At 37.6% G+C, this 136,138-nt stretch overlaps 2 protein-coding genes, 1 long non-coding RNA gene and 1 pseudogene across 3 annotated transcripts; 2 read left to right on the plus strand and 2 right to left on the minus strand.

Moving 5' to 3' along the window:
- The first annotated feature begins 553 nt into the window (after positions 1 to 553).
- On the plus strand, positions 554 to 3,298 carry LOC131491922 (uncharacterized). Its single transcript, XR_009251724.1, has 2 exons — positions 554 to 685; positions 2,555 to 3,298. It is a non-coding gene; the product is annotated as an uncharacterized LOC131491922 (long non-coding RNA).
- An 11,183-nt stretch (positions 3,299 to 14,481) lies between these two features.
- LOC131490770 (translin-like) lies at positions 14,482 to 15,198 on the minus strand (annotated as a pseudogene).
- Positions 15,199 to 35,468: 20,270 nt separating this feature from the next.
- Positions 35,469 to 116,634, plus strand: ZNF782 (zinc finger protein 782). The gene is made up of 5 exons (XM_058695443.1): positions 35,469 to 35,583; positions 37,706 to 37,761; positions 42,593 to 42,719; positions 101,758 to 101,853; positions 113,317 to 116,634. Exons 1-5 carry the CDS (start codon positions 35,571 to 35,573, stop codon positions 115,185 to 115,187), a joined length of 2,163 nt encoding a protein of 720 aa, XP_058551426.1. The 5' UTR covers positions 35,469 to 35,570; the 3' UTR covers positions 115,188 to 116,634.
- Positions 59,670 to 60,823, minus strand: LOC131491925 (F-box/WD repeat-containing protein 2-like). The gene is given in 2 exon segments (XM_058695446.1): positions 59,670 to 60,511; positions 60,514 to 60,823. Coding segments are annotated over 2 exon segments (1,029 nt in total). The 5' UTR covers positions 60,710 to 60,823; the 3' UTR covers positions 59,670 to 59,678.
- Positions 116,635 to 136,138: the final 19,504 nt, after the last annotated feature.

Genomic DNA, 136,138 nt, shown 5'->3' on the forward strand with positions numbered 1-136,138 from the left:
CTGTAATGTTCCTTAATATTCCTTATTGCCAGTCCACATTCAAATTTCTCCAATTGTTCCCGACGTCCTTGGCGATAGTTGCTTTTCCGTTTGGGGTTTGATGGGGGACCACACATTGCATTTCGCTTTAATGTTCAAATTTAACCTCTACACCTGGAGGCTCTGAGCGATCCTGGGTAGGAGACACTATCAAAGACATTTTCCAACCGTCTAATAAGAAACTGCAAAGTAACGTCAAGGCGTGGAGGTTTATAGCAAATGTGATCTTGAATCTGGCTGGCTCATCGTGCAAGTCTGTGCACGAACCGTCTGTGCCACACCCCCGCGCGTGCAGGCCCTGCTCTGCCTTCCTGCTTCTGCACTCTCTGCCCTGGTGGGGAGGTGCTGCCTAGGCCTTGGTTGTACATATCTGGAATGGAAGGCGAGTGTGGAGACTCTGCGCTGCCTGGAAACACTGAGTAGAGTGGGCTTGTGACCCAGACTGCGGGAGCAGGAAGTCTTAAGGACCATCCCCCTCACTCCTACCCCCACCCTTGGGCTCAACCTCCAGGTCAGGCTTCCGGATGCAGTTGAGACTGAGCCCACGTCAGGAACAGGTGTTCGGTGCACGCTGGGATCTGCGGGAATCGGTGCCCGGCCCCACCTGCAGCACAAACAGAGAAAAGCCCCTGTTGATGGCAGGAAGGTAAAAAGTATTTATATTGTAGACTGTGAGCGTGCCAAAGAGCACCAGAGGTGGGTCTGCGGTAGTACCCAAGCTCTGGAGCCAGAAAGACCGAGGGGGGGGGGGGGGGGGGAGGGGGGGGGGAGGGGTAAATTCCAGCTGTCACCTGTAAGCAGGGACTAGAAAAGGAACCTGGATAAGAAGTCTCTCAACTGACAATGAAAGTATTAATAACTGTCTCATGGCGTTGTTTTGAAACGTAAGTCTAAGTTGTAAATCAAATAGGCTGGTTCAGGGTACTAAGCCCTGAGTAAGTGACAACTGTTGTTTTATATTTAGAAGACATTTTGTTCCTTTTAATTGGGTAGTTTATGTAAACCTCACAACCATTCTAACTATTCTGTGAGATGGGTATAATCATTTGCATTAAAAATAACAACCAAGGCTCAGGTTGGTGGAGTGAATGTGCCCAGGTCAGAAGGTAGCAGGGAGGGAGTTTGGATTCAAGGGCAGGTGTGCTTTACTTCTAACCTCAGGCTTTGTGTAAATGTAACACCTGCCTAAAAACAGCACTGCAGCCTTCAGAGCACTTAGCAGAGTGACCTGTCCCTAAATCCCCAGAGATATAATGGGAAGTGAATGTAAGATAGAATCTACCATGCCTCAAATGTGTTCTAGGATTTCTGGTGTCTCCTCAGATCCCTTGAGTCAGACAGAGCCTTCTAGCCCCCGATGCACTGGCAGTCTGTATTTTCAGTCTGAGATTATAGTGAATTCCAAGAGGCTCCACTTTGTGGCCTTAAAATTAGTTCCTCGGGCTCAGGAGCTGGGGCTCCTAGGAAATTCATTTTAGAGCAAAGCAGCTTTTAAGAAGCAGGAAGCAAGGGACTCTGGTAATAAGAATCTTCCCTGGAAGAGAGCACCCCTTCACCTTAGACTTCAATCCAGAATTTCAGAGTAGAGACAGGAGAACCCACAAAGGTCTGCACAGCCAGAAGCATTTCTTGATCCCCCTGTCAAGAATGAGAGAGACTGGAATGCAAGCTGGTGCAGCCACTCTGGAAAACAGTATGGAGGTTCCTCAAAAAATTAAAAATACCCTACGACCTAGCAATTGCACTACTAGGCATTTATCCAAGGGATACAGGTGTGATGTTTCTAAGGGACATATGCACGCCCATGTTTATAACAGCACTATCAACAATAGCCAAAGTATGGAAAGAGCCCATATGTCCCTCGGATGAATGAATAAAGAAGAGGCGGTATATATATATACAATGGAGTATTACTTGGCAATCAAAAAGAATGAAATCTTGCCATTTGCAACTACATGGATGGAACTGGAGGGTAGTACGCTAAGTGAAATCAGTCAGTCAGAGAAAGAAAAAATCACATGACTTCACTCATATGAGGACTTTAAGAGACAAAACAGATGAACATAAGGGAAGGGAAACAAAAATAATATAAAAACAGGGAGGGGGACAAAACAGAAGAGACTCATAAATATGGAGAACAAACTGAGGGTTGCTGGAGGGGTTGTGGGAGGGGGGATGGGCTAAATGGGTAAGGGACATTAAGGAATCTACTCCTGAAATCATTGATTCACTATATGCTAACTAATTTGGATGTAAATTTTTAAAAATTAAAAATAAAATTAAAAAAAAGAATGAGACAGACTTGGTGATGCCACCACATTCAGAAGTCACAACATTGTGTGACAGTGGGAAGTGTGGGCCAGCTTTGAGAAGAGCAAGGTGAGCAAGGGGTAGGTTGCTCAGGAAAGGCCACTTTGTTGGAAAGCTTGTGAGAACCAGGTCTGTGGGTACCCTTAACCAGGAAGAGGAAAGAAAGTCTGCCTTCACTTTTCCTAAATGGCCCCATGCTTTACAGATGCTGCTGTCACATGTGTCCATCACCTCACATGGTGATTCATGAAGAGTTTCCATGCTCATCTACCTCTGACTTATTGAAAACTTTAAAGAACCTTTAAAGATCCGAGAATGTCAGTCAATTGTCCAGAGTCACCTATATGACAGATCTGAAAATCAAAGTGCCATTATTTGGTGTCAGGTCCATGTTTCAGTTCATTTATGTTTAATGAAGAGTAGTGATCTTTTATGTGGCGGTTCACAGTTTGTTTATCCATTCACCAACTGATGCATATTTGGATAATTTTCAGCCATGAACATTTATATACAGGTTTCTATGTGTGGACATATGTCTCCACTCTCTTGGGTGAATACCAAGGAGTGAATGACATTGCTGGATCTCATAAGAAGTGTATGTTTGGCATAATAAGGAGCTGTCATACTTTTTCAAAGTGGCCGTACCATTTTTCATTTCCATCAGCAAGATGTGAGGGGTCTAGTTGCTCTGCATCTTCATCTGAATTTAATGATGTCAGGTTTTTCTATTTGAGCCATCATATTGCTTTGTAATGGTATTACATTTTAGTTTTAATTTGATTTTTCTAATGTATAATAATGAGTATGTTTTTGTTTGTCATCTGTTCCTTTTTGATGAAGTGCCTATTTGATCTTTTCCTCATCTTAAAAAGTTGTTTCTTACTGATTTCAAGAGTTGTATATATGCTACAAAAGTTTTTCCAAAGATAAATGATTTGTAGATACTTTCCCTCAGCCTGTGTTTTTTCATATTCTTAATAGTATTTTTCAAAAAGCAGAGGTTTTTACTTTAAGGAACAAGAAAAACCTCAAATAAACTAACCTTAAACCTGAAGGAACCCCCCCCCCAAAAAAAGAACAACAACAACCTCAACAAATGAAGCTGAAAGCCAACAGAAGGAAGGGAATAATAAAGATTAGAGCAGAAATAAATGATATAGCAACAAACAAAAAACAGTAGAACAGATCAATGAAACCATAAGCTGGTTCTTTGAAAAAATTAATAAAATTGATAAACCCCTTGCCAGGCTTATGAAAAAGGAAAGAGAAAGGACCCAAATAAATAAAATCACAAATGAGAGAGGAGAAATAACAATGAACAGGATAAAAATATAAATAATGTAAGAATATTATGAAAAACTATATGCCAAAAAATTGAACAAGCTGGAATAAATGGATAAATCCCTAGAAACATATAAACTTCCAAAACTGAAACAGGAAGAAATAGAAAACTTGAATAGACCGATAACCAGCAAAGACATTGAATCAGTAACACAAATCTCCCAACAAACAAAAACCCTGGCCTCACAGGGGAATTCTACCAAACATTTTAAAAAGAGTTAATGCCTATTCTTCTCAAACTATTCCAAAAAAATAGAAAAGGAAGGAAAACTTCCAACCTCATTCTATGAGGTCAGCATTACCCTGATACCAAAATCAGATAAAGACTCCACTAAAAAAGAGAACTACAGGCCAATATCCCTAATGAACATAGATGTAAAAATTCTCAGCAAAATGCCAGCAAATCAAATCCAAGATTCACTCACCATGTTCAAGTGGGATTTAGTCCCAAAATTCAAAGGTGGTTCAATAGTCACAAATCAATGAACATGATACACCACAATAATACAAGAAAGAATAAGAACCATATGATCCTTTCAATAGATGCAGAAAAAGCATTTGACAAAGTACAAACATCTATTCATGATAAAAACCCTCAACAAAGTTGGTTTCGAGGGAACATACCTCAACATAATAAGGGAGCCATATACAAAAAATGCACAGCTAATATAATAATCAATGGGGAACAACTTGTAGCTTTTCCTCTATGGTCAGGAACAAGATAGGGATGTCCTCTCTCACCACTGTTACTTAACATAATACAAAAGTCCTAGCTATAGCCATCAGACAACACAAATAAATAAAAGGCATCTAAATCAGCAAGGAAGAAGTAAAAGTTTATTTGCAGATGACATGATACTCTATATAAAAAACCTGAAAGACTCCACCAAAAAATTATGAGAACTGATACATGAATTCAGTAAAGTCTCAGGATACAAAATCAACATAAAGAAATATGATGCATTTCTATACACCAATAATGAAGCAGCCGAAAGAGAAATTAAGGACTTCATCCCTTTTACAATTGCACCAAAAACCATGAGATAGCTACTAATAAACCTAACCACAGAGGTGAAGGACCTGTACTCTGGAAACTATAAAACACTGATGAAAGAAATTGAAGAAGACACAAAGAAATGGAAAGACATTCCACGCTCATGGATTGGAAGAACAAATATTGTTAAAATGTCTATACTACACAAGGCATTCTATACATGCAATGCAATCCCTATCAAAATACCAACATCATTTTTCACCGATGTAGAACAATCCTAAGATTTGTGTGGAACTGCAAAAGACCCCAAATAGCCAAAACAATCTTGAAAAGAAAAAACTGAAGGCATCACAATTACAGATTTCAAGTTATGTTACAAAGCTGTAGTGATCAAAAGTATGGTACTGGCACAAAAATAGACACAGATCAATGGAACAGAATAGAAAACCCAGAAATGAACCCACACCTATAAGGTCAATTAATGTTACACAAAACAGGAAAGACTATCCAATGGGGAAAAGACAGTCTCTTTAACATACGGTGTTGGGAAAACTGGACAGCAACATGCAAAAGAATGGAACTGGAGTACTGTCTTAGACTATACACAAAAACAAATTCAAAATGGATGAAAGACCTAAATGTGAGACAGGAAACCATTAAAATACCAGAGGAGAACACATGCAGTAACCCTTGTCATCAGCCACAGTAACTTCTTTCTAGATATGTCTCCTGAGGCAAGGGAAACAAAAGGAAAAATAAACTATTGGGAGTTCATCAAAAGCTTCTGCACAGCAAAGGAAACAATCAACAAAACTAAAAAGCAACCTTTGGAATGGAAGAAGATATTTGCAAACAGCATATCTGATAAAAGGTTAGCATACAAAATATATAAAGAACTTAACTCAACAGCTAAAAAACAAATAATACAGTTAAAAAATGGGCAGAAGAGATGAATAGACATTTTTCCAAAGAAGATATCCAGATGGCTAACAGACACATGAAAAGATTCTCAACATCACTCATCATCTGGGAAATACAAATCAAAACTACAGTATGACCTCACACCTGTCACAATGGCTAAAATCAACAATAAGAAACAACAGATGCTGGTGAGGATATGGGGAAAGGGGAACCCTTCTACACTGTTGAGAATGCCACCTGGTGCAGCGTTCTGAAAAATGGTGTAGAGTTTCCTCCAAAAGTTAAAAATAGAACTCTTTGACCCAGAAATTGCGTTACTGGTATTCACCCAGAGAATACAAAAGTACTACTTCAAAAGGATACATGCACCCCAATGTTTGTAGCAGCATTATCGACAACAGCCAAATTATGGAAATAGCCCAAGCATCCATTGACACATGAATGGATGGCAGATGAATTTATATATATATATATATATATATATATATATATATATATATATATATATAATGGAATATCACTCAGCCATAAAAAAGAATGAAATCTTGCCATTTGCAACAATGTGGATGGAGCTACAGAGTATTATGCTAAGCAAAATAAGTCAGTCAGAGAAAGACAAGTATCATATGATTTCACTCATATGTAGAATTTAAGAAACAAAACAAGTGATCATAGGGAAAGGAAAAGAAAGGGAGGCAAACCAAGAACGATACTCAACTATACAGAACAAACTGATGGTTATCGGAGGGGAGGTATGTGGGAAACAGGTTAAATAGGCGATGGTGTTAAGAAACACACTTGTGATGAGCACTGGGTGTTGCATGTAAATATTGAATAACTGATTTGTACACCTGAAACTAATATTATACTATAGGTTAGCTAACTGGAAATTAAATAAAATCTTAAAGAAAAAAAGAGCAGAGGTTTAAATTTATCAATTTTCATAATTTTCAATGCTTTTATTTCATGGGTGTATTAATCTATTTGGACTGCCATAAAAAATACCACAGACCAGGTAGATTCAACAACATAAGTCCAAGAGCAAGATGTGATCACTATTGGTTTCTGGTGCAATCTCTCTTCCTGGCTTGCAGAGGGCCACCTTCTGTGTCCTCACATGGCCTTTTATCTGTGCACACACACAGAACGAGAGTGTTCTCAGGTGCCTCTACCTCTTCCTCTAAGGACACCAATTCTATCAGATCAGGACCCCGCCTTTATTACCTCATTTAACCTTAATTACCTCCTTATGGTCTGGCCCTATCTCCAAATACAGCCACATTAGGGGTTAAGGCTTCAACATACATGGGAGACACAGTTCAGCCCATAACAGTAACTTATACTTTTTTGTGTGTCTTATCTAAGAAATATTTGCCTAACTAATATGGTCACAAGCCTGTCACTTTTTTTTCCCTTTTATAAGTTTGAAAGTTATAGCACCATTTGTTGAGAAGTATATACTTTCTCTGTTGGATTGCCTTGGTTACCTCTGTTGGGAATCAATTGAATATAAATATGTGCCTCTGAAATACAAGTCTGGTTCTGAGTACTACCTCCAGGGTTTAAATGGATCTCTTTATTGATTCCCCATTACCCTAGCAGAGGATCCAGAGTGAGGATGTGTGTACCCTAGTGAGTCACTGGTATACAGGAAATGATTATGGGAAGCCTATTTATAATGACTTTATCTTTAAGAAGGTACTAAGTTTGGGGCACATGGGTGGCTCAGTTGATTAAGCGTCCAACTTCAGCTCAGTTCATGATCTCATGGTTCATGGGTTCGAGCCTCGTGTCAGGCTCAGTGCTGACAGCTTGGAGCCTGGAGCCTGCTTCAGATTCTGTGTCTCCCTCTCTCTGCTCCTCCCTTCCTCTCTCTCTCTCAAAAATAAATAAATATTAAAAAAAAATTTTAAGGCACTATTTAAGTTTTATCAGTAGTAATATTAACTGGTAGCATATGTACATATTTTGAAATATATACAGATGAATTAGGACATGATAATAACATTGATACTAATTGTGTGATGCCTCGGAGTATAAGACAGAGTTAGGTTTTTAATAACATTTTATAATTTTATTTATTTTATATTTTGTTTTAAACTGTTAACAGTAAACATTATATAAGAGTTTTCAGAGGTCATGTCACCAGTTTCTAAACACTCCAAATTGATCAGAAATGTGCTGTTACAGGCAGCACCATCATTCAAGGATGTGACTGTGGAGTTCACTGAGGAGGAGTGGAAGCATCTGGGCCCTGCTCAAAGGACCCTGTACAGACACATGCGCATCCTGGTGGATGAGCAGACCTTGCCATGTCATTGCCTCAAGAATGCAATCCTGTTTTTCATGATTGCTACTTTTATCATATGTGTCATATCCTGTTCTGTTTCTACTAATTAACTTTTCTCCTGGTTAAGGGTCATATGTGCCTTCTTTGCATGCTTTGTAATTTTTTTTATTAGATTCTAGTTGTTATGGATTTTACATTATTGGGTGCTATATTTTTTGGTATTTTAAAATGTTTTGGGGCTTTCTATGGAATAAAGCTATGTTGTTTGGAATTAGTTTGATCCTCTCCAGGTCTGCTATTAAGCTTTGTTCTGTAGGATTCAGAACACCTTCTGGTTTAGGGCTAATTTTGTTCCAGTACCAATTTTGTTCCTGTAGCCTTCAGGTTATTCTACATATCCTCCATTAATTAAGAAACCTTTCCACTCTGGCTGGTGGGATAAAAAACTTCTTTTTTCTGTATTTTCCACTCTACACCTTCCCAGCAGTTCTTTCCCTAACCTTGAATGCACTTCTTACATGCAAGCACAAGTCTATACTCAGCCAAAGATTCACAGAGACCTTTCTGCAGATCTCATGGCTCTCACTTAGTACAGCTCTTTCCTCTCCAGTGTTTTGTCTGGCAAATTCTAGTTGCCTTAGCATTCTAAACTCCTAACATTGTCTCCTCAACTTATTGAGACAGTCAGGCTTTTTTTTGGAGGCGCGGTAGGCGGGGCGGTGGGGCGGGGGGGTTCCTTTGTTATGCTGTGCCATAGAAATTTTCCAAACTCTGGCCAAAATAGGGTTCACCCAAGTTGTTTCCTTTTTCCTAAGAGTTCCCTGTCATTGTCTGATTTTGCACTGCCTATTGTCCAATTTTGTATGGTTCTCTACTTTGTTTGACATGAGGAGGTAAAGTGAAATCCCTATGTGGTCCCTTTTATAAAACCCAAAGCACCTGGGCCCTTTTTAGAAGTTAATATTATTTTGTCCTGAGATTCAGGGATCTAAGGAGATTCATTCTTTTGTCATCTCCTCAAAAGTGAGCACCTCAGATGAATCCCATCAGTGTGCAGCTCTTAAGCTATAGCTTCCTTTACATTCAGAAGTATTGAAGCACATGCAGCTGATCTAAATCCTAAATTATTTTCCATTTATAGAGTACAGTATTAGAAAAACATATGTGATCTTCAAGTTGGAGGAAGGAGAAAATCCATGGTTATTAGAGGAAGAATCTCTAAATAGGAGCCAGACAGGTGAGTTATTGAGTACTAGCAGAAGGTATCCAGGGAAAATTAAATCCAAAGTGATCAGTTACAGATGGGGATTTTTAGAGGTTTTTATCTTTGGAAATTAACAAAGAATGGATCCAGCATACTATGGAAGGTGAAAGTGTAACATAACCAATGCAATGTAAACATATTGATTCTTTCATCTTTAGAAGCTAGAAGCCCAATTATATCATTTACAACTGACAAATCAAGTTATAGATTTGTATTTAATAGTAAAATGATAAAAACTGAGAAATATTTTAAAAGGCACTAAAATAGGGATTAAAGGATGGTTAGAAAGAAAGAAAAAACATTAATTTTATCATTGGTTCTATAATATGGAATTATTAGACACTATGGAAATAGAAGATTCATAAAATACAAAAGTTTATAATTATAAAGGTACTTAGTAGAGCAGAACACAATATTTTGTAATTATAGAAGAAAAATCAATGGAACAATGAGAACAGAACTATTACTAAAAATATTTTTTTCTTTTACTTTTTTACAGTATAATTCAGCATAAAGTACAACAAATTTATCTGCCACATCAACTAATATAAAGTTACCTATTAAGTGCTATCAGATTGTAAAAAAGAAAGATATCCAAAAATAATGCAGACTGAAATATAAAATAATACATTAGTAAGCCAATAAATGTACAAATAATTCAGGGTTTATTTACCTAGCTGCCACATGTTGAATTCAAACAAAACAATATTAAATCAGAAAACCAGCACTCAAATGATGTTTTTAAAAGACCAGTTTCAAGGGATAGTAAAGGTTTTAAATATCTGTGTATCAAATAAGTTATCAGGATCCAAAAAAAAATTGTAAGAGATATAAGGATAAAGGGAAACAAATTAGGTATAGTAGACCTTAATATACTCCCAGATTTTATACCAAATGTAGTAGAGAGCAATTGAAGTTCTGGAACAAAGGCTGGCAATACAGTACAATACAATACAAACAATACAATACAAAGGTTGGCAATACAGTGCAATAACTACAGGCCTTGAGCCGAATTCAACCGGATACCTGTTTTTATAAATTAAGATTTTGGAACTCAGCCATTTCAGTTCTTTTATGTATTGTCAGCTACTGCCTTTATACTACAAAGGCATAGTTGTCTAATGACAGGGATCACATGGCCTACAAAGTCTGAAATATTTATTATCTGGCCTTTTACAGAAAAACTTTTTGCTAATCCATACTCTAGAACAATGGTGCTCAACAGAAGGTGATTTTGCCCACCACAGGACATTTAGCAATCTCTGGAGATATTTTTGGTTGTCACAACTGAGAGATGATACTACTACTATTTCATGTAGAAACTAGGGATGCTGCTAAATATCTTATAAAGCACAGGACAACCACAACTACCTCCATCATACATGCACACAACCAAGAATCATCTGGTCCAAAATGTTAATAGTGACAAATTTGAGAAACTCTGCTCTAAAATATATACATAGAATATTTAAAAAGTGAACCTAATAAATATCTAAATGTGTCTTTTAAACTGTGTGCTCTAAAAATAATTAACCAATGTTGACAGTACATTCAGAAAATATAAAAGTATATTAGAACCAAAAAAAACTTTCAATAAACTCCACAAAATACAAATATCACAGTTCAGTAAAATTAGAAATTGAAAATAATGTAAACAAAACTAAAATCTGATCATTTAAAAATCTTTAAATGAAATGAAATGAAATGAAAAATCTATTCAGATATGTAAGCACAACTGTGGAGTAGGAGGCTCCAAGCTCTTGTTTCTCCCATAGAACTACTGGGGCGGGGGGGGGGGGGGGGGGGGGGAACCTGTCTGAACCAACTTTGTCATAGCTGTGGAAAAAGTCAAAGGTTTATAGCAATCAGGCAAACATCTGATCAAGAAAAAACATCTCCAAACTAATAGGAAAGTTTTGTGACACTTGTACTCATTCCTTCCCCTTGCAGTCATGACAATGATTTTGGTGTTGAAGCAGCAGCAGTTCAGTTTCCAGTTCCCTTCCTTGAGCTGGGAACAAAGCAGACCTTTCTTGAAAGTTGTGTGTACCTGTTTTAAACTGGGAGATACAAGGCACATGTCTGTTACATATAACTTGGAAGCTGGGCAGATACATGGTGGGAGCTGCTCTTAATACCTATAAGATTCACAGATGTCTGGGGCGAGAGATTACAAGTGAAAATATATAATAGGCCATTTGAGGTCTGGAGAAGCTGAGGTGAGACTGTTTAAGAAATTAGAACATTCGGAAGCAGCCATGTATACAAAGGAATTTAGAAAGCCACATGCATGCCCAGAAAGACCTAAGAAGACTTGAAGCTTTCACCTTGGGTTGATTCCTAGGCTCAGGACAAACTTAGCTAAGTGCTAAAGGACTACTCTAACATAAGGTCAATTTGCAAAGCCCAAGGGGAGTTCTTGGTATTCAAGGAAATCTTTGTTAAAACATTAGCTAAACATGAGCTAAAGGAATAGAGACTTCAGTTACCACACAGAGCAAAAAGCAGTTTTTGCAAAAATAGATGAAAAGTCTCAAAAAATGGAGTACGACAGTCTTTGACAATCAAAAAACTAAACACCAAACCCTAAAGAATGGGGAGAATCTGAATTCCAGAGTTACCATGTTATAATAGTCAAACAAATAATTTTCAACAACAACAACAAAAAAATCACACATAATATGGTGATCCCAGGAGAAGAGAGAGAAATAGAAAGATTATTTTAAGAAATAATGGCTGAAATTTCCTCAAATTTGCTGAAAGATACATATCTACAACAAGGTGAACAAACTCCAAGTTGGATAAACTCAAAGAAACTCAACTTGGGACACAGTATAATCAAATTACCAAAAGACAAAGACAAAAAGAATCTTCAGAGCAGCAAGAAAGAAACAATTCATTACTGCTTCATTGATAGTCTCAGCCTATCAATAATGACAGCAGCTAGGAATCCCTTGGGCCCATGCTGCTTGTGACACTTCCCAGCTGGAGCCAATGTTGTAGTGGGACCAGCCCTGGCAACTCTTATATGATTATAAGCTGCACCTCAGAAACAACTGTCAGGGAGCTTTGAAAAAACAAGGCTTTCTGAAAGGGGAACTCAATGGGTGGAGGAGGCTTGACTCCTTATTTAGTTGTTTAGCCAGTAGTTCTGTCATACTGGTGGCAGTATGTTTATTCAAGATGGGAAATGGATGTCTTCAACAATCAAAGCTTAATATCAGCCTCTTTACACTATAATCAAAAAAGCTAATGTCAGGCACTTACACTACAATTACTTATAAGGGATCTTCAAGGAAATTATCAGGTAATTTCTAATAAGAAACCTTGGAAACCAGAAGACAATAGGATTGTATATTTAGGGTGCTAAAAGAAAAAAAATGTCCAGCCTGAAATTCTATATCCAGCAAGACATTTACTGAAAAACAAGGCAGAAATTAAGACCCAGATAAACAAAAGCTGAGGGCAGTCATTACTACTACACATGCCCTTTTAGAAATACTAAAGGAAATCCTTCAGGTTGAAATGAAAGAATGCCAGACAGTAATTGGAAGCCACATGAAGAAATAAAGATCTTTAGTTAAAGTAAACATGTGGGCAAGTACATACACCAATGTTATTGTAATTTTGGTTTTTAACTTTTTTCTACTGATTTTAAGAGACATATACATAAAAAATAATTATAAGTCTATGTTATTATACACATAATGTATAAAGATGTAATTTCTGATATCAGTAACATAAAGAAGAGGAATGGAGCTATTTGGGAGTAGAATTTTTGTATGCGATTGAAGTTAAGTTGGCATCAATTAAAATTAGATTGCTCCAACTTCAACATATTATATATAACATCTATGGTAACCACAATAAAAATATCTATAAAATATACACAAAATGAAATGAAAATGGGTTCAAAGTGTATCACTACAAAAATCAAGTAAACACAAATGAAGGACATAATGGAAGATATGAGGAGCAAAAAAGCTGTAAGACTACAGAAGGAAATAACAAAATATCACAGGTAAGCCCTTGTTTATCAGTAATTACTTTCAGTGTAAATAGATTAAACTCTCAAGTGGGTAGTGATTAGCAGAATGAATTTTAAAATGATCCAGGAATATGCTGCTTACAAATGACATACTTTGGATCTATTTCAACAAAAGTGAAGGGATAGAAAAAGATGTCCTATACCAATAGTAACCAAAAGACAGCTTGGATGCCTATACTATTATCAGATAAAATAGACTTTACATCAGAAACTGTCACAAGAGACAAATAAAGGTGATATTTTATTGATTAAAGAATTTATTCACTGAAATAAATAACAATCACTAATATACATGCACTGAACACCAGACCTCCAAAATTTATGAAAAAATTGACAGAATTGAAAGGGGAAATAGATAATTCTACAATTACAGTTGGAGACGTCAATACACATAATCAGTAATGAATAGAACAACCAGTCAAAAGATTAATAAGGAAAAGATTATTTGAACAACCTGCAAACTAATTAAACTTAACAGATGTATAAAGAACACACCACCAAATAACAGCAGAGTATATATTTTTCTCAAGTGCATGTGGGTCATTGTCCAGGGCAGATTATATGTTAGAACACAAAACAAATCTTAATAAATTTTAAAAGAATGGGGGGGCGCCTGGGTAGCTCAGTAGGTTAAGTGGCCGACTTCATCTCAGGTCATGATTTCGTGGTCCGTGAGTTTGAGCCCCGCGTCAGGCTCTGTACTGACAGCTCAGAGCCTGGAGCCTGTTTCCGATTCTGTGTCTCCCTCTCTCTGACCCTCCCCCATTCATGCTCTGTCTCTGTCTCAAAAATAAACGTTAAAAAAAAATTTAAAACAATAAAGGACTGAAATTATAAAAAAAAAAAAAAACAACTCTTCTCATCACAAACCTAGAAAAAAGAAAACTTTAAAATTCACCAATAAATGGAAATTAGACAACACAACACTCTTTAAAAACAAAAAGCAAAACAAAAACAAAAAAAAACCAGAAGACAAGAAACGTCCCAGTCAGTATATCAACAGCATCAGGGTAAGCAAGAAAAGGACTTCACAAAGAGACTGACATTTACACTTTTTGACAAAACTGAAATACACTGAATTACAGAGCAAATTCACTAAAACAATAAAGAAAATCTGTCCTTGTGAAGGTTATATTTTTACCCCCCCAAAATTGTTTCAATTTTGATAATTACACCACACACTGGTTAAGAAAATAAAGCATGGTATTTAGCAACAGGACAATCCTAACTACCTTGAGAGACACTGTGCTCACACTCACTGGCAACCACTGAAGTCAGCAGGGCCAGGCGCATAGATGGCCACCTATTTTCTCTGCATAAGCCACTGCTCTCTCCTTACTGAAGCCCTGGATGGTGAGATCATAGACCACCTCCTCTACTTTTTTCAGATCATACTTGAAGCCATCACAGCAATTCCTCAGGGAGTCGTTTTTCAGGTTGGGAAGGCAGAAGCTAGAATTCAGTTCATTGATGAAAGTGTAGATGTGGAGGATCTGGGAGTAGCCTCCAACAGTCACACTGTTGACAGAGAGCCTTGAAAATTCACTGGCAAGAATTAGAACTCCTGAAAGATGATCTTCTACATCCAGATGAAATCCTTTCTCCCAATATGGCTCAATGCCAAGAACTTCAGTAACCACTTCTGGAGTCACTAGTGTTTCTGATTCCAAATACACAACAAATGTTACCAAGAAGACCAAAAGCTGCAGCACAAACCCCCAGTGCTCATGAAATCCGTAATACTGTTCAGCAGAGAACTTGGTCTCTGAAGACATTACATGTGTTTTTACTGTACCAAAGTGTTCTCAAGCTTTCAAACACCTCTTTGGAATATCCTGAAAACCAGGACCCTGCTGGACCCTCTGCAGTAGAGTTAAAATCGCTCAAGCTGTTTGTTATAAACTTTGTACAACTTTTCAGATTTCCTCTTAGATGTCCTGCTTGGCAGCCAAAAAGCCCTGCAGCTCCACGAAGATCTCACTCACAGACATGCTGCCAGCTGCACAACAATCAGCCAGTGCACACAAGTATGACCACCAAAATGTATTTCAGAGACCACCAGCACATCAGGCACAATACCCAAGGCCACCACCATGTCCACCAGTTCCTATGCTTAAACGACACTCCTAACGAAATAGTGGGTCAAAGAAGAAATCACAGGGAAATTAACAAATACAAAGCAGTGCTGAGTTAAATTTATAGTTGTAGGCTTCTCAGGAAAGTGGAGGAGTAGGAGGATCGTAAGCTCACCTCATCCTATGGATACAACTAGATAACACCCACATCAGTGTAAATAACCAGAGAATAATCCAAAGACTGGCAGAACTGACTCTCCACAGCCAAATGTAGAAAAGAGGCCACATCAAGGAGGATAGCAAGAGCAGAGATATGGTTGGGAGCTAAATGGACTTGCAGGACTGTTTGAGGGAGGGACAACATGGGCTCAGAAAGGGGAGAGAACAAGACCCTCATTCCCAGCACTCCAGGCATGGGGAATCTGCACACAGAAGATGAATCTCCTAGAATTTGGCTTTGAAAACCAGAAAGGATGAATTTCATGAGTTCCCATAATCAATGGGGCTCAATACCCAGAACTTTAAAAATCAGCAGGCTTGGCTCTGAGAGAGCCAGAAGAGCGAAAAGAAACTCATTCGTCACCCTTAAAAAGAAAGTGCAAATAACAGCCCACAGAGATACAACATAGAAGCAGCAGTTTGAAAAATCGCTAAGGTATATGAAAGGGAGCAGATTTCAGAGCATGTGCTGGAGGGGCAAAGATCATTGGGAGACTTTTCCAAGAACAAAAGAGCTGGCAGGCACCATTTCCCTCTTCCACCCCCGAGTCTAGGCACACAGACACCTGAAAGAACTAGTTCAGCACCAATATTCACCACCTAAATTTCTAACAACATGCCCCACCCCCTCTAATATGCCTTGGCTGGAAGCTATCCAAAACGGTGCCACAAGCCTGGCAGTGTGCAAACAGCCCCAACAGGGACCAGCACTAATCCAAAGTTAACTCTTGCCCTGGGAGGTTGGAAACATAATCACACGCATCAGTTCAACTATGCCCCAGGAGTGGCCTGGGGGAAGATATCAGATCTAACTACAGGCCCCACCCACCAATGAAGGCCTCTCAGGGGACCATGCAGGAAAAGCTCTCTGCAGTTTGGTGGTACTATATCTCTGGCAAACACCTGGTTTGACTTAACTCAAGACAAAAGCAGCCCCAGACTGACCCACTGATGACACAGGACCCAAACCTTGCTGATAACAGGTGAAGAACCATTGCAGATGACTGTACTGAAGGCAAAAACAACTCAGCCACAATAGCAGGGTGTGTATAACACACAAAGCACACACCCCTGAAGCACTATGTTCTGATAAACAGGTGACAATGCACTGCAGGGCACAACAGGATCTCTTCTTCATAAGGCCACTACTTTCAAGAGCGAAAGACATAGCTGACTTTCCTAATACATACAAACAGACACAGAATTAGACAAAGGAGGATACAGACGAATATGTCCCAAAATGAGAGAACAGAACAAAATCAAAGCAAGAGACTCAAGCGAAATGGAGATAATTAATATGCCTGATAGAGAATACAAAAAAAAGAAAAAATGGTCATAAAGATACTCACTGAACTTAAGAATGGAGGACCTGGTGAGAATCTTAACAAAAAGATACAAAACATAAAAAAGAATGAATCAGAAATAAAGAACTCAGCAACAAATTAAAAATATACCACACATAATACATAATAGATTGAAAGAAGCAGATCAGTGATCTGGAGGACAGGGTAATGGAAAGAAAGAAACTGAACAGGTGAGAAAAAAAAATGAATCAAAATAGACTTACAGAATTCAGCAACACTATCAAATGTAAAAACATTCCCATTATAGGAGTCCCAGAAGGAGAAGGCATAAAATTTATTTGAAGAATTAATACCTGAAAACATCTTGAATCTGGGTAGGAAACAGAAATCCAGATCCAAGAGGCACATACAGCCTCAAACAAAATCAACACAAAAGTCCGCAATAAGACACATAGTACTTAAAATGGCAAAAAAACAGTGATAAAGAGAGAATTTAAAAAGCAGCAAGAGAAAAGAAAACAGTTACATACAAGGCAAACTCCACAGGGCTATCAACTGAGTTTTCAGCAAAAATTTTTCAGGCCAGAAGGGAATGGCAAGATATATTCAAAATGCTGAAAGGAAAAAACCTGTAGCCAAGAATACTCTATCCAACAAGGCTACAATTCAGACATACCAGAAAGATAAAGACCAAATAGTAACACAAATCAAAAACCAATAACAGATATGCACTAAACAAAGAGAAAAGAATCCAAGTATATCACTAAATAAAGCCAGCAAACCATGAGAGAAGAGAGCAAGAAAAGAAACAGAGAAGAACTACAAAATCAACCATAAAACAAGTAAAACAAACAAAAAAAAACAAGTAAAACAAGTAAAAACAAAAAAAAAGTAAAAAATAGCAATAAGTACATGTTTACCACTAATTACTTTGAATGTAAATGGGCAAAAGTCTCCACTCAAAGGATATAGGGTGACAGAATGGATAAAAGAGCAAGTGCCATCCTTACACTGCCTACAAGAGACACATTTCAAACCTAAAGACACATGCAGATTGAAAATAAAAGGATGGAGAAGTATTTATCATACAAATGGATGTGAAAATGGGTAGCAATACTTGTATTGAACAAAATAACAAAAATTGTAACAAAGAAAGACACTATATAATCATAGAGGGAACACTCCAACAAAAAGATATAACATTTGTAAATATTTATGCACCCCAAATGGAAGACCCAAATACATAAAGCAGCTAATAAGAAACCTAAAAGAAGTAATTGACAGTAATACAATAAAAGTAGAGGAGTTTAACACCAATTTACATTGATGGATAGTTCAATCAAATAGAAAATAAACAAGGAAACTGTTGTTGAATCACACAGATCTAACATATATTCAGAACATTCCACCTTAAAACATCAGAATATACATTCTTTTCAAGGGCACATGAAACATTCTCCAGAATAGATTGCATATTAGTCCACAAACAAGTCTCCACATTAGAAAATATCAAATTATACCATGCATCTTTTTGACAACAATGCTATAAAACTAGAAATCAACTGCAAGAAAAAACCTGGAAAGAATACAAATACAGGGAGATTAAATAACATGTTACTAAACAATGAATGGGTCAACAAAGAAATCAAGGGAAAATAAAAAAATAACTTGAGACAAATGGAAATGAAAACACAACAGTCCACAATCTTTCGAATGCAAGAGAAGCGGTACTAAGAGGGAACTTTCTAGCAATACAGGAGTATAAGTAAGAAAAATCTCAAATAAACCACCTAACCTTACACCCAAAGGAGGTAGAAAAAGAACAAATGAAACCCAAAACCAATAGAAGAAAGGAAATAATAAAGATTAGAACAGAAATATGAAAAAGAAATGAAAAAAATAGAATTCTGTTCTATTCTATTCTCCTATTTCTAATGAAATCAGGAGCTGTTTCTTTGAAAAGATCAACAAAACTGAAAAACCTCTAGCCAGATATATCCAAAAGAAAGAGAGAGAGAACTCAAATAAACAAAATCAAAAATAAAAGAGGAGAAATATCAATTGCCACCACAGAAATACAAAGGATTAAAAGAACATTTTATGAAAAATTATATGCCAACAAATTGAACAACCTAGAAGAAATGCATAAATTCCTAGAAACGTATAACATTCCAAAGCTGAAGAAGGAAGAAATAGAAAATATGAACAGACCAATTATCACAATGAGATTTAATCAGTAATCAAAAAACTCACAACAAACAAAAGTCCAGGACCAGATGATTTCATAGCTGAATTCTACCAGACATTTAAAGCAAACTTCTCAAACTATTTCAAAAAATAGGAGTGGAAGAAAAGCATTCATTCTATGAAGCCAGAATTACCCTTGATACCACAATGAGATAAAGATACTATACACACACAAAAAGAGAGAATTACAGGCCAATATCTCTGATGAACATAGATACAAAAATCGACAACAAAATACTAGCAAACCAAGTCCAACAATACATTTAAAAAATTCATTCACCCCAATCAAGTGGGATTTTTCCCAGGATGCAAGTATGGTTCAATATTTGCAAACCAATCAAAGTGATAACACTATGAAGAGGATAGAGACACAGTGTGCAGAGACTCTACTCTGGAAGAGGGAAATGGGTCTGCGTGGTGCCTGGTCTTTTAGGACTTCAAGTTTTGAATCCCAGCTGCACGCCAAAGAAAAAACGCAGGAGAGTTGAGGCACAGAGTGAGCTGACTGCAGTCACTATTCTGTGAGGGCTGCCTGAATAGTGTGTGGGGTGTGAGATCCCCTGTCCACGGACAAAAGATTGGGGTGGCACCATTTTTCCCCAACACCACCATGATGGGACTTCAGAGAGCAACACAGCAGGCCCCAGTGAAGGTAGGACCCGCTTACAAAAAACTCGCCCCCTGTGCCTGCAACTGCTTATTCACTAGGGCAAGAATGACTCTGAGCAAACACAGTGGGCCTCTCCTCCAGAAGACCACCACAGCCAGCACCCACCATGCACCAAGGGCACTTAAAATCAATTGCTTCAAAATGACACCTGCAGTACTGGTGGAAATAGGACCAGGCTTACTTTCCCACCCTCCACCCCCTTATTCTTTTTTTAATTTTTTCTTCTTTTTTTCTCTTGGAATCAAGCTCATAGTCTTGTTTTTGTTTTGTTTTGTTTTGATTTTCTTTTCTCTTTTTTGGGGACAGATCAAGCTTCTTTCTTTTGTTTTTCCTTCTTTTTCCTTTTCTTCTTCTTCTTCTTCTTCTTCTTCTTCTTCTTCTTCTTCTTCTTCTTCCTCTTCTTTCTTTTTCTTTGAAATCAGCCTTATAGTTTTTGGGTTCTCTGGTTTTTTTCTTCCCTTTGCTTTCCTCTTTTTTGGGGGGGATCAGGGTTTGTTTTAGTGTTCCTTTTTTCCAGGCTTATTTTAACAGACAAATCAAAGCAAACCTAGTTAAATGTCCAAATCCCACTGTAAACAAGGCTGAGCTGTGCAGAGGACTGACCAGTGGAAAGAGCAGCCAAAACACATTTTGGCAGAGAAACAGTGTGCGTAGCAGAATGCACACAGCATACACCATAAACACTTCCTGAAGTGCCAGGCCCTGTACAGCGGATGGTCCCTTTTTCATATAGCCTAGCTCTCAGGTGCAGAAAACATTACAAGCTTTCAAAACACACACAACAAAAACCCTAGAAACCTAGCCAAAATGACAAAATGAAGGAATTCTCCCCCAAATGAAAGGTAAAGAAGAAATCACATCCAGGGTGTGGATGCCCAAATCCACAAAACAGATATAAGGAATTTATCTGAACAAGAATTTAGAACAGTCATAAGACTACTAGCTGGTCTTAAAGAAATGTAGAAGACACCAGAGAAACCCTTGCTGGAGTGATCAAAGACCTAAACTAGTCACACTGAAATAAATAATGCTATAACTGAGATGCAAAACCGACTGGATACAGTCACAATGAGGACTGAAGAAGCAGAGAAGAAAACAGGTAATACAGAAGATAAAATTATGGAAAATAATCAAGCGGAAAAGAAGTTGGAAAAGAAATTATTAGATCATGAGGGGAGACTTAGAGAACATAGTGATTCCATAAAATGAAACAGTATCCATATCATAGGAGGCCCAGAAGAGGAAGAGCAGGAAAAAGGAGCAGAAAGTTTATTTAAAAAATTATATTTGATAACTTCCTTAATCTGGGGAAGGAAACAGGAATTCAAGTCAAAGAGGCATAGAGAACTCCTCTCAAGATCAACAAAAACAAGTCAACACCATAACGTACCATAGTGAAACTTGCAAAATACAAAGATAAAGAGAGAATTTGGAAAGCAGTTAGCGACTAAAGATACTTAACCTAAAAGGGTAGACACATAAGGTTAGCAGCATACCTGTCTACTGACTTGGCAGGCCAGAAGGGAATGGCAAGAAATATTCAATGTGCTGGCTGGGGAAAGTATGCAGCCAAGAATTCTTATCCAGCAAGACTGTCATTCAGAATAGAAGGAGAGATAAAGAGTTTCCCAGACAAAAACTAAAGGAATTTATGACCACTAAACCACCCCTTCAAGAAATTTTAAGGGGAATCTCTGAGTACAGGAAAAAAAAAAAGAAGAAGACCAAAGCAGCAAAGACTACAAAGGACCAGAGAACATCACCAGAAATACCAACTCTAAAGGTGACACAATGGGACTAAATTCATATCTTTCAATAATCACTCTGAATTTAAAATGACTAAATGCTTCAATCAAAAGAAATAGGGTATCAGAATGGATAATAAAAAACAAAACCCACCTATATGTGACTCATTTTAGACCTAAAGACAACTACAGATTGAAAGTAAGGGGATGGAAAACCATCTATCGTGCTAAAGAACATCGAAAGAAAGCTGGAGAACCCATACTTATACCAGACAAACTAGATTTTAAAACAAAGACTGTAACAAGAATGTCATTATATCATAATTAAGGGGTCTATCCATTAAGAAAAGCTAACAATTATAAATATTTATGCCCTTAACTTGATAACACACAAATATATAAATCAATTACTCACAAATGTAAAGAAACTCATTGATAATATTACTATAAAGCTAGGGGACTTTAATACCACACTTACAGTAATAAACAGATCATGTAAGCAGAAAACCAATAAGGAAACAATGGCTTTGAATGACACACTGGACCAGAGGACTTAACAGGTATATTCAGAACATTTCACCCTAAAGCAGCAGAATTCACATTTTCCCTAAGTGCACATGGAATATTCTCCAAAACAGATCACATACTGGTTGACAAATCAGCCCTCAACAGGTACAAAGGATCAAGATCATAGCATGCATATTTTCAGATCACAAAGATATGAAATTTGAAATCAACCACAAGAAAAAAATTGGAAAGTCCTCCAATACATGGAGGTTAAAGAACATCTTAGTAAAGAATGAATGGGTTAACCAGGAAATTAAAGAAAAATTTTTTTAAAAATATATGAATGCCAATGAAAATGAAAACACGATGGTCAAACCCTTTGGGATGCAGCAAAGGCAGTCCTAACAGGAAAGTACATTGCTATTCAGGGCTACCTCAAGGAGCAATAAAGGTCCCAAATGCACAACCTAACATCACACCTAAAGGAGCTAGAAAAGATGCAGCAAATAAAGCCTAAAGTCTGCAGAAGAGGGGAAATAATAAAAATTAAACCAGAAATAAACAATATAGAAAGAAAAAAAAATAGAATAGATAATGAAATTAAATGCTAGTTATTTGAAAGAATAAATAAAATTGATAACGCCTCTAGCCAGACTTATCAAAAAGAAACAAGAGAGGACCCAAATAGATGAAATCACAAATTAAAGAGGAGAGATCACAACCAGCACTGCAGAAATACAATTATAAGACAATATTATGAAAACTTACATGCTGACAAACTGGGAAATCTGGAAGAAATGCATAAATTCCTAAAAACTCACACACTACCAAAAATGAAACAGGAAGAAGTAAAAAATTTGAACAGACCCATAACAAGCAAAGCAATTGAATCAGTTATCAAAAATCTCCTGGGCCAAATGGCTCCCATGGAAAATTCTACCAGACATTTAAAGAAGAGTTAATACCTATTCTTTGCTAACTGATCCAAAAAATAAAAATGGCAGGAAAGCTTCCAAACTCATTCTATGAAGCCAGCATTACCTTGATTCCAAAACTAGATAAACACCTCACTAAAAAGGAGAATTATGGGCCAATATCTCTGATGAAACTGGATGCAAAAATTCTCAGCAAGAGACTAGAAAATCGAATTCAACAGTACATTAAAAGAATTATTCACCCTGATCAAGTGGGATTCATTCCTGGGCTTAAGGACTGGTTCAGTATTTGCAAATCAATCAACATAATACACCACATTAATAAAGGAAATGACAGGAACCATAGAACCCTCTTAATAGATACAGAAAAAGCATTTGACAAAATACAGCATCCTTTCTTGATAAAATCCCTCAAGGAAGTAGGGATAGAAGGAACATACCTCAACATCAAAAAACCATATACGCAAGGCTAACATCATCCTCAATGGGGAAAAACTAAGAGCTTTCTCACTAAGGTCAGGAACACAATAGGGATGTCCACTCTCACCATTGCTATTCAACACAGTACTGGAAGTCCTATCCTCAGCTATCAGACAACAAAGAAAAAAGAAAAGGCATCCAAATAGGTAAGGAAGAAGTCAAACTTTCACTCTTCACAGATGACATAATACTCTACATGGAAACCCCAAACAACTCTACCAAAAAACAGCTAGAATGGATACATGAATTCAGCAAAGTCACAGGATATAAAATCAATGTACAGAAATTGGTTGCATTTCTGAAGCAGTAGAAAGAGAAATCAAGGAATCAATTCCACTTACAATTGCTTCAAAATCCAGATACCTAAGAATAAACCTAACCAAGAGGTAAAGGGTCTATAGCCTGAAAATAATAGAAAGCTTATGATAGAAACTGAAAATGACACAAAGAAATGGAAAAACATTCCATGCTTATGGATTGGAACAACAAATATTGTTAAAATGTCTATACTACCCAAAGAAATCAACACACTCAGTGCAATCCCTATCAAAATAACACTAGTATTCTTCACAGAGGTAGAAAAACAATTTTAAAATTTGTATGGAACCAAAAAAGACCCCGAGTAGCCAATGTTGAAAAAGGAAATCACAGCTGAAGCCATCATAATTCCAGACTTCAAGCCTTATTAAAGCTGTAATCATCAAGGCAGTACAGTGTTGGCACAAAAATAGACACTCAGATCAATGGAACAAAATAGAAAACCCAGAAATGGACCCAAAAGATGGCCAACTAATCTTCAACAAAGCAGGAAAGAATATCCAATGGAAAAACACAGTCTGTTCAACAAGTGGTGTTGGGATTACTGGACAGAAACATGCAGAAGAATGAAACTTGACCACTTTCTTACACCATACGCAAATATAAATTCAAAATGAATGAAAGACCTAAATGTAAAATAAGAAATCATCAAAATCCTACAGGACAAATCAGGCAGCAAACTCTTTGACCTTGGCTAAATCAACTTCTGACGAGACATATCTCCATAGGCAAGGGAAACAAAATAAAAAATGAACTATTGGGACCTCATCAAGATAAAAACCTGCACAACAAAGGAAACAATCAAAAAACTAAAAGGCAGGCAACATAATTGGAGAAGATATTTGCAAATGACATATCAGATAAAGTGTGAGCATCCAAAATCTATAAAGAACTTGTCAAACTCAACACCCTAAAAACCAAATAATCCAGTGAAGAAATGGGCAGAAGACATGAACAGACACTTTTTGAAGACATCCAGATGGCTAACAGACACATGAAAAGATGTTCAACATCACTCATCGCCAGGAAAATACAATCAAAACCACAATGAGATACCACCTCACACCTGTCAGAATGGCTAAAATTAAGAACTCAGGAAGATGCTGAGGAAGGGGATCTCTTTTGCACTGTTGGTGGGAATGCAAACTGGTCAACCATTCTGAAGAACAGTATGGAGATTTCTCAAAAAATTAAAAATAGAACTACCCTACAACCCAGAAATTGCATTACTAGTTACTTATCCAAAAGATGCAAAAAGACTGATTCAAAGGGACATGTGTACCCTGGTGTTTATAGCAGCATTATCAATAATTGCCAAATTGTGGAAAGTGCCCAAATGTCCATCAACTGATGAGTGGATAAAGAAGATGTGGTATATATATATATATATATATATATATATATATATATATATACACACACACACACAGTGGAATATTACTCAACGATCAAAAAGAATGAAATCTTGCTGTTTGCAACAATGGATGGAACTAGAGTATATTATGCTAAATGAAAAAAGTCTGTTAGAGAAAGACAAATATATGATTTCAGTCATATGAGGAATGAAAAAACAAAACAGATGAACATAGGGGAAGGGAAGGAAAAAAAGAGATAAAAACAGAGAGGATGGTAAACCATAAGAGACTCTTAAATACAGAGTACAAACTGAGGGTTTCTGGAGGAGAGGTGGGTGGGGAAAGGGCTAAATGGGTGATAGGCATTTAGGAGGGTGCTTGGGATGAACATGGAGTGTTATGTGTAAGTAATGAATCACTGGGTTATACTCCTGAAACCAATACTACATAATATGTTAATTAACCTGAATTTAAATAAATATTTTTTTAAAACATTGCATTTAAAAAAAAAGAAGAGGGGACTCCTGTGTGGTTCAGTTGGTTAAGTGTCCACCTCTCGATTTTGTTTCGTCATGATCTCATGGTTTGTGAGATCAAGCCCCATGTCAGGCTCTGTTCTGACAGCACAGAGCTTCCTTGAGAGTCTCTCTTCCTCTCTCTCTCTCTTTCTCTGCCCCTCCCCCAATTGCACTCTCTCTCAAAATAAATAATAAACACTTTTAAAAAATAAAAAATAAAAATAAAAAAGAAGAGGATAAAAACCATACAATCATTTCTATAGATCCAGAAAGGTATTTGGCAAAATACAACATCCATTCATGATAAAAACCCTTAATGGAGTAGGTTTAGAGGGAACATAGCTCAACATAATAAAGGCCATGTATGAAAAACCCACAGCTAATATCATCTTCATTGGGAAAAAACAAATAGCTTTTCCCCTAAGGTCAGGAACAAGACAAGGATATCAACTCTCACCACTTTAATTCAACATTGTACTGAAAGTGCTGAGACACAACAGTCAGACATGAAAAATAAATAAAAGACATCCAAATTGGTGATGAGGAAGTAAAACTTTCACTATTTGCAGATGACATGATACTGTATATAGAAAGCCTTAAGGACTTCACAAAAAAAAAAAAAAAACAAAAAACAAAACAAAAAAAACCAAAAATGACTAAAACTGATAAATGAATTCAGTAAGGTTGCAGGACACAAAATCAATGTACAGAAATCTGTTGAATTTCTATACATTAATAACAAAGTAGCAGAAAGTGAAATTAATAAAATATTTCCCATTTACAATTGCACCAAAAAGAATACTTGGGAATAAACTTAAGCGAGAAGTTGAAAGACCTATTGGATTCAATTTGCTATTTTATTGAGAGTTTTTGCATCATGTTCATCAGGGATATTGGCCTGTAATTCTCTTTTTTATTGGGGTCTTTGGTTTTGGAATCAAGGTAATGCTGGCTTTCTGGAATGAGTTTGGAAGTTTTCTTCCATTTATATTTTTGGAACAATTTGAGAAGTAGAGGTATTAATTCTTCTTAAAATGTTTGGTAGAAGTCTTGTGGGAAGTCATCTGGACCTGGACTTTTGTTTGGTGGCAGATTTTTGATTACTGATTAAATTTTACTGGTTATGGATCTGTTGAAAATTTCCATTCCGTCCTGTTTCAGTTTTGGTAGGAATGTTTCTAGGAAATTATGTTTCTATGTTTCTAGGAATTTATCCATTTCTTCCAGATTGCCCAATTTTTTGGCATATAATTTTTCTAGTGTTCTCTTATAATTGTTTGTATTTCTGTGGTGTTGGTTGTGATCTCTCCTCTTTCATTCATGATTTTATCTATTGGGTCCTTTCTTTTTTCTTTTTGATAAATCTGGCTAGGGATTTACCTATTTTATTAATTCTTTCAAAGAACTAGCTCTTAGTTTCATTGCTGTGTTCTAATGTTTTTGTTCTTGTTGTTTCTATATCATTTATTTCTGCTCTAATCTTTATTATTTCCCTTCTTCTGCTGGCTTTAGGCTTAACTTGTTCTTTTTCCAGCTCTTTTAAGTGTAAGGTTAGATTTTGTATTTGAGATTTTTTTTGCTTTTGATGTAAGCCTGTATTGCTATAAACTTCTCTCTTATGACTACTTTTGCTGCATGGCACAGATTTCGGACCATTGGGTTTTGACTTTCATTTCACCTGTCAGAATGGCTAAAATTAACAATAAAAGAAACAATAGATGTTGGTGAGGATGCAAAGAAAGGGGAACCCTCTTACACTGTTGGTAGGAATGCAAACTGGTCAACCACTGTGGAAAACAATATGGAGATTCCTTAAAAAGTTAAAAATAGAGCTACCCTATGACCCAGAAATTGCACTACTAGGTATTTATCAAAAACATACAAAAATACTGATTCATAAGGACAGGTGTACCCTGATGTTTATAGCAGCATTATCAACAATAGCCAAATTATGGAAAGAGCCCAAATGTCCATCAACTGATGAGTGAATAAAGATGTGGTATATATACACAATGGAATTACTCACCCATAAAACAAGTGAAGTCTTGACATTTGTAACAATGTGGATGGAGATAGAGTGTATTATGCTAAGTGAAAAAAGTCAGAGAAAGACAAATACCACATGATTTCACTCATATGTGGAATTTAAGAAATAAATGAGCAAAAGGGGAAAAAAAGAGAGAGATAGGGAGGCAAACAATAAAACAGACTGAACTATACAGAACAAACTGGTGGTTACCAGAGAGGAGGTTGAGGGGATGGGTTAAATAGGTGATGAGAATTAAGGAGTGCACTTGTCGCGAGCACCATATATTGTATAGAAGTGTTGAATCACTGTATTACACACCTGAGACTAATATTACACTGTATATTAACTAATTGGAATTTATTTTTAAAAAAATTTTTTTTAAACTTTTATTTATTTTTGAGACAGAGAGAGACAGCATGAATGGGGGAGGGGCAGAGAGAGGGAGGACACAGAATCGGAAGCAGGCTCCAGGCTCTGAGCCGTCAGCCCAGAGCCCGATGCGGGGCTCGAACTCACGGACCGTGAGATCGTGACCTGAGCTGAAGTCGGACGCTTAACCGACTGACCAGGCGCCCCTCTAATTGGAATTTAAATAAAAGTTTTTTAAATCCTACATTGTCCAGTATTAGTACAACCTCTCCATCTGTCTGTTGGTTGTTATTTGCATGGTATATCTTTTCCATTTTTTTGCTTTCAACCTGTGTGTCTTTGAATCTAATGTGTGTCCTTTGTAAATTGTTATAGTTGGATCTTACATTATTACCTATTTTGCCAATCTCTGCTTTTTAGTTGGGTTGTTTGGACAATTCATATTTAGTGCAGTTGTTAATAGGGTCAGAGTTACAGTTGCCATTTTGTTATGTCTTTAACTGTCTTGTTCCTATTTTCCTCCTTTACTAACTTCTTTTGTATTAAATAAATCTTTTAGTATATCATCTTAATTCCTCTAATAATTTTTTTACTATATTTTTAGTAGTGCGTGCTCTAGAAATTCCAAAATGCATCTTAACTCATTACAGTTTATTTCAAATTGATGTTAACTTGATTCCCATGAAATATAAAATATTTTCTCCAACATAACTCTATTCTTTTCCCCTCTTGTGCTATTATTTTCATATATATTACATCTGTATATTTTACAAAACCAACATTACAATGTTATAATTATTTATTTACACAGTTATATATTTTAAAGAATTTAACAGAAGAAATGTGAAAATATATTTAGATTATTTTATTTTTAACATGGATATTGATTTCTTCTACACTTTTCATTTCTTCCAATTTGAGCTACCATCTGGTATCATTCTCTTCTACGTTCCAAAGAATTTTCTTTAGTATTTTTCATAAATCAGTTCTGATATCAAGGAGTTCTCTCAATCTTTTTAAATTTTGGAATGTCCTTATTTTACCTTTATAACTGGTAGATAGTTTCACTGGATAAAAAATTCCTTATTAGCAGTTTTTCTTTCAGTATTTTGAATATATCATTCCACTGCCTTCTAGGGTCATTTTTGTCTGATGGGAACTTAGACATTTTCTATATTGATGCACCCTTGCACATATCAAGTTGTTTTTCTCTTGCTTCTTTTAAGATTTTTTTCTTTGTGTGTGTGGCTTTCAACACTTTGGCTATGATGTGTCTAGGTATAAATCTCTTTGAATATGTCCTAATTATGGTTCGTTAAACTTCTTGGATGCATAATTTAATATTTTTTTAAACAAATTTAGGTAGTTTGAGGTCACTATTTCTTCAAAGAATCACAGTTACTATTGTACCCACAACTTGAGGAAGCATATTAGATGAAATTTTAGACATTTATTGGGAAAGTCTAAGAACTAGGAAATTGGAATGAGTACATGTCTTTGAATTCAAACCATTTGGCACAATGAGTACGTCTTGATCCCATAAGCAGTTGTTTCTCCCTGTGTGAGCTGTTTCTGCATTGCTGGAATTCAACTATAAGATGAATTTCTAAATTATTACCCTGAACTTTTAAAAAGCCACCACAAGGGGGCGCATGGATGGCTCTGTCTGTTAAGCGCCCAACTTTGCTAAGGTCATGATCTCACAAGGTTCGTGGGTTGGAGCCCCACATCCAGCTCTGTGCTGTCAGCTCAGAGACTGGAGCCTGCTTCAGATTCTGTGTCTCCCTCTCTCTGCCCCTCACCCGCTCACATTCTGTCTGTCTCTCTCTCTCTCTCTCTCAAAAATAAATAAACATTTTTAAAAAATGTTTTTTAAAGTTACCACAAAATAGTATACACTGTGTGATTCCTTTTGCATGAAACTCTAGAGAAGACAAAACAAATCTATAGTGACAGAAATCCGGAAAGAGATTTCCAAGATGGAGTTGACTCAACAGATTAAAAAGTGATCCAATATATTTGGGCTCTCAATAGATGGAATTTATGTCATGTACTCATTCAGATAAGATTTGAATACAAGAATATCTTCAAGAGAGACATTACAGTTCTGTAATGTCATTTATAAAATTATCACTACCCATACGGGGATGGATGTCAGGTAATTACACCTTCTCCCCCAATCCCTGGTAGAGTGGATTTAGAGTAAGGTCAAGATCAAGGTGACGATCTTTGACAAAGCAGAAAAGAATATCCAATGGAATAAAGACAGTCTCTTCAGCAAGTGGTGGTGGGAAAACAGGACAGTGACATGCAGAAGAATGAACCTGGACCTCTTTCTTACATCATACACAAAAATAAACTCAAAACAGATGAAAGACCTAAATGTGACAGGAAACCATTAAAATCCTCAAGGAGAAAGCAGCAAAAACCTCTTTGACCATGGCCGCAGAAACTTCTTCTCCAGAGGCAAGGGAAACAAAAGCAAAAGTGAACTATTGGGACCTCATCAAAATAAAAAGCTTCTGCACAGCGAAGGAAACAATCAGCAAAACTAAAAGGCAACTGAAGGAATGGGAGAAGATATTTGCAAATGACTATCAGACAAAGGGTTAGTATCCAAAATCTATAAAGAACTTAGCAAATTCAACACCCAAAAAACAAATAATTCAGTGAAGAAACAGGCAAAAAACATGAATAGACACTCCTCCAAGGAAGACATCCAGATGGCCAACTGACACATGAAAAAATGCTCAACATCACTCATCATCAGGGAAATACAAATCAAAACCACAATGAGATACCACCTCACACCTGTCAGAATGGCTAACATTAAAAACTCAGGCAACATCAGATGCTGGCGAGGATGCAGAGAAAGAGGATCTCTTTTGCACTGCTGGTGGGAATGCAAACTGGTGCAGCCACCCTGAGGAACAGTATGGAGGTTTCTCAAAAAATTAAAAATAGAACTACCCTATGACCCAGCAATTGTACTCTTAGGTATTTATCCAAGGGATACAGGGATGCTGTTTCAAAGGGGTACATGCACCCCCATGTTTATAGTAGCACTGTCAACAGTAGCCAAAGAATGGAAAGAGTCCAAATGTCCATTGATGGATGAATGGATAAAGAAGAGGTGGTATATATATACAATGGAGTATTACTCGGCAATCAAAAAGAATGAAATGTTGCCATTTGCAACTACATGGATAGAACTATTATGCTAAGCATAATTAGTCAGTTAGAGAAAGACAACTATCATATGACTTCACTCATATGAGGACTTTAAGACACAGAGCAAATGAACACAAGGGAAGGGAAGCAAAGATAATATAAAAACAGGGAGGGGAACAAAACATAAGAGTCTCTTAAATATGGAGAACAAACATAGGGTTACTGGAGGGGTGGTGGGAGGTGCTAAATGGATAAATGAGTAAGGGGCATTAAGGAAATTACTCTTGAAATCATTGTTGCACTATATGCTAACTAACTTGGATGTAAATTTAAAAAATAAAATAAAATAAAAAATTTAAGAAAACATTTAAATCAGTAAAAAAAAAAAAAAAGATCAAGGTAAGGAAAGATCAAGTGAATTATTCCTTCACTTAGGTGGATTATCTGGTATCCAGGAAGCCCAAAGTTATTATCAGAAAAGAAGGATATGGTCAAACGTCTATTAGTAGTTGGTTGAAACAGCTATTCTCTGCTCTGTACACTTTGCCTTTGGTGTACAACTAGGATCAAAAGCAAGTTAGGGGCACCTGGGGGGCTCAGTCAGTTGTGCATCCGACTTTAGCTCAGATCATGATCTCACGGTCTGTGGGTTCGAGCCCCACATCTGGCTCTGTGCTGATAGCTCAGAGCCTGGGTCTTGCTTCGGATTCTGGATTCTATGTCTCCCTCCCTGTCTCTCTCTCTCTGTCCCTCCCTTGCTTCTGCTCTCTCTCTCTCTCTCTCTCTCTCTCTCTTTCTCTTTGTCTCTCTCTCTCTTTCTCCCTCTCTCTCTCTCTCAAAAAAAAAAAAAAAGCAAATTAGGCCTTTGAGGCTTGCAGGGTAGTTCAGGTTTCATTGTACTTGGCACACTCTGCAATTTTAAGGCTTTTAAGATTTACTAAAAATCGCTGTTTGTGAGGAGCTGAGAAAAAAATGAAGGTTAACTGACTTCTGACAGTGGCTCTCTTTCTCTCTAAATCCTAAGGGGTGGCCCTAATACAAATTACCCCTAAAAAGGAATGCACGCTGTCCTCAGGCTTTGCCTGTACAACCTCCCTTGCTGGCTCCAGGCCTATAGTGAGAATAAAAACCCAGCTATGCTCAGAAGGAAAATTGCAAGGGCTAATCCAGAAATTAAAACACACACACACACACACACACACACACACACACACGCACACACGAACTCAAGATCTTTTTTTTTTTTTTTTTTTTTTTAAATTTTTTTTAACGTTTATTTATTTTTGAGACAGAGAGAGACAGAGCATGAACAGGGGAGGGGCAGAGAGAGAGACACACACAGAATCTGAAACAGGCTCCAGGCTCTGAGCTGTCAGCACAGAGCCCGACGCGGGGCTCGAACTCACGGACCGCGAGATCATGACCTGAGCTGAAGTCGGACGCTTAACCGACTGAGCCACCCAGGTGCCCCCACGAACTCAAGATCTTGCTCAATAGTATAAGCAGAAACTAGGTAGCATATATGAAGGTGGATCCTTAGGGTATTAGGCCAAGAAGGATGAATTGTTTTTGGACAAGGCCAAATTTATCAATAGATGTATATTCACTGTGGACTCAGGAGCAACCATGGTGCATTTCATACCAAAGAAATATATACAGACATAACTCATTTTATTGCACGTTATTGCACTTTGCAGATATTGTGTTTTTTACAAATTGAAGGTTTGTGTCAATCCTGCATTGAGCAAGTCTATTAGCACCATTTTCCAACATCATTTGCTCACTTCATGCCTCTGTGTCACATTTTGGTAATTCTCACAATGTTTCAAACTTTATTATTCTATTTGTTATGGTGATCTGTGATCAATGATTATGTGTTGCTGAAAGTTCAGATGATAGTTAGCATTTTATAGCTATAAAATATTTTTAATTAAGATATGTACATTGTTTTTTAAGACATAATGCTATTGCTCATTTATCAAACAACAATATAGTATAAATATAGCATAAGTGTTATACATTGGGAAACAAAAAAAATTCATTTGACTCACTTTATTGCAATATTCACTTTATTGTGGTAGCCTGGAACCAAACCCACTATATCTTTGAGATATGCCTGTGTTTCTCTAATGGGATCCTGACAAATATTTTTTAAAAGCCCTCTGAGTAGTTCTCATGTGAATTCATCTTTTTTGGTGACCTGAAGGGATCTGCAGTGGTGGCTCTTTGATCCATTGAAGTTAAGTAGGTGGCTACCTTATTGAGATATTTCTTAAGATATATATCTATATATGAAATTCTGGGTCTTGGGGCAGGGAGCTGGGTGGCAAAGTTGGTTAAGCATCCAACTCTTGATTTGGGCTCAGGTTTTGATCTCACGGTTCATGAGATCAGGCCCTGTGTCAGCCTCTGCTATACTGAGAGTGCAGAGCCTGCTTGGGATTCTCTCTCTCCCTCTCTCTGCCTCTTTCTCTAAATAAATAAATAAATAAATAAATAAATAAACTTAAAGAAAAAAAAGAAATTCTGGGTCTCATGGGAAGAAAATTAACACAAGTGATTATAACAGGGATTCAGATACTCTTTCCCAGTCCTTGGTATCTCCTACTTTACAGACAGGAAGCTTTGACTGAAGGGCAGACTGGGTTCCTTTGACAAAATTCCTCATAACTTAGTCATAAGTACATACAATTAATCATTCCCCAAGAGTCCCCAAGGGAGACCTGTGACTATATACCAGTCAAATTTACTTCAAATTGAGTCTACAATGTAGAGTGTCATCATTGGAAGTATGGCTTCTGCAGTTACAGTCTCACTTAGCAGTGGCTCTGAAATGTGTGTTGAAATCTTCCCAGTGGGCAGAGTTTAAGTAGGTATATTTAGTTACTCACTTTGTGAAGAAGAAATATGTCTTAAGTTTATATTTATATGAATTCATGTCCAATAGTTCAATTAGTTGTTCAGTGGTAGGGTGCTACACAAGACTTGAAATTTGGTGACAAAAAGGTCTGGAGAAGATATATGTGGATGGAATTCTAGAACAGGTATTGAATGAGGTTTATAAAAACTGAGGATAGGGCATTAGAGGGAAGAGTACAGTGAGGTTTGGATATTTATTCCTTTGGCTCTCTGTGCTGAGCCATGTAACAGCCATTATGATGTTTCTCTTCCTAAGGCCACAGCTCTCATAAGAGTGGCCTTTTCTGCCAAATTCTGGTAATTACCTATAGTCACTATGGGCCTGGTGGTGATAATGCCTCCATATCATCACTAGTTACAGGACACTTTACCAACCCTACCCATGTTTTTCAAGGCCTGTTTATTAGACTCTCCTCAAGGTTCTATTGTTTCTTGACAATTGACACCTCTTTCTTGAGGAGACCTATTAGTCTCCTCATGTTCAAAACAATTCTGATCACAAAGTCCATGAGGATAGGGAATTTAATCTCTTTTATTTGATGTTGTTATCCCAGCATCTAGAATGATGTCTCTTGCACAGCAGGTTATCAATAAATGTTTCTTACATGAGCATATGTAGTGACCACTTTCTCTCCATTAGCGATCTTTATGTTAAAGTCAATTATGACTGATTGATTTAATATAGTTTGACCAGCATTTTTGTGCTTCTATTTGTAATTCCTTACAGAAATGACAAAGAATTATAAACGTCAACAAGAACAAGCAAACTGGTCTATGCACATGGAAATCGAAGATAACATAAAAATTTGCTGAAATAAGAGAATTCACCAACAATGTTAGTGTATAAAAACCAACAGCTTTCCTATATACATTTACAATTGCAGCACCCCTCTTGACCCCCAGCAGAACCTCTAAATTGAGCTCCAAGGGCACCAGGACCAGTGGCAATAAAGGGACAGGATGGAAGTCCCAGGTTGAAAAATTATAAAATTATAATTTTACAGCTATATCATTTCAATCCTAAATCAGTTGTCACGCCAATCTTTTTTACACAATTACATAACTTCAATTTTTTTCACACTTCACCTAAGTAACCATCATTTTAGTATTTTCAATATTCAATCCATATTCACATTTCCCCCTTGTCTCCAAATATCCTGAGGGAGGAAAATACATCAGTCGATAGCCAATAGAGGAGCATCCTCTATTCAAGTTTCACCCTTAACCTATTTGGGCCCAGAGAAAACCTGGGCAGGAGACTATTGAGAACACCAACCTCTAGCTTTCTAAAATGCGGAAATGCCAAAAGAGAGACTCCAAAAGTGGACGTGGAGATCTATGGGAAATGTAGTCTTGAATCCTTAGGCTTCACCGCGTGGCACTCTGGGAAGAAAATTCGGGCCTCCTTCTGCGCTAGCGTAGTCGTAGCCCCGCCTCCTCATTCGTCTCGGATCTGCCGGCCAGCGGTTTGGGAGCCCACAGGTTTGCTCCGAAAGTAAAGGATGCGCACCTGGGGTGAGAGTCCAGGGGAGGTCTCTATGGGAGAGATGCGCTTGCGTCTGGGGATGGAAGCGGGAAATCTTTGGGATACCCCTGGTAGTTGCCCCGGCCAGCCCTCGGCCGCCGGCAGGCCGGTGGGGGCGTAGACTGAAGAACCCTGGCCCTCGGACTTGGGGCGCGCCGATGGGGCTGAGCCCCGTTCTGAGCAGGTGCTCGGTGAGAGCCTAGGTGTGCCGGGACCGTGTGGTCGGGCCGGCCTACTGCCCGACTTAGTGTTGGCGGGAGGGAAAGTGCATTTATAAAGCTGTTGGTGACCGTGAGTCTGCGGTGAGAGCCTGAGCTTCGGAGCCAGAAAAGGCCCGGGTACATTTCAGCAGAGACGATGGAAGGAATCCGGCAGAGAGTCAGGTTTCTCATCTCAAAATGGTATTATTAATATGACTGCTCCATGGGGTTGATTTGAAACTTAGATCGAAGTCATAACTTAGACAAGTGCCAAGCCCTACTCACTGAGTAAATAACAACTGCTCTTATAGTTAGAAGACACTGTGTTCTTTTCATTTCATTTCAACCGTTTAAAACAAAACAAAACAAAACCTAGGCTCAGCTTGGTTGAACGATGTGGTCAAGTTTGTCAGGTCGCAAACTAGCTGTGAGGAAGTTTGGATTCAGGGGCAGGTGTGCTTTACTTCCAACCTCAGGCATTGTCTAAATATCACATCTGCCTAAAACCAGCATTGCAACACAGCACAACACAAAGTGGCTTGCCCCCAAGTCCCCAAGGATATAAGGGAAAGTGAATGTAGGTGGAATCTGATGATGTGTCAAAGTATTCTGAGATTTTTAGTGTCTTTTCAGTCCCTTGGGTCAGACAGAGGTTCCTGACCCCTTCTGCATTGACAGGCTGTCTTTAAGTCTGATATTATAACGAATTCCAAAAGTCATAGTTTTGCCCCTCAAATGAATTATTTTTTAGGTCCATGTCCCAATTGCCTTGAAACAAACCCTTGTGAGGTAGGAAGCAGAGGACCTCTGTGAACAGGAGTCTTACCTGGAAGAGAGGATGCCTCTGACCTTAAGACCTCTCTCTGGAGCTTCAAAAAGACAGAAGGGCCCAGAAAGGAGCAGATCCTAGATTTTCAGGGTCAGAAGCAGTTCCTGATCCCCTTGTCCAGAATAAGCTAGACTTAGTGATAACACCATCTTCAGAAGCCACCACACTGTGTGACAGTAGGGGGTTTGGGCCAGCCTTGAGAAGAGTGATGTGAGCTGGGGTGGCCTGGTGGGGGCAGGCTACTCAGGAGAGGCCACTTCTTCTGGAGAGCTTGTGAAGGCGAGGTCTGGGGGTACCCTTAACCAGGAAGAGGGAGAAAATTCCGCTTCCCTTAAATGGCCCCCACTCTGCAGATATTGTACTGCTGTCACACCTATCCATCACCACATGTGACACTAATGACATTATCCTCACCTCACAAGATCCCAGAGCAGTGATAAGGAAAGTGTTTTCTAAAGTTACCTGCTTCTCTTTCGAAAGCTTTAAAGACATTGAACCTAAAAGGTTGAGTGACTTATCTGGGAAAACCCAGTTTGTGAGAGAGGAGAGTACAGTTTACTCTCTCATACATAAGTCACCAAAAACATCTTATCAAAGGGGCCTTTTGAAAAATACATAACAGCTGAAACAAACAATTAAAATTTCCTGTCTTGAAGCAGCCAGTGTCTTTTGTAGGCTTGTCGTGGATTGTCTATACCAGGCGGTAAATAATGTTACTGAGAAAAATAATGTAAATGATGCATGCAAGTTAATTTTACTGGAAGTAGTGTCTCATTCTTTGGTGTATTTTAATTCATCTAATCTTCTGTTGCTTTTCTTTGTGTCAGTCAGAAGGACACATGCATTATTGTTAAATCAGAGTTTATGTTTGCTCAGTATAAAACTGCAGATTTAAGCCCATGATCATTTTAGAGTCACACATGTGCTGCCTGTACATGATCCTTCTTATGCCTCTTCAATGTCCAGAGGGCCCCACGCCTGCAGGGAGAATGATCCTTGACTGAGGTGCTGAGATTTGGAGAAGTGAATGTAGGAGCTGTAAGGTCAGATCTCAGAACCCCTGTCTTCTTTCTGTCCCCTCAGCTGGACCACAGTTCTCTGCACTCTCCCAAGAGCCACAGAAAATGAACACACCTCAGGTGAGCTCTTCATTTATTCCCCACTTATTATATTGGATTTATGAGGTTTAGAAGGATCAGTGCATTAAATGGAAAAGGAGAACTAGAAATAGGTCACATCAGGGCACCTGGGTGGCTCAGTCGGTTAAGGGTCCGTCTTCTGCTCAGGTCATGATTTCGTGGTTCATGAGTTCAAGCCCCACATCAGACTCTGTGCCTGGAGCCTGCTCTGGATTCTCTGTCTTCCTCTGTCCCTCTGCCCTTCCCCAGCTCGTGCTCTGTCTCTGTCTCTCTCTAAAAAATAAATTAATAAACATTAAAAAGTTAAAAAAAAGAAATAGGTTGCATCAATCTTGAGTAAAAATATACACTGTTTTACTATCAACTGTGAAGTCTGCCCTCAGCTTTTGGAAGGAAACCTTTGTTAGGGTAGGGTTAAGTTCCCTCCGTGTACCAGTTTGCTAAGATTTCATGTTAGTCATAAATATACATTGAATTATTGATTACCTTTTGTGTATGTATTAGAATAAAACTATAGCTTATTTCCTTTAATCTAGAAATACTGTAAATAGTGTATTTTCTAATTTTAACTTGAATTCCTGTATAGATCCTCATTGCTAATAAGTGTGGTAAGTTGCTTCTTACGTATTTTCCTCAGGCTTTTTGCTAATGCTATATTCAGGGTTTTTATCTCTGTATCCACAAGTTGGTTTAGACTCTACCTTCTTGTTTTTCTGTCCAATTATGGTATCATGGTCATAGTCTCATGAAAGTAAGTGGAGAACTTTTCTGCTTTTCTTTTCTAGGAATTTAGATGAGAAAATTGTATTACATGAGGATTTTGTAAAATTCACTTATAAACTTGGACCTTACACAGGTTTTTTGCATGGATGTTTGGTTGTTGACTTGTTAGTCATAAGACTATACTGGATTTGTATTTGTATTTTTTTCTTTTAAAGACTTGCAGCCCCCTCCCCCCCCCCCTTTTTTTTAATTTTAGAGAGAGTGTGCATGAGCAAGGAGTGGGGCAGAGGGAGAGAGAGAGAGAGAGAGTCTCAAACAGACTCCGTGCTCAGTGCAGAGCCTGGGAAGGGGCACAATTCCATGACCCTGGCATCATGACCCGAGCTGAAATCAAGAGTCGAACGCTCAACCGACTGAGCCAGCTAGGCACCCTGTATTTTTTTCTTAATATAATTTTTGTCATTACATTTTCATAGAAAATTGTCCATTTTTATTTGCATTTTTACATGTATTTTCATGTACTAATTAATAGTATTCTCTTAGGATTTCAAAATCTTTGTTGTATTAGTAATTCCTTCTTTGATCAGCTTTTAAATTTTATTTTAGCATAAAAGCCGCTAATCAGAAAAACACAAAATAGATTCTAGTTGGCCCAGTCCAAATCTAGAATTTCAGGGTCTAAGGGTCTTAATATTTTATGCTGGCAGCAGACTCTAAATATTGGGAATAGAAGAACATATACTTGCTGTATTGTGCTCTCTACCTTTGCATACCCACCTCTCAGCACCCTGTCTTGATAAAAATATCCTTTCTCCATTGAGTTACCTTGGCATCTGTGGGAAACCAATTAGTAATGCATGTCTGAGTCCAGAATAGAGTCTGGACTCTATTCACTTCTGATGATCTGTGTTAATCCTTTTGCTAATACCATACTACCTTGATGACTGTCTCTTAACAGTAACTCTTGAAATCAGATAATGTGAGTCTTCCAACTTTGTTGTTTTTCTAAATTGTTTGGGATATTCTAGGTCCTTACTCTTTGTAGACAGTTTTGAAAATCAGCTTGTCTGTCTCAAAAAAAAGCCTGCTGAGCTTTTGATTTTGATTGCACTGAATCCACAGTGTCTGTAATGCAGATCAACTTGGGAAGAATTAACATCTTGATCGTAATGAGTCTTCCAATTCATGAACACAGTATCTCTTTCTGTTTAGTTAGGTGATGTGGAGGATTTTGAGGGTTTGGGGTTTTATCTTTCTATGTCAAAAGGATAATTTTGACTACAGTTCACAAGAATAATACTGTCTACTATCTGAAGATAGACTCTAGACTAGAAGTGGGAACAATATAGGAGCCTACTTCTATAATCCTACCAAGAAATGATGATCATAAGGGTGTTAGTTACTTTGAAGTGGTCCAACTCTGGATGTAATTTAGGGTAGAGCTAACAGCCTGAGAGTATGTGTTTCTTTTCTACAGCCTTGCAAATAGAGCATGCTGTTAAATTTACCAAATTTTTACCAATGTGATTTTAAAGATCTGTTTCGTTTTATAAGCCTTTCTCTTCTCATGAGTGAGGTGTGGAACATTTTTTTTTTTGATTGTAATTCATTTATATTTCTTTCTTGTTGAACTGTTTATCCCTTGCCTGTTTTCCTATTGATGTGCTGATTTTAATTACTGTATCCAGTATGTCATTATAGCGTCTTTTCTGTAATATAAATTGCACAATTTTCCTGAAGTTTTTTGCAGTTTTGCCTTGCTCATTTTTTTTTTTGTCATAAAGGCCTTTGATTTTTATGTCAAATTTAGCATTTTTTTTCATTTATGATTCCTAGATTTTCAGTCATAGTTGGGTATTTCCCACTCTAACATTGTAAAATAATTGTTCTGTGTAGTACTCTGGAATTAATTTTTTACATTTAGATCTTGAATACATTTTAATTTTTTTTAATGTTTTATTTATTTTTGAGAGAGAGAGGGCATGCGCATGAGCTGGGGAGGGGCAGAGAGAGGGGACAGAGGATCTGAAGCAGGCTCTGTGCTGACAGCAGAGGGCCCGATGTGGGCCTCGAACTCACGAACCATGAGATTGTGACCTGAGCCGAAGTTGGATGTTTAACTGACTGAGCCACCCATGCACCCCCCATTTTAATTTTTATCCTGCTGTGTGGTACAAGGTATAGATTAGTCTTTTCCCAGATGGCCATCTAGTTACCCTGTGACATTTTTTTTGTATGGTCTTTTTTCACTCATTTGAATGACGTCACCTGTATTCAAATAAGAAATTTACTCTGTTAATTATTCTTCCTATTACACACTTGGTTCTAGGTCATCTTGGATGTCTTTTCACACTCTTATCATTTCCCTGCTACTTCTGCCCACTTCTATGTTTGTATTAGATTGTGACCAGCATTGTCCTGTTTTGCTTATCTAATACCATCTTACCCACTGTCTTCCAGAATTTGTTAAGATTTTCAGGCCTTCTGCTGGGGTATTTCTCTGTGTTTCTCTTTTGTCATGCTTTGATAGTAGGTTTTGTATTTTACCTGACTGTGGTTTGAAGGCAGGGATGTACTCAGTCTATTCCTTGAACTAGAGGAATCATGCTTATAATTCTCTTTTCTCTTAATTTCTAGTACTCTAGTCTTTCCAATTTCTCCTTCTGCCATTTCAGAATTCTTTCTCAGCCTTCATGGCCTTTCTTTTTCTACCTGCCTCTTAAATTTTGGTATTTCCTTGAATTCCTTACTTGGTCCTTTTCTTTCCTGTTTCTCTGTTCTTTTTGAGCCATTCCTTTTTCTCTGATGACTTCAGTTATCATATTTAAAATCTTCATTTTCATTTTAGACCTCTCTCTGTTCCAAAATCATGCAACCAGCAATAAAATAAATAATTCCATCTGTATGTTCCACAGGTGTTTTGAGTACAAATGAAGAACATCTGCCTCACCATGAGCCAACCTCTGATCCTTAATTGTTCTTCCAGTCTCTGCATATGACATCAATATACCCAGTTGCTTGTGTAGCATCTCTGTTTATAGTTGCACAGGAAAATAATGACCAGGTTTTGTTTCTTGTAGGGATTAGTTTCCCATTTTTCATCATGCCTGAGTATAATTTATGTCTTAAATTGGGTCTTTTGTTTTGCTGTTTAAGACATTGTCCACTGTTAATATAGATCAGTGATTCCTAACTGGAGTCAATTTTGCTCCCCAGAAGACATTTGGCAATGTTTGGAGATATTTTTGATGGTCACAACTGGGCATGTGGCAGGCATCTAATCAGTAGAAGATAGGGATATTGATAAACATCCTAAAACATACAGGACAGTCTTCCACAAAAATAGCATTATCTAGTCCACATTGTTGGTAGTGCTGGGTTGAAGGAATCCTGTTCTAAAGCATTGCTCCTGAAATATGAGTCTGGTGGTGGGTAAATACTCCCCCAGTCTTACATGTATCTCTTCATTGGTTCTCTATTACCCCCGGACAGATCTCCAGGTTGGGATGTGTATAATCTACAGAGTGCTCAGTGTAATCTGTTTGTGTAGGGGAAATGTATACAGGAATCCTATTTGTAATAACTTTACCTGAAAAAAAAAAGACATTAAGCTTTCTTATTATATTAAGTGACAATATATGTATGTAAATTAAAAGTAAATATAAGTAGGGGAGTGTTGGTGGCTCAATCAGTTAAGTGTCCGATTCTTGATTTCGGCTTAGGTCATGATCTCTTGGTTTGTGAGTTCGAACCCTATGTAATGCTCTATGCTGACAGCACGGAGCCTGCTTGAGATTCCTTCTTTCCCCCTCTCTCTTTCTGCCCCTCCCCATGTTCGTGCACATGTTCTTTCTCTCTCTCTCTCTCAAAATAAACTTTAAAAAAAAAGTAAATATAAATAAATCCAAGCACGAGAATATATATATTTTTTTTACTAATCATGTGCATGTCCCCAAAGTATAAGACAGAGTTAGGGCCATGATAGTTATATCCTTTATAGCATTTTGTTTTAAACTCTAAAACAGTAAACATAGTAAGACTTAGTTTCCAAAAGTTTTTTCCATGTCCCTGATTCTGGACAGATTTATTAGAATTGTGCTGTTAACAGGCATCAGTGTCATTCAAGGACATAACTGTGGAGTTCACCCAGGAGGAGTGGCAGCAAATGGACTCTGCTCAGAGGACCCTGTACAGAGATGTGATGCTGGAGAACTACAGCCACCTGGTCTCAGTGGGTAAGCAGACCTTACCATGTGACTCTCTTTCAACTAGGTATTCTGGTTTTTATTTTTAAAATGTTAATCACTTTTGCTGAAGTATAAATGATACAATGATATAATGAGGTATAAGTAATATATCATTGTAGCCTCTTTTCTGTAGTATAAATTGCCTTTTCACCTTGTTTCCTTTACTGTCCAGAGGCTTTTTTAGTTTGAAGTAGTCTCACTTGTAATTTTTGTTGCCTGTGCTTCTGGTATCATATCCAATAAACAATTGCCAACACTGATGTCAAGGAGCTTCCTCTCAATGTTTTCTTCTAGGGAGTTTTAGGATTTTCTGGTCTTACGTTTAAGTCTTTAATCCATTTTGAGTTTACTTTTTTATGTAGTTTAAGAGTCCATTTTCATTCTTCTGCTTCTGGATATCCAGTTTTCCCAGTACCATTTATTGAAGAAACTGTTCTATTTCCATTGTGTGTTCTTGATACCATGTTTAAGACCAATTAACTATAGACGTATGGATATATTCCTGTGTCCTCTGTACTACTGCATTGGTCTAAATGCCTGTTTTTATGCCAGTACCATACTGTTTTCATTATTCTAGTTTTGTGTAGCATATGTTGAAGTTTGGAAGTGTGATGCTTTTGCAGGATTTTTTACTTCATTACACGGGGTTTGTTATCTCGCCACTTCAGGAATGAAGAGGTATACACAAAATGAGCAGCAAGCAAAAGTTTATTAGAGTATAAGAGCAGAAAGGAAGAATAGTATGAAAGCTGTTTACATTCACTTTTGAATGCCCACAGACTTTAGGCAATGGACTTTGTTTTATAAGGTTCTAGTGGTGCCCCCCCACCCACTTCCTTCCCCCTTAATCATTCTCAGGTTCTACCATTATTAGCTTGATAGCTTTAGATGCTGAGTTGTCCATTCCTGACTGACTCAGTTCCATTGTATGAGGGGTGTGTGGCCATATCATTCCTTGTGGGTCATGTGTTTTATGGTCTACTTATTTTTAGTTAGGTCTTTTATCAAATTCCTGAGGGAAACCTGAGGGGAGTAAGTGGTGTCTCTTACATTCTTAGGAGGAGCCTTATGCCAAGGGGATTTGCTGTGGTCAGACACTCCCAGCATTGTTCTAAAATATGTGTTTTTCCCCACCCAGGGACCTCCGGTCCCAACCTTTCTCTCTCTGCCTACTGAATCCTAGCTTTTCCTATCATAAGCTTCCAACATTGTTCTTTCTCAAGGTTGCTATGGCTGTCCAGGGTCTTTGTGGTTATGTATGAATTTTAGGATTTTTTTTGTACTTCTGCAAAGAATACCATTGGGATTTTGATAGGAATTACATTGAATCTGTAGATCACTTTGGATACTAGGGACATTTTAACAGTACTAATTCTTCAATCCATGAATATGGAATGTTTTTCCATACATCTGTATCTTCTTTTTTTTCCATCAATGTTTTATAATATTTAGTATACAAGTCTTTCAGCTCTTTGGTTAAGTTTATTCCTAAGTATTTTTAAATTTTCTTTTCAGATAATTCATTGTTCATATATAGAAACTATGTTGATTTTGAACCCTCCAATGGTACTAAATTTTTTAGTTTTAATAGGTTTTTAATTTTTATTTTAATTTTTATTTTTTAATGTTTATTTATTTTTGAGAGAGTTTGAGCACAAGCAGGGTAGGGGCAGAGAGAGAGAGGGAGAGAGAGAATACCAAGCAGGCTCCATGCTGTCAGCACAGAGCCCGACTTGGGGCTCAAATTCACAAACAGTGAGATCATTACCTGAACTGAAATCAAGAGTTGGCCACTTAACCAACTGAGCCACCCTGGCGCCCTAACAGTTTTTTTTTTTTTTTTTTAGTTGAGTCTTTAGGGTTTTCTACCTATAGAATCATGTCATCTGCAAACATAATTTTACTTTTTCCCTTCAGTTTTAGATACCTTTTATTTCTTTTTCTTGTCTAATTGCCTTGGATAACATTTCCAATAGTATGTTGAATAGAAGTGGTAATGGTGGGCACCCTTGCCTTCTACTGGATCTTACAGGGAAAGCTTTCAGTATTCCCCCATTGATTGTGATGTTAGCTGTGGGCTTTTCATATATGCCTTTATTGTATTGAGGAAATTTACTTCTATACCTATTTTGTTGAGAATTTTAATCATGAATGAATATTGAGCTTTGTCAAATGCTTTTTCTCTGTCTTTTGATATGCTAATATGGTTTTTTTCCTTTCATTTCTTTGTATGGTGTATTACATAAATTGATTTGCATGTAAACAACCTTGTGTCCCAGGGATAAATCCTACTTGTTAATGATATAAGATCCTTTTAAATGTGCTATTAAATTCAGTTTGCTGGTCTTTAAGAATTTTTGAATCTGTGTTCATCAAGGATATTAGCCTATAGTTTTCTTTTCTTGTGATGTCTTTCTTTGGATTTACAATCGTGGTGATGGTGGTCTCACAAAATGAGTTTGGAAATGTTCTTTTTTACATTTTTTGAAAGAGTTCAAGAAAGATTGGTATTCTTTAAATGTCTGGTAGAATTCGGTTGTTGAGCCATGTCACCCCAGACTTTTCTTTGTCAGGAGATTTTTGATTACTGATTCAATCTCCTTATTTGTCATTAGTCTGTTTAAGCTTTCTCTTTCTTCTTCTTCCTTTTTTTTTTTCTTTGAGAGAGAGTGCGCATGTGCTCATGCACGCACAAGAGGGGGAAGGGGCAGAGAGAGAGAGAGAGAGAGAGAGAGAGAGAGAGAGAGAGAGAGGATCTTAAGCTGGCTCCACGCCCAGTGCAGAGCCTGACACAGGGCTTGATCTCACAACTGTAAAATGAAGAATCAGATGCTTAACCAACTGAGCCACCTAGGTGCCCCTCTGTTTCTTCTTTATCCATCTTGTATATTTTTAGGAATTTATCCATTTCTTCTAGGTGAATTTGTTTGTATAGTTGTTCATATTAATCCTTTATAATCCTTTTTATTTGTGAAGAATCTGTTGTAATATCTCTTTTCATTTTTTATTTTGAGTCTTGTCTTTTTTTAGTCTAAAAGGGGCTTGTTCATTTTGTTTATTTTTTCAAAACACCAACTGTTAATTTTGCTCATTTTTGTATTCTCTTCTCTGTTACATTTATTTCTTCTCTAACCTGTATTATTTCCTACCTTCTTGGTTCGGTTCTTCTTTTTCTAGTTCCTTAAGATGTAAACTTGTTTATTTGATTTTTTAAATTTTTTAATGTAGGCATTATTGCTATAAACTTCCTCTAATACTGCTTGTGCTGTATCTCGTAACTTTCAGTACATTGGGTTTTTGCTTTTACTTGATTCAAGATACTTTGTACGTTACTTTTCCTTTCTGACCCAGTGTTTATTCAACTTTGTTGTTTAGTTTCCACATTTTTGTGATTTTTCCTGTTTTCTTGCTGTGTTGATTTATAGTTCAGAAAAGATACTCAGAATGATTTCAGTCTTCTTAAATTTAAGATTTGTTTTGTGACCTAACATAAGATTTATCCGGGACAGTAATGTGTATACTGGAGAAAATGTGTTTTCTTTTGATGGATGGAAAGTTTTGTATATGTCTGCTAGATCCAGTTGATCTATCATGTTGTTCAAGTCAGCTGTTTCTTTATTTATTTTTATGTCTAGATTCATTACCCATTATTGTAAGTAAAGTACTGAAGTTACCTACTTCAGTAATGAAGCAATGAAAATTGCTCTCAGCTTCTCTCTTTAGATCTATTTGGACATACCTCAGAGATTTTGCAGGTTCAATTCCAGACCATCACAATGTAATGAATACTACAATACAGCAAGTCAAATGAACTTTTTGGGTTCACAATGCATTATAAAAGTTATGTTTACGCTATACTGTAGTCTATTAAGTATGTAATAGCATTATGTCTAAAAAACAATGTACATGTCTTACTTAAAAAAAAAACTGTCGCTGAAAAACTGCTAATCATCATCTGAGCTTTCAGGAAGTCATTATCACTGATAACAGATTGCCATTAACAAAAATAATAATAATGAAAGATTTTTTTTAATTTTAATTCCAGTATAGTTAATATACAGTGTTCTATTAGTTTCAGGAGTACAATGTAATAATTCAGCAATTCTGTACATTACTCAGTGCTCGTCAAGATAAGTGTACTCTTAATCCCCTTTACCTATTTCACCCATACGTCCCTCTACCCACCTCCCCTCTCCTAACCATCAGTTTGTTCTCTATAATTGAGAATCTGTTTTTTGTTTTTTCTTTTTTTCTTGTTCATTTGTGGTTTTTTTTCCTTAAATTTCATATATTAGTGAAATCACATGGTATTTGTCTTTTTCTGATTGACTTATTTCATTTATTAGCATTATACCATCTAGTTAGTTCCATGTGTGTTGTTGCAAATGGCAGGATTTCATTCTTTTTTAAGGCTGAGTGATATTCCATTGTATGTATATACCATACCTTCTTTATCCATTCATCAATTTGTGGACACTTGGGGTGCCTCTATGTCTGGGCTATTGTAAATAATGCTGCCCTAAACATAGGGCACTTCTTCCACTACTGGGTGGAATTACTTGATCATATGGTAATTCTTTTTTTTTTTTTTTTTTTTTTTTTTTGAGTAACCTCCATACTGTTTTCAACAGCTATACTAGTTTACATTGCTACCAACAGTGCACAAAGGTTCCTTTGCTCCATATCCATTGTTTCTTGTGTTTTTGATTTAGCCATTCTGATAGGTGTGAGGTGATGTCTCATTGTGGTTTTGATTTACATTTCCCTGATGATGAGTGATGTTGAGCATCTTTCCATTTGCTGTTGGCCATTTGTATGTCCTCTGTAAAGAAATGTCCATTCATGTCATCTGCCCATTTTTTTTTTTTTTTAATTTTTTTTTTTTCAACGTTTTCAATTTATTTTTGGGACAGAGAGAGACAGAGCATGAACGGGGGAGGGGCAGAGAAAGAGGGAGACACAGAATCGGAAACAGGCTCCAGGCTCCGAGCCATCAGCCCAGAGCCTGACGCGGGGCTCGAACTCACGGACCGCGAGATCGTGACCTGGCTGAAGTCGGACGCTCAACCGACTGCGCCACCCAGGCGCCCCTCATCTGCCCATTTTTATTTTTATTTTTTTTATTTTTTTTATTTTTTTAATATGTAGGACTGTCTACTTTTTTTTTTTTTTTTTTTCAACGTTTATTTTATTTTTTTTTTGGGACAGAGAGAGACAGAGCATGAACGGGGGAGGGACAGAGAGAGAGGGAGACACAGAATCGGAAACAGGCTCCAGGCTCTGAGCCATCAGCCCAGAGCCTGACGCGGGGCTCGAACTCACGGACCGTGAGATCGTGACCTGGCTGAAGTCGGACGCCCAACCGACTGCGCCACCCAGGCGCCCCTCATCTGCCCATTTTTAACTGGATTATTATTTCTGTGTGTGTGTGTGTGTGTTGAGTTGTAGAAGTTCTTTCTATGTTATTATTAACTGCTTTATGTGTTTGGGTGCTTCAATATTGGGTGCATAAGTATTTAAAATTGTTATATCTTCTTATTGGATTGTTCCCTTCACAATTAAATAGTGTCCTTGTTGCAGTCTCTGTTTCAAAGTGTATTTTGTCACTGGTTACCAGAACAGAAGTGGATGTGGGGGATGGATTAAATAGGTGATGGGGATTAAGGAGTGTACTTCTTGTGATGAACACTAGGTGGTATATGGAAGTGTTGAATCCAGGTGTATATTATATATCTGAAACTAATATTAGATTGTATGTTAACTAACTATAATTTTAAAAAAGCTAAAAAAATAAAATAGCATATATTGACTATTTATTAAATAAATAAAGTCTATTTTGTCCAATATAAATATTGCTACCCTATCTTTCTTTTCACATCCATTTGCATGATAGATACTTCTCCATCCCTTCATTTTCAATCTGCATGTGTCTTTAGGTCTGAAATAAGTGTCTTGTAGGCAGCATATTGATGGGTCCTGCTTTTTTATGCATTCTGTCAACCCATGTCTTTGATAGGAGCATTTAGTCCATGTACGTTCAGTGTAATTATTGCTGCTTGCTTGCTTCTTTAGTGATGTACTGGGATTCCTTGCTTTTTATTTTTTGTGTATCTATTACTGATTTCTGGTTTGTGGTTACCATTCAATTTGTATGTAAGATCCTTTGCATATATCATTTTATATTAAGTTGATGGTCACTTAAGTTTGAACCCATTCTTTACTTCCCTCCACCCCATTTTAGGTGTGTGTCACATTTTACATCCTTTTATTTTGTGAGTCCCTTGACTGATTTTTATAGGTACATTTATTTTTACTGCTCTTGTGCTTCCTACTTTTCTTTTTTTTTTTTTATTTAAATACAAGTTAGTTAACATATAGTGTAATAATGATTTCAGGAGTAGAATTTAGTGATTCATCACTTACATATAATACCCAGTGCTCATCCCAACAAGTGTCCTCCTTAATGCCCATTGTGCTTCCTACTTTTCTTACTCCTACTTAGGGTCTTTTTTTTTCCCCCCCACATAAAGAGTCTCCTTTAACATTTTGTTGTTATTTGTTTGTTTGTTTATTTTGAGAGAAAGTGAAAGCAGGTGGGGGAGGGGCAGAGAGAGCATTCCTAGCAGGCTCTGCGGGGCTCAATCCCACAACCATGAGATCATGACCTGAGCTGAAATCAAGAGTCAAACACTTTAACTGACTGAGCCACCCAATGCCCCATTTCTTTCAAGGCTGATTATTGGTCATGAATTCCTTTAGCTTTTGTTTGTCTTGGAAACTTTGTTTCCTCTTCTATTCTGAATGATAGCCTTGCTAGGTAGAGTATTCTTGGCTGCAAGTTTTTTCCTTTCAGCACATTAAATATATCATGCTACTCCCTTGTTGCCTACAAAGTTTCTTGCTGAAAACTCAGCTGATAGTCGTAAGGGGTTTACCTTGTATATGACTGTTTCTTTTCTCTTGCTATTGAAATTCTCTCTTTATTACTACTTTTGCCACATTAATTACTGTGTGTCTTAGTGTGGACCTATTTGGGTTGCTTTTATTCAAGACTTTCTGTGTCTCCTGGGTCTGAATTTTTGTTTTCTTCCCAGGTTTGGGGAGTTTTCAGCTATTTCTTCAAAATTTCTGCCACCTTTTCTCTCTGTTATTATGCTTGATGATGTTGCTGAGTTTCCTAAATCTATTTTCATTTTGTATTACTTTTTTTCTCTTACTGTTCAGTTTGATTGCTTTCCATTACTGTGTCTTCCAGGTCATTGATCTATTCTTCTCCTTTCTCTAGGCTACCATTCATTCCATCTAGTGTATGAACAAAAAAATTTTTTTAATGTTTATTTATTTTTGAGAGAGAGAGAGAGAGAGAGACAGAGCATGAGTGGGAGGTGGGGCACAGAGAAAGAGAGAGAGACACAGACTCCAAAGCAGGCTCCAGGCTCTGAGCTGTCAGCACAAAGCCCGATGGGAGGCTCAAACCCACGAACTGCGAGATCATGACCTGAGCCAAAGTTGGACCCTTACTGACTGAGCCACCCAGACGCCCCTCCATCCAGTGTATTTTGAATTTCATTTTTTGAGTTCTTCATCTCTGATTGGTTCTTTTTTATGTTTACTGTCTCTTTGTTAAGGATTTCCTGAGGTCCTGTGAGTATCTTTATGACCATTACTTTAATTTCTCTATTGGGCATATTATTTGTCTCCATTTTGCTTATGTCATTGTGATTTTTGTCCTGTTCTCTCATTTGGGACATATTCCTCTGCTTATTTTGCCTGACTCTCTGTGTCTGCTTCTGTATTAGGAAAGTAAGCTGCATTTCCTGCTCTTGAAAGTAATTGCCTTATGAAAAAGAGGTTCTATAGTGTCCTGCAGTGAAGTGTCCCTTGATCAGTAGAACCTGGTGCTTCAAAGGTGTCTCCTATGTGTGTTGCTTGTGCTGTCTGTTGTGGCTGAGCCACCTTTCCTTCAGTCCAGTTGTCTGCAATGTCTCTCTGCCTGTTGTGTACAGGGTGTGGTCCTGGTGGTATTAGTGGTCACTCGGGCTGCCTTGGGCTTGACGTGAGTCAGACCAGCTATTTGCCAGAGATGCAGCAGCATTGAACTGCAGGTTACTTTCCCTGTTTTGTCCCCTGAGAAGCTTTCTGTGGTGGGTGGAGCCTGCAGTCAGGCCAGCTGTCTGCCCCCACTGGGCCATAGTCTATTTTATGTGGTTATCTTTCCCTCTCCCAGGGGCAGGAGTCACTGTGGAGTGTTGCTGACCCTTGTGTGGCTGCTTGCACACTGCCAGGGTTGTGGCAGTGCTTTGGATGGGCTCTGGCCAAGAGTATATTGGCCACAGAAGTGCAGGAGATAGAGGTTGGGGGTGGGATGCACTGTGTTAACAAGGTTTGGAAGGGTCTTCTGTGGAAAGAGAGCTGGAGCTGGCTGGAGGGGGTGAGTCCACAGGGAAACGGGGCTGGGGGTTCACTATTAGCAAGTTTGGTAGTGAATGTTGGCACTGTGCTGGTTCCCACATGTTGCTTTGGGGGGGTAGGAGAGAAATGGCACCTGCCAACTCCTTTATTCCTGGAAGTCTCCCAATGATCCCTGTCCCTCTAGCACAGGCTACAAGATTAGTAAACAAATTCCCTCCTATATACCCCAGGCTGTTTTTAAACTGCTGCTCCTGTGTGATATCACTGCAGGACTGTTTGTTGTGCTGTTTTTGTTGGACTGTTTTTAAGGATGGGGACTCAGTTTCCTCTCAACCCCCTGCTCTCCCGGAGATTAGGCTACTGATTTTTAAAGTTCTAGGTGTTAAATCCCATTGATTGTAAGAACTCAGGAGATTTGGTTCCTCTGGGTTTTTTTAACATTAATTTTTGAGAGAGAGAGAAGTGGGTGGGGGAGGGGGAGAGGGAGAGAGGGAGAGAGAGAGAATGAGTAGGGGAGGGGTAGGAGGAGGGGAACAGAGGTTCCAAAGCACAATCCACACTGACAGCAATGAGCCTGATGTGGGCTCAGACCCATGAACTGTGAGATCATGACCTGAGCCGAAGTTGGATGCTCAACCAACTGAGCCACCCAGGTGTCCCAGATCCTCAGTTTTTAAAGCCAAATGTTACAGGGATTCATCGTTCCCATGTGGACTCTGCAGTATGCATCTGTTTCTCTCTCTTGACATCCACGCTCTTGGCATCCTTCCCATCTTGTTCTACACTCTTGGCATCCTTCCCGTCCCATGGGCCATTTAGCTCCTGACTGCATCTTTGGCCTTCCTACCCTCTTCCATGTGGCGTCTTCTCTACCCTTAGTTGTGGAGTTTGTTCTGCCAGTCCTCAGTTGTTTCTGGGTTACTTACATTAATGTGAATGTTATCTAGTTGTGTCCATGGGGTGAGGTGAGCTTAGGGTCCCCCTACTCTGCCATCTTCCTTGGAAGTCCTAATGAAAACATTTGAAATATTTTGAGAATTACCAAAATGTGATACACAAAGTGAGTGAATACTATTGAAAAAATGGCACCAATAGACTTCTCAGTGCGGGGTTGCCACCAGCCTTCAATTTATGCAAGGTGCAATATCAGTAAAGTGCAATAAAGCAAAGCACAATAAAATGAGGTAAGCCCATACGTGCGTGTGCGCGCATACATTCTGATGTTAGGTGTGTATATAATTGTGATACCTTCCTGTCAAATTGATCCTCTTATCATTATGTAGTGACTTAGTTTCTGGAGAGTTTTTCACTTTATTTCCATTTTGTTGGTACAAGTATAGCCACTCTGCTTTCTTTTGGTTGCTATTTACATAAAATATCTTTTTCCATCCATTCTCTTTCAGTCTATATGTGGCCTTAAATCTAAACTTAGTTGCCTATAGACAACCTATCTCTAGGTCCTGTGTGTGTGTGTGTGTGTGTGTGTGTGTGTGTGTGTGTGTGTTTAATTCATTTAGCTATTCTATGCCTTTTCAATTGGGGGTTTAATCTGTTTACATTTAACTATTGATAGGTGATGACTTATGGCATGTTGTTAAATTGTTTTCTGTCTGTTTTGTGGGGGGTTTTTTTTGTCCTTTTTTTCTTGTCTTGGTGTCTTTATTATTTAAAGATTTTTTTATGTCATTTGCTTGGATTTTTTTTTTATCTTCTGTGTATCTATTATAGGTGTTTTGTTGGTAGTTAGCTTGACTATTGCATAAAATGTCTTGTAGTTATAACCATCTATTCTAAATTAATAACAGCTTAACCTCAGTTGCACATAAAAATTTTACTTTTACTCTTTCTCTCACAATTTATGTTCTTGTCAGAATTCTCTTCATACTATATATCCATTAACAAATTTTTAAATTAGTTAAAAGTAATTTACATACCACTATTACAGTGTTATCATATTCTATGTTTGGCCTATTTATTTTTATTAATGAGCTTTATGCTTTCATATACTTCTGTGTTTTCATTTTGATTTGAAGAATTCCTCTGATTAAGTGTTTCTTGTAAAGCAGATCTAGTGGTAATAAACTCCCTTGGTTTTTGTTTGTTTGGGAAAGATTTTAATCTCTTCTTCATTTGTAAAGGATAATTTTGCCAGGTAAGGTATTCTTGGTTGGAAGGCTTTTTCTTTTAGTATTTTTGAATATATGATCCCACTCTCTCCTAACTTGCAGGGTTCCTGCTGAGAAATCTACTAATAGTCTTACCTTCTATTTGATGAGTCACTTTTTGCCTGCTGCTTTCAAAAATCTCTTTGTGACTTTTGACAATTTGATGATATTGTAACTTGGTGTGCTCTTATTTAAGTTGATCTTATTTAGGGTTTTTGGAGCTTAATGAATCTGGATGTCCATTTCCCTCCCTAGATTTGAGACCTTTTTAGTCATGATTTCTTTAAATAAACCTTATGTCTCTTTCTCTCTTCTCCTGGGACTCCTAGAATGTGTGTATTGGTTCTTTTGTCCCATAAATCCCAAAGGTGTTCTTCACTTTTTTTCATTGCTTCTTCTTCTCTGACTAGATAATTTCAAATGACCTATCTTCAGATTTACAGATTATTTCTTCTTGATGAAGTCTGCTGTTGACATTCTCTATTACATTCATTGTGTTCTTTAGCCTCAGAATTTGTTGGTTTTTAAAAATTTTTTACTTTTATGATTTCTCTTTGTTGAACTTCTCATTTTGTTCGTGAAATATTTTCCTGGTTTCACTGAGCTATCTGTGTTCTTTTTTAGCTTGCTGATCTTTTTTAAAACAATTATTTTTAATTCTTTGCCAGCCAGTTCATAGATCTCCATATCTTTGGGGTTACTGTAAATTTATTCCTTTTTTTTTTTTTTTTTTTTGGTAGTTTCATGTTTGTTGAGTTACTATAAATTTCTCTTTTTCTTTTGGTAGTCTCATGTTTGTTTTGTTTCTCATGTTCCTTGTAGTTTTGTGCTGATGTCCTTTGTAGGAGCATTCACTTCTTTTAAGCTTACAGACTGGATTCAGTAAAGAAAGACCTTTACTTAAGGGTGGGTATGAGGGGGCTAGTTGGGTCGTGTGTGGAAGCTGCATCCCTGGCAGGGGTGGGCAGCATACTGTGGACTTAGGGCAGCTCCATTAGCTGAAGTCAGCACTGGAGATTGTTGGCAGTGAAGGCTGCAGCTATAGCAGCAGCAAGAGCTTCTGGGGTCCTGGTGACAAAGGCTGTTGGACTGCCCCTGGTCTCCGTTGCCCCACTGATGGATATCATGGCCATGAGGCTCTCTTTTGGTGCCAGGGTGCAGACACACAGAATGGCAGCACCAAAGTCCAGGACTCAAGCATGTGTTTGGTATTGCCAGGGTGCCATGGCTCCAGCCCCAAAGGGAACACAGTAGTGTCTCCTGCTCCAGAGGGTTACAACAGCATGGACTCTGGGCAGCATAGGCAAAGACTAGAGGTGTCCTTATTGGAGAAGGTTGCAAGCTGTCTTTTGTGACAGTGAGGACTGTTAAGGTTGTTGGTAACAAAGGAGGTCCTTTCTGCTCTTCTTTTTCCCTAACAAAGGAATATGGCTGAGGGAATTCCTCCTGGCACCAAAGGGTGCCATGCTAGAACATGGGGTAATACATGTAAGATGTTTTCTGTGCTTTTCTATGCCACTGTCCTCAGTTTCGCACTCTACTAGGTTGCTACAATGTGTTAATTATACTCTAGAGCTGATCCAGATCTATTTTCGTCAATGGATAGTTGTTAGATCATTATTGGGAAACAACAGCTCAGACCTCCTAGTCTACCCTCTTACACTGGAGTCTTCTTCACTTTTTTTTATGATTACATTTTCATGATTTATTTATTTTATAATTAGAAATTTGTACCTTTTAATTCCCATCACTTATTTCAAGCCCCTTTACCCCCTGCCTGTGACAACCACCAACCTATTCTCTGTATCTGTGCACTTGATTTTTGTTTTTAGATTCCACATATGAGATCATATCCTGTTCATCTTTCTCTGTCTGAATTATTGTACTTAGCATAATGCTGTCAAGATCCATTAATGTTGTCACAGATAGCAAGATTTCATTCTTTTTTAGGGCTGAATAAAATTCCATCTAAATAAATAAGTACAAATATATATAAATACATTTTCTTATCCATTTGCTTATCAGTGGACACTTGGGTTATTTCCATTTTCTTGGCTATCATAAATAATGCCAAGTGAACATGGGGGTTAATATGTCTCTTCTAGTTAGTGTTTTCATTTTCTTCAGATACTCAGAAGTGGAATTGCTGAATCATATGGTAGCTCTACTTTTAATTTTTGAGGAAACTCCATATTGTTTTCCATTGTGATTGTACCAATTTACATTCCCATCAATAGTGCATGAGGATTTCCTTTTCTCCCCATACTCGCCAACACTTGTTATTTCCTATCCTTTTGATAATAGCCATTCTAACAAGTGTGAGGTGATAACTCATTTCATTTTGATTTTCATTTCCCTGATTACTAATCATGTTGACCACATTTTCATGTATTTGTTGGCCATCTATGTGTCCTCTTTGGAAAAATCCATTCAGTTGCTCTGCCCATATTTTATTTTATTTTGTTTTTATTTTTTTAATATTTATTCATTTTTGAGAAAGAGACAGAGCGTGAGCAGGGTAGGGACAGAGAGAGAAGGAGACACAGCAGGCTCCTGGCTCTGAGCTGTCTGCACAGAGCCCGATGCAGGGCTTGAACTCACAAACCATGAGATCATGATCTGAGCTGAAGTCAGACACTTAACTGCCTGAGCCACCCAGGCACCTCTGCCCATATTTTAAATAAATTGTTTGGTTTTTGCTGTTAAGTTGTAGGAGTTCTTTATATATTTTGGATATTAATCCCTTATCAGATATATGGTTTTCATGTATTTTCTCCCATTCAAATAGGTTGCTTTTTTCATTTTGTTGACGGTACCTTTATTGTGCAGAAGCTTTTGTTTTATGTAGTCCCATTTGATTTTTTGCTTTTTTGCTTATGCTTTTGATGTTGAATCCAAAAAAGTCCTCACCAAGACCAGTGTCAAGGACCAAGCCTTTGTTTCCTTCTAGGAGTTCTATGGCTTTAGGTCTTAAATTCAAGTTTTTAATCCATTATGAGTTAATTTTTGTATATGGTTTAAGATAATGGTCCAGTTTCATAGTTTTACATGTGGCTGTCCAGTTTTTCCAACACCTATTTAAGAGACTGCCCTTTCCCTATTGTATATTTCTTGGCTCTTTTGTAGTGAGTTGATAGGCTATATATGCATAGGTTTATTTCTGGGCTATTTCATTGCTCTGTGTGTCTGTTTTTGTGCCAATACCATACCATTTTGATTACTACAGCTTTGTAATACAGTTTTAAATCAGGGAGTGTGATGCCCCTAGCATCTTTCTCAAGATTGCTTTGACTCTTTGGGGTCTTTTGTGATTATATACAAATTTTAGAATTGTTTCTTCCAGTTCAGTGAAAAATGCCATTGGAATTTTGATAGGGATTACATTGAATTTGCAGATTGCTTTGGGTAGTATGGACTTTTTAACAGTATTAATTATTCCACTCCATAAGCACAGAATATCTTTCCATTTATTTCTCTTCTTTAATTTTTTTCATCAATGCCTTATAGTTGTCACTGTATAGGTTTTTCACCTCTTTGATTAAATATATTCCTAGGTATTTTATTTTTTTATTATAACTGGGATTGTTTTTGTTTTTTTCTTCTGATAGCTTGTGTATAGAAACACACCAGTTTTCTGTATCTTGATTTTTATATCCTACAACTTTACTGAATTCATGTATTCAAAGAGTTTTTTGGTAGAGTCTTTAGGGTTTTCTATGTATAATGTGTCATTTGCAAATAGTGACAGTTTTACTTCCTTACTGATTTGGATGCCTTTTATTTCTTTTCCTTGCCTAATTGCTGTGGCTAGGACTTCCAATAGGATGTTAAATAAATTAGTGAGAGTGGGCGTCTTTTTTCCTGATCTTAGAGGAAAAACTCAGCTTTTCACCATTCAGTATGATATTAGCTCTGGGCTTGTTATATATGGCTTTCACTATGTTGAGATACATTCCCTCTGTACTCATTTTGTTGAGAATTTTTTTATCATAAATGGACATTGAATTTTATCAGATACTTTTTCTGCATATTGATATGACCACATGATTTTTATTCTTCATTTTGTTAATATGGTATATCTCATTGATTGATTTCCAAATATTGAACCATCCTTGCATCTTTGGAATAAATTTTACCTGATCATGCTATATGATCCTTTTAGTGTGTTGTTGAATTCAGTTTGCTAATATTTTGTTGAGGACTATGTATGTTCATCTAGAATATGGGCCTGTAATTCTCCTTCTTGTGGTGTTCTTGTCTGGTTTTGGTATCAGAGTAATGCTGGCCTCATAAAATGAATTTGAAAGTGTTCCCTCCTCTTACTTCACGTTGTTGTTGTTGCTTTACCATTGAATTTTGTGAGTTCATATAGTCTACATATAAGTTTTTTGTCAAATGTATAATTTGTACATGTTTATACTAGTCTGTGCCTTGTCTTCTCATCCTCTTCATAAAGTCTTTAGCAGAGTGTAAATTTTTAATTTCGATGAAGTCCTATTTATCAGAGTGTTTTGTTGTTGTGTCTAAGAATGCTTCACCAAGTTTTTGGTCCAAAGGTTTTCTCCCCATTTTAAAAAATGAGGTCATTTTACATTTACATTTACATTAATGGTGCATTTTGAGTTAATTCCTGTATAGTGAAGTTTACGCTGAGATCATTTTGTTGCCTGTGGATATCTACTTGTTCTGTACCATTACCTTTCTTCCATTGAATTTTTTCCTTTGTCAAAAATCAGTTGGCTGTATTTTCATTGGTTAGTTTCTGGGTTTTCTAAATCAGGTAAAGTGATGCTTCCCAAATCATACTTCTTCAACATTGTTTTATCTCTTCTGATTACTTCAGCTTTACATATAAATTTAGAATAATGTTGTGTTTTTTAAAATCTTACTTGCTCTGGCAATTACATTTAATGTATCAGTTTCCAATTCTTATAAGAGTTAATATCTGTACTGTGTTACAATCCGTAAACAAATGATATATACTTATTTAGATCTTTGATATCTTTTATCAGGGTTTTATAGTTTTCAGTATAAAAGTCCTGTACATGTTTTATTCAATGTATACCTCAATCAGTAATCAATTTTTGATTATTTTGAGGGATTGTAAACGGCATTGTATTTTACTTTGTTTTCTTATCAGTTGTTAGTTTATAGAATATTTTTATATGTCCTTTTATGCTGAGAGCTTGCTGAACTTTCTTAGGAGTGGTAAGAGCAGTGGTAATTTGCCTTGTTTCCAGTCTTAGAGGGAAAGCATCAGTCTTTCACCAGGTTATATTATTTGGCAGGAGGTCTTTTACATTCTTCATCAACTTGAAGAAGCTCTCTTATTTCTCCTATTTCCAGTTTTCAGAGAGTATTTCTTATGAATGGATTTTGAATTTTGTCAAAAAACATTTTTGTCTCTATTTGCTATAATTTTATGGTTTTTCTTATTTATCTCATTAATGTGGTAGACTACATTGAATGATTTTTAAATACTGAATCAGCCTTGCATACTTGGAATAAACCTTACTTGGTCATGTCATATAATTCTTTTTTTGTTGCTAAATTCTGTTTGCTAATATTTCTTTTAATGTTTATTTATTTTGAGAGACAGAGAGAGCGAGCGCAACCGGGGGAGGGGCAGAGAGAGAGAATCCTAAGCAGGCTTTGCACTGTCGGCACAGATCCCAACCAGGGACTCAAACTCAAAAACCATGAGATCATGACCTGAGTCCACATCAAGAGTTGGATGCCTAACCGACTGAGCCACTCAGGTGCCCCATGTTTGCTAATGTGTTTAAAGTAGTTTTGCATCTCTATTCATGAGATAAATTGGTCTATGGTTTTATACTGTCTTTGTCTTAGTATTCACATCAGGATAATGTTGACCTCATAAAACTGGTTTGAAATTGTTCTCTCCTTTCTATTATCTGGAAGAGATTGTGTGAAAATTATGTTTATTTTTCTTTAAATGTTTGGTAGAATTCTTTTTTTTTTATAGTAAAAAGCTTTAATTTAATAGACTGAATGTGTTTTTATAGGCAACCAATTAGCAGATTAATGAGCCATTTAACTTTCTTTACTTAAAACCAATAGTCAAGAAAGATGAACCCAAAATGCATCCTCTTATACTGACCAACATAACTAAGTACAAATGAAGTCAGTGGCATACCCCCACTAGCATGCTGCGCTGTATGTCAATAAAACAAGCCCTCCCCCGCCCCGAGCCCTGGCCCCCCTGGCAAACATGGATAAATGATTGTGCACTGCACAATGATACCATTAGGTGAGAACTTTGGTTCGTATAGCTGGGTGCCACAGAGGTTGCACTGAAAACCTGCAGCCCGGGCACCCAAAGTCAGTCAGCCATGGTAAGCTCGTGGCATCAGCCGTGCTCCTTCCACAACACCAGGTGAATACTGTGGTCAGGCATGCTGTTGGCAAAGACCAAGCCCATGTCATTGTGCCCATCTAGTCCATTGAGCCAGGATGCTTCGCCCGCCAGGAAGCTTGAGCCTCTCTTTGATTTCCTATACTCTGGCAGAGGCCAGCGGCTAATCAGGCTCTCTGTCCTCAAGTCCATGATATACAGGTAGCGGTTGTCAAACAGCAGGGCAAAGGTATCTCCAAAGCCAAGCAAGGCCAAGTTTGCTATCTCAGGAGTCTTGATGACCCTGAGAATATCATAACTGGCAAAGTCCCACTGGTAGAGACCCAGCGCGGGACTACAGACAATGTATTTGCCATCAAAATGAAGTCTTGGCTGCAGGCAGATACTCCTTTCCTCAGAGACAGACAATGTCTTCAAGCATTTGCAGTTAATTTCTCTCCCAATCGGCCAAATCTTGATCTCATATTTGTCCACACTTAAGAGTATGTAGTCTCCAGGGCTGTGCAAAAGAGACTTGACTTTGCACTTCTGCAAAACCACCTGTACAGAGAAGTCCATCTTTGTAGTAAGTGCATACACCCTGGCACTGTGTCCAATTAATGATGAGGTCTCAAAGGTTTCATGGTCCTCCAGTTGCTTCATTCTCAAAATAGCCTTCAAATAAACCTTCTTCCAGTGCAAAGCGTCCTGAGCAGAATCATCTATCTGCCAGCCCAAATTTTTACATGCAGTCTGCCACACCTCTGTACAGGCACTTATCACCTTATTCCACTGTTCAGAGACAAGGCAGCATGTGAGTAAAGTCTGGGGATCGAGCCATTTTAACAAAAACTGAGCTCCAGGTGAAGGAGTTTGAGCAAGTCCCGCTTGAGGAGAGGCTCCAGGTTATTGAAGAGATGCCTGAGCTGGACTGCCCCACTCAGACTAATCAGGTGATCCAGAGTTCCATTTTTTTCTGCAAGTCCGTCAGAGAAAGAAATGTAACAAATGTTATCAAGCCATGTCTCAAAGTCCTTTCTCTCCATAAGGTTATGGAAAAATTTACCTGAGCCAGCGTCTCGGGGCCCGGGACCTCGCGCTGGGCTCACACCGACTAGGCACGCTCCAGCCACCAGAGCCTCGTAGCGGCCAGGTCCGCTCCGCGGCCATGGTGCTTGGACCAGTGGCCGCCTCTCGGGGTCTGCAACCTGTTTGGTAGAATTCTTTAGCAAAAGTATCTGGTCCTGGAGATTTTTTTGTGTGTTTAAATTACAAATTCAGTTTCTTTAATAGTTATTGGACAATTTAATTATCACTTTTAGGTTAATTATATTATTTTTGCTTTCCTAGCAATTAGTCCATTTTATGTGTCAGATTTATGTGCATAGAGTTCACGATATTATTCTTTTATAATTTTGGTGTCAGTGGGTTCTGTTTTTTTATACCCTTGTTTTATATGTCATATTGATCATTTGTCTTATTTTTTCTTGTTCATTGTTTCTAGAAGTTTGTCAGTTTTATTCTTTTCATGCAGCTTTCTCTTACTGGATTTTTTAAAAATTGTTTTCTGGGGGCGCCTGGGTGGCGCAGTCGGTTAAGCGTCCGACTTCAGCCAGGTCACGATCTCGCGGTCCGTGAGTTCGAGCCCCGCGTCAGGCTCTGGGCTGATGGCTCGGAGCCTGGAGCCTGTTTCCGATTCTGTGTCTCCCTCTCTCTCTGCCCCTCCCCCGTTCATGCTCTGTCTCTCTCTGTCCCAAAAATAAATTTAAAAATGTTGAAAAAAAAATTTTTTTTTAAAAAAAATTGTTTTCTGTTTCCAATTTCATTGATTTCTGCTCTTGAGTTTTCCTTCTGCTGAAGTTGGGTTTATTGTGCTCTCATACTTTTTTTTAATGTTTATTTTTGAGAGAGAAAGACAGAGTGCGAGCAGGGGAGGGGCAGAGAGGGAGATGCAGAAACCGAAGCAGACTCCAGGCTCTGAGCTGTCAGTACAGACCCCAATGCAGAGCTCAAACCCATGAACCATGAGATCATGACCTGAGCCAAAGTCAGATGTTTAACCAACTGAGCCACCCAGACGTCCCTATTGATTTGAGACATTTTTTTTCTTTTCTAAAGTAAACATTTAGTGCTATAAATTTCTCAGCACTCCTTTAGCTGTATTATACAAATTGTGTATCAAGTCACTAAAACAAATTCTTCATTTATATTTCCTAATGTATCTCCTCCATGATAGATTACAGTATGTGATCTTGAAGAAATGTATTTAAAACGTAACTATTTACTTAATACTCACTAGTTGGTAGATACCTGTGCAATTCTCAAGCTGTTTAATAGCACAGCCTTTAATTTCCCTAGAGTGGTTTGAACACTTAGCCAAGCATTCAACTAAGTACTAGAAAAGTAATTATGAACAAAATATAGAATGTCTGCTTTCAGGAAGTTCAGCATTCTAGGGGGAAATTAAAATTAAATTTTATAAGCAAATATAGCTCTGCAAAATGATAAGCACCAGGAAGCAAAATTATACAATGCAGTTTTTCTAATTGCAGTACTTGACTTCAGGGAGCTTAATGAAACCTTTCCATTTAAAAAAAAAAAAATGGTGCTATTTGTTGAGGCTGGGTCGGGAGGGGTTCACTAGACTACTTTTTTTTTTTTAATTTTTTTAAATATTTATTTATTTTGTTTGTTTTGTTTTTAACTTTATTTATTTTTTAAAATTTATATCCAAATTAATATATAGTGAAGCAATGATTTTTTTTTCAATATATGAAATTTATTGTCAAATTGGTTTCCATACAACACCCAGTGCTCATCCCAAAAGATGCCCTCTTCAATACCCATCACCTACCCTCCCCTCCCTCCCACCCCCCATCAACCCTCAGTTTGTTCTCAGTTTTTAAGAGTCTCTTATGCTTTGGCTCTCTCCCACTCTAACCTCTTTTTTTTTTTTTTTTCCCTTCCCTTCCCCCATGGGTTTCTGTCAAGTTTCTCAGGATCCACATAAGAGTGAAACCATATGGTATCTGTCTTTCTCTGTATGGCTTGTTTCACTTAGCATCACACTCTCCAGTTCCATCCATTTTGCTACAAAGGGCCATATTTCATTCATTCTCATTGCCACGTAGTACTCCATTGTGTATATAAACCACCATTTCTTTATCCATTCATCAGTTGATGGACATTTAGGCTCTTTCCATAATTTGGCTATTGTGGAGAGTGCTGCTATAAACATTGGGGTACAAGTGTCCCTATGCATCAGTACTCCTGTATCCCTTGGCTAAATTCCTAGCAGTGCTGTTGCTGGGTCATAGGGTAGGTCTATTTTTAATTTTTTGAGGAACCTCCACACTGTTTTCCAGAGTGGCTGCACCAATTTGCATTCCCACCAACAGTGCAAGAGAGCTGTTTCTCCACATCCTCTCCAGCATCTATAGTCTCCTGATTTGTTCACTTTGGCCACTCTGACTGGCGTGAGGTGATATCTGGGTGTGGTTTTGATTTGTATTTCCCTTATGAGGAGTGACGTTGAGCATCTTTTTTCATGTGCCTGTTGGCCATCCGGATGTCTTCTTCAGAGAAGTGTCTATTCATGTTTTCTGCCCATTTCTTCACTGGGTTATTTGTTTTTCAGGTGTGGAGTTTGGTGAGCTCTTTAGAGATTTTGGATACTAGCCCTTTGTCCGATATGTCAGTTGCAAATATCTTTTCCCATTCTGTTGGTTGCCTTTTAGTTTTGTTGGTTGTTTCCTTTGCTGTGCAGAAGCTTTTTATCTTCATGAGATCCCAATGGTTCATTTTTGCTTTTAATTCCCTTGCCTTTGGGGATGTGTCAAGTAAGAGATTGCTATGGCTGAGGTCAGAGAGGTCTTTTCCTGCTTTCACCTCTAAGGTTTTGATGGTTTCCTGTCTCACATTCAGGTCCTTTATCCATTTTGAGTTTATTTTTGTGAACGGTGTGAGAAAGTGGTCTAGTTTCAACCTTCTGCATGTTGCTGTCCAGTTCTCCCAGCACCATTTGTTAAAGAGACTGTCTTTTTTCCATTGGATGTTCTTTCCTGCTTTGTCAAAGATGAGTTGGCCATATGTTTGTGGGTCTAGTTCTGGGGTTTCTATTCTATTCCATTGGTCTATGTGTCTGTTTTTGTGCCAATACCATGCTGTCTTGATGATGACAGCTTTGTAGTAGAGGCTAAAGTCTGGGATTGTGATGCCTCCTGCTTTGGTCTTCTTCTTCAAAATTACTTTGGCTATTCGGGGCCTTTTGTGGTTCCATACAAATTTTAGGATTGCTTGTTCTACCTTCGAGAAGAATGCTGGTGCAATTTTGATTGGGATTGCATTGAATGTATAGATAGCTTTTGGTAGTATTGACATTTTGACAATATTTATTCTTCCAACCCATGAGCAGGGAATGTCTTTCCATTTCTTTATATCTTCTTCAATTACCTTCATAAGCTTTCTATAGTTTTCAGCATACAGATCTTTTACATCTTTGGTTAGATTTTTTCCTAGGTATTTTATGCTTCTTGATGCAATTGTGAATGGGATCAGTTTCTTTATTTGTCTTCCTGTTGCTTCATTGTTATTGTATAAGAATGCAACTGCTGGGGCGCCTGGGTGGCGCAGTCGGTTAAGCGTCCGACTTCAGCCAGGTCACGATCTCGCGGTCCGTGAGTTCGAGCCCCGCGTCAGGCTCTGGGCTGATGGCTCGGAGCCTGGAGCCTGTTTCCGATTCTGTGTCTCCCTCTCTCTCTGCCCCTCCCCCGTTCATGCTCTGTCTCTCTCTGTCCCAAAAATAAAAAAAAAAAAAATGTTGAAAAAGAATGCAACTGCTTTCTGTACTTTGATTTTGTATCCTGCGACTTTGCTGAATTCATGTATCAGTTCTAGCAGACTTTTGGTGGAGTCTATCGGATTTTCCATGTATAGTATCATGTCATCTGCAAAAAGTGAAAGCTTGACTTCATCTTTGCTCATTTTGATGCCTTTGATTTCCTTTTGTTGTCTGATGACTGATGCTAGAACTTCCAACACTATGTTAAACAACAGCGGTGAGAGTGGGCATCCCTGTCATGTTCCTGATCTCAGGGAAAAAGCTCTCAGTTTTTCCCCATTGAGGATGATGTTAGCTGTGGGCTTTTCATAAATGGCTTTTATGATGTTTAAGTATGTTCCTTCTATCCCGACTTTCTCAAGGGTTTTTATTAAGAAACGGTGCTGAATTTTGTCAGAGGCCTTTTCTGCATCGATTGACAGGATCATATGGTTCTTCTCTTTTCTTTTATTAATGTGATGTATCACGTTGATTGATTTGCAAATGTTGAACCAGCCCTGCATCCCAGGAATGAATCCCACTTGATCATGGTGAATAATTCTTTTTATATGCTGTTGAATTCGATTTGCTAGTATCTTATTGAGAATTTTTGCATCCATATTCATCAGGGATATTGGCCTGTAGTTCTGTTTTTTTACTGGGTCTCTGGTTAGGAATCAAAGTAATACTGGCTTCATAGAATGAGTCTGGAAGTTTTCCTTCCCTTTCTATTTCTTGGAATAGCTTGAGAAGGATAGGTATTATCTCTGCTTTAACCTTTTATTTATTTTTGAGACAGAGAGAGACAGAGCATGAACGGGGGAGGGGCAGAGAGAGAGGGAGACACAGAATCGGAAGCAGGCACCAGTCTCTGAGCCATCGGCCCAGAGCCCGACGCGGGGCTCGAACTCACGGACCGTGAGATCATGACCTGAGCCGAAGTCGGATGTTTAACCGACTGAGCCACCCAGGTGCCCCTATCTCTCCTTTAAACGTCTGGTAGAACTCCCCTGGGAAGCCATGTGGTCCTGGACTCTTATTTGTTGGGAGATTTTTGATAATTGATTCAATTTCTTCGCTGGTTATGGGTCTGTTCAAGCTTTCTATTTCCTCCTGATTGAGTTTTGGAAGAGTGTGGGTGTTTAGGAATTTGTCCAGTTTCTTCCAGGTTGTCCAGTTTGTTGGCCTATAATTTTTCATAGTATTCCCTGATAATTGTTTGTACCTCTGAGGGATTGGTTGTAATAATTCCATTTTCATTCATGATTTTATCTATTGGGGTCATCTCCCTTTTCTTTTTGAGAAGCCTGGCTAGAGGTTTATCAATTTTGTTTATTTTTTCAAAAAACCAACTCTTGGTTTCATTGATCTGCTCTACAGGTTTTTTAGATTGTATATTGTTTATTTCTGCTCTGATCTTTATTATTTCTCTTCTTCTGCTGGGTTTGGGGTGTCTTTGCTGCTCTGCTTCTATTTCCTTTAGGTGTGCTGTTAGATTTTGTATTTGGGATTTTTCTTGTTTCTTGAGATAGGCGTGGATTGCAATGTATTTTCCTCTCAGGACTGCCTTTGCTGCATCCCAAAGCGTTTGGATTGTTGTATTTTCATTTTCGTTTGTTTCCATATATTTTTAAATTTCTTCTCTAATTGCCTGGTTGACCCATTCATTGTTTAGTAGGGTGTTCTTTAACCTGCATGCTTTTGGAGGTTTTCCAGACTTTTTCCTGTGGTTGATTTCAAGCTTCATAGCATTGTGGTCTGAAAGTATGCATGGTATAATTTCAATTCTTGTATACTTATGAAGGGCTGTTTTGTGACCCAGTATGTGATCTGTGTTGGAGAATGTTCCATGTGCACTCGAGAATAAAGTATATTCTGTTGCTTTGGGATGCAGAGTTCTAAATATATCTGTCAAGTCCATCTGATCCAGTGTATCATTCAGGGCTCTTGTTTCTTTATTGACTGTGTGTCTAGATGATCTATCCATTTCTGTAAGTGGAGTGTTAAAGTCCCCTGCAATTACCACATTCTTATCAAAGGTTGCTTATGTTTGTGAGTAATTGTTTTATATATTTGGGGGCTCCCGTATTCAGCAATAGACATTTATAATTGTTAGCTCTTCCTGATAGATAGACCCTTAATTATTATATGATGACCTTCTTCATCTCTTGTTACAGTCTTTAATTTAAAGTTTAGTTTGTCTGATATAAGTATGGCTACTCCAGCTTTCTTTTGGCTTCCAGTAGCATGATTAATAGTTCTCCATCCCCTCACTCTCAATCTGAAGGTGTCCTCAGATCTAAAATGAGTCTCTTGTAGACAGCAAATAGATGGGTCTTGTTTTTTTATCATTCTGATACCCTATGTCTTTTGGTTGAAGCATTTAGTCCATTTACATTCAGTGTTATTATAGAAAGATATGGGTTTAGAGTCATTGTGATGTCCGTAGGTTTCATGCTTGTAGCGATGTCTCTGGTACTTTGTCTCACAGGATCCCCCTTAGGATCTCTTGTAGGGTGGTTTGGTGGTGACAGATTCCTTCAGTTTTTGTTTGTTTGGGAAGACCTTTATCTCTCCTTCTATTCTAAATGACAGACTTGCTGGATAGAGGATTCTCGGCTGCATATTTTTTTTTTCTGTTCATCACATTGAAGATCTCCTGCCAATCCTTTCTGGCCTGCCAAGTTTCAGAAGAGAGATCAGTCACGAGTCTTATAGGTCTCCCTTTATATGTTAAAGCACGTTTGTCCCTTGCTGCTTTCACAATTTTCTCTTTATCGTATATTGCCAGTTTCACTATGATATGTCGTGCAGAAGATCGATTCAAGTTACGTCTGAAGGGAGTTCTCTGTGCCTCTTGGATTTCAATGCCTTTTTCCTTCCCCAGATCAGGGAAGTTCTCAGCTATTATTTCTCAGCTCAGCTACACCTTCAGCACCTTTCCCTCTCTCTTCCTCCTCTGAATACCAATAATGCGTATATTATTTCTTTTTAGTGCATCACTTAGTTCTCTAATTTTCCCCTCATACTCCTGGATATTTTTAGCTCTCTTTTTCTCAGCTTCCTCTTTTTCCATAATATTATGTTCTAGTTCACCTATTCTCTCCTCCGCCTCTTCAATCCAAGCTGTGGTCGTTTCCATTTTATTGCATCTCGTTTATAGCGTTTTTCAACTCCTCCTGACTATTCCTTAGTCCCTTGATCTCTGTAGCAATAGATTCTCTGCTGTCCTCTATACTGTTTTCAAGCCCAGCGATTAATTTTAAGACTATTATTCTAAATTCACTTTCTGTTATATTATTTAAATCCTTTTTGATCAGTTCATTAGCTGTTGTTATTTCCTGGAGATTCTTTTGAGGGGAATTCTTCCGTTTGGTCATTTTTGATAGTCCCTGGAGTGGTGCGGAACTGTAGGGCACTTCCCCTGTGCTGTGGTGTATAACTGGAGTTGGTAGGCAGGGCCGAGTCAGACCTGATGTCTGCCCCCAGCCCACCGCTGCGGCCACAGTCAGACTGGTGTGAGCCTTCTCTTCCCCTCTCCTAGGGGCGGGATTCACTGTGGGGTGGCGTGGCCCATCTGGGGTACTTGCACACTGCCAGGCTTGTGGTGCTGGGGATCTGGCGTATTAGCTGGGGTGGGTAGGCAGGGTGCACGGGGGCGGGAGGGGCAGGCTTAGCTCGCTTCTCCTTTGGTGATCCACTTCAGGAGGGGCCCTGTGGCAGCGGGAGGGAGTCAGTCCCGCTGACGGAGGGGTGGCTCCGCAGAAGCACAGCCGTGGGTGTTTGCACGGTGCAAGCAAGTTCCCTGGCAGGAACTGGTTCCCTTTGGGATTTTGGCTGGGGATGGGCGAGGGAGATGGCGCTGGCGAGCTCCTTTGTTCCCCGCCAAACTGAGCTCTGTCCTCCTGGGGCTCAGCAACTCTCCCTCCCGTTGTCCTCCAGCCTTTCCGCTCTCTGAGCATAGCTGTTAACTTATGACCTCCCAGATGCTAAGTCCCGCTTGCTGTCGGAACACACTCTGTCTGGCCCCTCCACTTTTGCAAGCCAGACTCGGGGGCTCTGCTTGGCCAGCGGGCTGCCTCTCTGCCCCAGCTCCCTCCCTCCAGTCCGTGTAGCGCGCACCGCCTCTCCACCCTTCCTACCCTCTTCCATGGGCCTCTCATCTGCTCTTGGCTCCAGAGACTCCGTCCTGCTAGTCTTCTGGCGGTTTTCTGGGTTATTTAGGCAGGTGTAGGTGGAATCTAAGTGATCAGCAGGACGCGCGGTGAGCCCAGCGTCCTCCTACGCCGCCATCTTCCCTAGAAAGCAAAATTTTAGTAGATTCCTTAATGCCCTTACCCTTTTAGACCATCCCTCCTCCCACAACCCCTCCAGCAACCCTCCGTTTGTTCTCCATATTTATGAGTCTCTTGTTTTGTCCCCCTCCCTGTTTTTATATTATTTTTGTTTCCCTTCCCTTATCTTCATCTGTTTTGTCTCTTAAAGTCCTCATATGAGTGAAGTCATATGATTTTGGTCTTTCTCTGACTAATTTCTCTTAGCATAATACCCTCTAGTTCCATCCACATAGTTGCCAATGGCAAGATTTTATTCTTTTTGACTGCCGAGTAATACTCCATTGTATACCACATTTTCTTTATCCATTCATCCACCGATGGACATTTGGGCTCTTTCCATACTTTGGCTACTGTTGATAGTGCTGCTATAAACATCGGGGTGCATGTGTCCCTTCAAAACAGCACAAAACAGCACACCTGTATCCCTTGGATAAATGCCTAGTAGTGCAACCCAGTACAGCTGGGTTGTAGGGTAGTTCTATTTTTAGTTTTTTGAGAAACCTGCATACTGTTTTCCAGAGTGGCTGCACCAGCTTGCATTGCCACCAACAATGCAAAAGAGATCCTCTTTCTCCACATCCTCACCAACATCTGTTGTTGCCTGAGTTGTTAATGTTAGCCATTCTGACAGGTGTGAAGTGGTATCTCATTGTGGTTTTGATTTCTATTTCACTAATGATGAGTGATGTTGAGCATTTTTTCATGTGTCAGTTGGCCATCTGGATGTCTTCTTTGGAGAAGTGTCTATTCATGTCTTTCTGCCATTTCTTCACAGGATTATTTGATTTTTGGGTGTTTAGTTTGCTAAGTGCTTTGTAGATTTTGGATACTAACCCTTAATCTGATATGTCATTTGCAAATACCTTCTCCCATTCTGTCGGTTGCCTCTTAGTTTTGCTGATTGTTTCCTTTGCTGTGCAGAAGCTTTTTATTTTGATGAGGTCCCAGTAGTTCATTTTTGCTTTTGTTTCCCTTGCCTCCGGAGATGTGTTGAGTAAGAAATTGCTGCAGGCAAGATCAGAGAGGTTTTTGCCTGCTAGCTCCTCGAGGATTTTGATGGCTTCCTGTCTTACATTGAGGTCTTTCATCCACTTTGAGTTTATTTTTGTGTATGGTGTAAGAAAGTGGTCCAGGTTCACTCTTTTGCATGTCACTGTCCAGTTTTCCCAGCACCTCTTGCTGAAGAGACTGTCTTTATTCCATTGGATATTCTTTCCTGCTTTGTCAAAGATTAGTTGCCCATACATTTGTGGTTCCATTTCTGGATTCTCTACTCTATTCCATTGATCTGAGTGTCTGTTCTTCTGCCAGTACCATGCTGTCTTGTTGATTACAGCTTTGTAGTATAGCTTGAAGTCTGGGATTGTGATGCCTCCTGCTTTGGTTTTCTTTTTCAAGATTGCTTTGGCTATTCGGGGTCTTTTCTGGTTCCATACAAATTTTAGGATTATTTGTTCTAGCTCTGTAAAGAATGCTGGTGTTACTTTCATAGGGATCGCGTTGAATATATAGATTGCTTTGGGTAGCATCGACATTTTCACAATATTTGTTCTTCCTATCCAGGAGCATGAAATCTTTTTCCATTTCTTTGTGTCTTCCTAAATTTCTTTCATCAGCTTTCTGTAGTTTTCAGCATACAGATTTTTCACCTGTTTGGTTAGATTTATTCCTAGGTATTTTATGGTTTTTGGTACAACTGTAAATGTGATCGATTCCTTGACTTCTCTTTCTGTCGCTTCATTGTTGGTGTATAGGAATGCAACCGATTCCTGTGAATTGATTTTATATCCTGCAACTTTGCTGAATTCATGAATCAGTTCTAGCAGTTTTTTGGTGGAAGCTTTTGGGTTTTCCTTATACAGTATCATGTCACCTGTGAAGAAGGAAAGTTTGACCTCCTCCTAGCCAATTTGGATGCCTTTTATTTCTTTGTGTTGTCTGATTACAGAGGCTAAGACTTCCAATACTGTGTTGAATAACAGTGGTGAGAGTGGACATCCCTGTCTTATTCCTGTCCTTAGGGGGAAAACTCTCAGTTTTTCCCCATTGAGGATGATATTAGCGTTGGGTTGCTCGTATATGGCTTTTATGATCTCGAGGTATGATCCTTCTATCCCTACTCTCTTGAGGGTTTTTATCAAGAAAGGATGCTGTATTTTGTCAAATGCTTTCTCATCATCTATTGAGAGGATCATATGGTTCTTGTCCTTTCTTTTATTGATGTGATGAATCACGTTAATTGTTTTGTGAATATTGAACCAGCCCTGCATCCCAGGTATAAATCCCACTTGGTCGTGGTGAATAATGTTTTCAATGTATTGTTGGATCCGGTTGGCTAATATCTTGTTGAGGATTTTTGCATCCATGTTTATCAGGGAAATTGGTCTATAGTTCTCCTTTTTAGTGGGGTCTCTGTCTGGTTTTGGAATCAGGGTAATGCTGGCTTCAGAGAAACAGTTTCGAAGTTTTCCTTACATTTCTATTTTTTGGAACAGTTTCAAGAGAATAGGTGTTAACTCTTCTTAAATGTTTGGTAGAATTCCCCTGGAAAGCCATCTGGCCCTGGACTCTTGTTTTTTGGCAGACTTTTGATTACTAATTCAATTTCCTTACTGGTTATGGGTCTGTTCAAATTTTCTGTTTCTTCCTGTTTCAGTTTTGGTAGTGCATATGTTTCTAGGAATTTGTCCATTTCTTCCACATTGCCCATTTTGTTGGCATATAATTGCTCATAATATTCTCGTATTATTGTTTTTATTTCTGTTGTGTTGGTTGTGATTTCTCCTCTTTCATTCTTGATTTTACTTACTTGGGTCCTTTCCTTTTTCTTCTTGATCAAACTGGCTAGTGGTTTATCAGTTTTGTTAATTCTTTCAAAGAACCAGCTTCTGGTTTCATTGATCTACTGGGGTTTTTTTGTTTGTTTTTTTGTTGGGGTTTTGGGTTTTTTTGGTTTCTTTTTGGTTTCAATAACATTGATTTCTGCTCTAATCTTTATTATTTCCTGTCTTCTGCTGGTTTGGGGTTTTATTTGCTGTTCTTTTTCCAGCTCCTTAAGGCATAAGGTTAGGTTGTGTATATGAGATCTTTCTTCCTTTTTTAGGAAGGCCTGGATTGCTGTACACTTTCCTCTTATGGCCGCCTTTGCTGTGTCCAAGAGGTTTTGGGTTGTGGTGTTATCATTTTCATTGACTTCCATATACTTTTTAATTTCTCCTTTAACTGCTTGGTTAGCCCATTCATTCTTTAGTAGGATGTTCTTCAGTCTCCAAGTGTTTGTTACCTTTCCAAATTTTTTCTTGTGGTTGATTTCGAGTTTCATAGCATTGTGGTCTGAAAATATGCACGGTATGATCTTGACCTTTTTGTACTTACTTAGGGCTGATTTGTGCCCCAGTATATGGTCTATTCTGGAAAACGTTCCATGTGCACTGGAGAAGAATGTATGTTCTGCTGCTTTAGGATGAAATGTTCTGAATATATCCATTAAGTCCATCTGGTCCAGTGTGTCATCCATTGTTTCCTTGTTGATTTTTTGATTAAATGATCTGTCCATTGCTGAGTGGGGTGTTGAAGTCTCCTACTATTATGGTATTACTATTGATGAATTTCTTGATGTTTGTGATTAATTGATTTATATATTTGGGTGCTGCCACATTTGGCGCATAAATGTTTACAATTGTTAGGTATTCTTGGTCTATAGACCCCTTGATTATGATATAATGCCCTTCTGCATCTCTTAATACAGTCTTTATTTTAAAGATTAGATTGTCTGATATAAGTATGGCTGCTCCAGCTTTCTTTTGTTGACCGTTAGCGTGATAGATGATTCTCCATCCCCTTATTTTCAATCTGTAGGTGTCTTTAGGTCTAAAATGAGTCTCTTGTAAACAGCATATAGATGGATCTTGTTTTCTTATCCATTCTGTTACCCTATGTCTTTTGATTGTAGCATTGAGTCCATTCACGTTTAGAGTGAGTACTGAAAGATGTGAATTTATTGTCATTATGATGCTTATAGAGTTGGAGTTTTTGGTGGTGTTCTCTGTTCCTTTCTAATCTTTTGTTACTTTTGGTATTTATTTATTTATTTATTTATTTATTTATTTATTTATTTATTTTTTCCTCTTTTGTCTCCTCAGAGAGTCCCCCTTAATATTTCTTGCAGGGCCGGTTTAGTGATCACAAACTTCTTTAATTTTTGTTTGTCTGGGAAACTTTTTATCTCTCCTTCTATTTTGAATGACAGCCTTGCTGGATAAAGAATTCTTGGCTGCATATTTTTCTGATTCAGTACACTGAATATATCCTGCCACTCCTTTCTGGGCTGCCAGGTTTCTGTGGATAGGTCTGCTGCAAACCTGATCTGTCTTCCCTTGTAGGTTAGAGACTTTTTTCCCCTTGCTGCTTTCATGATTCTCTCCTTGCCTGAGTATTTTGTGAATTGGACTATGATACGCCTTGTTGATGGTCGGTTTTTTTCTGCTTCATTATTCTCTATAAGTTTGTCCTCTATATCACTGATTCTCTGTTCTCTCTCATCTATCCTTGCTGCCACTGCATCCATCTGTGATTACAGCTCAGTTATAGCATTTTTAATTTCATTCTGGCTATTTTTTACTTCTTTTATCTCTGCAGAAAGGGATTCTAATCTATTTTTGACTCCAGCTAGTATTCTTATCGTGATTCTAAATTCTGGTTCAGACATCTTGCTGATGTCAGTTAAATCCCTGGCTGTCCTTTCTTTGTGCTCTTTTGTGGTGAATACCTTCGTTTTGTCATTTTGAAGGGAGAAAAGGAATTAATGAGGTAGAAAAATTGAAATTTAAAAAATTAAAACTAAAAAAATATTAAAATTAAAAACACACACACACAAAAATCAAATAGATGATGCTAGATCCTAGTTGTGTTTTGGCCTGGGTGTAGAAAGTGATTTGACAGATTAGGGAAACAAAAAAGGGGGGGGGGCGGGGTGGAGAGAAATGAAAAAAAGAAAAAAAAGTAAATCGTTTGATAATTTGAAAAAATGAATACACTAGACTCAAATACACAAAAGTAGAAAAAAATTATAGAAAATTATTTTTAATAAAAATTAAAAAGAAATATGAACTTTTTTGTTTTCTGTATTTAAGAAAAAAGAAAAGAAATGAAAAAGAAAAAAGATTTAAAAAAAAGGAAAAAAATTGTGTGAAAATTTGAAAAAGTGAATACACTGTAGCAGACTGAAATAAAATGATGGGAGTAAGATAGGATTTGAAAAAAATTACACAAAAGCAAAAAATATAGTAATAAAAATTAAATAAAAATATTTTTAAAAGAAATTGAAAGTAAAAATGAAGTGTTTCCCTTTCTGCATTCAAGAAAAAGAAAAGAAATGGAAAAGAGAAAAAAAAAAAAGAAAAAAAGAAATTGTTTGAAAATTTGAAAAGGTGAGTACTGAAGTAGACTAAAATAAAATGATGGAAGTAAAGTAGAATTTGAAAAAATTTACACAAAAGTAAAAAATATAGTGATAAAAATTAAAGAGATGTTTTTAATAAAAATTGAAAATAAAAATGAGTTTTTTCTTTCTGTATTCAAGAAAAAGAAAAGAATTGTAAAAGAGAAAAAAGAAAGGAAAAAAAAATTGAATAGATGAACCTAACAGATTAAAGTAGGACTGAAATTGCTTCATTTTCCCCTAGAGTTCAGTCCATGTAGCTCTTTATAGCCCATAAATTAAGCTGGCAGTGAGGTTTGTGTTTTTGAACAGCGAAGTTGGCCCAGTTGGGCAGGGTTCAGTGTAACAGCTCCGCTCTCCCCTAGATGGCGCTGCTAGCCTACTGGGGTGGATTGTTGCGGTGCTTGTTGGTGCGCATGCGCGGGAGCGGTGAAAAATGGCACCAGCCAGCCACCCAGTCTGTTCTTCCAGATCAGCACACTGGTCCCTTCCTCTTCAGCTCTTGTCCACTCCCCGCTTTTCCACTCTCCGTGACCAGGCCCCAGGCAGTACCTCTCTCCCAAGTTTTGTCTCAGATGCGGCTGTTTTCCCCGGCCTCTTACTTTGAAGGACTGTGGCTTTGACTCTCTCCGCCTCTCTGCCAAGCAATGGCTGAATGAGCAATAGCCGAATGTCAGCTGCACCCAGAAATGTCCGCTGGACCCTGCTGTTGCCGGTGCCCTGAGACTGTGGCCAGGTGCCAGACGGCCCCCCAAAAATCGTGAGACAGTGTAGCCTCAAGGTTTCAGGGACCATGGAAAATTGCAACACACATCTGGCACCAGGCTTCACCCTCAACAACCTTGCTCCAGCACCAGCGAATGTGGCTGCTTTCCAGGGTCTGCTGGGACCAGGTGGCTTCAACAGTCTCTACCAAATGTTCTTCCAGCAGTGGAACCGCTTTTCCCTGTGTGGCCCAAGAACCACCTGGACCCCACTCTGTTCCTGGCGATTCACCTTTCCCACCAGAGCACCGCCAGGTATCGAGATGCGGAGTTGGTCGCCAGGTATCGAGCCTTTGCGCTCCCCTTGTTTACAGTCTTAATGGAATTTAAACCCTCTCCTTTCTCCCTTTTTAGTTTAGTCCCTGCGGCTGTTTCCAATTTTCCACTTTCTCTCCAGCTGCTTTTGGGGAGGGATGCTTTTCCCACATGCTCCCCCCCTCCCCAGTCTCCATCCTCTCTGCCCGCAAAAGGGGTTCCCTACCTTTTGAGGCTTCTTGCTCCCCAAGTTCAGCTCTTCATGTCATGTACCTGCTGAAATCTGTGGTTCAGGTTGTGCAGATTGTCGTGTTAATCTTCCAAGCGGTTTTCTAGGTGCATAGGATGGTTTAGTGTTGGTCTGGCTGTATTTCTTGGAGGCGAGACACACAAAAAGCTTCCATGCTGTTCCTCCATCTTGCTAATGTTTATTTATTTTTAAGAGAGAGAGAGAGACAGAGCTACAGAGGCAGAGGGGCAGAGAGAAAAGGAGACACAGATCAAAGCAGACTCCAGGTTCTGAGCTGTCAGCACAGATCCCAACGCGGGGCTCAAACTCATGAACCGTAAGATCATGACCCGAGCTAAAGTCAGACGTTTAACCAACTGAGCCACCCAGGTGCCCCGCTACTTACTATTTTTATGGACATTTTCAAACTCAAAGAAAAAGGAAGGTTGAGATAAAATGATACTTGAGCAAATCTTTAAGGAAAGTATAGGAATAACTAAAATAAGGAAATATGAACATTCCAAACAGATAAGAACAAGTACCAAGCTCCTTGTCAGAAAAGAAGACAGTGAGCACAGGGTCCTAAAAACAAATTAACAAGACTGGAATAAAGAAAGCAAGAGGTCATATGGCACAAGATGTGAAAGAGACGATAATATATTTTCTTGAATCCATATTTGGAAGTTTTTAAGCGATCAGTAGCCAGTGAATGTTTAAGTAAGATAGTAATATTGCTACAACTATCTTTAAGATATACAAATCAGATGCATTAACTTTTATCAACATTTCAGCTCTAGGAATTTATCTTAAAGCTATGCCTGCATAGGTATAAAAGTAATATGTATAAAGTAAAAGTAATATGTATAAAGTAATAGGTTATTCATTACAGCATTGCTGGTAATAACAGTAAAATATAAACAACCCAAGTGTTCATCATTGACTAGTTAATAAACTTGGGTTGTGTCTACCCACAAGTGAAGATTATGCATTCATAATATGAACAAGAATTTACACATAGGTAAGAAGAAATATTCCCATATAAAATCAAAAAGCATGAAGCAGAGTAGTGGGTATAAAAAGCTCTCTTTTGAGTAAGAAAGAAAGAGACAGGGATTATGTAATTGCTTATATTTGCAAAAACAAAGCACTGGAAGAAAAATCAGAAAGTAATAAAAGTAGGACAGGAGGGGAATGAATGGAGGAGACAAGAATGGAAATGAGACTTGGAATATACCTTTTAATAGTTTATTTTACATATTTTAAAACTACACTAAATTTAAAATCAATTCTTAAGTGTGAAAATTTCAGAGACTGATGGTTCCAAGTAAGATTAATTAGATATACTTCACTCTGTCCCACACTTTAAGTCCATCTAAAACCCTAAACACTAATTATAAAGCAAACTTAGGAAGACTTTGGACAGTGGAATGAACAAAGGAAAGAGATTTGCTAGTGATCTCAGAATCCAAGAAAGAACACCTAATTTCTTCTTTTTTATTTTTGCCTAACACATCTAAATTCAGTACTGGATAAGACCAACAACTCAGACAACCTGATCTGTGCAAGCCAATGTGCATAGACAAAAAAAATTCCCAGTAAAGACTGCTTTCTCTAGACAAGTAAAAGGAAAGATGGCTTAGAAAGAAAATTTTAGATAATTGCTTTACTTCAGCTGTACACCATGGGGAAAAGTTATGTGCCTCTATCAGTAAAGACTGACTTCTACCACTATTCTGCAGTAACAAAGTACCCCTCCAACTTTCCAGGGGGATGATGTCAGAGGAGGACAAGTAGAGAGCCAGGACTTTCACCACTTGTCAATGGGTCAGCAAACACTGGCCTACCTCGTGTCAACAGAGGCTAAGTGGAGAACCTGGACTCCAAACCTCTAGCAGTAAGAAACAGTATCCCTCTCTCTCCAGGTGCCACGCTGTTAGAGGAAATATACTAAAACTAAAGGTGAAAAAGATCCAGAATCTTATAATGCCTAGAATTCCAGAATACATTTAAAATAATAATAATAGTAATAATAATAAAAATAACACTCTGTGAGGTGATTATAGTATATGAATAAGTTAATGACAACATTAGTATAAGGGATGGCAAGGGCCGTAGGAATACTCTCTTGTAAATTGCCTGCACTATATGTGAAGTGGTATGGTTATGGTGTTGTTTTAAGATAGACAAAGATTACTTAAAAAGGTGTCATATAAATAGTAGGAAATCACTAAAAAGATTTTAAAACAAGTATAAATGATATACCAAGAGAAGGAATAAAATGGATTCATACAAAATGTTCCTTGAAAGAGAAGGCAAAACAAAACAAAACAAAACAAAACAAAAACCCCACAAGGAATTGGTGGGGAAATATCAAAGAATGAACACAATGAATAGAAAAGTTACAAAAATTTAATCCAACTGTATCAGTAAGTCACCACAAATATGAATGGTCTAAAGACATCAAGTAAAAGGGATTGTGAGATAGGATTAAAAAAAAAAAGGTAAGAGGGAACTCTATGCTGACTATAAGAAATATACTTTAAATACAAAGATCAGAAAGGTTAAAAGCTAAGACATATAGAAAAATATACCATGCTAACACCAATCAAAAGTAAATTAAATTACATTAACTTCAGAGAAAGTACACTTCAAAACATGGAAGATTTCCAAACATTACCAGTACATTACACACTGATATAAGCAATCTACTCTCTAAGAAGACATAATAGTTCTAAATATTCATGCACCTAGAAACAGAGCTTCAAAGTATATGAGGTAAAAAACTGATAAAACCTAAAAGAGAAATAGACAAACTTGCTCTTTGTCTCTATTCCATTAGTATTGATAGATCAGGAAGGCAGATAATTGCTAAAGATGTAGGATGGCCTGAACATCACTAGCAACCAACTTGAATCTATTGACATATATGAAGGCTATCCAACAACAGAAGAGTACACATTCTCCTGAAGTGAACATGAAGCATTCACCAAAATAGAGCACATTTTAGGCCAAAAAACATATTTTAATGAATTTAAATGTGTAGAAATTGAAAAATATATTCTCACATTCTATCAGAAGTAGATAAGAAATCAAGTACAGAAAGATAACTGGAGTATTCATAAATATTTAGAAATTAACCAACACACTTCTAAATAATGCATCAGTCAAATAAGTCATGAGAAATTCTGAAAATATTTTTAAGTGAAAATAAATTTGTGTGATGCAATTAAGCAGTACTCAGAGAATACTTTTTACCATTAAGTGCACAGAATAGAAAAGAAGAAAGGTCTAAAATCGGTAAATTGAGTTTCCACCTTAGGATACTAGAGAAAAGAAATGTAAGCAGGAAAAGGAAATTGTGAAAATTGGAGCACACTTTCCAATTGCACCAAAAACCATAAAATACCTAGGAATAAATCTAACCAAAGAGGTGAAAAATCTATACACTGAAAACTATAGAAAGCTTATGAAAGAAATTGAAGAAGACAGAAAGAAATGGAAAAAGATTCCATGCTCCTGGATAGGAAGAACAAATATTGTCAACATGTCAATACTACTCAAAGCAATCTACATATTCAATGCAGTCCCTATCAAAATAACATCAGCATTCTTCACAGAGCTAGAACAAACAATCCTACAATTTGTATGGAACCAGCAAAGACCCCGAATAGCCAAAACAATCTTGAAAAAGAAAACCAAAGCAGGAGGCATCACAATCTTGGACTTCAAGCTGTATTACAAAGCTGTAATCATCAAGACAGTATGATACTGGCACAAGAACAGACACTCAGGTCAATGGAACAGAATAGAGAACAGAAATTGACCCATAAACATATGGCCAACTAATCTTTGACAATGCAGGAAAGAATATCCAATGGAATAAAGACAGTCTCTTCAGCTAGTAGTGCTGGGAAAACTGGAGAGTGACATGCAGAAAAGTAAACCTGGACCACTTTCTCACATCATACACAAAAATAAAATGGGTGAAAGACCTAAATGTGACAGGAAACCATTAAAATCCTCGAGGAGAAAGCAGGCAAAAACCTCTTTTACCTTGGCCGCAGCAACTTCTTCTCCAGAGGCAAGGGAAACAAAAGCAAAAGTGAACTATTGGGACCTCATCAAAATAAAAAGCTTCTGCACAGCGAAGGAAACAATCAGCAAAACTAAAAGGCAACTGAAGGAATGGGAGAAGATATTTGCAAATGGCTATCAGACAAAGGGTTAGTATCCAAAATCTATAGAGAACTTAGCAAACTCAACACCCAAAAAACAAATAATCCAGTGAAGAAATGGGGGAAAGACATGAATAGACACTTCTCCAAAGAAGACATCCAGATGGCCAATTGACACATGAAAAAATGCTCAACATCACTCATCATCAGGGAAATACAAATCAAACCACAATGAGATACCACCTCACACATGTCAGAATGGCTCACATTAACAACTCAGGCAACAACAGATGTTGGTGAGGATGTGGAGAAAGAGGATCTCTTTTGCACTGCTGGTGGGAATGCAAACTGGTGCAGCCACCCTGGGAAACAGTATGGAGGTTCCTCAAAAAATTAAAAATAGAACTACCCTGTGACCCAGCAATTGCACTTCTAGGTATTTATCCACGGGATACAGGGATGCTGTTTCGAAGGGACACATGCACCCCCATGTTTATAGCAGCACTATCAACAGTAGCCAAAGTATGGAAAGAGCCCAAATGTCCATCAATGGATGAATGGATAAAGAAGAGGTGGTATATATATATACAATGGAGTATTACTCGGCAGTCAAAATGAAATATTGCCATTTGCAATTACGTCGATGGAACTGGAGGATATTATGCTAAATGAAATTAGAGAAAGACAAATATCATAGGATTTCACTCATATGAGGACTTTAAGACACAGAACAGATGAACACAAGGGCAGGGAAGAAAAAATAATATGAAAACAGGGAGGGGGACAGAACATAAGAGACACTTAAATATGGAGAACAAACAGAGGGTTATTGGAGGGGTTGTGGGAGGGGGATGGGCTAAATGAATAAGGGGCATTAAGGAATCTACTCGTGAAATCATTGTTGCACTATATGCTAACTAATTTGGATGTAAATTAAAAAAAGAAAAGAAAAAGGAAAAAAATTAGAGCACAAATTAATAAAATTGAAAATAGGAAAATGATAGATAAAAATTATCAAAACAAGACAAATTCTTCAAGATGTTTAAGAAATTGATTAACCTCTACCCAGGCTAACAAAGAGGAAAGAGGAAAAACACAAGTTAACAATATCAAATATGAAAGAAGGGTCATGACTACCGATTGTACAGATGCTAAAAGTATAAGGGAATACTATGAACAGCTATAGGCCCATATATTTGATTACTTGGATGAAATAGACCAATTCCTTGATACACAAACTTCCAAATGTACTCGGGAAATCTCTTAACTTGAGTAGTCCTATATCTATACAAGAAATTTGATTTAGATTTTAAAACCTTTTAGAAAAGAAACACCAGACACAAGTGATTTCACCAGTGAATTCTACCAAACTTTTAAGCAATAATACCAATTCTACACAAACTTGCAGTAAAGTAAAAAGGAGGGGAACAATCCCTACCATTTTGAGTCAGTATTACTCTAATATTCAGTAAGAAAACTACAGACTAAGATTTTTCATGAACATAAATCTAAAAATCTTTTATAAATGTTAGGAAACTAAATCCAGCAATATGTAAAAGGGTAATATATCCAAAATGGTTTCATTCAAAAAAGTAAGGTTGATCCTACATTTGTAAGCTGGTCAGTGTAAATCATCACACTAACAGATAATAAGAAAGACTATATGATCATATCAGTGTGAGAATAAAAAGCATTTCATAAAATCACAAGCCATTTGCTGTAGACTGAAATGTGTCCCCTCAAAATTCATATGAAATACTAACCCTCAGTGTGGTGGTATTGGAGGTGGTGCCTCTGGGAGATGATTAGGTCATAAGGGTAGAACCATCATAGATGGTACTAGTGCCCTTATAAATGAGACCCCAGAGACTTTACTCACCCTCTCCAACATATGAGGACACAGTGAGAAGACAGCCACTTATGAAACAGGAAGCAGACCCTCACTACACACTGAGTCTACCAGCTTCTTGATCTTGAACTTCCTAGCCTCCAGAACTATGAGAAGTAAATGTTGTTTAATACCAGTCTATGGTATTTTTTGTTATAGTAGCTCAAATGGACCATGAAGAAAAAGTAACCACTGTAAAAATTAGGAATACAAAGACGATAACTTAATAAAAGATAGACATGAAAAATCTAAAGCTAAAATCATATTTATTGGTTGGAGACAGAACCCATTCCCTCTAAGTTAGGGAATAAGGTAAGTTTTCATTTGTCATTACTCTGATTCAATGTCTTACTGGAAGAAAAAGGAAAAGCCTACATATTGAATAGAAAGAAGTAAAACTATCTTAGCCTCAGATGATATGATTTTCTATCTAGAACCCCTCCCCCCAAAAAAAGTTTCTGGAAATAAAAGCAAATCTAGTAACTTTACAGGATTGTAGGCCAGTTTACAAAAGTTATTGCTTTCCTGTATATCAGAAATGAACTGTTGGAACTTGACTTTTTTTTTTTTTAAGTAACAATTGCACAAAAATAAAGGAAGTACTTAGGGATAAATCTAGCAAAATACAAGATGTATATGCAGAAAACCATAAGACATTGATAAAAGAGATCAAAGAACATTGAAATAATTGAGAGATGTTTTGTATTCATGGATTGAACAATTCAGATTAAGATGTCCACTTCTCGAGTCATCTAAGATTCAAGGTAATCTCCATCATGATCCCAGGAAGTTCTTAGTAACAAACTGATTCTAAGTTTTATATGGAAAATAAAGGACCTGCCATAGCCAAAATAGCTCTAAAAAGAACAAAGTTGGAAGAATAATATTTCCCAATTTCAAGGCTTAGTATAAGCCTGTTGTAATTAAGATAATGAGATACTGGCAGAAAATACTTTTATTATTCAATGGAACAGGATGGAGAGACCAGATAGATCCACACAAATCTAATCGAATGAATTTTGACAAAAGTGATAAGTGCAAAGGCAACTCAATGGAGAAAGGATAGACTTTTTGGGGTGCCTGGGTGGCTAGGTAGATTAAGTGTCTGACTCTTGATATGAGTTCAGGTTATGATCTCACAGTTTGTGAGACATGTGGCTCTGTGTTGACAGCATGGAGCCTGCTTGGGATTCTCTGTCTCTCTCTGTCTTCTCTCTCTCTCTCTCTCTCTCTCTCTCAAAAATAAATATAAATTAAAAATTTTTCAAAAGGACAGCCTTCTGTTGAGTAGTGCTGGAACAATTAGATGCCCATATACATATATATATATATTTTAGTGAACTCAAATTCAGGCTCCATATCTTACACAAAAATTGACTCAAAATGGGTTATAGACCTAAATGTAAAATGCAAAACAAAAGCTTCTAGAAGGTAAAAAGAAAATTTAGGAGCTGGGATTGTTGATGAGTTTTTACATACGAAAGAGTGATGTCAGCAAAATGGTGGAAATTATAGCCTCTCATTCCCCCATAGAAACATCAAAAACCCAACCAAAAACTATCTGAACCAACTTTTTGAAACCTCTGGGCAACAGGTTTACTGTAACCAAACAAACACACAATTAAGAAAAAGCCATCTTCAAAATGGTAGGAAGGTCTTAGTGTTTTTACTTGATCCTACCTCTCCCCAATGTAGTGGTGGTCAGGCAGCAGCCCAGTTCACAGGTCCTCCCTCAGACCAGAGGGAGAACACACCTTATTTTTAAATTGTTAGCTAGCTGCTCTGACCTGTATGGAGGATACCTGGAGGACTGAGTCAAGGTGCTTATCTATTTCACATAATAAAGAATGCAGGCAGGAAAAGCAACCGAGTCTTGCTCTTAAAAGGCTGAAGGTGGACTACAAGTCCACACATGCCTGGGGTAACAGATTATGAGTAAAAATACACAATAGTATATTTCTCCCCCCAAAGGAAAAACTGGGCCAAGACTCTTAAAAATTAGGACATGCAGATATTATAGGAAAAAGAGGAGGGAGGAAGATGGTGGCGTAGGAGGACGCTGGGCTCACCGCGTCCTGTGGATCACTTAGATTCCACCCACACCTGCCTAAATAACCCAGAAAACTGCCAGAAGACTAGCAGAACGGATTCTATGGAGCCAAGCATAGACAAGAGGCCCACGGAAGAGGGTAGGAAGGGCGGAGAGGCGGTGCGCACTATACGGACTGGCAAAAGGGAGCTGGGGCAGAGGGGCAGCCCGCTGGCAAAGCAAAGCAGAGCCCCCAAGTCTGGCTTGCAAAAGCTGAGGGGCCAGACGGAGTGTGTTCTGACAGCAAGCGGGACTTAACATCTGGGAGGTTATAAGTTAACAGCTCTGCTCGGAGAATGGGAGGGCTAGAGGACAATGGGAGGGAGAGTTGTTAAGCCCCCGACGACAGAGCTCAGCTTGGCGGGGAACAAAGGCGCTCACCAGCGCCATGTCCCTGGCACATCCCCCAGCCAAAATCCCAAAGGGAACCAGTTCCTGTCAGGGAACTTGCTTGCACCGTGCAAACACCCAACACTGTGCTTCTGTGGATCCATCCCTCCGGCGGGTCTGACTCCCTTCTGGTGCCGCAGGGTGCCTCCAGAAGCGGATCTCCAAAGGAAAAGCGAGCTGAGCCTGCCCCTCCCGCCCCTGTGCACCTTGCAGATCCACCCTGGCTAATACACCAGATCCCCAGCACTACAAGCCTGGCAGTGTGCAAGTACCCCAGACAGGGGCCACACCACCCCACAGTGAATCCCACCCCTAGGAGAGGAGAAGAGAAGGTACACACCAGTCAGACTGTGGCCCCAGCGGCGGGCTGGGGGCAGACATCAGATCTGACTGCGGCCCTGCCTACCAACGCAAGTTATTCAAGACAGCACAGGGGAAGTGCCCTACAGTTCCGCACCACTCCAGGGACTATCAAAAATGACCAAACGGAAGAATTCCCCTCAAAAGAATCTCCAGGAAATAACAACAGCTAATGAACTGATCAAAAAGGATTTAAATAATATAACAGAAAGTGAATTTAGAATAATAGTCTTAAAATTAATCGCTGGGCTTGAAAACAGTATAGAGGACAGCAGAGAATCTATTGCTACAGAGATCAAGGGACTAAGGAATAGTCAGGAGGAGTTGAAAAACGCTATAAACGAGATGCAATAAAATGGAAACGACCACAGCTTGGATTGAAGAGGCGGAGGAGAGAATAGGTGAACTAGAACATTATATTATGGAAAAAGAGGAAGCTGAGAAAAAGAGAGCTAAAAATATCCAGGAGTATGAGGGGAAAATTAGAGAACTAAGTGATGCACTAAAAAGAAATAATATACGCATTATTGGTATTCAGAGGAGGAAGAGAGAGGGAAAGGTGCTGAAGGTGTAGCTGAGCTGAGAAATAATAGCTGAGAACTTCCCTGATCTGGGGAAGGAAAAAGGCATTGAAATCCAAGAGGCACAGAGAACTCCCTTCAGACGTAACTTGAATCGATCTTCTGCACGACATTTCATAGTGCAACTGGCAAAATACAAGGATAAAGAGAGAATTCTGAAGCAGCAAGGGACAAACGTGCTTTAACATATAAAGGGAGACCCATAAGACTCGTGACGGATCTGTCTACTGAAACTTGGCAGGCCAGAAAGGAATGGCAGGAAATCTTCAATGTGATGAACAGAAAAAATATGCAGCCGAGAATCCTCTATCCAGCAAGTCTGTCATTTAGAATAGAAGGAGAGATAAAGGTCTTCCCAAACAAACAAAAACTGAAGGAATTCATCACCACTAAACCAACCCTACAAGAGATCCTAAGGGGGATCCTGTGAGACAAAGTACCAGAGACATCGCTACGAGCATGAAAACTACAGACATCACAATGACTCTAAACCCATATCTTTCAATAATAACACTGAATGTAAATGGACTAAATGCTTCAACCAAAAGACATAGGGTATCAGAATGATAAAAAAAAAAAAAAAACACAAGACCCATCTATTTGCTGACTACAAGAGACTCATTTTAGACCTGAGGACACTTTCAGATTGAAAGTGAGGGGATGGAGAACTATTTATCATGCTACTGGAAGTCAAAAGAAAGCTGGAGTAGCCATAGTTACATCAGACAAACTAGACTTTAAAGGCTGTAAAAAGAGATGAAGAGGGGCATTATATAATAATTACAGGGTCTATCCATCAAGAAGAACTAACAATTATAAATGTCTATGTGCCGAATACAGGAGCCCCCAAATTTATAAAACAATTACTCACAAATATAAGCAACCTTATTGATAAGAATGTGGTAATTGCAGGGGACTTTAATACCCCACTAGCAACAATGGATAGATCATCTAGACACATGGTCAATAAAGAAACAAGAGCCCTGAATGATACACTGGATCAGATGGACTTGACAGATATATTTAGAACTCTGCATCCCAAAGCAACAGAATACACTTTTTCTAGAGTGCACATGGAACATTCTCCAACATAGATCACGTACTGGGTCACAAAACAGCCCTTCATAAGTATACAAGAATTGAGATCATACCATGCATAATTTCGGACCACAATGCTATGAAGCTTGAAATCAACCACAGGAAAAAGTCTGGAAAACCTCCAAAAGCATGCAGGTTAAAGAACACCCTACTAAACAATGAATGGGTCAACCAGGCAATTAGAGAAGAAATTTAAAAATATATGGAAACAAACGAAAATGAAAATACAACAATCCAAACGCTTTGGGATGCAGCAAAGGCAGTCCTGAGAGGAAAATACATTGCAATCCACGCCTATCTCAAGAAACAAGAAAAATCCCAAATACAAAATCTAACAGCACACCTAAAGGAAATAGAAGCAGAGCAGCAAAGACACCCCAAACCCAGCAGAAGAAGAGAAATAATAAAGATCAGAGCAGAAATAAACAATATACAATCTAAAAAACCTGTAGAGCAGATCAATGAAACCAAGAGTTGGTTTTTTGAAAAAATAAACAAAATTGATAAACCTCTAGCCAGGCTTCTCAAAAAGAAAAGGGAGATGACCCCAATAGATAAAATCATGAATGAAAATGGAATTATTACAACCAATCCCTCAGAGGTACAAACAATTATCAGGGAATACTATGAAAAATTATAGGCCAACAAACTGGACAACCTGGAAGAAACTGGACAAATTCCTAAACACCCACACTCTTCCAAAACTCAATCAGGAGGAAATAGAAAGCTTGAACAGACCCATAACCAGCGAAGAAATTGAATCAGTTATCAAAAATCTCCCAACAAGTAAGAGTCCAGGACCAGATGGCTTCCCAGGGGAATTCTACCAGACATTTAAAGCAGAGATAATACCTATCCTTCTCAAGCTATTCCAAAAAATAGAAAGGGAAGGAAAATTTCCAGACTCATTCTATGAAGCCAGCATTACTTTGATTCCTAAACCAGAGACCCAGTAAAAAAAGAGAACTACAGGCCAATATCCCTGATGAATATGGATGCAAAAATTCTCAATAAGATACTAGCACATCGAATTCAACAGCATATAAAAAGAATTATTCACCATGATCAAGTGGGATTCATTCCTGGGATGCAGGGCTGGTTCAACATTCGCAAAACAATCAACGTGATACATCACATTGATAAAAGAAAAGATAAGAACCATATGATCCTGTCAATCAGTGCAGAAAAAGCATTTGACAAAATTCAGCATCCTTTCTTAATAAAAACCCTCGAGAAATTCAGGATAGAAGGAACATACTTAAACATCATAAAAGCCATTTATGAAAAGCCCACAGCTAACATCATCCTCAATGGGGAAAAACTGAGAGCTTTTTCCCTGAGATCAGGAACACGACAGGGATGTCCACTCTCACTGCTGTTGTTTAACATAGTGTTGGAAGTTCTAGCATCAGCCATCAGACAACAAAAGGAAATCAAAGGCGTCAAAATTGGCAAAGATGAAGTTAAGCTTTCACTTTTTGCAGATGACATGATATTATACATGGAAAATCCGATAGACTCCACCAAAAGTCTGCTAGAACTGATACATGAATTCAGTAAAGTCACAGGATACAAAATCAATGTACAGAAAGCAGTTGCATTCTTATACAGTAACAATGAAGCAACAGGAAGACAAATAAAGAAACTGATCCCATTCACAATTGCATCAAGAAGCATAAAATACCTAGGAAAAAATCTAACCAAAGATGTAAAAGATCTGTATGCTGAAAACTATAGAAAGCTTATGAAGGAAACTGAAGAAGGTATAAAGAAATGGAAAAACATTCTGTGCTCATGGATTGGAAGAATAAATATTGTCAAAATGTCAATACTACCCAAAGCTATCTACACATTCAATGCAATCCCAATCAAAATTGCACCAGCATTCTTCTCGAAGGTAGAACAAGCAATCCTAAAATTTGTATGGAACCACAAAAGGCCCCGAATAGCCAAAGTAATTTTGAAGAAGACCAAAGCAGGAGACATCACAATCCCAGACTTTAGCCTCTACTACAAAGCTGTCATCATCAAGACAGCATGGTATTGGCACAAAAACAGACGCATAGACCAATGGAATAGAATAGAAACCCCAGAACTAGACCCACAAAAGTATGGCCAACTCATCTTTGACAAAGCAGGAAAGAACATCCAATGGAAAAAAGACAGTCTCTTTAACAAATGGTGCTGGGAGAACTGGACAGCAACATGCAGAAGGTTGAAACTAGACCACTTTCTTACACCATTCACAAAAATAAACCCAAAATGGATAAAGGACCTGAATGTGAGACAGGAAACCATCAAAACCTTAGAGGAGAAAGCAGGAAAAGACCTCTCTGACCTCAGCCATAGCAATCTCTTACTTGACACATCCCCAAAGGCAATGGAATTAAAAACAAAAATGAACCATTGGGATCTCATGAAGATAAAAAGCTTCTGCACAGCAAAGGAAACAACCAACAAAACTAAAAGGCAACCAACAGAATGGGAAAAGATATTTGCAACTGACATATCGGACAAAGGGCTAGTATCCAAAATCTATAAAGAGCTCACCAAACTCCACACCTGAAAAACAAATAACCCAGTGAAGAAATGGGCAGAAAACATGAATAGACACTTCTCTAAAGAAGACATCCGGATGGCCAACAGGCACATGAAAAAAGATGCTCAACGTCACTCCTCATAAGGGAAATACAAATCAAAACCACACCCAGATATCACCTCACGCCAGTCAGAGTGGCCAAAATGAACAAATCAGGAGACTATAGATGCTGGAGAGGATGTGGAGAAACAGCTCTCTTGCACTGTTGGTGGGAATGCAAATTGGTGCAGCCACTCTGGAAAACAGTGTGGAGGTTCCCCAAAAAATTAAAAATAGACCTACCCTATGACCCATCAACAGCACTGCTAGGAATTTAGCCAAGGGATACAGGAGTACTGATGCATAGGGACACTTGTACCCCAATGTTTATAGCAGCACTCTCCACAATAGCCAAATTATGGAAAGAGCCTAAATGTCCATCAACTGATGAATGGATAAAGAAATGGTGGTTTATATACACAATGGAGTACTACGTGGCAATGAGAATGAATGAAATATGGCCCTTTGTAGCAAAATGGATGGAACTGGAGAGTGTGATGCTAAGTGAAATAAGCCATACAGAGAAAGACAGATACCATGTTTTCACTCTTATGTGGATCCTGAGAAACTTAACAAAAACTCATGCGGGAGGGGAAGGAAAAAAAAAAAAAGAGGTTAGATTGGAAGAGAGCCAAAGCATAAGAGACTCTTAAAAACTGAGAACAAACTGAGGGTTGATGGGGGGTGGGAGGGAGGGGAGAGTAGGTGATGGGTATTGAAGAGGGCATCTTTTGGGATGAGCACTGGTTGTTGTATGGAAACCAATTTGACAATAAATTTCATATATAAAAAAAATTAGGATATGCAAAAGTAGCTGAGAACATGGGGAAATTTAGAAAGCCATATGCATGCTTAAGCAAGACACATACTCAGAAAAGATCTAAGATCTTAAGCTTTCTCCTAGGGCTGATTTCTAGGCTCATAGAAAACCTAAATAAGCAGTACGGGAGTACCCCAGAATAGAGCCAATTTTCAAAGACTAGAGAGGCAACTTTTCTCTTTTTTTTGCGTTGTTTTTTAGTTTTTTTGTTTGTTTTTGTTCCTAACATTCAAGAAAATCTGTGTAAAAACATATTAGTCTGAGTATAACTAAAGGAACGGCCTTCAGTAATCGTGTACTACAAGCAGTTAACATCACAAAAATAATTTGGAAAAGTCTCAAACAGACTGCTCTATCCTCCAATAACTTAAAAAAATAGCAAGCCCTGACAAAGGGGGAGAATCTGATTTACAGAGTTACCACATTAAGAATTAAATGCCCAGTTTTTAGCAAAAAAAGAATGAAGAAAAAAATATGAAGAAACAAGAAAACCATGACTTCATTTAAAGGAACAGAATGCACCTACAGAAACTGTGTCTGAAGAATCCGAGATTGTAGACTTACCGGACACATGCTTTAAAATAATTATCTTAAATATGACCAAAGAGCTAAGTGAAAACATGGAAAAAGAACTAAAGGACATCAGGAAAACAATATTTGAATAAAATTAGAATACCAACAAAGAAATGGAAATAATAAGAAGGAACCAAACAAATTCTGCAGTTTAAAAGTATAATATCTGAAATGAAAAACTGACTAGAGAACTTCAACAGCAGATATCAGCAGGAAGAAAGAAGAATTAGTGAACTTGAATATAGGACAATTGAAATTACTGAATCTGAGAAGCACAAAGGAAAAAGAATGAAAAAAACATGAGCAGAGACTAAGGGACTTGTGGGACACTCAATAAAGAAAAATAACAAAAATTGGGGCACCTGGGTGGCTCAGTCAGTTAAGCGTCCAACTTCAGCTCAGGTCGTGATCTTGCAATCCATGAATTCGAGCCCCACATCAGGCTCTGTGCTGACAGCTCGGAGTCTAAAGCCTGCTTCAGATTCTGTGTCTCCCTTTCTCTCTGCCCTCTGCCGCTCACACTCTGTCTCTCCCCCTCTCTCTCAGAAATAAACATTTTTTAAAAATTAAAAAAATAACAAATGTATAATGGGAATCCCAAAAGGAGATGAGAAAAAGGAAGTTATTTAAGGAAATAATGGCCAAAAACTCTTCTAGATTTTATTACAGACCTGTATCTACAAATCCAACAACCTCAATGAATTCCAGGGAGGATAATTCCAAAGAGACCCAAACTGAGGCACATAATCTGTGAAAAGACAATCTTGAAAGCAGTGAGAGAAGTGACTCATCACTACAAGGAATCTTCAACACAGTATTAGCTAATTTCTTCCCAGAAACATTGGAGAAGAAAAGGCAGTAGGATGGTGTATGTAAAGTGCTAAAAGAAATAAACTGTTAAGTGACAGTTTTGTATCCATAAAACTAGGAAGAGATTAAGACATTCCCAGATAAGCAAAATCTGAGGGTGTTCATTACTACTGGAGCTACCCTATGAGAAATGCTAAAGGGAGTACTTAAGGTTGAATTGAAAAGATGCTAGCTAGTTACTTTAAGTCATATGAAGATGTAAAGATCTCCAGTAAACAAAATATATGGACAAAGATATAAACCTGTATTATCTTAAGTTTGGTTTATAGCTCTACTTTTGACTTTTTACCAAGTTTAATAGACACAAGCATAATAATTATAAATTTATGTTATTTGGATTTATGATAAATACAGATGTGATTTGTAACATCAGTAACCTAAAGGTAGGATTGAACTGTAGAGGTTTTTTAATGTGACTGTAGTTAAGTTGATATAAATTTAAATTAGATTGTTGCAATCTTATGTTATATTTAACCTCTTTGATAACCACAAAGAAAATATCTACAGAATATACACAAATAGAAATGAGAAGAGAATCAAAATGTATCAGCACCAAAACAAAAAAATCAACCTATGGTGACAGTAATGGAGAAAATGAGGGCAAAATAGCTATGATACTTATAGAAGCCAATAGCAAAATGGCTCAATTAAATCATTCTTTGTCAGTAAATACTTTAAATGAAAGTATTTAAAAAGTAAGAGATTGGGAGAATGAATTTTTTAAAAATGAGAAAACTGTGCTGTCTATAGGAGACAATTTAGACCTAAAGACACAAGTTGAAAATGAAAGATGGAAAAAGATATACTATCCAAATAGTAACCAAAAGAGAGTAGAGGCTGTACTAATATCAGACAAAATAGACTTTAAGTCAGAAACTGTTATGAGACAAAGAAGAACATTATATGTTGATAAAAGGGTCAGTTCACCAAGAAGACATAACAGCTGTTACATATATGCACCAAACATCAGAGACCCCAAATATATAAGTAAACGTGAACAGAATTGAAAGCAGAAATACAGAGTTGTACAGAAATAAACACTTTAATACTCCACTTTCAATATTGGACTGAGCAACCAAAGAAAAACAGGACTTGAACAACACAAGAAACCAATTGAACTGTACAAACATATAGAAGATTCCAGTCAAGGGACTCCTGGGTGGCTCAGTTGGTTAAGCATCTGACTCTTGTCATGACTCAGGTCATGATCTCATGATCATGAGATCAAGCCCCATGTCAGGCTCTGCACTAAAGTGGAGCCTGCTTGGTATTTGCTCTCTCCCTCTTTCTTTGCCCCTCCCTTCCCCCATTGGTACATGCACACACTCTCAAATTTAAAAAAAGTAAAATAATTTAATTAAAAAAAGAAGATTCCAGTCAAATGTAATACACTATGTATTTCTCATATGTACATAGTTCATTCTTCAGAATAGACCAAAAATAAAAAGTCTTAATACAATTTATTTTATTTTTATTTTAGAAAGAGTAGGGGAGAAGATCAGAGGGAGAGGGAGAGAATTTCAAGCAGGTTCCATGCTCAGCATGGAGCCCAACACAGGGCTCGATCCCATGACTCTGGGATCATGACATGAGCTGAAATCAAGACTTGGATGCACAACTGACTGAGCCACCCAGGCACCCCAAGTCTTGATACATTTTAAAGATTGAAATCGTATGCAGTATCTGTTCTAATCACAATTAATGAAAATACAGAATCAATGACCATGGAAAATGAAAGTCACAAATAAATGGAAAATAAATATCACACTTTTTTTGTTTTCCCAATTTTTATTTAAATTCTAGATGGTTAATATACAGTGCAATATTGGTTTCAGGAGTAGAATTCAGTGATTCATCACATACGACACCCAGTGCTCATCATAACTAGACCCCTCCTTAATACCCCTCACCCAGGGGTACTTGGGTAGCTCAGTTGGTTAAGCGTCCAGCCCCTGATTTTGGCTCAGGTGATGATCTCACTGTTGTGAGAGCAAGTCCCACAGGAGGCTCTGCACTGAGCATGGACCCTGCTTGGTATTCTGTCTCTCTCCCTCTCTACCCCTCCACTATGTACACACATGCTTGCTCTCTCTCGCTCTTTCTCTCTTTCAAAATAAATAAGTAAAAACAAATACCCATTTCCCAGCTAGTCCGTTACCTATCCACCTTCTTCTATCAACCCTCAGTTAATTCTTTATCATTAAGAGTCTCTTATGGTTTATTTCCCTCTCTTTTCCCTACTTCTATATGTTGATCTGTTTTGTTTTTTAAATTTCACATGAGTAAAATCATAATTCTCCAACTTATTTCACTTAGTATAATGCACTCTAGCTCCATTCATGTCATTGCAAATGGCAAGATTTCTTTTTCTTTTTTGATGGCTGAGTAATACTCCATTGTATATATACCACATCTTCTTTATCCATTCATCAATCACTGGGCCTTTGGGCCCTTTCCATGTTTTGGCTATTGTTGATAATGCTGCTATAAACATTGGGGTGCATGTACCCTCTTGAATCTGTATTTTTGTATCCCTGGGTAAATACCTAGTAGTGTAATTGCTGGGTTGTAGGGTAGTTCTGTTTTCTGTTTTTTGAGAAAACTCTCCTGTTCAGTGTGGCTGCACTCTGAGTTTGCATTCCCGCCAACAGTGCAAGAGGGTTGCCTTTTCTCCACATCCTCACCAACACCTGTTGTTTCTTATGTAGTTAATTTTAGCCATTCTGACAGGTGTGACATGGTGTCTCATCTTGGTTTTGATTTGTATTTGTCTGATGATGAGTGATGTTGAGCATGTTTTCATGTGTCTGTTAAAAATCTGGATGTCTTTTTTGGAAAAATGTCTATTCATGTCTTCTGCCCATTTCTTCACTGGGTTATTTGTTCTTTGGGTGTTGAGTTTGATAAGCTCTTTACAGATTTTGAATACTAACCCTTTATCAAATTTGTCATGTGCAAATATCTTCTCCCATTCTGTAGGTTGCCTTTTAGTCTGGTTGATTGTTTCCTTCACTGTGCAGAAGCTCTTTAACTTGAGGAAGTCCCAATAGTTCAGTTTTGCTTTTGTTTCCCTTGCCTCTGGAGAGACATGTCTAGTAAGAAGTTGTTCCAATGGAGGTCAAAGCGATTGCTGCCTGTGTTCTCCTATAAGATTTTGATGGTTTTCTGTCTCACATTTAGGTCTTTAATCCATTTTGAATTTATTTTAGTGTATGGTATAAAGAAGCGGTCCAGTTTCAAGCTTCTGCATGATGCTATCTAGTTATCCCAATGTGACTTGTTGAAGAGACTGTCTTTTTTCCATTGGATGTTCTTTGCTGCTGTGTTAAAGATTAGTTGACCATATAGTTGTGGGTCCGTTTCTGGGTTTTCTGTGTCTGTTTTTGTGCCAATACAATACTGTCTTGATGATTATGCCTTTATAATATAGCTTGAAAGCCAGAATTGTTACAGATTTTAGAATTGTTCTAGTTCTGTAAGAAATGCTGGTGGTATTTTGATAGTGATAGCATTACATGTATCAATTGCTTTGGGTAGTATAGACATTTTAACAGTGTTCTTCCAATCCATCCAATGGAATGCTTTTCCATTTCTTTGTGTCCCCTTCAGTTTCTGTCATAAGTGTTCTATAGATTAGAGTACAGATCTTTTATCTCTTTGGTTAGATTTATTCCTAGGTGTCTGTTTTTTGTGCAATTGCAAATGGGATCAATTCCTTGATTTCTTTTTCTGCTGCTTCATTAATGGTGTATAGAAATGCAATCAATTTCTGTACACTGATTTTATATCTTGTCACTTTGCTGAATTCATGTATTCTGCAATTTTTTGATAGAGTGTTTCTGGTTTCCTACATAGAGTATCATGTTGTCTGCAAATAGCGAAAGTTTGACTTCTTCCTTGTCAGTTTGGATGCCTTTTATTTCTTCTTGTTTGCTGAGGGAGTCTAAGACTTCCAATACTATGTTAAATAGTAATGGTGAGAGTGGACATCTTTGTCCTTTTCCTGAGTATAGGGAAAAAAGAAAGAAAAGAAAGGAAAAAGAAAGGCTCTCTGTTTTTCCCCATTAAGGAAGATATTAGCTGTATTTCATATATGGCCTTTATGATATTGAGGTATGTTCCATCTATCCCTGCGTTGTTGAGGGTTTCTATCAAGAATGGATGTTGTATTTTATTAGATGCTTTTTCTGGATCTGTTGAGAGGATTGTGTGGTTCTTATCCTTTCTTTCATTAGTGTGATATATCATGTTGATTGATTTGTAGATATTGAACCAACACTGCAGCCCAGGAATAAATCCGACTTGATCATCGTGAATAATTCTTTTCATGTACTGTTGGATTCAATTTTCTAATATCTTGTTAAGAACTTTTCCATCCATGTTCATCAGGAATATTGACCTGTAACTCTCCTTCTTAGTGGAGTTTTTGTCTGGTTTTGGAATCAAGGTGATGCTGGCCTCAAGGTGATGCTGGCCTCATGAGTCTGGAAGTTTTCCTTCCATTTCTATTTTTTTTTTTTTTTTTTTTGTAACAGCTTCAAAAGAATAGGTGTTAACTCTCTTTAAATGTTTGGTAGAGGGATGCCTGGGTTGCTCAGTCAGTCAAGCCTCGGATTCTTGATTTCGATTCAGGTCATGATCTCACAGTTTGTGGGTTTGAGCCCCATGTTGGGCTGTCACTGACAGTGCGGATCCTGCTTGGGATTCTCTCTCTGTCTCTCTCTCTCTCTTCTCATCCCCTTCCTGCTCCCCCTCCTCTCCTTCCTCTTCCTCTGCTTGTGCGCGCGCTCTCTCTCTCTCTCAAAAAATAAACTTTTAAAAATAAATAAAAAATATAAATGTTTGGTAGAATGCCCCTGGAAAGCCATCTGGCCCTGGACTCTTGTTTGGAGATTTTTTATTACTGATTCAATTTCTTCAATGGTTATAGGTCTATTCAAATTTTCTTTTTTTTTTTTTTTTAATGTTTTTTATTTAGTTTTTGAGAGAGAGAATGTAAGCAGGGGACGGGCAGCGAGAGAGGGGGACAGAGGATCTGAAGCGGGCTCTGTGTTGACAGGTTGACCGCAGCAAGCCTGATGTGTGGCTTGAACTCATGAATGATGAGATCATGACCTGAGCTGAAGTTAGACAGTCAACAAACTGAGTCACCCAGGCACCCTAGGTCTGTTCAAATTTTTAATTTCTTCCTGTTTCAGTTTTAGTAGTTTGTATGTTTCTAGGAATTTGTCCATTTCTTCCACATTGCCCAATTTGTTGGCATATAATTGTTTATAATACTCTCTTATTGTTTGTTTTTCTGTGGTGTTGGTTGTTATCTCTTCTCTTTCATTCATGATTTTATTTACTTGGGTCCTTTCCTTTTTCTTTTTGATAAATCTGGTTAGGGGTTATCAATTTTGTTAATTCTTTCAAAGCATCTGCTCCTAGTTTTGTTGACCTATTGTACTGTTTTGTTTTGTTTTGTTTTTTTCCCAGTATCATTGATTTCTGCTCTAATCTTTATTATTTCCCGTCTTCTGCTGTTTTGGGGCTTTATTTGCTGTTCTTTTTCCAGGTCCTTTAGGTGTAAGGATAGGTTGTATTTGAGCCATTTCTTCCTTCTTTAGGAAGGCCTGGATTGCTATATATTTCTGTCTTATGACCACCTTTGTTGCACCCCTGAGGTTTTGGACTGTTGTGTTTTCATTTTTACTGGCTTCCATGTAGTTTTTAATTTCCTCTTTAATTTCTTTGTTAACCCATTCATTCTTTAATGATATTCTTTAATCTCCAAGAATTAGTGGTCTTTCCAAATTTTTTCTTATTGTTGACTTTAAGTTTCATAGTGGTGTGGTCTGAAAATATGCATGGTGTATATTATTCTTTTTGTACTTGTTGAGGGCTGATTTGTGACCCAGTATGTGATCTATTCTGGAGAATGTTCCATGTGCACTCAAGAAGAATGTGTATCCTGCTGCTTTAGGATGGTATATTTTGAATATATCTGTTAAGGCTGGTCCAGTGTGTCATTCAATGCCATTGTTTCCTTATTAATTTTCTGCTTAGATGATCTGTCTATTGCTACAGGGGGGGTGTTGAATGCTATTATTATTACAAATGAGTTTCATTATGTTAACCATAAACATAAACTCATTTGTAATAATAATACCACAAATTCATTTATATATTTGGGTGCTTTCAAGTTGGGGGCATAAATATTTATAGTTGTTAGATCTCGGTACATAAACCCCTTAATTATGATATAATGCCCTTCTTCATCTCTCGTTACAGTCTGTTTTAATATCTATTTTGTCTGATGTAAGTATGGCTACTCTGGCTTTCTTTTGACATCCATTAGCAAGATAGATGCTTCTCCATCCCCTTTCAATCTGCAGGTGTCTTTATATCTAAAATGAGTCTCTTGTAGGCAATGTATAGATGGGTCTTATTTTCTTATCCATTATGATACCCTATGTCTTTTGATTGGAGCATTTAGTCCATTTACCTTTGGAGTGATTATTGAAAGATAGGAATTTAGTGCCATTGTGCTGTCTGTACAGTTGGTCTTTCTGGTGATGTTCTTGGTCCTTTCTAGTCTTCGTTGCTTTTGGTCTGTTATGTTTTATTTTGTTTTTTTCTCCACTCAGAGTCCCCCTTAAAATTTCTTGCAAGGCTGGTTTAGTGGTCATAAACTCCTTTAGTTTTTGTTTGTCTGGGAAACTCTTTATCTTTCCTTCTATTTTGAATGACAGTCTTGCTGGATAAAGAATTCTTATGCATATTTTTCCAATTCAGCATGTTGAATATATCCTGCCACTCCCTTCTTACCTGCCAAGTTTCTGTGAACAAGACTTTCTTTTTATTATGTTTGCATGGTATTTTTTTTTGTTTCTTTTACTTATAGTTTATTTTGCTTTGTTCCTTTTACTTAATTTGTTCCTTTTACTTATAATTTATATGTGTCTTTAATGTGAATTTCTTGTATACATCATATATTTGGGTCTGGCTTATATCATATCTGTTAATCTCTGCCTTTAATTGTAATGATTAGACCATTTATGTCTAACATTAAATGTACCATATGGCTATTTGCTAGCTATTTTTGCAATTTTTTTTTCATTTTTCTGCTTTTGCTGCTTTTTTGGATTAATTGTATATTTTGAATGATTTATTACATCTAGATTAGTGGTTTATTAGCTGTGCCTCTCTTCTGTGGATATGTGGTTGCTTTAGCACTTACAGCATACATCGGTAACTTACCACAATCTACTTCAAATAATTTTTTCACTTCATTTATGATAATTTTGTAATTTTCCATTTTTTACCTGCTACTTTTTATGCTATTGTCATTGTACATTTTACATATACATACATATATATAACATTTTTATAAACCTTACAGTGTGTTATTTTAAAAGATAATTTACCATTTTTTTAAAAAAGCATTCTGAAAATAAGAAAAGTATATTTTATATATCATCATGTTTCCAGGTTATGGTGCTCTGCATTTCTGTGTATGAATCCAGATTTCTACCTGATAGCAATTTTCTTCAGTCTGAGCATTTCTTTTAACTTCTCCTGTAATATATGTCAGTTGGTAATAAATTCAGCTTTAACTGAAAATGTGTTGTATTTGCTAAATATAGAATTAAAGGTTGACTTTTTTCCTTCAGTACTTTAAAATTGTCACTTCATTGTTTTCTGGCTATATAATTTCTGGCAAGAAGTAGGCATTCATCTTTATTTTTGTTCCTCTATACGTATTGTACCTTTCCCAGTCTACTTAAGATTTTCTTTTCATGGAATGAGATCTGGCCATTTGCAATAACATGGATGGACCTAGAGGGCATATTAAGTGAAATAAGTCAGTCAGAGAAAGACAAATACCATATGATTTCATTCCTTTTGGAATTTAAGAAACAAAACAAATGAACAAACGAACCAAAAAAGGGCCAAACAAAAAGAGCAGACTCTTAAATACAAAGAACAAACTGGTAGTTGCCAGAGGGGAAGTCGGTGGGGGGAATGATGAAATTGATAAAGGGGATGCAAAGTAAATTTATCTTGTTGAGCACTGAGTAACATATAGAATTGGTGAATGATTATATTGTACACGTGAAACTAATATAAAACTATGTTAATTATATTTTTTAAAAAAGATTTTCTGTTGATATTATCAGCAGTTTTTAGCAGTGTGATTACAGTGTACCTTGGTGTGGATTTCTTCATCTTTCTGCTCCTTAATTCATTTAGCTTTTTGGATCTAAGGGTTTGTACACATTATCAAAATTTGAACATTTGCCCATTATTTCTTCAAATGTTTTTATCTTTCTTTTTTTCTTCTGAAATTTTTATTGTACCTGTGTTAAACTACTTGATATCATCACACAGGTCACAGATAACTAATTCTGTTTATTATTTTCTGGTCTTTATTCACTGGGTTTCTTCTTTCATAGTTTTTTTGTTGCTGTTGTTTTTTGGGTTTTGGGGGTTGTTTTTGTTTTTGTTTTGCTATGCCTTAAAGTATCCATTATGTTATTTATCATTCCTTATGTGGTATCTATTCTCTTCTTAATCCCATTTAGTGTTTTCTTGTTTGTTGTTTGGTTGGTTGGTTTTCTCATTTCAGATATTTTTTATATTTAGGATTTTAGTTTGGAAATTTTTAAGTAAGTTCTCTTTTGTTCTCATCATGTTTATGTTTTTCTTTCTCTTCTTGAACATATGGTGTATATTTGCAGTTTTATTTATTTTTTTTTAATTTTTTTAACGTTTATTTATTTTTGATACAGAGAGAGACAGAGCATGAATGGGGGAGGGGCAGAGAGAGAGGGAGACACAGAATCAGAAACCGGCTCCAGGCTGTGAGCCATCAGCCCAGAGCCCGACGCGGGGCTCGAACTCACGGACCGCGAGATCGTGACCTGAGCTGAAGTCGGACGCCCAACCAACTGAGCCACCCAGGCGCCCCAATATATTTGCAGTTTTAAATGGCCTTGATTATTTTATCATGTGTTATTTCTTACTCTGTTGCTACTGATTGATTTTCTCCTCAGTTAGAGTTGTATATCCTTACTTCTATTCACAACTCATAATTTGTTATTGGCTGCTGGGTGTTGTGAATTTTATATTGTTAGTTTCTAGTTTTGTTGTATTATTTTAAATCTTTTGAGGCGTTTTCTGATGTATAGTTAAGTTACTTGGAATTAATTTGATCATTTCAAGGCTTGTTTTAAGCTTTGTTACATTAGATTCAGAGCTCACTTTAGGACTAATTGGCTCCTCTTTTAAGCAACAGACAATTTTCTGGTATTCTTCCCAATTGGCCTTGAAGTAGGAGATTTTTCTACCCTGCCTGGTGCAGCAGAAACTTCCTACATTTGTTTATGCTTTGATGATTTTTTCAGCCCACTCTGATTCACTGGTCTTTCCCCAACCTTAAGTATCTCTTACATACTTGCACAAGTTAGGAGACTCTTCTGCAAATCTCTAAGACTGTATATCACTATACCTTTTTCTTTTCTGCTGTTTTATCCTTAACAATTCTAGTTGTCATGGATTCCTAAAAATTTAATTATGTCATTTCAACTTACTGAGTCAGCCAGGCTTTTTTTTTTTTTTTTGGATCTTTTTGTTATGTAGGATGTAAAGTCTTCTGGGCAATAAGCTGTGTGATAAGGGAAATTTTCAACTTTTAATATTTGTGGGCCCTGCTCCTGGGCTTCCAGGGAAGCTATGCATTAACATTTACCAAGGTAAAAATGACTTGGCAAAACCTCAAAGCATTGGTTCTATTTCTGCCCCAAGCGTACATCTGCTTCAAATAAAATAAAATAAAATAAAATAAAAGGAACATTCCAAACATAAAGATAAGAAAAACAAAACAAAAAACTCTCCCTGGTTCCCATAAGATTAAAGTCATACAACCTTGCACATAATAAAAACATAAGATAAAGTCTGTAGCTTTCTGGAATGTCCTTCCTCTTGATTTGTGACTCTTTATGTAAAGAACATATATAACCGTGCACCAAATGTTCCTTCCCTGGAACACTCTCATCCTTGTAAAGATTGTGTATCGGCAGTTGTCCTAACTTGGGTTCAAATACAATTCTTCCTTTCTCTTTAAAAAAAAATTTTAATGCTATATTTTAATTTTGAGAGGGAGCACAAGCGAAGGAGGGGCAGAGAGAGAAGGGGACAGAGGATCTGAAGCAGGCTCCACACTGACAGCAACTAGCCCAGTGGGGCTCAAACTCATGAACCATGAGATCATGACGTGAGCTGAAGTTGGAAGCTTAACTCACTGAGCCACCCAGGAGTCCCTCTTTAAAAATTTTGTAAATGTTTGTTCATTTTTATTGAAGTGTGATAATCATAGGACTCACCTCCTTTGTTTTCCTCTTGTAAGTATCCCACCAGACTGCCTGGTGTCTGAAGTCTAAAAACCAGTTTATACAGTTTGTATGCTTTTTTAAATTCTGCTATGGAGGGGTAAATCAGTTCCTTTCACTCTGTTATGGCAAGTTTGGGAAGTCCTTCTGAAATCTTGTTTGAAACACAGGCATTAACTGTTTTAGAATTTAACATCACTTAGGCTTGTGATTCGGGGTTTTAAGATAGATCTTTGATGAGCCTTAAAAAATGTTTTTTGTTATCACTTCCCCCCTCACAAAAATTGTCATGAACACCCTGAATGTTCCACTTTTGAAACTATACCTTCCTTCACATTCTGAAACAGTGAAACCTGTGCAGCTAACTCAAGTGCTAAATTATTTCCCTTTTACAGGGTACTGCTTTACAAAACCAGAACTGATCTTCACATTGGAGCAAGGAGAAGATCCATGGTTATTAAAGAAAGAATTTCTAAGAAAAGGCTCCCCAGGTGAGTTATTGAATACTGGCAGAAGGCATCCAAGAAAATTAGGTACAAAGTGATGAGCTAGAAGTGAGCAGTTTGAAACATTTTGCAGTACTGTCCTTTTTACAGGCTTTTACATTTGAAATTATAAAAATAATAGATCTAATAAAATGTGGAAGGGGCCAGCTAACACAAGGAATGGATTGTAAGCATGTTTATATTCTTAATCTTTAAAAGATGGGAGCTAAGTATCCCATTTGAAGCTGAAAAGTAACGAATTCTGCATACTTAACAGTAAAAAAGATAGAAACTAAAGTTAATAAAACAACTAAACTTGAGAGTCAGCAGATCAGAAAAGAGAAAGGAATGATAATTATTTTTTTAATGTTTATTTATTTTGAGAGAGAGAAAGAGACAGACAGAGTGTGAGTGGGGGAGGGGCAGAGAGAGGGAGACACAGAATCTGAAGCAGACTACAGGCTCTAAGCTGTCAGCACAGAGCACAATGTGGGGCTCAAAACATGGGCTGAAGACCACGAGATCATGACCTGAGTCGAAGTTGGATGCTAAACCGACTGAGCCACCCAGGCACCCCAGGAACCATGATGTTTTTCAATTTTTTTAATGTTTATTTATTTTTGAGAGAGAATGAGCAGTGGAGAGTCAGAGAGGGAGGGAGACACAGAATCTGAAGCAGGCTCCAGGCTCCAGGCTCTAAGCTGTCAGGCCGACATGAACTGTGAGATCATGACCTGAGCCAAAGTCAGATGCTTAACCAACTAAGCCATCTAGGCACCCCAGGAACCATAATTTTATCATTATATAATAATTAATTACTAGAACCCATCTAAATAAATAGATGATTAAGGAATTACATAATGTAATTGGAAAGGATAATTCCTGGAGCAAACTGCATCCTTCCTAATTATTAGAAGTTAAACGTGTTTGAGCAAAGATAGAAGAATTTCTTATAAAGCTGTATAAAGAGTCCCCAATAAATTGTGTCAACTATACTTCAATTAAAAAAAAAAAAAGTCCCCAGGACAACCACTACATTCACTGATTCTCTTACTCAGCATATAGTCATACTCATAGCTAAGATTTATAAAGTGAAATGATTGGTACAAAGCAAAATTAGCAAAGAGAAAATGGACAAAGTCCAGAGGAAACAGGTGCAAGCTTCCATCGCCCCAGTAATGGATGTGGCAACACGTGTGAAATGTTGTCTACCTGGAAAGTTCATTAACGACTAGGTTCTTGGGAACCATTTCAAAATCTAAATTCCCAGATGCCAGCCAAGGATTAATCTTGCAAGTACACCTTCTAAGGTAATAATCTCAGGCCTGCTGTGTTAAGTGTTCTGCACAAAAGCTATGCAAATACACTAATATACAGTAAGGTAAATCTATCTGCCATATCAACTAATATGTGAATGAATTAAATTCACCTATTAAGATAACATGCCACCAAATTGTATCAGAGATATGCCTAAAAAGTAACATACAAAGTTTGAAATATAGTCATGAATTTTTTTTTTTTTTTTAATATATGAAACTTACTGTCAAATTGGTTTCCATACAACACCCAGTGCTCATCCCAAAAGGTGCCCTCCTCAATACCCATCACCCACCCTGCCCTCCCTCCCACCCCCCATCAACCCTCAGTTTGTTCTCAGTTTTTAACAGTCTCTTATGCTTTGGCTCTCTCCCACTCTAACCTCTTTTTTTTTTTTTTCCCTTCCCCTCCCCCATGGGTTTCTGTTACGTTTCTCAGGATCCACATAAGAGTGAAACCATATGGTATCTGTCTTTCTCTGTATGGCTTATTTCACTTAGCATCACACTCTCCAGTTCCATCCACGTTGCTACAAAAGGCCATATTTCATTTTTTCTCATTGCCACGTAGTATTCCATTGTGTATATAAACCACAATTTCTTTATCCATTCATCAGTTGATGGACATTTAGGCTCTTTCCATAATTTGGCTATTGTTGAGAGTGCTGCTATAAACATTGGGGTACAAGTGCCCCTATGCATCAGTACTCCTGTATCCCTTGGATAAATTCCTAGCAGTGCTATTGCTGGGTCATAGGGTAGGTCTATTTTTAATTTTCTGAGGAACCTCCACACTGCTTTCCAGAGCGGCTGCACCAATTTGCATTCCCACCAACAGTGCAAGAGGGTTCCCGTCTCTCCACATCCTCTCCAGCATCTATAGTCTCCTGATTTCTTCATTTTGGCCACTCTGACTGGCGTGAGGTGGTATCTGAGTGTGGTTTTGATTTGTATTTCCCTGATGAGGAGCGACGTTGAACATCTTTTCATGTGCCTGTTGGCCATCCGGATGTCTTCTTTAGAGAAGTGTCTATTCATGTTTTCTGCCCATTTCTTCACTGGGTTATTTGTTTTTTTGGGTGTGGAGTTTGATGAGCTCTTTATAGATTTTGGATACTAGCCCTTTGTCCGATGTGTCATTTGCAAATATCTTTTCCCATTCCGTTGGTTGCCTTTTAGTTTTGTTGGTTGTTTCCTTTGCTGTGCAGAAGCTTTTTATCTTCATAAGGTCCCAGTAATTCACTTTTGCTTTTAATTCCCTTGCCTTTGGGGATGTGCCGAGTAAGAGATTGCTACGGCTGAGGTCAGAGAGGTCTTTTCCTGCTTTCTCCTCTAAGGTTTTGATGGTTTCCTGTCTCACATTCAGGTCCTTTATCCATTTTGAGTTTATTTTTGTGAATGGTGTGAGAAAGTGGTCTAGTTTCAACCTTCTGCATGTTGCTGTCCAGTTCTCCCAGCACCATTTGTTAAAGAGACTGTCTTTTTTCCATTGGATGTTCTTTCCTGCTTTGTCAAAAATGAGTTGGCCATACGTTTGTGGGTCTAATTCTGGGGTTTCTATTCGATTCCATTGGTCTATGTGTCTGTTTTTATGCCAATACCATGCTGTCTTGATGATGACAGCTTTGTAGTAGAGGCTAAAGTCTGGGATTGTGATGCCTCCTGCTTTGGTCTTCTTCTTCAAAATTACTTTGGCTATTCGGGGCCTTTTGTGGTTCCATATGAATTTTAGGATTGCTTGTTCTAGTTTCGAGAAGAATGCTGGTGCAATTTTGATTGGGATTGCATTGAATGTGTAGATAGCTTTGGGTAGTATTGACATTTTGACAATATTTATTCTTCCAATCCATGAGCAGGGAATGTCTTTCCATTTCTTTATATCTTCTTCAATTACCTGCATAAGCTTTCTATAGTTTTCAGCATACAGATCTTTTACATCTTTGGTTAGATTTATTCCTAGGTATTTTATGCTTCTTGGTGCAATTGTGAATGGGATCAGTTTCTTTATTTGTCTTTCTGTTGCTTCATTGTTAGTGTATAAGAATGCAACTGATTTCTGTACATTGATTTTGTATCCTGCAACTTTGCTGAATTCATGTATCAGTTCTAGCAGACTTTTGGTGGAGTCTATCGGATTTTCCATGTATAATATCATGTCATCTGCAAAAAGCGAAAGCTTGACTTCATCCTTGCCAATTTTGATGCCTTTGATTTCCTTTTGTTGTCTGATTGCTGATGCTAGAACTTCCAGCACTATATTAAACAACAGCGGTGAGAGTGGGCATCCCTGTCGTGTTCCTGATCTCAGGGAAAAAGCTCTCAGTTTTTCCCCATTGAGGATGATGTTAGCTGTGGGCTTTTCATAAATGGCTTTTATGATCTTTAAGTATGTTCCTTCTATCCCGACTTTCTCAAGGGTTTTTATTAAGAAAGGGTGCTGGATTTTGTCAAAGGCCTTTTCTGCATCGATTGACAGGATCATATGGTTCTTCTCTTTTTTTTTGTTAATGTGATGTATCACGTTGATCGATTTGCGAATGTTGAACCAGCCCTGCATCCCAGGAATGAATCCCACTTGATCATGGTGAATAATTCTTTTTATATGCTGTTGAATTCGATTTGCTAGTATCTTATTGAGAATTTTTGCATCCATATTCATCAGGGATATTGGCCTGTAGTTCTCTTTTTTTACTGGGTCTCTGTCTGGTTTAGGAATCAAAGTAATACTGGCTTCATAGAATGAGTCTGGAAGTTTTCCTTCCCTTTCTATTTCTTGGAATAGCTTGAGAAGGATAGGTATTATCTCTGCTTTAAACGTCTGGTAGAACTCCCCTGGGAAGCCATCTGGTCCTGGACTCTTATTTGTTGGGAGATTTTTGATAACCGATTCAATTTCTTCACTGGTTATGGGTCTGTTCAAGCTTTCTATTTCCTCCTGATTGAGTTTTGGAAGAGTGTGGGTGTTTAGGAATTTGTCCATTTCTTCAAGGTTGTCCAATTTGTTGGCATATAATTTTTCATAGTATTCCCTGATAATTGTTTGTATCTCTGAGGGATTGGTTGTAATAATTCCATTTTCATTCATGATTTTATCTATTTGGGTCATCTCCCTTTTCTTTTTGAGAAGCCTGGCTAGAGGTTTGTCAATTTTGTTTATTTTTTCAAAAAACCAACTCTTGGTTTTGTTGATCTGCTCTACAGTTTTTTTAGATTCTATATTGTTTATTTCTGCTCTGATCTTTATGATTTCTCTTCTTCTGCTGGGTTTAGGCTGTCTTTGCTGTTCTGCTTCTATTTCCTTTAGGTGTGCTGTTAGATTTTGTATTTGGGATTTTTCTTGTTTCTTGAGATAGGCCTGGATTGCAATGTATTTTCCTCTCAGGACTGCCTTCGCTGCGTCCCAAAGAGTTTGGATTGTTGTATTTTCGTTTTCGTTTGTTTCCATATATTTTTTAATTTCTTCTCTAATTGCCTGGTTGACCCACTCATTCGTTAGTAGGGTGTTCTTTAACCTCCATGCTTTTGGAGGTTTTCCAGACTTTTTCCTGTGGTTGATTTCAAGCTTCATAGCATTGTGGTCTGAAAGTATGCATGGTATAATTTCAATTCTTGTAAACTTATGAAGGGCTGTTTTGTGACCCAGTATATGATCTATCTTGGAGAATGTTCCATGTGCACTCGAGAAGAAAGTATATTCTGTTGCTTTGGGATGCAGAGTTCTAAATATATCTGTCAAGTCCATCTGATCCAATGTATCATTCAGGGCCCTTGTTTCTTTATTGACTGTGTGTCTAGATGATCTATCCATTTCTGTAAGTGGGGTGTTAAAGTCCCCTGCAATGACCACATTCTTATCAATAAGGTTGCTTATGTTTATGAGTAACTGTTTTATATATCTGGGGGCTCCGGTATTTGGCGCATAGACATTTATAATTGTTAGCTCTTCCTGATGGATAGACCCTGTAATTATTATATAATGCCCTTCTTCATCTCTTGTTACAGCCTTTAATTTAAAGTCTAGTTTGTCTGATATAAGTATGGCTACTCCAGCTTTCTTTTGGCTTCCAGTAGCATGATAAATAGTTCTCCATCCCCTCACTCTCAATCTAAAGGTGTCCTCAGATCTAAAATGAGTCTCTTGTAGACAGCAAATAGATGGGTCTTGTTTTTTTATCCATTCTGATACCCTATGTCTTTTGGTTGGCGCATTTAATCCATTTACATTCAGTGTTATTATAGAAAGATACGGGTTTAGAGTCATTGTGATGTCTGTATGTTTTATGCTTGTAGTGATGTCTCTGGTACTTTGTCTCACAGGATCCCCCTTAGGATCTCTTGTAGGGCTGGTTTCGTGGTGACAAATTCCTTCAGTTTTTGTTTATTTGGGAAGACCTTTATCTCTCCTTCTATTCTAAATGACAGACTTGCTGGATAAAGGATTCTCGGCTGCATATTTTTTCTGTTTAGCACACTGAAGATATCGTGCCAAGCCTTTCTGGCCTGCCAAGTTTCAAAGGAGAGATCAGTCACGAGTCTTATAGGTCTCCCTTTATATGTGAGGGCACATTTATCCCTTGCTGCTTTCAGAATTTTCTCTTTATCCTTGTATTTTGCCAGTTTCACTATGATATGTCGTGCAGAAGATCGATTCAAGTTACGTCTGAAGGGAGTTCTCTGTGCCTCTTGGATTTCAATTCCTTTTTCCTTCCCCAGTTCAGGGAAGTTTTCAGCTATAATTTCTTCAAGTACCCCTTCAGCACCTTTCCCTCTCTCTTCCTCCTCTGGGATACCAATTATGCGTATATTATTTCTTTTTAGTGTATCACTTAGTTCTCTAATTTTCCCCTCATACTCCTGGATTTTTTTATCTCTCTTTCTTTCAGCTTCCTCTTTCTCCGTAACTTTATCTTCTAGTTCACCTATTCTCTCCTCTGCCTCTTCAATCCGAGCCGTGGTGGTTTCCATTTTGTTTTGCATTTCGTTTAAAGCGTTTTTCAGCTCCTCGTGACTGTTCCTTAGTCCCTTGATCTCTGTAGCAAGAGATTCTCTGCTGTCCTGTATACTGTTTTCAAGCCCAGCGATTAATTTTATGACTATTATTCTAAATTCACTTTCTGTTATATTATTTAAATCCTTTTTGATCAGTTCATTAGCTGTTGTTATTTCCTGGAGATTCTTCTGAGGGGAATTCTTCTGTTTGGTCATTTTGGATAGTCCCTGGAGCGGTGAGGACCTGCAGGGCACTTCCCCCGTGCTGTGGTGTATAACTGGAGTTGGTGGGTGGGGCCGCAGTCAGACCTGATGTCTGCCCCCAGCCCACCGCTGGGGCCACAGTCAGACTGGTGAGTGCCTTCTCTTCCCCTCTCCTAGGGGCGGGATTCACTGTGGGGTGGCGTGGCCCGTCTGGGCTACTTGCACACTGCCAGGCTTGTGGTGCTGGGGAGCTGGCGTATTAGCTGGGGTGGGTAGGCAAGGTGCACGGGGGCGGGAGGGGCAGGCTTAGCTCGCTTCTCCTTAGGTGATCCACTTCAGGAGGGGCCCTGTGGCAGCGGGAGGGAGTCAGATCCGCTGCCGGAGGTTTGGCTCCGCAGAAGCACAGAGTTGGGTGTTTGCGCGGAGCGAGCAAGTTCCCTGGCAGGAACTGGTTCTCTTTGGGATTTTGGCTGGGGGATGGGCGGGGGAGATGGCGCTGGCGAGCGCCTTTGTTCCCCGCCAAGCTGAGCTCTGCCGTCCGTCCGGGGGCTCAGCAGCTCTCCCTCCCTTTGTCCTCCAGCCTTCCCGCTTTCTGAGCAGAGCTGTTAACTTATGACCTCCCAGACGCTAAGTCGCGCTTGCTGTCAGAACACACTCCGTCCGGCCCCTCCGCTTTTGCCAGCCCGACTCGGGGGCTCTGCTTGGCCGGCGAGCCGCCCCTCCGCCCCGGCTCCCTCCCGCCAGTCCGTGGAGCGCGCACCGCCTCGCCGCCCTTCCTACCCTCTTCCGTGGGCCTCTTGTCTGCGCTTGGCTCCGGAGACTCCGTTCTGCTAATCCTCTGGCGGTTTTCTGGGTTCTTTAGGCAGGTGTAGGTGGAATCTAAGTGATTAGCAGGACGCGCGGTGAGCCCAGCGTCCTCCTACGCCGCCATCTTCCGGAACTCCCTAGTCATGAATTGTTAAGCCCAAAATGTAAAATAAGATCACGTCAAAAACAGAGAAGAAAAAGGACAGTTTGATAAAGCTAAAAAAGATCATGTTCAAAGGATATATGAAAGTTTTGAATATTGGTGCACCAAATAGATTATCAAGATTCAAAACAAGAAACAGCAAGAGTTATAAGGAGAAGTAGGTGTACATTAGATGCAGTAGACTTTAATATGCTGCTCTGATTTCATACCAGACCCAGTGGAGTCTAGAATAGTGCTCAGGAAACTATCCCTAGGTCATATCCTGCCTGCTGCTTTTTTTGGTAAAGAAACATTTATTACAACACAGCCATATCCATTTGTTTATGTATTCACACTGCAGAGTTGAGTAACATGGGTTTGAACTGCACAGGTTTTCTTCTGTGTGGATTTTTTGTTCAATAAATACAGTACAGCACTATAAATGTATTTGCCCTTTCTTATGATTTTCTTAATATTTTCTTTTCTGTAGCTAACTTCATTGTATGAATACAGTATATAAAAAAGAATACAGGGTATAATAATGTGACATACAAAACATGTTAATTGACTTTATGTTATTGGTATGGCTTCTGGTCAACAGCAGGCTATTAATAGTTAAGTTTTTGGTGAGTCAAAAATTGTAATGCAGATTTTCAACTATGTCGTGGGGTGGGGGTGGAAGTTGGTGCTCCTAAACCCCATGTTGTTCAAGAGTCAACTATAATTGCAACAGAGACTACATGACCAGCAAAGCCTGACACATTTATTCTCTGGCCTTTTACAAAGAAAGTTTGCCAACCTCTGATGTAGAAAGTATAAATAGCATACTTTATAAAATGAGTCTATTAAGTGTCTTTCAAAACTCTATTCTGAAAACAAAAAATAAACCTGCTTTTAAATGACTTTGGAATATTGAGAAAATGTACAAGCATTTTAGACAAACATCAATAAATTCCACAAGGTAGAGATACTGTTGTTCAGTAACACTGTAAATTGCAAACAATATGAGAAAAGTTAAAATTCCTCTATCTTAAAATCAGTGATGAATATATATCTTAAAAACCTATTTTATCGGGGCACCTAGGTGGCTCCCTCAGTTAAGCACCTGACTCTTGATTTCTGCTTAGGTCATGATCTCACACTTCACGAGTTCTAGCCCTGCACTGTCAGTGCAGAGCCTGCTTGGGATTCTTTCTCTCTCCTTCTGTCTCTGCCCCTTCCCTGTATTCCCTCATGCTCCCTCTCTCAAAAATAAATTAATAAACTTAAAACCTATTTTACCAAAAGGTAAATCAAAATTAAAGAATATCCAGAAAAATTTTTTAATGAAAAACATGTTTTAATTACAAACTTTGGACTGTAGATAAAGCAGTGCAGAATTTTTAGTGTCATATACAGTTGACCTTGAACAACACAGGTTTGAGCTTCATTGATCTCCTTATACATGGATTTGTTTTTTCAATAAATACAGTACAGTACTATAGATATATTTTCTTTTTTCTTAGTAACATTTTCTTTTCTCTAGCTTACTTTATTATGAGAATACAGTATATAATACATGTAACTTACAAAATATGTGTTAATCAACTGTTTATCTTATTGGTAAGGCTTCTGGCCAATAGGACTATTAGCAAAGTTTTGGGGGAGTCAGAAATTATACACAGATTTTCAACTGCAAGTGGGAGTCAACACCCCTAAGCCCTGTGTTGTTCAAGGGTCAAGTGTACTTATTTAACAAGTGAGAGAGTTGTAAAAGAAATCTTAAGTAAAGCAAAAGATATAATAAAAACTATAATGGTATAAATTATAAAGCAAAAGGTAGTTTTGGAATAAAAATAAATAATGTAGCTAACCTCGGCCAGAAAAAGGAAAGAAAGCACATTACTCATAAAATTTGGAACAGATTCCTATTTCTGTAAAATAACCTTGGAATACTTTAGCCTATACTTTATCTCTTACTTTTGTAAACTTCTAACCCATTTGATGGATGTGTCAAAGATAATGAGATATCTGTGCCAGATAGCATATGGTTATCAAATGAGATCCCCTCGCCCCCAAAAGGATGGTCTGTTTTATTTTTCCTTACTCTGGTGTGTATATATATATATGCACATCATATGATAAATATTTTTTAATAACATTGTGGATTGATTCCAAACCCAGGTGGAGATAACTATTTCATATTTATTCATTCAGAAGACATCCATAAATGCAATGCCCAAGTAAAATTTCTGGGACTTTTGAATTCTCAGTTGTAGGTGAGCAATTGATCTGAGCCCTTATATGTGCAGAGCTCTCTAGGTAATTCTCTAGGTAATTCTGAGGCACACTGCTTTTTATGGACCACTGACTTTACATCAGAGAAGGATCCAAAGAATATCACAGTGAGGGTTTCATTTTGGAAAAGTGAGCAAAACTACGTAAAATATATTTCATATCATATAAGGTGCTGTTAATTAAAAAATTAAACCAGTATTATAAGTACATCCAAGAAAAAGAAAATGCTGCTGATTTAACTATGGACTTGCCATCAATTTTAAGATGCCTTCTGATTTCAGTTATGGTAATTTGCTTTAAAAATCATGGGTCACGGTGGGTGCTCTCTATATCCCTTGTTAAAATGAATGATATAGGCAGAATGATACTTCTGTCAGATTTTAAAATAAATGTTGCTTAAATTTGTGAGAAGATATTAGAAGCCTTTTTGTTGATGTTGTTGTTGTTAAGTTTGGGGAAGATAGCTTTGCTGTGCCTGAAGGACATCTAGATTCTATATAGTCCTAAGGCTAGAATGGAGGGTAATTTACGGAAACTTATAAATATAAAATTATATGGAAATGAACCAAGTAATGGGGACTGATATCTTACCAAGATTAGAGCAGAAAATACTGTGAACTGGTAGAATGATAGCCAGAACACATAATGTTCATGCAGTTAATGTGAAACTTTCTTTCCCCAAATCACTTAAATCTTTCATCTCTTGGTCCCTAGGGCACTGTTTTCAAGGCCTTCACATATTTTTACAATAGGCCTGACATTTTTGCTAGAAGTGTGGGTAGAAGCAGGAAAATAAGTGTTAAATATGCACAGGAAACACATGGTAAATAAATACAAAAGATACTTGTTTTTAGGGCCAGTTTGGAACATGATCCTTTAGGTTCTTGTGGTCAAAAAAACAAAACAAACAAACAAACAAAAACCTAGATATGCTGAAAAACAGAATCAAGGATCGAGCAAGCAAGGTATTTTGGGGAAATTATGAGCAAGCACATTGAAAAGAGAAAAGTTAAAGTTTGATGACCAAGAGATAGTCAGTATTGAACAACTCTGATATACCAAGGTAGGTATGAGAACCAGGATAGAGCAGTGATTCCCAATATAGATGGAAAATTACTTAATTCCCATCATTTTTTCTTTTCATACTTATACTGATATACTTGTTTCTGAATGATATACAGAGAGAATAAAAGCATGACAAGTAGAATTATTTTTTTCACCATGAGGAATTTGGTGCCATTATAAGTTAATTTTAGTGTTGTTGTATAGACTGGAAAAAATGGAGCTCCAACTGAAATCATATAGACTAATGATTATGCTCCCATTGCAATCTGTATTTCACGAAGAACCTAGACTCTGGTATTTTTTCCTAATGCATATTCTATGTCAGATAAATCCACTGAAGGCCTTTAATCTATTTAATGCCATAATCTTTGCTAAATTCATCCCATTCTCTGATTTTTTCTGTTCTTTTCTGTTTCCAAGATCCATCTCTCTTGAATATATTCTCCATTCTCAGTTTTTCCTTTCCTTTATATCTTCTTCTTATTTATTTCTAATTACTTCTCTTTTTCTACTACAAAAAAGAGAAAATATACACTTGGAATTACTGTATTGTTGCAAAACTTAGCCAGGAACCAAGGAGTCAAATACATAATAGGGCATGTATCTTTATGTCCCATTCCATAAGTGTGTTAAATATCATAAAGTATTTTTAATTTTCTCATTTTTTAGAAGAATACCAACCTAATCAACTCTCAGAGAAGAGCCTAGAAAACCAAGGCAAATATTTGTGGCAAGTTTTATTCACCAACAGATCATTGACTACAGAGGAAGAGTTTTCAGGAAAACCATGTAATCTGGACATAAACAATTTAACTCCAAGAACAATGCCCTATAAATTTGACAGTACAGGACCTGCTTACCTACATCTCAGCTCAGTGGCTCCACATTGTCAGTATTCAAGAAAGAAGGCTCATGAGCTTAATGTATGTGAGAAATGGCTCCTCAGTATTAAAGAGGGAAGAACTAATACTGGAGAGAAGTCTTTTGTTTGTAGTAAAAACATGAAAGCCTTTAGTCATAAAGAGAAGGTTACTCAGCATCAGACAATTCAGACTTTGCAGGAAGCTTCTGAATACAATGAATGTGGAAAAGCTTTCCTTGAAAAGACTGTCCTCATTACATCTAAGAGTACCCACCCAAAAGTGAAATCTTATAAATTTAATAAATTTGGGGGAAAACAATGTGATAAGTCAACTTTTATGGTCTCTCATAGCAATAATCCAGAGGAGAAGAGTCATTATGAGCTTAATGAATATGAATGTACTGAAAACAGAAATAATTTCAGTAGGGTCACTCAGAAAACTGACACAGAAGGGAAGTCTTTCAACCAAAAATCACAAATTAGAGAACATCAGAAAATTCACATAGGAGTGAAACCCTTTGAATATGGAAAGAATTTCAACCGTAATTCAGCCCTCACAGTGCATCAGAGAACTCACACAACAGACAGATCTGATTATGACACATTATCAGAGACATTAGTTTGTCAGTCAGCTTTCAACATACATCAGAGAACTCCTATAACAGAGAAACCATATGAATGTAATGAATGTGGAAAATCCTGCTCTATGAATTCATTTTTGATTCAGTCTCTAGCAAGTCACACAGGGGAGAAACCCTATGAATGTCACACATGTGGGAAAGCTTTCAGTGAGAAGTCACGCCTAAGAAAACATCAGAGAACTCACACAGGAGAGAAACCATATAAATGTGATGGTTGTGAGAAGGCTTTCAGTGCAAAGTCAGGCCTAAGAATACATCAGAGAACTCACACAGGGGAGAAACCTTATGAATGTAATGAGTGTGGGAAATCTTTCAACTATAAGTCAATCCTCATAGTACATCAGAGAACTCACACAGGGGAGAAACCTTTTGAATGTAATGAATGTGGAAAATCTTTCAGCCACATGTCAGGCCTAAGGAATCATCGGAGAACTCACACAGGGGAAAGACCTTATAAATGTGATGAATGTGGGAAGGCTTTCAAACTGAAGTCAGGTCTAAGAAAACATCACAGAACTCACACAGGAGAGAAGCCCTATAAATGCAATCTATGTGGGAAAGCTTTTGGTCAAAAATCACAACTCAGAGGACATCATAGAATTCACACAGGGGAGAAACCCTACAAATGTAATCATTGTGGGGAAGCTTTCAGCCAGAAATCAAACCTCAGAGTGCATCACAGAACTCACACTGGGGAGAAACCCTATAAATGTGATGAGTGTGGAAAAACTTTCAGGCAGAAATCAAATCTCAGAGGACATCAGAGAACTCACACAGGGGAGAAACCCTATGAATGTAATGAGTGTGGAAAAGCTTTCAGTGAGAAGTCGGTCCTAAGAAAACATCAGAGAACTCACACAGGGGAAAAACCCTATAATTGTAATCACTGTGGAGAAGCTTTCAGCCAGAAGTCAAACCTCAGAGTCCATCAGAGAACTCACACAGGGGAGAAACCCTATAAATGTGATAAATGTGGGAAAACTTTCAGCCAGAAATCAAGCCTTAGAGAACATCAGAAAGCCCACACAGGGAGTTAAACATATGAATGTAAAGAATATGGAAAAACTTTGAGCCAGAAATCAAATCTCACAGTACAAAAGAGAAAGAATCCTATGAATACAATCAACACTTGCAAGTTCCTCTGTAAGATACCAACCTTCACAAACATCAGAGAACTTAACAGGACAGAAATTCGTGGAATATATTTTCTATGGGCAGTCTTTCACCCAGAGTGCAGTCCTCATTATGGATCAGAGAACTCAGCCAGCAAAGAAAATGTAAAGATAATGAATGTGAAAAATACTCTGTACTCAATCCTCAGAAAAATCACACTGCAGAAAAGCTCTGGGAATGTATAAAAATGTGAAAGCTTTGTATCAGTAATCAAAACTTCCTCATCATCAGAGAAATGATTCAGTGGGAAACCTGAGAATGTAATAAGTGTTGGATAACCTTTAGCCAAAAGTCAGCTTTCTTAGTACAACAGAAAATATATAGAGACTAGAGACCTAATCAATAAAAACAAAAAAATGAGGCAATGGATGTGAGAATCCTTCTATTATAAATCAACTCTCAATTTGACTTACACAGAAGTAATCCCCGTATGCCATAATGACTAGTAATTGTTCACAAAAACAAAAAACAAAAAAAACCCCACCATTTCCTCTCTCCCTCATGCCACACCTAAATTTCTCAACTAGTGCCACCCAAATGGGGTCATGTTAGTAACCTCTGGCTAGTGGAATATGGGGATCATTGACAAGCCTTGTTGAAAACATCCCTCAAATTCCCAATGTTTTCTCCTGTCCCTTATCATAATGGAGTGGAGATTGCCTTCAGTGAAACCATGGGGGTCATATGCTGAAAATGGGAGAGTACAAGATAGAAGGAAACAGAAAAAGAGTGACTGGAATAGTTTTCTCCTCCATGTACACAGACTTTTTGCGGCAAGGAAATAAACTTGTTCTCTGCTGAGTTACAGATTTGGGTATACTTAATACTGACATATACTCACCAACCCTCAGTAAAGCCTATGAATATGATTTCTGTGGATATCTGAACTCAATGTATATCAGAAACCTGACACAGGAGAAACCCCTGACAACATCCTGAATGACCATAGTTTATATCCACAACTCTTCATCAGTCAGGTAAATATCAGTGGAAGAAATCCAACATTTGAATATACATAGGAAATCCTTTACCAAAAAAAAATGGTTTCTCATTAAATATCTGATAATTGAATTGTAAATGTATGAAAGTTTTCAACAAGTCATCAAACTTTAATCTCTCTCAGAATGTGTTACAAGGGGAAAATCTGTCAATTTGAGAAAGGTAAGTAATGGTGTTTACTTAGACGTTGTTCTATGAGACTGTTATTTCATATCTATTATTAAGACAGTTACTGAAACATAACAGTGTTGATACAACATTCACTAGAATAATAAGCTTTAAAAGAATAAGAAATAAATTGCATAAACTGAACAGCATTGAATGTATGTGATTATTTTCTGAGTTCTCTAATTTTTGTCTGTGTGGGTTTGTATACATGCATACCACTTACCAGGTGTTAGTTAATATGTGTACTGGAACTCTACATCATTGTAGTATAATTATGTACCTTGCTCATTAACTATTCTGACATCAGCTACGTTTTGCCACATAGAGATTAATAACAAACCTTTTACAGAAAGTATCTGAAAAGTGAGAATCCCATACTACATGTACATTTAGGAAAGGCCATTGTTACTAACAGTCTCTTCAAAGAAGCCAAACAACGTTTTCTGTGTACCTCTGTATTATCTCAGGGTCACCAAAACATTTAAGCACATTTAACCATACACACACACACACACACACACATCTTCATTGTCACTGATTGTTTTCTCAGAAGTGTCAAGTATACTGAGGAGCCCTTTGTAGGCATTCTTTACTTATGATACTGTGTTTTTTATTTCAAGCACTTAAATTTTATTAAACTTTCCATATTTCTGCTGAAATAACCTATCTGATCTTGGATGTTGTCTAGCTTTTCTATTAGAGTCGTTCTGTATGGCATTTGGCATTCTCTGGCTCAGTTAAGCAACTGCTTGAGCCCTTGCTTCCTTCTCCCTGCAGGCACCTAGCTCTCCAGACTGTGGGGGTTTTTTGTCCTAAAATGTCAGATGTCTGATGCTTTCAAGAAAACTTGTTAATTTAAATTCTGCCTAGCTGGGTTTTTTTTTGTTTTATGGATGGGAGCAGTGCTCTTTCCTGCTCTCTACTTACCTGAGCTAAAACTGAAAGCTGTTAGTGGATTTTGATAAATGTTCCAGCATAATTTGATGGGGAAAGGATCAAAAATGGTGAGAAAATAACTGGATATTCATCTGTTTTAAATGTACCTTGATGTTTACATCATAATTAAATATTTATTAAAAATGAAACAGACCTAAACAAAATAGCTAACCATACAAAATTTGTTAGAAAACAGAGAAAAAAGTAACTTCACTTTGAGACCAGATTTTTAAGATGTAACAAAAAGTATGAAACAGCAAAGCAAAAAAGATAAGTTGGAGTTTATGAAAATTTAAAGTGCTTTTCAAGATTTTATTATGAAAATGGAGAAAAACACAGATTAGGAGAAAATGTCTCAAGTAGATCTGACAATTATATCTGACAAAGGACTTGTATCCATGACATGTAAAGAATATTAATAATAAAAAAGAATTTTTATAATGCAATAATAATGCAAACAACCTAGGTAAAATGGGCAGAACAGAAAGTTCACAAAAGAAGATATATAGATAGCTAATAAATACTAGAAAAGATGTCCAAAGCTTCAGTAATCAAGAAAGTGCAAATTAAAATTGTAATGTGATAGCATTGCAGTTCCTTTTGATAGTTCCTTATAAAGTTAACAATACTACACCTACAACCAACAATTTCAGGTCTAGATATTTACCCCCGAAGAAACATAAAAAACTATACCAAAAATTTTTTGATAGTTTTTTTAAAGAATTTTATTAAGATATTCATGGAACTTTTATGCATAATAGCCCCAAATTAACCAAAATGTTCATCAACAGATAAATGTGTATAAACAGTGATATTACCTTACAATGGAATAGCACTCAGCAATACAAATAACTACTAATGGATGTATCAACATTGATAAATCTCAATGAGATTAGACTGGGAAAAGAAGCCAAGCACAAGAATGTAGAATTCTATGATCTCAATTAATGAAATTCAAGAGAAGACATCTAATCTAGAGTGATAGGAAGCAGATCATTGGTTCCCAAGAGTGGAGGGTGAGGATTCACTGGGTAGAGGAACAAAGGAATGTTTTAGTGTGATAGAATATTCTATATTTAGATTATGATAGCATTTACAAAGCTGAATAAATGTTCACAACTCACCAAAATGTGCAAAAAATTAATATACTTTGTATTTCATAAATTACATATCAGTACAGTTGATTTGAAAGATCATAGTGAACTTAAAATCCCCAGTCTATTATGAGACCCAGTACCAAGTGGCTTGTTGACTTTACTACTTGGGTATTTATTCCCCCCTTCCCCTCCCTGTTTGGCTTTGTGACCTTATGCAACTCAGTTCTCCTTTATGTTCTTCACTTTCCTCATTTGTGAAAGGTGCATAATGATAGTAATTACCTACAATCCATTTTGAAGCATTTTCTGAGTTAATTGTGTCAATCACAGATTTACCAAACCAAGGAGTGCTTGAGTGATACTTCTAACAGTCAGCCACACTAGTAATATGTTTTTATATGCTATGTTTTGGTGGGGAAATGCATATAATTTTTCAAAATTAGTGTGGCATAGCCTGCTCTTTGCCATATTTTTCCAATGTTTTTATAGTATTTGGCTTTGAATTCCACCACCACCACCACCACACACCCCCTCCCCCCTCCTCCTAGTACTGTTTTTATTGTATCCCTTGATTTTGGTGTATTGTCTTTTCCTTTTCATTGTTTCTAAGTATTTTCTAATTTCCCTTGTGATTTCTTTTGTGATCTGTTGTTTGTTTAAGAGAATGCTGTTTAATTTCCACAAATTTGAATTTTCCAATTTTTCTTCTGTTACTGATTTCTGACTTCGTCCTGCTATGGTCATAGAAGAGCCTTTGTATAATACCTTTCTTTTTAAATCTATTGAGACTTCATTTTTATCCTAACATTTGGTCTCTCCTGAAGAATACCCCATGTGCACTTGAGACAAATGTGTATTTTGTTTAGTATTGTGTTCTATAAGTGTTAGATCTAGTTGTTTTATTTTGTTCTATAAATGTTTGTTAGATCTGGTTGGTTTATTTTGTTATATAGATCCTCTATTTCCTTATTTATCTTCTGTCTGGTTGTACTATCCATTATTGACAGTGAGATATGGAAATCTCCCTGTTATTGTAGAAATATATGTTTCTCCCTCAATTCTGCCTATTTTTGCTTCTTATATTTTGATCTGTTACTATGTGTGTAGTTGTTTGCAATTGTTAGATCTTCTTGCTCTATTGCACCTTTTATTGTATAATGTATTTTGTGCCAAACTTTTTTTGATTTAAAGTCTATATTGTCTGATATTATAGGTATCCAGGCTCTCTTTTGGTTACTGTTTGCATAGAATATCTTTTCTATCCTTTCACTATCAACTAATTTGTTTCTTTGGATCTAAAGTCTCATGTAAATAGCGTAGAGTTAGATCAAGGTTTTGTTTTGTTTTGTTTTAATCCATTCTGCCAGTCTCTCACAATTGGAGAGTGTAATCCATTTACATTTAATTACTGAAAAAGAGGAATTAACTTCTATTTTACTTCTATTCATTTTGCTGTATGTTGTCTATATGGCTTATTGGGTTTTTTGTCCCTCATTTTCCACATTCATCTTTTTTGTTTTGTAGACTTTTTTTAAGTGAAACATTTAAATTACCTTCTCATTTCCTATTGTGCATATTCAAGAGCTATTTCTTTGTGGTTACCATGGGGATTACATTTAACTTCCTAGTGTTACTGCTCTCTATATCAGCTTAACTTCAGTAATTTACAAAAGCTCTTGCCTCTATACAGGGATGGAGGGATGGAGATCCCTAACCCCTTTCAGTTATTGATGTCACAAAATTACATCATATGTTGTGTCTCCAAAACCATTAATAAGGGTTTTTTTTGTGCATTAGTTTCAAATCATGTAGAAAACAAAAAGTAGAGCTATCAACCAAAATTATAATACTACTTTTTATACTTGTCTATATATTTATCTTTACTAGAAGTCTCTATTCTTTATATGACTTTCAGTTACTATCTGGTCTCATTTACACCTGAAGGACTTCGTTTAGCATTTCTTGCAGGACGTGTAGTTGTTATAAACTTTTATTATTTGGTTTATCTGGAAATGCCTTATTTTCTGCCTCATTGAATGATGATTTTCACAGATACAGGATTCTTGACTGGCAGTTTTCTTTCTTCCTGCAGCATTTTGAATATATCAACTCCTGGCATCCAAAGTTTCTGATGAGAAATCTGCTTACTTTCTTATTGGGGTTCCTTGTATAGGATGGTTCGCTTCTCTCGCTGCTTTCAAGATTCTCTCTTTGGCTTTCAAAAGTGTGATTATAATTTGCCTCAGCGTGAGTCTTTGACTTTATCCTGATTGGGGTTTGTTGAGCTTTTGGTATGTTTATGTTCATGTTTTTTCATCAAACTTGGGAAATTTTAAGTTATAATTTCTCTAATGTTTCTGCCCCTTTCTCTTTCTCTTTTCCTTCTCAGACTCCCACATTGTGTATGTTGGTACACTTCATGGTGTCCCACGGGTCCCTTAGGCTCTGGTCACTTTTCTTACATATGTTTTCTTTCTGTTTCTCAGACTCTTATTTTATTTTATTTTTTATTATATGAAATTTATTGTCAAATTAGTTTCCATACAACACCCAGTGCTCATCCCAAAAGATGCCCTCTTCAATGCCCATCACCTACCCTCCCCTCCCTCCCACCCCCCATCAACCCTCAGTTTGTTCTCAGTTTTTAAGAGTCTCTTATGCTTTGGCTCTCTCTCCCACTCTAACCTCTTTTTTTTCTTTTTTTTTCCTTCCCCTCCCCCATGGGTTTCTGTTAAGTTTCTCAGGATCCACATAAGAGTGAAAACATATGGTATCCGTCTTTCTCTGTATGGCTTATTTCACTTAGCATAACACTCTCCAGTTCCATCCACGTTCCTACAAAAGGCCATATTTCATTCTTTCTCATTGCCACGTAGTACTCCATTGTGTATGTAAACCACCATTTCTTTATCCATTCATCAGTTGATGGACATTTAGGCTTTTTCCACAATTTGGCTATTGTGGAGAGTGCTGCTATAAACATTGGGGTACAAGTGACCCTATGCATCAGTACTCCTGTATCCCTTGGGTAAATTCCTAGCAGTGCTACTGCTGGGTCATAGGGTAGGTCAGACTCTTATTTTAAATCCATAGATTCTTCTGCCTACTTAAATCTGCTTTTGAATCCTCTGTTGAATTTTTCATTTCAGCTACACTTCAGGTCCAAAATTTCTTTTTGGTTCCTTTTTATGTTTTCTGTCTCTTTATTGATATTTCCATTTTGACATTATTTTCCTGATTTTGTGCATGTTTTCTTTCAGCTCCTAGAGTATCTTTAAGACAGTTGTTCTATATCTTTGTCTAGTATAGGAGCACCTGGGTGGCTCAGTCGGGTAAGCGTCTGACTTCAGCTCAGGTCATGATCTCATGGTTCATGAATTCGAGCCCCATGTCAGGCTCTGTGCTGACAGCTCAGAACCCAGAGCCTTCTTCAGATTCTGTGTCTCCCTCTCTCTGCCCCTCCCCCTCTCATGCTGTCTCTCAAAAAATGAATAAACATTAAAAAAAAAAAGATACACCCATACAATGGAATAATATGCAGTTGAGGAAAAAGATGAGGTAGTTTTACATATTTTTCCCAAAGAGCATGGCCATAAAACAATGTAAGTATAAAAGCAAGCTGTAATTGAATATTTTTTGCTCATATTTTGGATTTTTTGAAAACTGTGTTTGTGTTTTCAGGACTGCACTGAAATCAGTCTAGAAAGCTAAACTCCATTTAACAGAGTGGGGAGGAGAAGGTAAGGAAGCTGTCATTTTCCATCAGTTACTGTTTTGGTTTTGTTTGAATAGTGCCTCTTTAGAAATGAAAAATAAAGTGGTTTAGACTTTCACTTTTGCCTTGGAGATGCAGAAAGTTGAAAGTGTCACTCCCACACTAAAAGCAAGGAGCTTGCAGGAAAAAAACAGAACTTGAGCATTTGTTTAACAAGGGCACCTGTTACAAAGACACCATTTAAACCTGAGAGATTCAGCTTTATTTTTTAATTGAAAGGCTGAAGACTGAGATGGGCTATGGTAAGAATGTGAAGCATTCACATGGAGTCCCCATACATGGGGGTTTACACTGTCTTTCAGATTTTTCTTTACAGACTTCACCAGGTGCTCACAGAGATTACCTGAGAGATCCTTACTCTACCCAGGCCATCTTCCCTATCTTTCCTGTGGAACAAAAGCCTAATTCTTCAAGAAATATTGTAACAAAAATGGTAGCCTTGGGGCTCTGGTGGAAACTGACTGCAGCTGACTAACTAAAAGATATAACACCACAACAGAAGAAAAAAAATCTTGGGGTGCCTGGGTGGTTCAGTCAGTTAAGTGGCCGACTATTGATTTCTGCCTGGGTCATGATTTCAGAGTTCCTGAGCCCTGCATTGAGCTCCATGCTGATAGCACAGAGCCTACTTGGTATTCTCTTTCTCTCCCTGTCTCTCTGCCCCTCCCCTGCTCATGCTCTCCCTCTCAAAATAAAGGAGGAGGGAGAAATACAAGTGAGGCCTACCATACTGGAGAGGTAGAGTACTTGTGAAAGCCATACACCTGAGACCCAGGTTCATAGTGCGTGCATGAGACTGAAGCCTAACCTGAACATCATAGAACACACTCACTACAACACTAACGAGCATCTCATACAAGTAACAGTGGCATATGGATGGAAGAGCTACAAGAGACATTCTCTCTGGGGAGCAGTGCAAAGGGAAGACTGAAGGCAAACTGGGGACCAATACTGAGAATTTTCTGGCAACTTAGCCCACACCCTAAACACAAGTTACCACTAGTGTCCTTATGGTGCACTGAGAATAAACTCCAGCAGTGAGAAACTTCAAACCCACCCAGCTGCTGACTAGATGAACATAAAACCCCACATTAAAGGCCTAGGAGAAGGAAGGGTGTGCTCATCTCCCAGCATCAATGTTTGAAATGTCCATCTTTGAATTAAAAAGTATGAAACATGCAAAAACGCAAGAAAACACACAGTCGGAAAATACAAAGCAATGATCAGAAAAAAATTCAGATGAAGTTGGTACTATTAGGAAATTTAAAGTGTGAATAATAATAAAGACAATATTGGAAAAGGTACATAACATGCAAATTGGAGAATTTCAGAAGAGACAAAAAATATGAAGAAAGAATGGGATGTACTAGAAATAAAAAAAAAATAGTAACAGATAACACATCAGTAGACTTAACAAAATTCAGGAAAGAATCAATAAATTTGAGAAAAAAAGAGTGAAAGAAAGAACAACCAAGACCTATGGGGCAATATCAAACAGTCTAATATATACTTATTTGGAATCCCAGAAGAAGAAAAAAGACAGAAGAAATGTGTACTGTAAGAAAGAGCCTGACAGCTTTGTTTATTGTAATGTAAGTTGCTTGACATTAAGCTTTTGATTGCTACAGCATCCCTTTCAGACATCCATCTCAAATAAACACATTGCCAGATACACAACTGGATAAAGGGCCAGACCACCCAACCCATGAATTTCCCCTTTTTATTTTTTTAAATTTGTTTTTAAGTTTATTTATTTTTGAGAAAGAGAATGAGCAGGGAAGGGCCAGAGAGAGGGAGACAGAGGGTCAGAAGCAGGCTCCATGACAACAGAGAGCCTGATGCAGGGCTCGAACTCACAAACCATGAGATCATGACCCCAGCTGAAGTTGGACTCAAACTGACTAGGCCACCCAGGTGCCCTTCCCCTTTTTAGAAAGCTCTGAGTGGGGCGCCTGGGTGGCTCAGTCGGTTAAGCGTCCGACTTCGGCTCAGGTCACGATCACGCAGTCCGCAAGTTCGAGCCCCGCGTTGGGCTCTGGGCTGATGACTCAGAGCCTGGAGCTTGCTTCCGATTCTGTGTCTCCCGCTCTCTCTGCCCCTCTCCCATTCATGCTGTGTCTCTCTCTGTCTCAAAAATAAATAAACGTTAAAAAAAAATTAAAAAAAAAAAAAGAAAGCTCTGAGTAACCTAGATAACGGACCATTTGAGTGACCATACTTTTCCCTTCCCACACCCTAATTCCCACTCTTGTTTTAAATTCACCAATAAAGAGTGAACTTGTGAAACCCTAGGCAACCCACCCTCAACCCCAATATAAAGCAGAACCCTACGTCCCTGCTCTCTCTCTTGCTCACTCTCCCTTTCTCTCTCCCACCCTCACCCCTGCAACCTCACCATTTGGCCCCAGGCATGCCATATATCCTCCAGGAATTGTAATAAACCTTGCTTTTTTCAAAGTTGCCTGATGGTTGTTTCTGTGGTGTGTCTTGCAACCAAAAGAACCACAGAGGTTCTATAGTCTATTAACTATATATAGTCTGTTAACACAACAGCATTATGTGTAAAAAAAAAAAAAAAAAAAAAAAATTACACACCCTTATTTTAAAGATATTTTATTGCTAAAAAACAGCTTTCAGTGAGTCATAATCACTGATCACAGATCACCATAACAAACAATAAAAAGTTTTGAAATATTGTGAGAATTATCAAAATGTGACACAGAGACACAAAGTGAGCAAATGTTATTGGGAAAGCAGCATCAAATGACTTGCTTGATGTAGGGTTACCACAAACCTTCAATTTATGGGGGGGGGGGGGGTGCAGGGAATGCAGTATCTATATAGTGCAATAAACTGAAGTGCAATAAAATGAATTATGCCCATATGTATTTCATTGGCTGAAATGCACCATAGGCCACTCCTGAGTCCACTGGGGTAGGAAAATATTAACTGTAACTGATAAATTGCTAGAGGCTAAGTATGAACAAATCTGAAGAGTTTTAAAAGCTTCAGAGGGGCACCTGGGTTGCTCAGTCGGTTGAGCATCCGACTTCAGCTCAGGTCATGATCTCACAGTCTGTGACTTTGAGCCCTGCGTCAGGCTCTGTGCTGACAGCTCAAGAGCCTGGAGCCTGCTTCCGATTCTGTGTCTCCCTCTCTCTCTGCCCTTCCCCTGCTCATGCTCTCTCTCAGTCAAAAATAAATAAAACATTAAAAAAAAAAAAGCTTCAGAGGGAGGGCACAGTCTTAGGGGAGCATTTTTTTGCAAGTTTTCCTCCATTAGTTCTATCAGATTCTCACAGTGAAGATTGGAGAACAATGCTTTCATGCTTCACTCAGGGGAAAGAGAAAAGTAGTAGCCATTTTGCAATAAGCCAGAGCATTCTGTTCATCCTAATATAATCTGCCCTCAAAGGAAACTATTTTACCAAAGCCTAATCTGTAGAGATTTTATCAGAAACTTAACTGACTTGTGGAGAGAGAAATACCCAACTCCAGCCTCCTCTAGCCATCCTGATGCACCTCAAGATGGAGAAGGGGATTAATAAGCACCTATGAAGTACACTTGTAGTACACACTCCAGGTGTACAGGTTCACTGAAAATTTAACTGAGACCTAATAATTATAGGACTTTAGAATACTTCGTCTCTCCCACTTTATCACAACATGACCAAAGGCCTATGTACCAGAGTTCTTTACATCCAGTACATCTTATCTGGCTTTTAACAAAAACTTGCAAGGCATATTGAAAACAAAAACAAAAACAAAACACTGTTTGAAGGGAAAAAGCAAGCACAAGAAGCAGCTAGATATGGGAGGAGTATTGAAATTATCAGGCCAGCAATTTAACTATGACTAATATGCTAAAGACTCTAAAGGAAAAAAATATGCAACATGTAAGATCATCTGAGTAATGTAATCAAAGAGATAGAAATTGCAAGAAAAAATTCAAAAGAAATGCTAGAAATAAAACAGATATAAAAAATGTCTTTGATATACTCATTAGTGGACTAGACAAGGCTCAGGATATAATATCTGAGCTTGCAGATATATTAACAGAAACCTCCAGAACTAAAAACCAAAGAGAAAAAAAAAAATGGAACAGAATATCCAAGAAATGTGGGACTATTACAAAATGGATAACATACTAATAATGGGAATACCAGAAGGAGGAGGAAGAGAAAAAGAAGCAAAAGAAATATTTGAAGTAATCATGACTGAGAATTTCCTCAAATTAATGTCAGACACCAAACCACAGATTCGGGAATCTCAGAGAACACAAAGCAAGATAAATGCCAAAAAACAAAAGCAAAACAACAACAACAACAAACATATACACAGGCATATAATATAACTCAGAAAATAAATGCTAAAGAAAAAAATCTTTAAGAAGTTTTTCTGAAAATCTGAAAGAAGCCAGAGGAGAAAACACTTTACCTATAGAGGAGCAAAGACAGGAATTACATCTGATTTCTCAGAAACCATGAAAGTAAGAAAAGAGTAGAATGAAATATTTAAAATGTTGAGAGAAAAAACTCACAAACCTGGAATTCTGTATCCTGCAAAATTATCTTTCAAAAGTAAAGAAGAAATAAATACTTTTTTGAACAAACAAAAATTGATGAAATTTTTACTAGTAAGCCCGCCTAGCAAGAAATGCTAAACTTCTTAAGAGAGAAGAAAAATTATATAAGCCATAATTCATATCTACATAAAGAAAGAGCATTAGAAAAGGAATAAGTGATAGTAAAATAAAAACTTTTATTTTTCTTACTCTTAATTGATCTAATATAACAATTTGCTCAAAATAATAGCAAAAATATATTAAATAAATTATAGTTTATATATAAGTAAAATGAATGATAGTAATATTATAAGCACCAGGAATGAAGAATCTAAAACATTTTGTTATTACAAGGCACTTTATCCATGAAGTGATATATTAAAAGTGGACTTGGAATAGCTGTAAATGTACATTGCAAACTCTAGGGCAACCACTAACAAAAGTAAAAACAAACAAACAAAAAAACCCCTGTAATTGATATGTCAAAAATGAGAGAAAATAGAATCATGTAAAATGTTCAACTAAAAACACAAGAGGCAGGGGCGCCTGGGTGGCTCAGCCAGTTAAACATCCTACTTTTGATTTTGGCTCAGGTCATGATCTCATGATTCACGGGATCAAGCCCCGCATCAGGCTCTGCACTAACAGAATGGAGACTGCTTAGGATTCTCTCTCTCTCTCTCTCTCTCTCTCTCTCTCTCTCTCTCCTTCTGCCCCTCTCCCTTCTCATGCTTTCCCTCTCTAAATAAATAAACAAACACACAAAAGACAAAAATAGGAACAAAGAACAAAAGCAACAAATAGGAAACAATAACAAATATGGTAGATATTAATCCAATTGTATCAATAATTACTTTACATGTCAATGGCCTAAATATACCAATAAAAAGACAGAAATTGCCAGAGTGCATCAAAATAAGATTCAACTATAGGTTGTCTACAAGAAACCCAATTTAAATGTAAAGGTACATATAAATTAAAAGTAAAGGGTTGGATGGGGCCCCTGGGTGGCTCAGTCGGTTGAGCATTGTACTTCAGCTCACGTCACGATCTATCTCACAGTTTAGAGTTCCAGCCCCACATTGGGTTCTCTGCTGTCAGTGCAGACCCCACTTTGGATCCTCTGTCTCCTCTCTCTGCCCTTCCCCTGTTCTGTCTCTCAAAAATAAATAAACATTAAAAAAAAGAAGAAAAAGGGATGGAGAAAGATATACCATGTTAACACTAATCAAGAGAACACTGCCAGGTGGCTGGCTGGCTGGCTGGCTGAGTTGGTGGAGCATGCAACTCTTGATCTCAGGGTTGTCAGTTCAAGCCCCCAGGTAAAGATTACTTTAAAAATAAAATATTAAAAAGAGAGAAAGAGAACACTGTAAGACCTGTATTAATTTAGACAAACAGACTTTAAAGCAAGGAAAATTATCAGGGATATAAAGGGGCTTTATGTAATGATAAAGGGGTCAATTCTCTAAGAAGTCATAACATTCTTTAATGTGTATATACCTAGCAACAGGGAATTAAAATATGAGGCAAAAACTGAAAGAACTAGGAGAAATAGATGAATCTACTATTACAGTTGGAGACTTCAATAGCCCTTTCTCAGAAATGGACAGAAAATCAGTAAAGACATAATTGAACTCAACAGCACCATGAATTAACTGATATAATTAACACCTACAGACTCATTTAACAACAGCAGAATACACATTCTTCTCTCAAGCTCACGTGAAACATTCAGTAAGATAGACCACATTCTACATCTAAAACACATATCAACAAATTTTAAAGAATAAAAATCACACAGTGTAATACCACAATGGAATTAAACTAGAAATCAGTATAGAAAGATAGCTGGGAAATTCCAAAATACTTGGAGATTAAGCAATACACTTCTAAATAACAGATGAGTCAAAGATGAACTCCTGGGACACCTGGGTGGCTCAGTTGGTTAAGTGTTTGACTCTTGATTTCAGCTCAGGTCATGACCTCATGATTTGTGAGATCAAGCCCCACATCAGGCTCTGAACTGACAGCACAGAGCCTGCTTGGGATTCTCTCTCTTCCTCTCTCTCTCTGCCCCACTTGTGTTCTATAAATAAATAAACAAACATTTAAGAAGATGGCATAAAAACACTCAGATCAATGGAACAGAATAGAGAACCCAGAAATGGACCCACAAATGTATGGCCAACTAATCTTTGACAAAGCAGGAAAGAATATCCAGTGGAATAAAGACAGTCTCTTCAGCTAGTGGTGCTGGGAAAACTGGGCAGTGACATGCAGAAAAATGAACCTGGAACACTTTCTTACACCATACACAAAAATAAACTCAAAATGGATGAAAGATCTAAATGTAAGACAGGAAGCCATCAAAATTCCCAAGGAGAAAGCAGGCAAAAACCTCTTTGACCTTGGCCGCAGCAACTTCTTACTCAACATGTCTCCAGAGGCAAGGGAAACAAAAGCAAAAATGAACTATTGGGACCTCATCAAAATAAAAAGCTTCTGCACAGCAAAGGAAACAATCAGCAAAACTAAAAGGCAACCAATGGAATGGGAGAAGATATTTGCAAACAACATATCAAAGGGTTAGTATCCAAAATCTATAAAGAACTCAACACCCAAAAAACAATCCTGTGAAGAAATGGGGGAAATACATGAATAGACACTTATCCAAAGACATCCAGATGGCCAACCGACACATGAAAAAATGCTCATTCATCATCAGGGAAATACAAATCAAAACCACAATGAGATACCACCTTACACCTGTCAGAATGGCTAACATTAACAACTCAGGCAACAACAGATGTTGGTGAGGATGTGGAGAAAGAGGATCTCTTTTGCATTGTTGGTGGCAATGCAAGCTGGTGCAGCCACTCTGGAAAACAGTATGGAGGTTTCTCAGAAAACTAAAAATAAAACTACCCTACGACCCAGCAATTGCACTACTAGGCATTTATCCACAGGATACAGGTGTGTTTTTTCAAAGGGATACATTGCACCCCCATGTTTATAGCAGCACTATCAACAATAGCCGAAGTATGGAAAGAACACAAATGTCCATCCATGGATGAATGGATAAAGAAGAGGTGGTGTGTGTGTGTGTGTGTTTGTGTGTGTGTATACATATACATACATATATATACATATACACACACACAATGGAGTATTACTCAGCAATCAAAAAGAATGAAATCTTGCCATTTGCAACTACATGGATGGAACTAGAGGGTATTATGCAAAGCGAATTGAGTCAGTTGGAGAAAGACATATATCATATAACTTCACTCATATGAGGACTTTAAGACACAGAACAGAAGAACACAAGGGCAGGGAAGAAAAAATAATATAAAAACAGGGAGGGGGACAAAACATAAGAGACTCTTAAATATGGAGAACAAACAGGGTTATTGGAGGGGTTGTGGGAGGGGGGATGGGCTAAATGGATAAGGGGCATTAAGGAATCTACTCCTGAAATCATTGCTGCACTATATGCTAACTAACGTGGATGTAAATTTAAAAAAAGAAGAAGATCTATCAATAGAAATTTAAAAAATTTTTGAACTAAATGAAAATACAACTTAGCAAAATTAGGGGATGCAGTGAAAGTGTTTAGAGGGAATTTTATAGCCTTTTATGAATATATTAGAAAAGAGGAAAGCTCTAAAATCAGTAATCTAAGATTCTACCTTAGAAAACTAGAAAAGGAAGAATAAATCTAAAGTAAGCAGAAGAAAAGAAGTAATTAGGACAGAAATCAGTGAAATTGAAAACAGGAAGCCAACAGAGAAAAACAATGAAGACAAAAGCTGATTCATTTAAAAGATAAAATTGATTAACTTCTAGCCAGTCTAAAGAAAAAGATAGAAGACACAAGTTACTAATATCAGAATTGAAAGGACATCACTACAGATACTGTGGACATTAAAAAGATATTAAAGGACTAGTATGAACAACTCACACACAAATGTTATAACCTAGATGAAATGAACCAATTCCTCAAAACACAGAAGGTACCAAAATTCACACAAAAAAATAAACAATCGGGATAGGCCTAATATCTATTAAAGAAATTAACTTAATAATTACTAAACTTCAAAAACATAAAGCACCAGGCCCAGATGAGTTTACTGATGAATTCCTCCAAACACTTAGGAGATTATACCAATTCTTTACAATCTCTTCCAGAAGGCAGAAGCAGAGGGAATACATGCTATTCATTCTATGAGGACAGCATTACCCTAATACCAAAATCAGACAAGGACATTGCAAGAAAAGAAAACTGCTGACCAATATTTCTCATTAACATAAATGCCAAAATTCTCAAAATATTAGCAAATTAAATCAAATGTATAAAAATAATTATATATACAACCGACTGGTTTATCCCAAATATGCAAGACTGTTTCCACATTTGAAAACCAATTGTAACATAACATAATCCCTCATACCAACAAGCTAAAGATCACATGTTCATATCAGTAAATGCAGAAAGAGCATTTAACAAAATCCAATACCTATTCATGATAACTCTCAGCAAACTAGGAATACAGAGGAGTTTTCGCAACTTGATAAACAAGATCTACAAAAAACCTACAGCTAACATCATACCTGATGGGAAGAAGCTTTCCCACTAAGATCAGGAGCAAAGCAAGGATGTCCCCTCTCACCACTCCTTTTTGACATAATACTGGAAGTCCTAATAAGTACAGTAATATAAGAAAAGGAAATAAAACTTACTGATTGGAAAGAAATAAATAAAACTATCTTTGTTTGCAGATGACATGATTGTGTAGAAAATCTGAAAGAATGAATAACAAAACTCCTGGAACTAATAAGCAATTATAGCAGGGTTGCAGGATACAAGGATATGTACAAATGTCAATTATTTTCCTATACACCAGCAATAAGCAAGTGTCATTTGAAATCAAAAACATAATGCCATTTACATTAGCACGCCTCCAAAATCAAAACATTAAATATAAGTCTAACAAAAAATGTACAAGATCTATATGAAGGAAACTACAAAACTGATGAAGAAATGAAAGAATAACTAGACAAATGAAAAGGTATTTCATGTTTATGAATAGGAAGAATCAATATGGACAGCATGTCAGTTATTCCTAATTTGATGTATAGATTCAATGGATTAAATGTAATCCCAATTAAAATACCAGAAATATTTTATGGATACAAACTGATTCTAAAGGTAATGTAGAGAGGCAAAGGACCCAGACTAGCCAACATAATATTGAAAGAGAAAAACAAAGTCATAAGATTGACACTACCTAACTTCAAGACTTACTATAAAGCTACAGTAATCAAGATAATGTGGTAGAAAGAATGGTGAAAGAAAAGACTAATAGATAATGGAACAGAACAGAGAGCCCGGAAATAAACCTACTAGTCAACTGATTTTTTTTTTCATTTTATTTTTTATTTTTTTAAATTTACATCCAAATTAGTTAGCATATAGTGAAACAATGATTTCAGTAATGCCCCTTACCCATTTAACCCATCCCCCCTCCCACAACCCCTCCAGCACCCCTCAGTTTGTTCTCCATATTTATGAGTCTCTTCTGTTTTGTCCCCCTCCCTGTTTTTATATTATTTTTGTTTCCCTTCCCTATGGTCATCTGTTTTGTATCTTAAAGTCCTCAGATGAATGAAGTCATATGATTTTTGTCTTTCTCTGACTAATTTCACTTGGCATAATACCCTCCAGTTCCATCGACGTAGTTGCAAATGGCAAAATTTCATTCTTTTTGATTGCCGAGTAATACTCCATTGTATATCTATACCACCTCTTCTTTATCCATTCATCCATGGATGGACATTTGTGTTCTTCCATACTTTGGCTATTGTTGATAGTGCTGCTATAAACATGGGGGTGCAATGTGTCCCTTTGAAACAACACACCTGTATCCTGTGGATAAACGCCTAGTAGTGCAATTGCTGGGTCATAGGGTAGTTTTATTTTTAGTTTTCTGAGGAACCTCCATACTGTCTTCCAGAGTGGCTGCACCAGCTTGCATTGCCACCAACAATGCAAAAGAGATCCTCTTTCTCCACATCCTCACCAACATCTGTTGTTGCCTGAGTTGTTAATGTTAGCCATTCTGACAGGTGTAAGGTGATAGCTCATTAAGGTTTTGATTTGTATTTCCCTGACGATGAGTGATGTTGAGCATTTTTTCATGTGTCGGTTGGCCATCTGGATGTCTTCTTTGGAGAAGTGTCTATTCATGTCTTTTCCCCCATTTCTTCACTGGATTATTTGTTTTTTGGGTGTTGAGTTTGATAACTGATCTTTGAAAAAGGAGCAAAGATAACACAATGGAGAAATGACAGATTTTTCAATAAATGGTATTGAAACAACTATCCACATGCAAAAAAGAAGCATCAGGACTTTACATCCTTTACAAATATTAACTTGAAATGGACCAGAAACCTAAATGTAAAGTACAAAGATAACATAGGAGAAAATCTAAGTGATCTTGGGTTTGGCAATGACTTTTTAGATAGAACACCAAAGACATGATTCATAAAAGAAATAATTGATAAACCGGACTTCATTAAAACTAAAATTTTCTGGGGGTGCCTGGGTGGTTCAGTTGGTTAGGCATCCGACTTTGGCTCAGGTCATGATCTCAAGACTCTTGAGTTCAAGCCCCGCATTGGGCTCTATGCTGACAGTTCAAAGCATGGAGCCTGCTTTGAATTCTGTGTCTCCCTCTTTCTCTGCCCCTCCCCTGGTCAGGCTCTATCTCTCTCTCTGTCTCTGTGTCTCTGTCTCTCTCTCAAAAATAAATATTAAAAAAAACAAATTTTCTGGGGTGCCTGGGTGGGTCAGTCTATTAGGCGTCCGACTTCAGCTCAGGTCATGATCTCATAGTTTGTGGGTTCAAACCCCACATTGGGCTCTGTGCTGACAGCTCAGAGCCTGGAGCATGCTTCAGATTCTGTCTCCCTCTCTCTCTGTTCCTCCCCCACTCATGCTCTATCTCTCTGTCTCTCAAAAATAAACATTTTAAAATATTTTCTGTTCTGCAAAAGTCACTGTCAGAAGGATAAGGAGACAAGCCACAGACTAAGAAAATATTTACAAGAGACATATCTGATAAAGGACTGTTACCTAAAATATACAAAGAACTCTCAAAAGTCAATGATAAGAAAACAAACAACCTGATGAAACAAACAATGGACAAAATATCTGAATAGACACCCACCAAAGAAAATCTACAGATGGCAAGTAAGCATAAGAAAAATGTTCAACATCATATATTATTAGGGAGTTGCAAACTGAAACAATAAACATCAATACACAACTATTAGAATGGCCAGATTCAAAACACTGACAACAACAAATGCTGGTGAGGATGTGTAAAAACAGGAACTCTCATTCATTGCTGATGAGAATGCAAAATGGTTCAGCCATTTTGGAAGACAATTTGTTAATTTCTTACTATACACACTATACCATGTGATCCAGCAATCACGCTCCTTAGTAGTCACCCAAATGAGTTGAAAACTTATGTCTGCACAGAAGCTTGCACATGGATGTTCATAACAGCCTTACTTATAATTTTCAATACTCGGAAATAACCAAGATGACCTTCAGTAGGTGAATGAATAAATAAACTGTGGTACATCCAGACAATAGGATATTATTCAGTGCTAAAAAGAAATGAGCCATTGAGCCATGGAAAGACATGGAGGAACCTTAAATGCACCTTAGTAAGTCAAAGAAGCCAATCTGAAAAGGCTTCATACAATATAATTTCAAATATAATGACATTCTGAGAAAGACAAAATAATGGAGACAGAAAAAAATGAGTGGTTATCAGGAGATGAAGAGGAGGGAAGGATGAACAGGAAGAGCACAGAGGAGTTCTAAGACAGTAAAACAATTCTGTATGATATTTTAATGGTGGCAACATTTGTCAAAGCCTATAGAATGTATAATACCAAGAGTGAATTCTAATGTAAACTGTGTATTTGGGTGGATAATGATATATCAAAGCAGGCTCTTTAAATGTAACAAATATACCATCCTTTGGTGTGAGATGTTTATAGGGGGAAGGCTGTACTTGTGTGGAGGCAGGAAGTATATAGGAATTGTCTGTATTTTATGAATTTTGTCATAAACTAAAATTGTTCTAAAAAATAAAGCCTATTAAAAGAAAAGAAAAAAAAAAAAAAAAAAAGGACACAGAGCCAGCCTGAAAGAACTCCCAATAGCCAAAGATGGCACATATTTAGCAAAATAATAAATCTAGTAAAATAGTCCAAAGAGTGAAATAAATCTCCATGTGTCCATGCAGATAAAAACAAATGATTGAAAATAAATATATTGGAGAGAAGGGACAAATCTTTCTAACAGAATTCCAACTAATAACTGTAGAAGATGTCAATGTAATTCGGCCAAATACCACCAGCAACACACATGCAGTTGAACAATTTAGATTTTAGTAGTCATTGCAGTAAGACAGAGCACATATTACATTGGATGATAGGAATGATAAAGTGCTTCAGTAACAAATGTTAGGAAGGAATTATAGGATTTGAGTGTTAGTTACTTCATTTTGCAGTGGTTCCAAAGCAGGTGAGTTTATTCAGGTTTGGGTGTTGTTAAAGCAAAGCAAAACAAAACAAAAACAAAAAAACAAAAAAAAACAAGCAACAGTCACTTGTATCAGGTGAGAGGGGGATGTTTGGTATTTTGAAAGTAGCAGAGCAACCTTGTTTTTGTCTTTACTCATGCAAAACAATGACCTTGTTTGTGTTACATCATAAGGGTCAAAAAATGATTTTGTTTGCTTGGTGTTTGGTGTCATTGTTCTGCAGCCCATCTCAGCACACACAGGCCAGTTTTCCTTCGGTGTAGGGTAGGGTTTCAGGCATGGGATAAGAGTGAAGAGATAGGGTTTCCTAGGAAAGGAACGGAAAGGCCTTATATTTTTAAAACATTTGTATTCTTTAAGAACTTGGAAAATTCAGAAATTGAAATTTTAAAACTTTAGAAATTGTCTTTAATTGCTTATATTTGAATCCCTATGAAAGTTATTTATTGTAATATGAATTCCACGGATATGGCCTTATTGTGTTCCAGCACTTACCTTGTTCTAACAAAATTATTGAATGTTCTCTTTCCACTGCTTTAAATCCCAGCTCTGACACATACTACCTTCTCACTTTCTTTACTACCTAGACTTAAACTTTTATTGCACCAGGATCAGTTTTTAAATACTTTAGCAGTATCATACATGTTAA

The sequence above is a fragment of the Neofelis nebulosa genome, chromosome 12 (genome assembly GCF_028018385.1).
Source record: "Neofelis nebulosa isolate mNeoNeb1 chromosome 12, mNeoNeb1.pri, whole genome shotgun sequence".
Classification (NCBI taxonomy): Eukaryota; Metazoa; Chordata; class Mammalia; order Carnivora; family Felidae; genus Neofelis; species Neofelis nebulosa.

Excerpts from the sequence above, each read along its gene's own strand:
- ZNF782 (XM_058695443.1), top strand. Across the intron at positions 37,762-42,592 it reads AGAAAATGAACACACCTCAG|GCATCAGTGTCATTCAAGGA; the intron begins GTGAGCTCTTCA and ends TGCTGTTAACAG. Across the intron at positions 101,854-113,316 it reads TCTAAGAAAAGGCTCCCCAG|AAGAATACCAACCTAATCAA; the intron begins GTGAGTTATTGA and ends CTCATTTTTTAG.